Source organism: Schistocerca americana, chromosome 7, assembly GCF_021461395.2.
Source record: "Schistocerca americana isolate TAMUIC-IGC-003095 chromosome 7, iqSchAmer2.1, whole genome shotgun sequence".
Lineage (NCBI taxonomy): Eukaryota > Metazoa > Arthropoda > Insecta > Orthoptera > Acrididae > Schistocerca > Schistocerca americana.
The window spans coordinates 156,990,675-157,132,381 of record NC_060125.1 but is presented as its reverse complement, the minus strand read 5'-3'; the positions used below and the strand labels follow the sequence as shown (position 1 = coordinate 157,132,381).

The window sequence follows — 141,707 nt, the reverse complement described above, 5'->3', positions numbered from 1 at the left end:
TGATATTGCTTGTGTGTCTGGAGGGGGCCATATTGAACATCTCTGAACTTGTTTTTGAGTGAAAAAAGACCTTTTTAAATACTCTTTGTAATGATGTATAACAGAAGGTTATATTATGTTTCTTTCATTAAATACACATTTTTAAAGTTGTGGTATTCTTTTTGAATCACCCTGTACTACTAAATGATAAACGTTGTTTTTTATTATACGTTTATTGCAGATTAAAAAACACCTTTTATGACAAATGTCTATATTTCCCAAGTAAAATTATTAATCAATTGCCCAACTCTGTAATTGATTAATAATTTTACTACCAACGGGCGCTTTCGATGTGTTGTAGTAACAAACAATGCACCAAACTGCTTCTGAAATAACAACACAAGATAGGCTGTGGGATATAGTCTTCCTCTGGTACAGGTGACAAAACTTGACACAGGTCTTTGGAAGGTACTTCGATCACTGGCCGCCTCCTCCATTGGACCAATACATGTATTCCAATATACCACATATTGTGGCTTTTATGGCATTTCTTAATTCCAAAATTTCTAGCATATGAATATGTTTAACATGTAAGCACAGCACAACGCAACAACAAAAAATAGATCCCAGGAGAAAGATAAAGACTGCATGCTAAAATTAATATTGAAATTAAAACAGATTTAACACTTCATTCATCCTCTTCTTCAATACTATGAGCTTCCTCGTGCTTCAAATCGTGATAGAATTCGTGGTAAACCGTTTTAATAATGATCATCTGGCAGATGAGAAACAGATCAGAAAATGTTTCCTGTGAAATTGGCAGTTATGGCGAATATGGATATGGCAAGTCCCCTACAGCATGCCCTACACTTGGCCTGCGACCTCGAAACTTGTGCATTACATCAATAGTATTGTCATATGAGTCGTGTTCACATTTATATGACATCGTCCGTGGTTCTTCCTCTCTCATTGCTCTTATACCAGATCATCTTACCTTTTCGACGTCTTCAGCTTTAGTCTAGTTCCGGCCTATGGATGAAGCACCTTTGAAACCAAAGCAGTCCTTCCGTGACATCTCATTTACATCACACCTTTTTCCGTTTCGCTTGGCTGTTGCTGCAAGGGTGTACCACTGCAGTGGCACACAATTGTGAGCGCCCTCTTTTGCCCTCTCGACGATACTGTGCATGTTATCTCCTTCATTCTGGGTGTGTCTCTTCTCAAGAAAATTATGGGTAATCGAACCAATTTATAGAGTACTCATATCGTACAGACACATGAAAAATATGTCTGTTTCAGTATTGACCACGCAATTGTCATAAAAGAAAGAAATATTCTTGTAGCCTTTCTCTCTTTGCTGCATTAGGAATCTGTAGACGTAGCTACTTATATCTAAGCTTCCTCTACGTCCAATTGCCTTTTAACACGTAAAACACTAACCAGTTTCCTTTCGTACTGCCATGTCGAAGACAGACAGATTGTAGGTGCTCAGCTTTCTTCTGTAAGAGAGAAAAGATACATCACAGTGTGGAGTGCTGAGTACCTACAGTAAATTAAAACAGGCGCACGAAATGTACTGTCAATTTGCGCCTTCATCTTGTCAGCATCTTTTTCTGTTAGGCTCATGTATGTTTTTCAGATGTCATTGTATTTATTCCTGTAAAGCAGTCTTATTTTGTGATTTAGCATTCTTGTAGGCCTCACATTCACCACATGCATCCATTTTAAGGTTGGAAAAACCACGATTGTATTCTGCAGTGAAAACCTTTCCATATCTTTTCTTGTATATTGTGAGTCTACTTCAGCAAATGAATCTATATGATTTCTTATACCTTTCATAATGTTATTTGATATTCGTTGATGATTCTTGTGCTTTCCGCGTTTTCTCTCACTCACTACACCTTCTGGACTAGTTTTCCCTAAAATTGTCTCTACTTACTGATCGGTAATACGAAATTTATGCAAAAACAGTTTTGCGTACCTCTACTACTTGATTTTCAAAAATAAATGTATACTGCAAAGTGCAAGTACTCCTGGACGTAATACCATCTTCCAAATTCTTTATATTTACACTTGCACCTTGCAGCTATTCCACAACCTAGACCCATCAGCTTTTCTTGCATTTCTTTGCCGCTTGAATTAATGTATCCCTTTCCCTTCTGATAAACTTCTTTTCTAATTTCTTTAAAGACTCCAAAAAACTGGTTCGAATGTAGCAGGCTAATTATACTTCCATAATATCAATTGCCTGTGCATTTATGTAGAGTTGCTTCGACAGTTTCATCAGGGTTGGTTGCTGACTGCTCACGAACACTGTTATCTATCCCATCTGAATTCTCAATTACGAGAACCTACACTTTTTAGCAAGCACGTGAAAATCCTATAACAGCAGTAATAATAATAATAATAATAATAATTTAGCCCAATCTGTGCAATAATGCTTAGCCTACAATCATATTATTACCTTCTTGATTGTTGCTTGTTTACTGTCTAGGCGAACGACTACTCTTACGTAGTACATGTTCATGTCTTGTGTTTTCTGATAAACAATCTGGTTGCCGAAAATCGTTCCTTCTTGCTTTCTCTGAAGTCATCTGTAACATTAATCTGGAACGTCTCAGTTTATGCTGTCAGCCAAAGGACAAAATGTAAGCTAGATTAGGCTGTATACAACAGACACATTGTATTGTAACCTGGTTCCTTGACTATTACTACAACACGTTTAATATGAGCATTCAAATACAGTAATCATACTTACGGCATGACTGGATGACGTTGGACAATAAACACAACACTAAATAGATAAAAAGCTTCAAACAAAACCTACTGCTTCAGACAACTCCTTTTGTCGCGCATCACAAGGACGAAAGGGATCAGTGAAACCAACATTAACTGTGCCGTGATATACAAATCTGTTTCGTTCTGCTCGATGAAAGAACATCGCCAAAGCAGTTGCGATAAAAAGGCCACGCAACGAACCGAAGATATGAGTGTAAAAGGATCGCAACGGCAGTTGCAACAGTATTGTACTGAAAATACACGGAGTTTGTAGCTACGATGATGGGATATCTTCTTTGTATGACGGATCAGTAAGCGGAGCTATACGGTTCAAATGGCTCTGAGCACTATGCGACTTAACTTCTGAGGTCATCAGTCGCCTAGAACTTAGAACTAATTAAACCTAACTAACCTAAGGACATCACACACATCCATGCCCGAGGCAGGATTCGAACCTGCGACCGTAGCGGTCGCTCGGTTCCAGACTGTAGCTCCTAGAACCGCACGGCCACTCCGGCCGACTAAGCGGAGCTGTTATCATTTTATTTCACAGACAGGATACTAAGCTTGGACAACACACTGATATTGTATCTTCATATTCTCCGTAAAGTGTAGATACGTACCGTCGAGCGGTGGGAGAGCAACCTGACTGTCGCTCGTCACACGGTCCGAAAGCCTGAGGTGCCATTTGAGCTTTTACCACGACCCCTTTGAATGTTATCTGCGGAATCCTTATACAATAACTGAACATCGAAGACATTCTACGCCCGGTTGTGTCGTGAAAACCATCCCGGGCTTACGTTTCAGCAAGGTAATGCATGCCAGCAAACGGCGACAGTTTCTGCTACTTGCCTTTGTCCCAGAAGCTGAAAATACCGCTACAGTATTTATCATCACACGACCGGTTTCGGGCACTTATACGCCCATCTTCAGGTATCGTAACTTGGTGCTGTGACTCCCGAGCGCCACAGTGGACGCGTACAAGGCGTATTGTACTACATACGAGATCAGAGTTTCTGGTACAATGCTCAGTTGCGGATGTTGCTCCAATAGGATAGTTTTTACTTGTCTTTTTGTGCTTGCTAAACACTACCTTAGCCAGATCTCTCCAAACCTCTCCCCAATTCAAACGTTTGGACCATTGTGGTTTTTGATGTTGATGAACTTACGCACCAGTTTTATACGATTTGGCACGATATCACCGAGGAGGACATCCAACAACTCTCTCAATCAATAGCGAACCGAATATCTACACTATTCGTCATTAAAATTGCTACACCAAGAAGAAATGCAGATGATAAACGGGTATTCATTGGACAAATATATTATACTAGAACTGACATGTGATTACATTTTCACGCAATTTGGGTGCATATATCCTGAGAAATCAGTACCCAGAACAACCGCCAAAAAAATGGTTCAAATGGCTCTGAGCACTATGGGACTTAACATCTATGGTCATCAGTCCCCTAGAATTTAGAACTACTTAAACCTAACTAACATAAGGACATCACACACATCCATGCCCCAGGCAGGATTCGAACCAGCGACCGTAGCGGTCGCGCTGTTCCAGACTATAGCGCCTAGAACCGCTCGGCCACTCCGGCCGGCGAACAACCACCTCTGGCCGTAATAACGGCCTTGATACGCCTGGGCATTGAGTCAGAGCTTGCATGGCGTGTACAGGTACAGCCGCCCATGCAGCTTCAACACGGTACCACAGTTCATCAACAGTAGTGATTGACGTATTGTGACGAGACAGTTGCTCGTCCACCATTGACCAGACATTTTCAATTGGTGAGAGATCTGGAGAATGTGCTGGCCAGGGCAGCAAACGAACATTTTCTGTATTCAGAAAGGCCCGTACAGGACCTGCAACATGCGGTCGTGCAATATCCTGCTGAAATGTAGGTTTTCGCAGAGATCGAATGAAGGGTAGAGCCACGGGTCGCAACATATCTGAAATGTATCGTCCACTGTTCAAAGTCCGTCAGTGCGAACAAGAGGTGACCGAGACGTGTAACCAACGGCACCCCATACCATCACGCCGGGTGATACGCCAGTATGGCGCTTCCAATGTATGCTCGCCGCAATGTCGCCAAACACGGATGCGACCATCATGATGCTGTGAACAGAACCCGGATTCATCCGAGAAAATGACGTTTCGCCATTCGTGCACCCAGGTTCGTCGTTGAGTACACCATCGTAGGCGTTCCTGTCTGTGATGCAGCTTCAAGGGTGACAGCAGCCATGGTCTCCGAGCTGATAGTCCATGCTGCTTCAAACTTCGTCGAACTGTTCGTGCAGATGGTTGTTGTCTTGCAAACGTCCCCATCCGTTGACTCAGGGATCGAGACGTGGCTGCACGATCCGTTACAGCCATGCGGATAAGATGCCTATCATCTCGACTGCTAGTGATACGAGGCCGCTGGAATCGAGCACGGCGTTCCGTATTACCCTCCTGAACCTACCTATTCCATATTCTGCTAACAGTCATTGGATGTCGACCAACGCGAGCACCAATGTTGCGATACGAACCGCAATCGCGAAAGGCTACAATCCGACCTTTATCAAAGTCGGAAACGTGATGGTACGCATTTCTCCTCCTTACACGAGGCAACACAACAACGATTCATCAGGCAACGCGGGTCAACTGCTGTTTGTGTATGAGAAATCGATTGGAAACTTTTCTCATGTCAGCACGTTGTAGGTGTCGCCACCGGCACCAACCTTCTGTCAATCCTCTGAAAAGCTAATCATTTGCATATCACAGCATCTTCTTGCTGTCGGTTAAATTTCGCTTCTGTAGCACGTCGTCTTCGTGGTGTAGCAATTTGAATGGCCAGTAGTGTACTTGCATAATGGCGAGAGCTAATCAATGCTTTATTGACTTCCTGAATTTGTGGAACTCTTTCTCTTCAATAAATCATCTAATTTTTCTGAAATTGTGATCATCTGTTTATCTGTACATGTACATCACATCTACTGATTTCCGTCCCTTTCGGGTAACTCCTTCGTGGTGAGTCGTTTTTCTTTGTCTTAGCGTGTATTTGCACTAATGTTTGTGGGAAACGGTTGCAGAGAGCTGATTGTTGTACAGGACCACGCAACATCCAGCGGTGTTGGGGAAGGCGAAGTGACTTGGCACTCAGTTCAGCACGAGGGCAATACACCGGTAGCCAAAATAAGTCCCGCCGCCTCTGGTCTTGAGCTGTAAACATTTAACAAGCTATGTATATTCGATCACTTTGTATTCTCGTTTGCGATAATCCAGTTTTAATTAAACTAACGCCGCATTTGAATTACTCTAAGTATTTCACGACAGCGAGGGAATTGACAGAGTATTAAGTGTAAACTGTGTTTTCAGAATACATGATCCGCTGGGTTGCAGCAGATATTTTTGACTCTGTTTTGTAGTTGGAACTTGGTCGAAGCGACAGAATATTTCAGTGTGACTCCTGATTTTGAATTTTAGTAGGCTGAAAAGTTTTATTTCACATGAAAATAATCACGAACAGAGCGAAATATTTACCCCTGGAATTTTATATAAACAGTTAGACAACTGAGACTTTTGGACCACCTATGTAAAGCATAAGGTTACCAAAGGTTTTACGTAGTCAGATGCAATAATTAGTTAGGACCATCATTTCAGTTAACCACTGCGCATTTGTTGGAGATGTACTTTAGGCGCCTACTGCAGGCGACTGACTTAGGCTGCACTTACGATCTTCCGATTCTTGTCGCGCCCACAACTGGAAGTGTGTGAAGAGACAGACAGTGTAAGAAAATTCAATAAATCAGATCATAATAGACGGACCATTACAAGGTATAGGAAGGAACTTCAGTACTTCTATATTCGACGTTCAAACGACTGGGTCTTCTGAGATATTTTCGCCAGTGGTTTCGTGCCGATTACAGAGCGGTCTTCTGCTCCTAAGTGGCGCAAATTGCGGTTAATGTAACCCACACTCATGCTGTTTTAAACTAATTCTTACGAGCACGATTATATAATTTAACAGACGAGTTAAATTTTACCACTGATGTGGACGCAAATTTGATAAATCTGCATCTACATCCTCATGACTAATCTGCAATTCAAACGTAAGTGCTTGACAAAGGGTTCATAGAACCACTTTCAATCTGTTTCTCGACTGTTCCACTCTTGAATAGCACGAGGGACAAATAAGTACCTAAATCTTTCCATGCGACATCTGATTCCTCATATTTTACGTTGGCTGCCATTGGTCCATGTGCGGTTGAGAGTCATCAAAACACTGTCGCAATCGGCGTAAAAAGTTAGTGACTGAATTTTCGTGAAAATATCTCGTCGCAACGAGAAACGCCTTTGTTATAATCATTCACACACGACTTGCTTAACATATGCGGGACACTCTCACCGCTATTTCGTGACAATATGAAACGAGCTGCACATCTTTCGACCTTAGGAATGCCCTCCGTCAATCATACGTGGTAAACGTCTCTTAACGCGCAGCAGTGTTCCAGAAGGGGACGGACGAGCGTAGTATAGGCAGCCTCTTACGTAGATTTGTCCATTGCTGTTACTTTGATGAAAGGAAGGGGAGGAGCGTAAGCTAGACGGCAAATTGAGCAATATAACGTGGTCCCTTACATCACTACAGGCAAATGATTGAATGTCCTTCTGACCAACAGGCCTGTGTATCTCGAGCAATTACAAGCCGAGTATGTGGCCTCTTGGAAGATTTAGATTCACGTTTGCCACAATAGCACGCTTCCATTGCTCTATTCTACGTGCAACACTGACAATGGCGTTGGGTCGAAGGTCGAAATTAGAAAGATCACCTGCTGCTGAGCGCTGCTGGTGACCGATATGCTCCAAACAATAGGGGCTAATTTATCACCACAGAGCGCTATTAACAGGGTCTTAAATGTCTGCTGCGCTGCTGCACAGAGAGTATGACCCAAATGTGCTTATCCACACAGCAGACACTTCCTGGTAACACAGCTTCCGCATAGTCAAATTACGGTAATAAGCAAGGCATTCTAGGAAATAACACTTGTTCTATGCCCACAGATTGCCACAACATTATTTAACAGCACGTGTTATAAAACATAGACATCATCACTGGAAGGAAGGAAGTATAGGGTTTAGACTTTCATCGGCCACAAGTACGTCCTAACTTACAATGGTCATCTCATCCAAGACAGCATTCCTCTCGTCCCCACAGCAGAGCTAATCATCTCCTATGACACTTTCAACCTGTCCCAAACCACCTACTCCTATAAATATATACCGAGCGAGGTGGCGCAGTGGTTAGACACTGGACTCGCATTCGGGAGGACGACGGTTCAATCCCGCGTCCGGCCATCCCGATTTAGGTTTTCCGTGATTTCCCTAAATCACTCCAGGCAAATGCCGGGATGGTTCCTCTGAAAGAGCACGGCCGAATTCCTTCCCCATCCTTCCCTAATCCGATGAGACCGATGACCACGCTGTCTGGTCTCCTTCCCCAAAACCAACCAACCAACCTATAAATATAAGCCTCTTCCACGACACGGTGATCTAACCGTGTGTATCTGCACTTACAGACACACAAGTCTTTCCAGATAACTCCTTACGTCCAGCTCTCAACTCAGATGATTCAAAAAAGGAACTTGTAACATCGTCGAGTGACTCCATAATCTCCAACAAATGACGCTAGCAGCTCATTCAGTCTTTCACCTGAGTGCCACAGTGACATAGTGCTAGTGCAGTGGATACCGCTGCCACCATACTCAGCACATTTCCGGTCATAATGCTCCCAACTCTCTTACAAGCAGATCGAGATCGTGATCCATTGCCCAGATCATCTCAATGACAAATCTCTTCCCCTCACCGCTTTTCAATCTGCAGATCCATTCTGATAATACATTTACTCCTATACTATACCCGGCACTAGCGACGGAGTCCGAGATACAAAGCTACCAATATAACCATAGCAGCTTAAAATGTTCATCACCTCCATCACACTGTTCGTTATCGTATTAAGATGGCCAATTAGAGTTAGTTATATATGCATCTTTTCATGTTTTAATATTTCTGCTTTCCACTTTTATAGAGAAATTTGTAAATCAGTAGCTGAATAGCAGATATTAGCAGATGTCACTCTAGTAATTATAATAATAAAAGAAACAATGCCAATAGACACGTAGTGCGAAAGGCATTGCACAAGAACAAGAAAGGAAGTCAGCAGTACTGTTTTCAACGGAAGTCGATGAAGAGAGACCATGGAAAACCGTAATATGGATTGTCAGTCGAGGATGTCAGTATCACTACTTTGGAGTAATATTGCCTTAGATACCTGGACCATTCCCAGCACTTGGGCGACGAGTGCCTTAAGACAGAAATTGTTAATATTTTGCAGGTAATTACACGAGAATGCACGCGCTTATTACCCGAAATTTATTATACTAATAAAAATGTGTGCTGTATCAGCGCTGCGAGAAAATTTCAAAAAGTGAGATACACATTTTATGATAAGTCAAGTAATTTTTATTGAAAGCTGCACTACGCGTCCAAGTGCCACACAAACATTCCACTGTTTACTTGTAGTTCAGGCACGGACCATTTATTAATATCGATATTAGACGGTCGTTGCCAGTGATACTGAGGCTGATTAGAATAGTTTGACACAGCGCAATCCGGTCTTCGGACTTTAATTTAGATTCAACACCTACATAGTTCAATTTGTTACGTAATGGACACTCACTTTCTGATGTAAGTGGTGCGTTTCGTTGCTTAGAGTTCCTCGCGCAGTTACTGTGCTGATAAAGCAGGATGTTTCTTTGGACTCTGCCCTTTTGCCGTCGTGTTTATCTCCACATTGGCGCTTACACCTGTAGATAAAAACACATCTTTGTCATCAGGCGATGGCTCACAGAGCACAGTGATAGCATAATCCGAATAAAACGACGCGGGTAAATCATTTAGATAACTCCTGTTGTATCTTTAGATGGATGGCTATCCTTTCCTAAATTTAATTCGCGTCTTCCTACTATATTGTACCTCGGACATGTGTCACCTAATTAGCTCTTTGGCATTTTAGCTATCTCACAACAAAATGTGCCGCTACAGCATCATACAAGCACTACATAAAGAGGGAATATATTCAAGTAATACTGGAAGATGACGTCAAAGAAACCGAACACACGCCTACACACATCAATAATACTTTTGAATCACATCTTTATTTCTTAATTCATGGCACAGAAAACAAAAACTAGCTCTGAGTCTTGCGTATAATTAACTTGCAATGTGAACAGATTCAGTTGAAAAAACCTCTTGTGTAACGACAAAATGCTCTATTTAACAAGGGACTTTTTCACAGCACTCTTGAGCATCGCTTATATGTGCGCGGATTCAGACGTGAAACCGTCGTGGCACACCATCGATGAGATCACTGAGCCAGCCCTTGTCCAGATTATCACAATTTTCAATTGCTATTCTGCATAAGTCGTGCAGAGTAGGTGATCCTTGTCGACGTCCTATAACAGCTCGTGTCAATCGACGGCACACATGTTCGATGGAATTTGTCCGGGGAACAGGGAGGCCACTCCATTCTGATGATTTACCACAATGAGGGAACGTGTTCACGGGAACAGTTTGATGGGTATGAGAATTACAGTTCATCTTTATCTACACGAAATTGTCATAAAAATGTTGACGATACCGGCCCACTACTAATTCCAGAATCTCGTAACGGTGCCGCAGAGCAGCGAAATTACCCCCAACAACCGCGATATGGTAAGGTGGCATCATGCAGTTCCACCTCTGGACATCACTCCATCACCACCTTTAGCACATGTACGACACAGTGCTGGAGGCGTTCGATAATACCAGATTGTTACTCCAAAAACCTTGTCTATGATAATCGGTGTATTAATGGTGCGAATTTCGTCTGCTGGCGTCCATTAAGCGTTACTTCTTGCCCATCAGTAACGGAGTCTGTGGTGTTGTTCTGTACGACATGAGCTCGCCATAGTTGTCGGAAAAGGAGACTCGCATCATGCAATCGCCTCCCAACAGTTTGATGCGGTACATTACTTCCTGTAGTTCTGGAGCACTCAGTCCACTGTTCGTTGGCTGAAAAGTCGTAGACATCGATCGTCCAGTGCCCTTATCGAAGTGGCGGCCTGTGCGGTAAGTCCTCAAAACACTAAACGTCAGTTGGAACCGATTCCCTGTCCAAACCACATCACTTTGGACTCTCATCATTAGGACGAGCAACGTTCTTAGTTCACAAAAATGGTTCAAATGGTTCAAATGGCTCTGAGCACTATGGGACTTAACATCTGTCGCCTAGAACTTAGAACTACTTAAACCTAACTAACCTAAGGACATAACACACATCGATGCCCGAGGCAGGATTCGAATCTGCGACCGCAGCGGTCGCGCGGTTCCAGACCGAAGCGCCTAGAACCGCTCGGCCACATCGGCCGGCCCCTAGTTCACAAGCCTTCAGTGCGTAATGCGATGACGTGAAGCCGATCACTGGTCGCGATTGTCGTTCGAGACGTGCTAGTTGTACACTCTACTTTTCCACAGACGTCTCTAATGAGTCTCTAGTGGTGCTTTGCTTTCAACTGAATTACTACTGTTCATTCTACTGCGGCGTTCTATCCATAGCTACCGCTAATGGTAACTGTGTGTGTTTATAAGCAACATCAGGGGTGAGCTTCCGATCGTTACAGGAACAGTCACAATAGCAACATCTGCACGACATAGAAGGCTGATGCAACACTTTTGTAAATGTTTGTAGTTCTGTGCAATTGTTGTGGGACATAGAACTTAACGCTCGTCGAAGGATAGGACGGCTACTAAGGCTGGTTACGATGCCGTCTGTTAAGCTTTAAGTATGAAGTTAATTACCAAACGCCAGTGCTGTGTGAGGGCCACAACTGCAGGAATTTTCCTCATTAAACATGTATTTGGAAGTATGAACGGATAGTCCTACTCGACGATGCTGTATCGAATAAGAGAGAAAACCAACAGCTGTTCTAGCAACATGACATTGTGGCTCGCTGTAACAAGGAAACATCTCATCTTATTTGAAAAAGATACAAGAATTCAACCTTTAAGTAGAGACGCAGGATAGACACTCGGAACAATCAGCATAACGTAGATTATGATTTAACGAAATAATCGTAAGGAACCACAATTCACTCTCGTAGGGAACGCTTGCGAAACAATTGTACGATACACTTTCGAGTAGTGTTCGTTGATGTGGGAAGCACACTAAGTTAGAGTAATGGAATAGATGGAGAAGACCCATAGGAGATCTTGGTGCTTCATCACGATGTTTTTCTACTTGGTGTGGGAACGTCACAACAGTAGGGGAGCGAGGGGCTTGTTGTAATAGTTTTCATGAAAACTAATATACCTTGAGAGCCATTGATGAAATTGCTACTAAATAAAGATGGATGGATGCTGTAACTCTTCCTCTACCAAGTAAAAATAATACCATAACTATTGGTCATTATTTTACAATCAATTATTTGCTAGAAGAAGTGCGGTGTACAACTTATCTCGTGCTTGGGGCAAGTTGTAACGTCTACCGGGGCTAGTAGTAACGAGAAAAAGAAAACAACAATAATGCCTCTAATCATTTATTCTTTGTTCATTGTTAACAAAATTGACATCTTTCTAAAATAGGTATTATGTAATTCATATCAAAAATCAACTTAAATACACTTTTTAAGTAAATTTTCGAACCAGTCAGTACCAGCCATGTTATTTTGATGCCAAGAAGGAGGAATGTTTTTAGCATTAAGCTGCACACCGCATTGGTAAGCTAGTTTCCTTATTTCTATAGGAAGTAGTCCAAAATAAATTTCCGCGCACTTGAGTAGGTAGGAAGCCATCTTACCTTCTTCTTCTGCAGTAAATACTTGTCTAGGCTTAGCATAACCAACTCTTAAACATTCATTATTCTTCTTTTTCTTTGTGTATCGATAAAGAGAGACGAGACATAATCCGAAAGTCTGACTAGCTTTCCGAATACTGCATTTTTTTCCTACAACTTCAGCTGCCGCTAACTCGTACACTTCTTGGCTTTGTGTTGCCCTCTCTGACTTTCTTTTATACACCCTCATTCTAGAAGAAAGGAAAAAAAAGGAGGTATCTACATAATAACGTGGGGTATGTTGTAACACGTCACAACAAGCCCCCGGATTTATTTGCAACTAACCCCATGGTATGAATTTTAACATTTATCAAGATAACTATTTAAACAATTTGCCAACCTGAAAAACTGTTACACATTATCAGCGATAGATAAATTTGAATGTAAATAAGATATAGAATGTTTGCAATTAGTCGATAATAATAACGCAAACCAAAATGTTACGACAGTTCATTTTTATATTACCTGGCAAAAGTGAAGCGCGTGCACACTTTCGCTCACTGCGCCGGCCGGCGGGACACTGGCTATGGCAACATGATGCAGCGCGGTTTATAGGTCAAATCGAGTCAAAGAAATACGCTAATAAAGTTTAAGATCCTAGAGAAAAGAGCCTGTTACTACTTACCCCTGTTACAACAAGCCCCTCGCTCCCCTACTCAGTAAACTGTAGTGGGAAGCTTTACACTCAACATTAAGAGAGCCCGCGTTCTAATACACATGAAGGAACTTATTACATCATAAATCTCACACAGTTATCACGGGGGGAAAAACTACAGAAATTTCGGAGTGTAAGGATGGTTACCGACAATATTTATATACATCCCACGATAGTACGGGCAAGGGGAAAAGTGAGTATGATATGTCCGACGGACACCGTACCGTGACTTCCAAATTACAGACGTTGATATTGGTGTTAGTTTTCTATTCATCAACTCTGATTATTAAAAAAGATCAGTCTGGGGATTAGGAGTCCGTGAAAGTAAACATAACAAATAGAGGAAACAAGATTAGCGTTTAACGTCCCGTCCTGTCGAGGTGTCGTCAACAGAAACGAAGCACAAAGTCGGATAGGGAAAGCTGGGGAACGAAAACGGCTGTGTGTGGTTCCCACAGCAGTAATCCCGGCGTGTGACTTATGTGATTTAGGAGAAACTAAGCCTGGACGGCCGGACGCAGATTTGAACCGCCCTGTTCCCGAAAGCGAATACAATGTCATGACACTGTCCCAGCTCACTTGGCGGGAGACGTAACAGGATAAAATGAATTGTATTAAACGAAATGTTTCCGTTTTCTTGTAATTAGCATTTGAATATCACACCAAATGCTGCGAGTTAAGAATAAAAGCCGCATGCACTCGACAACGACTATGAGGGAAAGTTTACTACTTATTGCTGCAAGACAACCCTGAAATTTTTGTTCAAATGGTGATAGGAAGATTATTATATTCTTATTTTCCTGGGTGTCTATTTTATCCTGTGCACTGGCATCGTGTGGGTCATGGACATTAATTACTGCAGTAGCCCTGATGTTTTATAATAGTCCATTAAAATGAAACTGTGCTTATGAGGGTACAAGAAAATAAGTTAAGGCATCGTCAGTGTTGTTTTAATTTAGTGTACCAGCAACAAAATTCCACTTGTCGTCAGCGCAGCTAAGGCACAGCACTGTCGGTGCAGTTCATTTCCAGCAGTTGGTACTTAAGTCATATTCAAGACAGAACGGTGTCTCACATATTCCATGCGCTCTATGTCCACAGCAGACAGACTGCAGCATTCGGAAACAAAGCCCGCAATATCCGTACGCGAGAAGTCACAAAAGTTAGCTTACTGTACCACTGAAAACTTAAATCAGTTCTCACGGTATACGACTATTCCAGGATACAGAAAGATTTTAGGGCTCATGGATAACCGCTTAAAACATATTGAACACCTTTGTTCATAAATAAGATATGATTCGATGTAACTGTCAAGACGACATCTAATTGTGTCCTACAAATAATGTCATAAAACCAGGACAATGAAGATGACATATGTCTAATATGTTTCTCCATTCCATTTCCGACCTGGTTCATAAACAGCAATGCAATTTTCACATAAACAGGCAGTCTTTGTTGCAGGTATTTATTTTAAATTTTAAGCGTTTCGCTTCGAGTGGCGCTTATACAGAATTTCTTAAACAGCGTAAAACGCGCTAATAAGTTAAGAAATAAAAGTTATAATCAACTTCACGAATGTTCTTGGCGCAGTTCGTTAGAGAGGAAATTATTTATTTTGTCAGTGGTCAACTTTTCGGTGACACCCCATGCAAACCGATTTGATCTTCAATACCGACACATTACCTGCATGGTACATAGAAAAACGAAACGCCTTGACTGTTCGAAATTCGTCGTGTAAATTACTCAAACTGGGCAGGTCGACCAGCCAACATAATATGATTTCAAATTTTTCTCTAAATGTGTTGTATAGTTCGATATACTCTCTCGTCCACACACAAAGTAATAACGTCGTGTCAACAGAGTTTGTTCTCTCGAACAGCTGACAACGAATCTCACCCTACACATTCAACGTGTGTAGTCAAAAGGAAAACATGAGGAGCAATTACGTGCTGGTTGCCGGCTTCCTCCGAAGACTGGGATCCAGCTAACTGCGAAGCTAGCCTGAGCCATTTATGGTCCTAGGTAACAAATGAGGCACCATACACTGCCAATGTCAACACTGCGGCGTATCAGGACTGGAAAGTGGCGTTACAAACCGTTTCAGCGGATGCCCTGACTTAACCCAAATATGGAATAAAACAGTTATGTATGTGAAACCTAATCCTCTCTTTGAACGATACATAAAGTTGCTTTACCGAGTATATCTTAACGAGCTATGCTGGGTGGCTTCTGTTTCTCATTGACTCTAGACGTGGATCGCACTGAACACACAGGCGATGCAGGCACACAGACAGCTTGGATCAATCTATGAGCGGTCTTCGCTATTTGTGGTCACTGTTGAGCAGTATTGGATCGTCACAGTTGCTTATGTTTCTTTGTGTATGGAAAGACATTAGGAACAGATGAGATACATGTAAGATTCTACAAAGTTTATGCGAAATAAATTGGTGCCCTTCTAGCAGCAGTTTATCATAGATCATAGATCGCTGGAGCAACGAAGGGTACATAGTGACAGGAAAAAAGCGCAGGTTATACCCATTTTTCAGAAGTGTCATTGGTCTGATGCACATAATTACAAGCCTATACTGTTTCCGTCCATTTGTTGCAAAATTATGTAACACGGATTATGCTCAAGAATTATGAGGTTCTGGAGAACGGCAATCTCCTCAATAAAAGCCAGTCTGAGTTTCGCAAAGAGAGATCTTACGAAACTCAGTTCGTTTTGTTCTTCCATAAGATACTCAGGGCGGTAGACAACGGCCCTCAGTTAGATGACGTGTTGCTTGACTGCAAGAAGACATTTGGCACAGTCCCGCACTGCCGTTTAATGAAAGAAATATGAACTTGATGAGTGTCAGACAGATCTGGACTCAAAGATTACTTGCAGACGTCGCTGTTAACGGAACGAAATGGACAGGTGTGAATCTCCGTAGTACCCCGAGGAATAGTGACAGGACCGTTACTATTTACAGTGCATATAAATGACGCAGTAGAAAGCATCGGAAGTTCTTTAAGTCATTTCGCAAATGATGCGATTGTGTATAAGAAAGTAGCAACGCCAGAAGGCAGTATCGATCTGCAAAATCACCTGCAGAGGATTGATGAATGGTGCAGGCTGTGGCAGTTGATCCTGAACATAAGTAAATGTATCATTCGACGCATGCATAGGAGAAGAAATCCACTACTGTAAAACTTCACTAATAATGACAAATTCCTGAAAAATACGCAGTAATAGCTATCAAGAGCGACATTAACTAGTGTGGCGACATAAAACAAAGAGAAGGAAAAGCAGATGCCACACTGAGATTTAAGGAAACGTGACTCGGCCACGAAGGAAGTGGCTTACAAAGCGTTTGATGGACCAATTCTTGAGTATTGCTCATCAGTCTGGGATTACTACCGGGTAGGACCGAAAGACGAGATCGAGAAGATCCAACGAAGAACGGCGCGATTCGTCACTGGGTAGTTTAGTCGGTACAGGAGCGTTACAGAGAACTGTGGCAGATGTTCTCGACTTTTCGGGGAGAGTCGGACAACATAGTGCTTCCTTCCTCATACATAACGTGAAATGACAACGACAAAAATTATTCGAAAAGTTAGAGCTAATACAGAGACTTACCGACAATCATCCTCCCCGTGCACCATTCGCGAAAGGTTTGCGGACTCTTATGTGACTGTGGATGTTTCCTACGTTCTTTGGAATTCATGCCACGACGTATCGGACGTTTTGATGCAAGAAAACAGTATACGCCATTATATCCATCTGTTAATGTTGAGCCGTGTAGATTTACCTGTATACATGGAAATGTGATATTGAGAACTTATTGACGAAACATGCAGAAAATGAAATGGGCTAGAGTATCTAAAGGCAGCTTACTATTCCTCTGACTCCATACCATTGACCTGTCTTGTCTAATGGGTGTTTTCTGTTTAGCGATTTTCGCGAAAAAGGCGAATCCACTGTCAATTGTGTACTGCGTTATCGGGAATCTTGTTAGTTATCTTTAAAAAGCGGATATAAACACAACTGGCGACAGTGGAGGTAATGTAATATCTCGCATAGTCTCAGTATCTATGATACAGGGAAAAGTATTTTGGCTCCATCTGATAAAGCGAGCAAAGTTGAAAAGTCAAAGTACGAGTGATCCACGTAAGTGCGACGACAAGAGCAAAGTGCATCAGCGAAATTATTGCTGCCGTACGCCTTATGTAAACGACCTGAGTTCAAAGATCATCTTACTGTGTATCGAGTGTAATGCAGTGTAAGTACTTAATTTCTCCATAGTAAGGTTGTAGAAGATATCTCCGCGAGTTTATCGATGGTAAGTATTTGACGAAATGCGAGATGAAATAATTCACTCTTCAATAAAAATGAGTTTCTCAACTGTATCAGAAGCCTTCTGATTGAATGTTGCTAAGCTGCACGCTTTTTTTCCAGAGTAACTGACTAGAAAACATTAAAGATGCACTCATGCTTGGAAGTTGAGCATCCCTCAGATTACTTTGCTACAGTCAAATAAGTTCACGTTGTTGAAATAATTTAAGCTTAACGAACTATCAAACAAAATGAGCGTTAATTTTTATATTTAAGTGAAGCAGCCATCTGCACACGTCAGTGATTTAATCCACAGTGATACTAATTTCTGCTTCTGCCCAATGAACCACGTAGTGTACCAATTAGCCTACATAGCGACCAACAGTTTAATGTGAAATCCACAAAAGTGGGATTTTCAGCATTTCATATAATTGTTGACCGAATTTAAAAATTCTAAATTCTATCACAATAATTTTACTGGCAAGTATAGTCTTACGTTTACGCAATAAGACAAATATTACAGTTAGGACCTGTGTAAATGTCTTGTGGTAGCGTAACTAATGGTGCACAAATTACCCAAACTATATTTATGTACAGAATGAATTTTTCACTCTGCAGCTGAGTGTATGCCGACAGGAAACTTCCTTACAGATTGCAATATTTCCCAGGCTGTGGCTAAACCACGTCTCCACAACATCCTTTTGTCCGGGAGTGCCAGTGTCGTAAGTTTCGCAGGAGGTGAGGTAGTGGCGGAAGTAAAATTATGAGGAGAGCCTTCGTGAGACGTGCTCGTGTGGCTCAGTTGCTAGAGCACTTAACCACGAAAGGCAAGGCTCTGGAGCCCCACACTTTTGACCTACCAGTAAGTTTTATATACACTACTGGACATTAAAATTGCTACACCAAGAAGAAATGCAAATGATAAACGGGTATTCATTGGACAAATATATTAGAATTGACAAGTGATAACATTTTCACGCAATTTGGGTGCATACATCCTGAGAAATCAGTACCCAGAACAACCACCTCTTGCCGTAATAACAACCTTGATACGCCTGGGCATTGAGTCAAACAGAGCTCGGATGGCGTGTTCAGGTATAGCTGCCCCAGCTTCAACACGATACCACAGTTCATCAAGAGTAGTGACTGGCGTACTGTGACGAGCCAGTTGCTCGGTCACCACTGACCAGACTTTTCAATTGGTGAGAGATCTGGAGAATGTGCTGGCCAGGGCAGCAGTCGAACACTTTCTGTATCCAGAAAGGCCCGTAAGGACCTGCGACATGCGGTCGTGCATCATCCTGCTGAAATGTAGGGTTTCGCAGGGATCGAATGAAGGGTAGATCCACGGGTCGTAACACATCTGAAATGTAACGTCCACTGTTGAAAGTGCCGTCAGTGCGAACAAGACGTGACCGAGACGTGTAACCAATGACACCCCATACCATCACGCCGGGTGATGCGCCGATGACGAATACACGCTTCCAATGTGAGTTCACCGCGATGTCGCCAAACACGGATGCGACCATCATGATGCTGTAAACAGAACCTGGATTCATTCGAAAAAATGACGTTTTGCGATTCGTGCATCCAGATTCGTCGTTGAGTACACCATCGCAGGCGCTCCTGTCTGTGATGCAGCGTCAAGGGTAACCGCAGCCATGGTCTCCGAGCTGATAGTCCATGCTGCTACAAACGTTGTCGTTGTCTTGCAAACGTCCCCATCTGTTGATTCAGGGATCGAGACGTGGCTGCACGATCCGTTACAGCCATTCGTGTAAGATGCCTGTCATCTCGACTGCTAGTGATACGAGGCCGTTGGGATCCAGCACGGCGTTCCGTATTACCCTCCTGAACCCACCGATTACACATTATGCTAACAGTCATTGGAACTCGACCAACGCGATACGATAAACCGCAATCGCGATAGACTACAATCCAACCTTTATCAAAGTCGGACTTGTGAAGGAACGCATTTCACCTCCTTACAGGAGGCATCACAACAACGTTTCCCCAGGCAACGCCGATCAACTGCTGTTTGTGTATGAGAAATCGGTTGGAACCTCTCCTGATGTAAGTATGTTGTAAGCGTCGCCACCGGCGCCAACCTCGTTTGAATGCTTTGGAAAGCTAATTATTTGCATATCACAGCATCTTCTTCCTGTCGGTTAAATTTCGCGTCTGTAGGACGTCATCTTCGTGGTGTAGCAATTTTAATGGCCAGTAGTGTATCTTTATTATTTGGAATGAGAACACTTAGTAACTTGCAGCAAACTTTACACATTAATTCGAAATTTTTTGAAATTTTTTGACTCGTACAACCCTCACAAATAACTAAAGTAAAAAAGGTTCTCGTTTACTAGGTTTTCGCCGTTCATGCAGTTAAACTTTGCAGTCAGGCATGATGTTTTAATGTATCACTTGTTTACTACTACCATTATTCGCAACACATTTCGCTGACGGAATTCACACATACGACCGAATGTACCTCTAAAATTACGTCATTAGGCAAAACGTAGTTCAGCAGGGTTGAGATGTGTGAAAAACCAGCTTTTCATAAAACCCACTTTATCTAGGCTATGTTCATCCACTGTTCGATAATAATAGCACGTAGTAACTTTCAAGATATTTTTCAAAAAATTTCAAACGTTTTCTAAACTTTTTTCGCATAGAGATGCACAAACTAATTTGTGAATAATCTGAACATAATGATACAATAATAATTAGGGATTTTGCGCCTTCACGCATAAAGTTTTTCTGTGCTTAATATCAAATATTTGACGCATGAACTCATTTATAAAGGAATCAGGTGTTTGGAGTTCCTTTAGAGATAGGAGATCGATCCCTTAAAGATTCTGGAGTGGGAAATTACTGGTTTATTACGAGCAAATTTACTTGTCCAGAGGTAAATGTAATTTCAAGTGTCGACAAAAGTTCCAGTGGCATTCTGGAAAATGAACTCGAAACATCTTAATTGATGGCCCGGCTGCCTTAGCACGGACTATGAAATCGCTGATTACCACACAGAAAAGTATCATGTTCAGCGTGAAGCCCCCCGACAGCTTGATGATTACGAGTCAGCTGTAAGAGACAACAGCATAGTGGAGAAGAATGATTTATTTTGAAAGCAGTTTGTGACGGACTTTGATTCACTTCAACATATCATCATAGCGGTTGGCAAGTATTAAATACGTGATGAATGGCTATAAATGTATGTACGCTCTGCAACTAAAGTCTCTATGTGCGCAAATTTAGAAAAGCGAGCTTTCGACCGCGCTTGACAGAACGAGCAAGTTGCAGCAAAGAGCCCACTAGCGCCGGCACTAGGAGACGTCATCAGCTATTCGAGTCAGAAATGGCTCTGAGCACTATAGGACTTAACTTCTGACGTCATCAGTCCCCTAGAACTTAGAACTACTTAAATATAACTACCCTAAGGACATCACACACAGACATTCCCGAGACAGGATTCGAACCTGCGACCATAGTGGTCGCGCGGTTCCAGACTGTAGCCCCTAGAACCGCTCGGCCACTTCGGCCGGCCTATCCGAGTCAGAAATATCATTATATCGAACTAGCCGCTACTCAACGAAATGAAGGCCGCCGAAGAACTTACGTTTAATAGTTAAAAGCAATGGAATTTTGAACTGGTTGTCTAAATTGATCCCTCTATGGTTTTTGGGATTTAGTTCAGTTATGATTTGAAGGCTACATTTAGAACTGGTAGGTGCAAGCTCTAATTAATTAGCATGTCTAACAGTCACCGGGAAAGAAAACAGATAGCGGATCTAGGTTGGATCGCCACTAAAATTGTGTGAAAATATTAAATTTTTGAGTTGATGTTTGGTCAGTGTTGTCGATCAGAACGTAGTGTGACCAAGTTGGTTCAAATGGCTCTGAGCACTATGGGACTCAACTGCTGAGGTCATTAGTCCCCTAGAACTTAGAACTAGTTAAACCTAACTAACCTAAGGACATCACAAACATCCATGCCCGCGGCAGGATTCGAACCTGCGACCGTAGTGGTCTTGCGGTTCCAGACTGCAGCGCCTTTAACCGCACGGCCACTTCGGCCGGCTGTGACCAAGTTGTTAGACGTGTTTAGCAGTGTATCTGCTTCAATTTATATTGTTCCGAGAAAGAAAGTAGGGTACGTTACACTAATTGTTTCGAGTTTATTTTGGAGAGATTTTTGCTACCATCAAATATGTGGAGGAACTGGTTAATAGAGGCTGAAGTTGAGTGGATAAAGTTTATTAGTGTTCACGTGGTGTGCGAAGAAACGGGCTAGTATGCTGTTGTAAAGTTAAGCGCTAATTTTCGTAAACTGTGTTCCATATTTGGAGAAGTTGATGTTTGAAGGTGTTAGTCATTGGACTGGACTTAGAGTGCAATTCGTGGTATTCCTGGCGCGCACAAGACGCTAGAAGTCGTTGGGTTTGAGTTGGTTGATGTATTCATGCACGCTCTGAGGTAACTGAGCGGTTGCCGCATTTGTGTGATTTTGGACGCCCACTCTAGCGTAGTTGAGTGATGAGCGGTTTATGTTGGTGTATATTTTGAGTACGCACTACAGGGTTACTGATGTGTTAATTGTGATTTTGTATACCATTGAGTTTAAGTCTCAATTGGTGTTTTATAAAGTCAGGAACCAGGATCAACTCGACTTACGTAAAAGAGGACACAGTTATTGTAAAATTTGTGACACTAATCTTTTAAATTAGACTTCGTATCCTAGCTGAACAAATTAATATTATTTGACGATATTCAATTCCATTGCTTGGTGGTGGTGGTGGTGGTGGTGGTTAGTGTTTAACGTCCCGTCGACAACGAGGTCATTAGAGACGGAGCTCATGCTCGGGTTAGGGAAGGATTGGGAAGGAAGTCGGCCGTGCCCTTTCAAAGGAACCATCCCGGCATTTGCCTGAAGCGATTTAGGAAAATTACGGAAAACCTAAATCAGGATGGCTGGAGACGGGATTGAACCGTCGTCCTTCCGAATGCGAGTCCAGTGTGCTAACCACTGCGCCACCTCGCTCGGTATTGCTTGGTAAGATTACGAATGGTTAGGTAGACTCAAAGAATCAATGTCATATTGAGACTTTACTACGATCTAGAAATCAGTAACTAGAGAAAAAAGACTTAATTAGATATCATTAAAGAAATGGCAACTATGATAACGTCTTCACTCAAAAGAAATAAGAAAAAGGAAGAACAAGAAATAACGTTTACAGAACTTCAGAGAATTAATAGTAGGCTATCGCAGGGATCGCTATCGCTATACCTCTGGTTTGCAATGAAATTATAACTTTGGTTGCTACGTTCGGAATTATTGCAATAACAAATGGTTTCTTAAATTTAACTGTACAAGGATGTATTGAGATTTACCGTAAGTAAGTGAAACGTTGGTCACGGTAAATATTTATTACGCGTTTTTAGATGGTTCTGTTTTATAGTAGCGAGTGAAATATCTTCGTTTAGTAAACTGTACCGAATAGTGCAAATAACAAGCGATAGATACATTTATTTCGGAATCTTTGTATGATGTAGGTAAGAGACCTTAATAATTTAAATAATTGGGGCAATTTTACTGAGTATTGTTTTAGTGTTGTCGTCGATAGCAAAACGCGTTACGGCTTATTGAACGAGCGTATTTAGGTTTCAGATAACGTGCAGTGTGCACAAGATTTAATTAAATCCTAATTAGTGTAACTCAAAAATGGTTAAAATGGCTCTGAGCACTATGGGACTTAACTTCTCAGGTCATCAGTCCCCTAGAACTTAGAACTACTTAAACTAACCTAAGGACATCACACACATCCATGCCTGAGGCAGGATTCGAACCTGCGACCGTAGCGGTCGCGCGGCTCCAAACTTTAACGCAATATCCACAGCCGCCTTTCTCCTCGTATGAACCAAAAGCTCCAGTTCTTTAGCCGTATTGTAAAAAGAGGTGGAGAAAATATAAGAGACAATAATCACTGAGGAAAAGACAGAGTGCACGTAACCGAGGGGTGGGGTGGGGGGGTGGGGGGGATGGGGGGGGGGGGGAACTGCGAGTAGGTGGATCGTTCGAATCAAAAAGACCTCTAATGTACCTATTCAGCACACTCTGAGAGGAGTTGGTAACCGCCAGCGATTGGAACGCTTGGTTCATGGGGTCACGACACGCAGCAATGATCACAACGACTTATGACTGATGATGACTTCCAGCTAGAGTGTTGGCACATCGATAGCTGATGTCAGGACGTCGTGATTTCAAATTCCTCTACCTATGTTTTATATATTTCACATGGATAATTAAAAGTGTTTAAAGAAATTGAGGATTGAGTTTATTTTGTGGAATAATTACAGGATAATATAACAATGTAGGTAAGAATAACAGAAATCATTCTCATTCAGGCTGTATCTCATCGTTAAGTAATTTCACATAGGCTCGTTTACATGAATATACACCAAGTTTTTTTTTCGGTGATTTTTATGGAAAAATAAATGTGCAAGCGACAAAACTTCTTTTAATCAATATGTATTGTGGAGAATATTTATGTGTTAAAAGTGACATTTATAACCCGATGCGTTGTCAATACGAAGCTCAGGAACAGACTGTGTGAACGATAATACTACACGCCCCTGTTTCCTTCTTATAACCCCTGGTTGCATCGCATTGTGCTTGTGTGGCACATAGGATAGGAATGGAAAGGGAACGAGACCAGGTTTCAGTCCTGACCAGACATACGCATTTAACTTAGATATAATTTGACGATCAGCATCTATATGAAACATCTTTCCAAATTATTTGCTGAACGCAAGTTTCGTGGCATCAACTGCAAAGGGTATAGATGTATTACCCAAGTGAGACATAAGAAAATTTGTACTGGATGCGGGTTCAAACCCAGGCTTTCAGGTTGATGCGTGCGATCGCTTTAACCATTTCGACTATCCTTGCATGCCCAACAGTCCGATCCGATGAAAACCTCCATATGTTCGCTGCTCGCGCCCTTATATCGTCGTATTATTTACGTCTGTCTTTACGTTCGCAAAATTATTTGATTCCCGCTATAGGAGAACGCGGCCGCCGCTAGGAATCGAGACCATTTTTATCGTCCTATGACCCGTCTCGGCTTATGGTAGATGCAATGTGAAGATCAGCAACTGTATGAAATATTATTCCAAATGATTCAGCTGCGGTGGGTAGGCCACAGACATGACATATGGAGGTTTGAATCGGGCAGGGGAGCTTTCACGGATAGCTGAAATGGTTATCGTAGCTGATCCCAATAGGCGGGAAGACCGGGTTCCAGTCCCATTTCGACAGAAATTTTCATATGTCACATGGGTAAAACAGCTATACCCACTGGAGGTGACGTCACGAAATTCGCAGCGAGTAATTTGGAACAACATGTATTTCAATCGTCACGGACGTTAACGGCGGCGTATACATGGCTATCACTAATGTCGATAGTAGTATATTTTGAGTGGTATCTCTTTATCAAAACGCGAAAACGATGGTTATTTCGATGCTGAAACAGTGACCAAATGATAAGGGTCCGATCACATGTGACAGCAGATATAAGATGACAATGGGCATGCGTGTATAAGGTAATTGCATACACCGTAATGCAAAGCGCTTTGTAATCGCGTAACATAAGAGGTACGTTAAGCCAAGTTTACTGTGTCCTGTTAAAACAGTCGTCTCTCTTATGAGGGGGAATCTGAATTACCATTCCTCAAAATACCGGAGTTCTTCCGCGACATCTGGTTGCACATTAACTGAAACTGCTCGAACAGGAATTTGTATTTAAACATTTTTACACAGACTCATCTCGCATTTCTAACCACAACTGTGACGGCGTGTAATTGTATTGGTCTTGGTTTGTACTCAACAGCGCTTGCTGTCCCGGAGAAGCAGCAAATAACTGACGTGTTTCGTGTACATGCGTCAGTATTGTCACACACGTACAGCAAAAATTAAAGAAACGAGTAACGTTTGGAACGTTTTAAATATTATGCGATCCAAGTAGAAGAGTTATCTAACGGAAGACAGTCAAGGAAAGGATGATGGCACTTTCGTGATGTTCTCGGTAGATGTGATCATTCAGAAACGTTAATATTAAGTTCACTACTCAACCGAAGTTATATTGGACAGGGCAGTGGATGAAGAAAACGACTTTATAGATGATAACAGGATTAATAGTGGTCAAGATTGTAGTGCTAGTGGCAGTGGCGGCAACACTACGCCTCAATAAGAAGCTAACAGATCTTTGCCAGAAAAGAAATCCGATGCTGTTAGCACTTTAACAAAATTTTCTAAAAAACGTCTTGAACATATTTTTGATGATTATCATACAGTTCCACTTAAATCTGCGACCTGCAACTCGTTGTTGTAGACACATCCGTCTGCAAAAAGCACATTCAACATCAAAACAATAGCAGATTATGTGGAGAAAAAGTACGGAATGGAACTGGATATGAAACAACAAATTCTATTCCATTTTGCCATGGCAAGAAATGAAAGAAATTATGTCCATTACTGGCACTTGAAATTTTGGGCAATGCAAAAAATAAGCGAATTTGGGTACACAAGTTTAAATGTTTTCCAGGTTTGAAAGCACATCTCAATGTAGACAAGTGTAACGTGCTGCGAATACATAGAAAAAAAGATCCTTTATCACTTAGCTACAATTTAGCAGGTCAGCAACTGGAAGCAGTTAATACTATAATTTATCTGGGAGTAGGCATTAGGGGTGATTTAAAATGGAATGACCATATAAAATTAATCGTCGGTAAAGCAGATGCCAGACAGATTCATTGGAAGAATCTTAAGGAAATGCAGTCCGAAAACAAAGGAAGTAGGTTACAGTACACTTGTTCGCCCACTGCTTGAATACTGCTCACCGGTGTGGGATCCGTGCTACATAGGATTGATAGAAGGGATAGAGAAGATTCAACGAAGAGCAGCGCGCTTCGTTACAAGAACATTTAGTAATCGCGAAAGCGTTACGGACATGATAGATAAACTCCAGTGGAAGACTCTGCAAGAGAGACGCTCATTAGCTGGGTACGGGCTTTGTTGAAATTTCGAGAACATACCTTCTACATCTACATCTACATCTACATTGATACTCCGCAAGCCACCCAACGGTGTGTGGCGGAGGGCACTTTACGTGCCGCTGTCATTACCTCCCTTTCCTGTTCCAGTCGCGTATGGTTCGCGGGAAGAACGACTGTCTGAAAGCCTCCGTGCGCGCTCTAATCTCTCTAATTTTACATTCGTGATCTCCTCGGGAGGTATAAGTAGGGGAAGCAATATATTCGATACCTCATCCAGAAACGCACCCTCTCGAAACCTGGCGAGCAAGCTACACCGCGATGCAGAGCGCCTCTCTTGCAGAGTCTGCCACTTGAGTTTATTAAACATCTCCGTAACGCTATCACGGTTACCAAATAACCCTGTGACGAAACGCGCCGCTCTTCTTTGGATCTTCTCTATCTCCTCCGTCAGACCGATCTGGTACGGATCCCACACTGATGAGCAATACTCAAGTATAGGTCGAACGAGTGTTTTGTAAGCCACCTCCTTTGTTGATGGACTACATTTTCTAAGCACTCTCCCAATGAATCTCAACCTGGTACCCGCCTTACCAACAATTAATTTTATATGATCATTCCACTTCAAATCGTTCCGCACGCATACTCCCAGATATTTTACAGAAGTAACTGCTACCAGTGTTTGTTCCGCTATCATATAATCATACAATAAAGGATCCTTCTTTCTATGTATTCGCAATACATTACATTTGTCTATGTTAAGGGTCAGTTGCCACTCCCTGCACCAAGTGCCTTTCCGCTGCAGATCTTCCTGCATTTCGCTACAATTTTCTAATGCTGCAACTTCTCTGTATACTACAGCATCATCCGCGAAAAGCCGCATGGAACTTCCGACACTATCTACTAGGTCATTTATATATATTGTGAAAAGCAATGGTTCCATAACACTCCCCTGTGGCACGCCAGAGGTTACTTTAGCCCGCATCTCGTGGTCGTGCGGTAGCGTTCTCGCTTCCCACGCCCGGGTTCCCGGGTTCGATTCCCGGCGGGGTCAGGGATTTTCTCTGCCTCGTGATGGCTGGGTGTTGTGTGCTGTCCTTAGGTTAGTTAGGTTTAAGTAGTTCTAAGTTCTAGGGGACTGATAACCATAGATGTTAAGTCCCATAGTGCTCAGAGCCATTTGAACCATTTTTTAGAGGTTACTTTAACGTCTGTAGACGTCTCTCCATTGATAACAACATGCTGTGTTCTGTTTGCTAAAAACTCTTCAATCCAGCCACACAGCTGGTCGGATATTCCGTAGGCTCTTACTTTGTTTATCAGGCGACAGTGCGGAACTGTATCGAACGCCTTCCGGAAGTCAAGAAAAATAGCATCTACCTGGGAGCCTGTATCTAATATTTTCTGGGTCTCATGAACAAATAAAGCGAGTTGGGTCTCACACGATCGCTGTTTCCGGAATCCATGTTGATTCCTACATAGTAGATTCTGGGTTTCCAGAAATGACATGATACGCGAGCAAAAAACATGTTCTAAAATTCTACAAGAGATCGAAGTCAGAGATATAGGTCTATAGTTTTGCGCATCTGCTCGACGACCCTTCTTGAAGACTGGGACTATCTGTGCTCTTTTCCAATCATTTGGAACCCTCCGCTCCTCTAGAGACTTGCGGTAGACGGCTGTTAGAAGGGGGGCGAGTTCTTTCGCGTACTTTGTGTAGAATCGAATTGGTATCCCGTCAGGTCCAGTGGACTTTCCCCGATTGAGTGATTCCAGTTGCTTTTCTATTCCGTGGACACTTATTTCGATGTCAGCCATTTTTTCGTTTGTGCGAGGATTTAGAGAAGGAACTGTAGTGCGGTCTTCCTCTGTGAAACAGCTTTGGAAAAAGGTGTTTAGTATTTCAGCTTTACGCGTGTCATCCTCTGTTTCAATGCCATCATCATCCCGTAGTGTCTGGATATGCTGTTTCGAGCCACTTACTGATTTAACGTAAGACCAGAACTTCCTAGGATTTTCTGTCAAGTCGGTACATAGAATTTTACTTTCGAATTCAATGAACGCTTCACACATAGCCCTCCTTACGCTAACTTTGACATCGTTTAGCTTCTGTTTGTCTGAGAGGTTTTGGCTGCGTTTAAACTTGGAGTGGAGCTCTCTTTGCTTTCGCAGTAGTTTCCTAACTTTGTTGTTGTACCACGGTGGGTTTTTCCCGTCCCTCACAGTTTTACTCGGCACGTACCTGTCTAAAACGCATTTCACGATTGCCTTGAACTTTTTCCATAAACACTCAACATTGTCAGTGTCGGAACAGAAATTTGCGTTTTGATTTGTTAGGTAGTCTGAAATCTGCCTTCTATTACTCTTGCTAAACAGATAAACCTTCCTCCCTTTTTTTATATTCCTATTAACTTCCATATTCAGGGATGCTGCAACAGCCTTCACCGAGGAGTCAAGCAGTATATTTCTCCCTCCTACGTATATCTCGCGAAGAGACCGTGAGGATAAAATCAGAGAGATTAGAGCCCGCACAGAGGCATATCGACAATCTTTCTTTCCACGAACAATACGAGACTGGAATAGAAGGGAAAACCGATAGAGGTACTCAAGGTACCCTCCGCCACACACCGTCAGGTGGCTTGCGGAGTGTGAATGTAGATGTAGAGTGTGCCGTACATACATCACTGCTTTCATGACAGCCAGAGACGTAGAGGAAGACCAAGTTATTCACCATTTTGGGTTCCGTCTTGTCGAAGAAATAAACCGGAAACCTTAGTTTCCAGATACAACCACAATGAATTTGGAACACTGGTCAAAGAATATTTAAATATGAACTGACATCTAATCAGATACTATCTAAAAAAAGGGGAAACATCAACAGTGGCCTTTGTCCAGTGTGCACACAAAACAACTCATACTTATGAAACAGATGTTGAATTTTCAGTGAGTGGACACCTAGCAAAGAGACTGTAAATTTGTCTTCAGAAAAATACTTTCGGACCTAAAGTTAAAAAGGCTATTGAAACCACTCTTCCGCTAAACATACATTTCAATGATGGCACAAGTGGGAAAATGTAAAAATATCGTTGAAAATCCTTTTTTGTGAATGCTGTTAATGGTAATGTTGCAAATAAATTGTGGTATACTGCTTTGTGATTCTTGGAGTGGTCACAAGCATGTAACAAAAGTAAATTATTCATTTGCGGGTAAGGGCATTGAATGAGTGATCATTCAGCCAAAAACAACAAAATACGTACAACAAAATACATCAGTCTTCTGATGTATATTTCCTCCGACAACATAATATACATGCATGAATGGTAACAGACGCCATAAGGAGTGTCTTCAGTGACTTCGACACTAAATTAGGAAATAGAATTTTCACAATGAAAGTGCGTTCCATTGTTCTATACCAGTTGTCTGCTCCAGTGTTTCAGCCTATGCTTTTATATCTCTGGCAAGCGCCTGGGTACAATACTCCCGCACATGTTGCTGAATTCGAGAATATGAATTAAATGGCGCTTGATTTGACAGCTCAAGAATATTTTGCTGAGGACTGTCCAAATATTGCTTTCACCAAACATGCCTATCATGATTCTGCATTCTGTTGAGGAACCTCAAGTACATTTTTTAAGCCAGGTAGTGTGGAAACCAAGAGTAACTCAATCTAAATCTTTCGCCATCCTAATGACAGTGATATGCAATGCTTGTAGTTCTAGCCGAGGTGTGTAAACACGGATGACGTGCGTCGGTATCTGAACTTTACCCCGCCAGGCCGAGTAAGAAGGACTCAACAATCTCTGCCCCGTCACCTTTGCTCTGTTTATAATCACTATCTCGCAACTCTGCACGAAAAGAAGGTGCAGCATATGGTGCGATCTCTTATCTCCGTGTTATCAATGGCGCATGATGTAATACTAAGAGTAACGCACTCGCTGATACACGGCCAGACACATTAAGCGCTTGTTTCCAGCTATCGACAACGTCGATCCATTCACGCAAAAATCCAAAGGTCACTGGACTACATCAAGATATCACTATATCACGGGCTGCAGCCACCGTGCACTTGTTATAAAAGCCTTACTCAAGGAAAACCATCGCAGTTAGTTAGTAGCTCCATACACATACGTAGTGAGACCAAGGTTTACTCTTCGTTTCTTCCTATCACTCGCCGAATCCGATCCAGCTATGGTCCAATCGAAAGACGACAAAATTCAGCGCGGTCCAAAGAGCAACGCACCGCTTCCCGACAGTTTGGCTCGATACACTCTGGAGAAATTGCGCCAGCACGGAGACGCAGTTGCACTGGTAAGTACTGGCTCTCCCTCTAAAACTTCATTGAACAACTATAACACAGAACAGCGGTGACGGAGACATTTAGTACATCAGCAACAATGTGGAATTAGAGAAAGGCGCTTTCCTAATCCAGAGCGGACACCATGGCAGATGGTATCATTGGTACACACATAGTGATAAAAGTACAGCTCACAGCCTGTGATATGGCCGTGACTTTCTTTCTCCGTCTCCTCCGCTGTTCCCTAGGGGAGACTTCGTGGAAATACGTCGCGAGAATGAAAAGAAAAAATTGGGCCCGCCAGGGGAGGACCAAGAAGATAAAATACATGCGTTCAGTTAAGCTGCCGCTGGTTCTAACCGCTATACACGGATGTAGTGAATATCGGATGGAGTGCCATACGTCAGTCACAATGAATAATTACCTGTTTGTCTGTCACCAGTATTTCCCCTGGTTAAACCACGCCTTGATTTCTATGCACACAGCCCTTCATATCATACTATTTTTTCCAGTTATCTGCGTTCTGCGTTGCTTACTCCACACTTTACCGGTCTTCACATCTCCTCGCCCCTTTCTTTATTTTCAAATCAGCTTTCACGGCCGCTTTCTCGCATATATTGTGTTTCATCAGGAACTGTTCTTTTAAAGTTTTTTCTTGGTTTTGTCAAGCTCCACATTTAGATGCATACAGGTCTGCACTCCGAACTTTGTATTATTTCCACCACCGGAAACTTTGCAACATTGGCATGTGAGTTAGAGACGATTTTGGAATAAGGTTATGCCTTCTGCGTCGTCAAAAATTTGAGAAGACGAGGTCTTTGGATCAAATAATCTAACGGGATACAAAAAACGGTGTTCTTGGCTAAGCAGTTGCTGTTGTAAAATGAAATTAAATGTGAAAATGAGAATAGACGTCAGGAAAAGCGACTTCCACTGGGTTAACTAACTCGGACGACATGCGTCGCTGTCTGAACTTTACCCCGCTAGGCCGAATAAGAGGGACTCAACAAATCTATGCCCCGTCACCTTTGCTCTGTTTATAATCACTATCTCGCAACTCTGTATTCAAAGAAAGTGCAGCATACGGTGCGATCTCTTAGCTCCGCGTTATCAGTGGCGGGTTGTAAGTAGGCTGTTTAGGTTTTCTTATTGGTAACGCCACGTAGCGCTCTGTATGAAAATCACTGACTGTGCTGTGTGCAGTCTGTGGCTAGTTTGCATTGTTGTCTACCATTGTAGTGTTGGGCAGTTGGCTGTTAAAAAACAGCGCGTAGCGTTGCGCAGTTGGAGGTGAGCCGCCAGGAGTGGTGGATGTGGGGAGTGAGATGGCGGAGTTTTGAGAGAGGATGATCTGGACAGAGACAGTAAATTTGTAAGACTGGATGTCATGAACTGCTATATACACTATGACTTTTGAACACTATTAAGATAAATACATCGTTAGTTCTCTATCAAAATCTTTCATTTGCTAACTATGCCTATCAGTAGTTAGTGCCTTCAGTAGTTTGAATCTTTTATTTAGCTGGCAGTAGTGGCGCTCGCTGTATTGCAGTAGTTCGAGTAACGAAGATTTTTGTGAGGTAAGTGATATGTGAAAGGTATAGGTTAATGTTAGTCAGGGCCATTATTTGTAGGGATTATTGAAAGTTAGATTGCGTTGCACTAAAAATATTGTGTGTAAGTTTAGTGTTGATCAGAATAGGTAAAGAGCGAAATGTCTGAGTACGTTCAGTTCTGCTCAGCTGTTCGAAAATCAAATAATGTAAGAGGTTTATCAGCACAGTAATTCAATAATTTTTCTAAGGGGACGTTTCAGGGTGTCTGTGAATATATACCATCATATTACACAATGTTTTACAGCTGCGTCGATTTGACATTGGGCGTTCAACAACGAGTTAAGCCGCACTGAGGATGTTGAAAGGCACACGTGAACCGTAATCATGCATGGCAATATCCCACACAATTGTTATCGTAGTGTCCACCTAAGATGTTTGTCCCGATCTGTGAAGTGCTCAAGCTACACCCGTGGGGTGGGTATACACACCGGATCTCGACACTTTAATTTTGGTTTCTAAAGTGGGAGACAGCGACGACTAGGATGACATAAGCATACCGGCAAATAATTAGTCACCAAGTTAAATGAGCATGATGATCGTTTTGGAGCCCTCTAGGTCGTATACTAATGGTATCAGGTGCACATGCGATGCCCCACTGCCAACGTTAAGTCACTGCAGTAAAGCGGTCCCTACGTAACCATCGGTTGTATGGCACCATCAAAGTAAAATGTATCAGAATGGATACGTGAGAGAATGAGAGGAGTAGCTATCGTGCCTGGATGTGCCCATCACCACCCTGTAAACAAAAGAAGCTTTGTGCAGAAAATGGTGTACTGTTCCCAGACACATAAAACGGCGTAAGAACAGTGGCCATTCGATTATAGCAACCGACAGGAACCGCAGTTGGGTACCACGCCTTGTCGGTGGCAAGCGCTTTTAGCCCGACTGGTACTGCGGCCGACAGTGAATGGACGGCCATCTCAACCTCCTTCCGAGCGTACTGCATGCAATAAACATTTGCAGTCGGGTTCCTCCGAAAAGATCAATGTTCACAGCATTGCACATTTCTGCATCTCTTCAGTGGGCTAAAAGTCACATAAACTGGACGATTGTTGACTGGAGACGGGTAGTGTAGTCCGACGAATCACGATTTTTCCTCTTTTCAAAGGATGGGTGGTTGATTGGTTTGGGATTAAAGGGAGTGTGTGGTTATCAGTGCCTGTTTCCTTAGTCGCACAGGTCTTAGATTGAAACCATAGCCAAAGGACTCAAATGATGTACGGCGATGAATGGACTACCGGTCCAATGAGGCCTTCAACCCGCACTCTGTGAAGGGGCTGTTGAACGCAGAAGATTGGTTCTGTGATGTTTTGGTGGTGTTTCTCGTACCAGTATTAGGGCCCACTCATTCAGAATACCGTAACCATGAACGTGGATGTTCATTTCAGTATTACACTTGGACAGCGTTGCCCTTCCATCTATATCGCTCAAAAGAGGAAAGGCCGCTGGACCTGATGGGATACCAGTTTGATTTTACACAGAGTACGCGAAGGAACTTGCCCCCTTCTTGCAGCGGTGTACCGTAGGTCTCAAGTAGAGGGTAGCGTTTCAGAAGATTGGAAAAGGGCACAGGTCATCCCCGTTTTCAAGAAGGGACGTCGAACAGATGTGCAGAACTATAGACCTATATCTCTAACGTCGACCAGTTGTAGTATTTTGGAACACCTATTATGTTCGAGCCTAATAACTACTCTGGAGACTAGAAATCTACTCTGTAGGAATCGGCATGGGTTTCGAAAAAGACGATCGTGTGAAACCCAGCTCGCGCTATTCGTCCACGAGACTCAGAGGGCCATAGACGCGGGTTCCCAGGTAGATGCCGTGTTTCTTGAGTTCCGTAAGGCGTTTGATACAGTTCCCCACAGTTGTTTAATGAACAAAGTAAGAGCATATGGACTATCGGACCAATTGTCTGATTGGATTGAAGAATTCCTAGATAACAGAACGGAGCATGTCATTCTCAATGGAGAGAAGCCTTCTGAAGTAAAAGTGCTTTCATGTGTGCCGCAGGGGAGTGTCGTAAGACCGTTGCTATTCACAATATATATAAATTACCTTGTGGATAACATCGGAAGTTCACTGAGGCTTTTTGCGGATGATGCTGTAGCATACCGAGAGGTTGTAACAATGTAAAATTGTAATGAAATGCAGGAGGATCTGCAACGAATTGACGCATGGTGCAGGGAATGGCAATTGAATCTCATTGTAGACAAGTGTAACGCGCTGCGAATACACAGAACGAAAGATCCTTTATCATTTAGCTACAATATAGCAGGTCACCAACTGGAAGCAGTTATTCCGTAATTTATTTAATTAGGAGTGATTTAAAATGACCATATAAAATTAATCGTCGGTAAAGCAGATGCCAGACTGAGATTCATTGGAAGAATCCTAAGAAAATGCAATCCGAAAACAAAGGAAGTAGGTTACAGCACACTTGTTCGCCCACTGCTTGAATACTGCTCACCGGTGTGGGATCCGTGCCAGATAGGATTGATAGAAGAGATAGAGAAGATCCAACGGAGAGCAGCGCGCTTGGTTACAGGATCATTTAGCAATCGCGAAAGCGTTACGGAGATGATTGATAAACTCCAGTGGAAGACTCTGCAAGAGAGACGCTCAGTAGCTCGGTACAGGCTTTTGTTGAAGTTTCGAGAACATACCTTCACCGAGGAGTCAAGCAGTATGTTGTTCCCTCCTACGTATATCTCGCGAAGAGACCATCAAGATAAAAACAGAGAGATTAGAGCCCACACAGAGGCATACTGATAATCTTTCTTTCCACGAACAATACGAGACTGGAATAGAAAGAAGAACCGACAGAGGTACTCAAGGTACCCTCCGCCACACACCCTCAGGTGGCTTGCCGAGTATGGATGTAGATGTAGATGTAGATCCTGTGGACCGTCTTGTCCCCCACTGTAATGGGCTTATTCACACGGCTGCTTGCATACGTTCTTGGTTTGATTAACATTCAGGCACATTATCGCACCCGTCTGGCCTTTAAAACACGCTGCCCGAAACCGATAGAAAATTTCTATGACAACTTGAAACAACACGTGAATCGCAGCATTCAACATCCGCGAAATATGGTAGTTGTAGCGGATCCAACAAACACTGAGTGGCTGCATCTGGAATGCAGTATCCCTGAAGATAAATGTTTACTCTTCTCATCATCGAACTGAGCACATTATCAAGGCCAGGGCGGTGTTCCACATTTTTTGGGATCGACAAATTTTTCTTTTTTCTTTTACGTGCTTGTATAAAATGTCTGATTCAGTACGCATCGAGAAGTTTCACCACTTATCACTATGTTTAATTAGCAATAAATGTTTTTCCGAAGATTCCAAGTCGATGCAGTAACAATGTTTTTGTATCATTCTATTTTACTGTAATCAGTAAGATACACGCAACAAATAAATACATAGAGGTGAGATTATGATCACGAAATTCGCAGTCAGTTTCTACAAAACTTATTGTACAGAAAAACATTCGGGTGCTCAAGTCGCTAGCCTGGACTATGTAGTAACTACAAGTAACGCATTATTTGATACTCTTTGATATTGTATGAATGTTCGGAATTCTTGTGGTAAGTTCCAATGGGACCAAACTGCTGAGGTCAGTGGTCCCTAGGTTTACACACTACTTAATCTAACTTAAACTAACTTACGCTAAGAACAACACACACAACCATGCCCAAAGGTGGATTCGAACCTCCGACAGAGAGAGCCGCGCGAACCGTGGCAGGGCGCCCCAGAACGCACGGTTACCCCGCGCGGCTGCGAATGTTTGGCTTCGTACTTGAACGACAGCAGTTGTACTTAAAACAAGTGAAAAGCATCAATCCAAATCAAACCTTCAGTGAAATAATAATTCATTACTTTTGGACTATACTTATTATTATTATTATTTTGCATACTTCCTTTGTGCGAAAATTTAGGGTTACGTGTGTAACTGCTGCGGTATGACCTCGAATTACGACGGTAGTTTGAAAATTTCTCGGAATGGAATAGAAAATGTACTTACATCACTGAAACCTTTTTTTATTTTTCAATGTAGTCTCCTTGTAGATTAATACACTTGGTCCAACGATGTTACAGTGCCTTAATCCCATCTCGAAAATGAGTGTCCTCCAGGCCTGCAAAATAGTTCTTCGACTGAAGTGAATCTTCGTCCACCAAGAAAAATTTTCACTTTTGGGAAGAGATGGAAGTCTGACGGAGCCATATCAGGTGAATAAGGTGGGTGTGGCAACACTTCATACCTTAGTTCGTATTATTTTGCCATGGCGACGACACATGTGTGCGGGCGCGCATTGTCTTGTCGCGGCACCTTTCTTGCAGATAATTTTTCCCATTTCTAATTCTTCAATTAAAATGTGATACACCCTTTCAGATGACATCTGGCAAGCGTGAACAGTTTCCCGCACTTTCAGTCGGCGATCTTCCATGACCATTTTGTGCACTTTTGCAACGATTTCTTGAGTACTGACACATCTTGGCCGACAACCGCGAGAATCATCATCTAAGCTCTCCCGACCAAAATTAAATTCATTTATCCACTTGGCAACAGTTGAAAATGAAGGAGCAGTCTGGAAATTGGCTTGAATGTCCTTTGCTTTCAACCTTTCTTTACGAAGTATTTAATCACTGCTGTAATCCATCTTCGCAAATCACTACACGGGAACAACAACAGAGCCACGTCACCACCACAGCTCTCTTCCAAGAGCACTGACGTGGCACGTGTTTACAGGCAAGAGTCCTATGAATATCACGTGAACAACTAGTTGCACTAGCGCTGACCTCTCGTGGTGAATCCGAGAACTTTTCAAACCACCTTTGTAGAAATGGAAACTAAAGTATTGCACTGCATCATTAAAACAACGAAGACACTCTCTGACAAGTGACAGACATTTTCAGCTTTTAGTTGCACGTTTCAGACACACGTTCATTGCTTACGAGACAATCATACTCTGCAGTCTGCCATAATAGCTATTATGATCTGAGTGCTGTTAGGTGTTGTTTAATTTTATTTTCCGCTATATTTTGCCTTTGTGAGGCCTCCATTCAAAATTTATATTTTTCATACTGCAAGCAGTAGAAGTTGTACACTACTGGCCACTAAAATTGCTACACCAAGTATACATGCAGATGGAAACGGGTATTCATTGGACAAATATATTATAGTAGAACTAACATTTGATTACATTTTCATGCAATTTGGGTGCATAGAGCCTGAGAAATCGGTACCCAGAACAACCACCTCTGGCCGTAATAACGGCCTTGATACGCCTGGGCATTGAGTCAAACAGAGCATGGATGGCATGTACAGGTACAGCTGCCCATGCAGCTTCAACACGATACCACAGTTCATCAACAGTAGTGACTGGCGTATTGTGACTAGCCAGTTGCTCGGCCACCATTGACCAGACGTTTTCAATTGGTGAGATATCTGGAGAATATCCTGGCCAGGACACAAGTCGAACATTTTCTGTATCCAGAAAGGCCCGTACAGGACGTGCAACATGCGGTCGTGCATTATCCTGCTGAAATGTAGGGTTTCGCAGCTATCGAATGAAGGATAGAGCCACGGGTCGTACCACATCTGAAATGTAACGTCCACTGTTCAAAGTGCCGTCAATGCGAACAAGAGGTGACCAAGACTTGTAACCAATGACACCCCATACCATCACGCCGGGTGATACGACAGTATGGCGATGGCGAATACACGCTTCCAATGTGCGTTCGCCGCGATGTTGCCAAACACGGATGCCATCATCATGATACTGTAAACAGAACCTGGATTCATCCGAAAAAATGACGTTTTGCCATACGTGCACCCAGGTTCGTCGTTGAGTACACCATCGCCGGCACTCTTGTCTGTTCAAATGGTTCAAATGGCTCTGAGCACTATGGGACTTAACATCTATGGTCACCAGTCACCTAGAACTTAGAACTACTTAAACCTAACTAACCTAAGGACAGCACACAACACCCAGTCATCACGAGGCAGAGAAAATCCCTGACCCCGTCGGGAATCGAACCCGGGAACCCGGGCGCGGGAAGAGAGAACGCTACCGCACGACCACGAGCTGCAGACACTCTTGTTTGTGATGCAGCGTCAAGAGTAATCGCAGCCATAGTCTCCGAGCTGATAGTCCATGCTGCTGCAAACGTCGTCGAACTGTTCCTGCAGATGGTTGTTGTCTTGCAAACGTCCCCCTCTGTTGACTCAGGGATCGAGACGTGGCTGCACGATCCGTTACAGCCATGTGGATAAGATGCTGTCATCTCGACTGCTAGTTATACGAGGCTGTTGGGATCCACCACGGCGTTCCGTATTACCCTCCTGAACCCACAAATTCCATATTCTGCTAACAGTCATTGGAACTCGACCAACGCGAGCAGCAATGTCGCGATACGATAAACCGCAATCGCTATAGGCTACAATCTGACCTTTATCAAAGTCGAAAACGTGATGGTACGCATTTCTCCTCCTTACACGAGGCATCACAACAACGTTACACCAGGCAACGCAGGTCAACTGCTGTTTGCGTATGAGGAATCGGTTGGAAACTTTCATCATGTCAGCACGTTGTAGGTTTCGCCACCGGCGCCAACCTTGTGTGAATGCTCTGAAAAGCTAATCATTTGCATATCACAGCATCTTCTTCCTGTCGGTTAAATTTCACGTCTGTAACACGTCATCTTCGTGGTATAGCAATTTTAATGCTCGGCGACCCTTCTTGAAAACTGGAACTACCTGTGCTCTTTTCCAATCATTTGGAACCTTCCGTTCCTGTAGAGAATTGCGGTACACGGCTGCTGGAAGGGGGGCAAGTTCTTTCGCGTAGTCTGTGTAGAATCGAATTGGTATCCCATCAGGTCCAGTGGACTTTCCTCTGTTGAGTGATTTCATTTGCTTTCTATTCCTTGGACACTTATTTCGGTTGTGTGCATAGTTCCGCATAGTCAGCGCGCACACTAGAGCGCGCCTCGCTAAGCACAACAGCGCAGGTGCAGCGCTCGTCCGTCTCTGCACTACGAGATGGCGCTGCCATAGAGACGGACCAAATTCTGCTTTCGCCGATCCGTGTATTAATATGTAACGCAGCCAACGAGACTGCTGCTAACGTAGAACCTTTTCTCCTCGCGGATCACACTCGCGCAGTGATACAAGAACGCGCGAGGTATTATAACGACTGTACAGACCTCCGATTAGTCAGTCTGCGTTTGTCTGCACCAGTCTGTACAAGTTCTTCATTTGTCTGTACCAGGCTATAGTCGAGTTTCAGTCTGCGCCTAATAAGATTACCACATTCCTGTACATAGCCATGAAGCCAAATGTATAGACACTTTTGTCGAGTATCAGAGGTACATGTGAGAATAAGATTAATGTACCAATACCAAAGGAACTTCAGATTATCAATTGTAAATAGCATCCAGAACCAAGTTAAGTAATTTTTGTGCTTGTTATTATTTTAATAAATGTGTGTGAAAATTAATCAAGTTCTGTTTAAAGTTGGTCACCGTCAATCTGCTACTCTAAGCGTGCAAGTGGCATTTCTATCGTCTGACCTAACGGCAGAAGATAAACACACCACGATAAGACCACGAGTAATATTGCTGACACTGGCCTACTTCGTTACAGCGACAAGTCAAATAATCTGATGGTGTGTGTACTGAAGGTCTCACAGTACGGACACCACAATTTCGATGTCAGCCATTTTTTCGTTCGTGTGAGGATTTAGAGAAGGAACTGCAGTGCGGTCTTCCTCTGTGAAACAGCTTTGGAGAAAGCTCAGCGAGGCACTTAAGTGTGATTAGTTATGTAGGTATAGATGCAGATAAAATATTTGTTAACGAGACGGGAGCTCGTATTGCAGTTACCGAGACGGATGTGGACGTGGCTGAAGGCCTCGGCGCTGGCTGCAGGTGTACCCAGAGCTGGGCGGCAGGCAGCTGACGTTCGGAGAGCTGGCGCGGCGGTCAGTGGTGGCGGCGAGCGAGCTGAGGCGGCTCGGCCTGCGCCCGGGCGACATGCTGGCCGTGGCGAGCCTCGGAGGGCCGCACTTCACGCCGCTCTTCGTGGGCGGGCTGCTGGCGGGCGCCGTCGTCGCACCCTTCAATCCCGGGTTCGATGACGGTAAGTACAAGACCACCCGTGTCTCAGCAGGTCGTGCTCGAACGAACTCAACGGCGAAACCAGTGAGACTTTATTTATTTCTCATTCGATCTGCCAGATACTTTTTAGAAAGAACAGATAAGATTTATATAAATCACAATAAACGTTTGGAACTTACAATGTGGGAACAAATTATATCAGTTATTACAGGGTGTTTCAAAAATGACCAGTATATTTGAAACGGCAATAAAAACGAAACGAGCAGCGATAGAAATACACCGTTTGTTGCAATATGCTTGGGACAACAGTACATTTTCAGGAGGGCAAACTTTCGAAATTACAGTAGTTTCAATTTTCAACAACTGATGGCGCTGCAAGTGATGTGAAAGATATAGAAGACAACGCAGTCTGTGGGTGCGCCATTCTGTACGTCGTCTTTCTGCTGTAAGCGTGTGCTGTTCACAACGTGCAAGTGTGCTGGAGACAATATGGTTTATTCCTTAGAACAGAGGATGTTTCTGGTGTTGGAATTCCACCGCCTAGAACACAGTGTTGTTGCAACAAGACGAAGTTTTCAACGGAGGTTTAATGTAACCAAAGGACCGAAAGCGATACAATAAAGGATCTGTTTGAAAAATTTCAACGGACTGGAAACATGACGGATGAACGTGCTGGAAAGGTAGGGCGACCGCGTACGGCAACCACAGAGGGCAACGCGCAGCTAGTGCAGCAGGTGATCCAACAGCGGCCTCGGGTTTCCGTTCGCCGTGTTGCAGCTGCGGCCCAAATGACGCCAACGTCCACGTATCGTCTCATGCGCCAGAGTTTACACCTCTATCCATACAAAATTCAAACGCAGCAACCCCTCAGCGCCGCTACCATTGCTGCACAAGAGACATTCGCTAACGATATAGTGCACAGGATTGATGACGGCGATATGCATGTGGGCAGCATTTGGTTTACTGACGAAGCTTATCTTTACCTGGACGGCTTCGTCAATAAACAGAACTGGCGCATATGGGGAACCGAAAAGCCCCATGTTGCAGTCCCATCGTCCCTGCATCCTCAAAAAGTACTGGTCTGGGTCGCCATTTCCTCCAAAGGAATCATTGGCCCATTTTTCAGATCCGAAACGATTACTGCATCACGCTATCTGGACATTCTTCGTGAATTTGTGGCGGTACAAACTGCCTTAGACGACACTGCGAACACCTCGTGGTTTATGCAAGATGGTGCCCGGCCACATCGCACGGCCGACGTCTTTAATTTCCTGAATGAATATTTCGATGATCGTGTGATTGCTTTGGGCTATCCGAAACATACAGGAGGCGGCGTGGATTGGCCTCCCTATTCGCCAGACATGAACCCCTGTGACTTCTTTCTGTGGGGACACTTGAAAGACCAGGTGTACCGCCAGAATCCAGAAACAATTGAACAACTGAAGCAGTACATCTCATCTGCATGTGAAGCCATTCCGCCAGACACGTTGTCAAAGGTATCGGGTAATTTCATTCAGAGACTACGCCATATTATTGCTACGCATGGTGGATATGTGGAAAATATCGTACTATAGAGTTTCCCAGACCGCAGCGCCATCTGTTGCTGAAAATTGTAACTACTGTAATTTCGAAAGTTTGTCTGCCTGAAAATGTACTGTTGTCCCAAGTATATTGCAACAAACGGTGTATTTCTATCGCTGCTCGTTTAGTTTTTATTGCCGTTTCAAATATACCGGTCATTTTTGAAACACCCTGTACATTACAATTATGTCTGGGAAACTACATTATTACATTAAATAGAACAAAAATCACATACATTGAAGACAATTAATTACACACTAACATTAAGATTATGGAGCCATTTCCTGGCACTGTCCGTTAACTTGTGGAGTGACATTAAAGAGCCGTCTCTGAAACCATGAATGTTACAAACCAGAAGATGGTCCATTGTTTGTACCTCGCCACAGTCACAACACGAATCGTCTGTATAGCCCCATTTGGTTGTTTTCTGTCTGCATCGTCCAACTCCCGTGCGAAACCTGTTTAGAGCCGACCAGTGTTTGAGAGTGAAGCCTTCAACCCTTTTGGTTGGGTCGTGGATTAGGTGATGGTTTTCCACGAAGCCTCTTCTCAGACCCTGCCATGCATTCTTCCATTCAGCATCGAGACCCTCTGTGCCCAATGATCTGCTCCAGACGATAGGTTTCCTGGACTCGAGTCTCGTGGGTCCTCCCATGTCGGCATGTATGTGTAGCCTTGGGTTTGCTTCAATTTTTTCTACTATGTCCTGGGTTGCTTTCTCTCTACGTATGGGAGCAGGAGCGATGTTTGCCAGCACCGGAAGCCACTCAACGGAGGCTGGCCTGAGAGTGCCTGTGACGGTTCTCAGAGTGGCATTTAGTTGTACATCCACTTTTTTGGCGTGCGGGCTTCTACTCCAGACTGGGGCACAGTATTCTGCAGCGCTATACACCAGTGCCAGTGCAGCAGTTCGTAGAGTGGCAGCATCACAACCCCAAGTGGTGCCTGCCAGTCTGTTGAGCAGGTTATTTCTCGTCTATAGCTTTTGGGCAGTATCAGTTAGGTGTTGTCTAAAAGTCATGCTGCGATCTAGCTTAATACCGAGATATTTTGGGAAATTCTCGTGGCTGACAGTTTTACCATTTATAACCAGGCGCAATTCCCTTCTCGCTTCCTTGTTGTTTAGATGCATGACTGTGCTTACTGTTTTTGTCGCATTGATTTTTAGATTCCATGTGTCATAATATTTTTTCAGTGTAGCTAGATCTTCATTTAGTGTTGATTCCAGGTTTTCAAACGAGTTACTTTGCGCTGTAATAGCTGTAATAGGTAAATCATCTGCGTAGGCAAATTTAAGTGAGTGCAGATCAGGCAAATCTGCTATATAGATGTTGAAGAGCCAGGGAGCTAAGACTGATCCTTCCGGACGACAATTTTTTAGGGTATGGTACTTTCTGGTTTCACCATTTAATTTGACCCTGAACTTCCTTTCGCTCAGCATGTTGTTTATGAGCTTCAACGCTGTTTGCAGTTGACTGTCCAGTTTTAACATGAGACCGTTTGGCCATACAGTGTCGTACGCTGATGTCAGGTCAATGAAGACTATTCCTGTTTTCTTCTTTTCCTGAAAGCCTCGTTCAATGTGTGTGGTAAGTGCCAGCACCTGGTCGCAGCAGCTTTTTCCTTGTCTAAAACCTGATTGCTACACTGGTAGTTGTTCCTCCAGTACTGGTTTAAGTCTTTCCAACAGTATCCTTTCAAACAGTTTCTAGGTTATGCACAGTAATGAGATTGGCCTGAAGTTCCCTGCGTCAGTTCCACTTTTCTCTGGTTTAAGTATGGCAATGATTTTGGCTGTTTTCCATTCTCTGGGGATTTCACAGGTTTCCATTATTCTTGTGAATAGTTTGCATAGCCATTTCAGCGCTTTTGGTCCAAGATTTTTCAAAAATTCAGGGAGGATGTTGGTCCAACTGCCTTCCCTGCCCGTGTGTGTTGGAGTGCCATCTTCACCTCTACTTCTTGGACTGCTGTCGTGAACATGTCGCCTTTTTTTCACATACCTGCAGTGCCGCAGCCATCCGAGCTTTTACGTTTTTTCTTTGCTCAGGAGTCACTGTTATCTTGGCGTTATCCCTGAGTTTCGTGATTATTTTGTTTGGGTGGATACTGACCTCTGCTGACTTTCTGTGGTTGGCTCCTCGCAGCTTTCTCATGAGTCTCCAGCTTTTACGGCTTGAATGTGTGAAGTCTATTTGTTCCATCAGCTTGTGCCATCTTTGTTTTCGTTCCTCGTCCAGTAGACGAGGAACGAAAACAAAGACTGTTGAAATTGTAGTAAACAGTACGCACCAAAAGTCCGAGACTAAACTATGAATTAACTATTATTAAAGATCAGCGCTTTTCGATGAATAGTAACGTATGTCATCTTTCTTCGGTGTGCACAAGTATTGTTTGCAATTTTTAATTGGACTGCTGTTGTGTTACTAATGGTCAGTTGCACATGTGACTGCGTCACGATCTCATGTTCCAGCTGCTCGTTGTTCCGATGGAAGCACATAGTCTGATACTGTCTAATGTAGGTACCATTTTTAACCGAAATTTTGTTGACATTGTAACAGAGCATAGAGTTTCTTTGTTATCATTAACCTCCCACATTCAGCAATGATGTACACATTCTCTGCTTCATTTACAGCGATATGAGTCACCCATCGCTTAAGACGCGAATCGGATTAGGAAAAAGCGGGACTAAAATACCTGTCGTGTTATTCTGACACAGATTTCTTAAGTTATCTCACCTCACACTAGTCAAATGTTGGAGACACCATCGTTATTGTAGATCGTAATTATCTTTCAACCGAACAAACAATCCATCTGTAAGCATGTCAACGTTGAAAAGACCATCAGCCTTGCTTCTACTGCTGGTTGAGCATTGTGTAGTGTGCTGCCTGCTTCGCCGTTGGTACCTTCATTCTTCTTCGTGGAGAGAAGAGCAGACTACGCATTCTTTTCTTTTCATTTTCTTGTCCAGCCTGCTATCGCTGTTGACATCACGAGACCCCTTTTGCACACACAAGATAGAGGGAATCTACACTGGCAGAAATGGAAGATGTAATTCCATTATACACCAGCACGATATATACCAAACTTCCTGAAAATGTTTCTTATATAACAGGTATTAAATGGTTAAAATGTTCATTCCATTCGAAACTGATGTCCATCATCAACATCATTAGAAGTCTGACCTTCGTGGAAACGAATTTACAACGCGAGTTCAGTGAGTTGGTTGGTTGCTTTGGAGAGTAAAGGGAGTAAACTGCAGGGTCGTCAGTACCTTTTTCCTCAGTGAAACAGATCTCGGATTAAAATCATTTCCCGAAAGAGTATGGAAAAGTAACCAAGCCGTAAAACTAACTGGAAACCTTACTGAAAGAGAAAACGAAAAACCTAAGCCAAAAGGGGAAAACATGCACTAAAAGGAAAAAAGCGGTGTAAGATGTTAAAATAATATAGCAGATGGCCTGTGCTATCTGGTCGCAAGAATTAAAGAGAGTGAGCCAGGCAATCTGCAACATATTAAAATCTCCAGCCTGAAAAGACAAGGCTACCGAAACACAGGTAGGAAAAAGACGAACAACGAGGCGAACAAAGAGCAAGGAAAGAGCGAGGAAGAGGTACAGTGGAGGAGGGGGGGGGGGGGGTGAAGGCCTGGTAGAGAAGGCCAGAGAAGTCCACCCTTAGACTGAGTGATAAAAAAAACCCTCACGAATAAAATGTAAAACTAGTTTAGCCGTTGAGGCATTTGTCTCCTAACACCTTAGGCAGTGTGACGGGAAGGTTAAAAGTCTGCTTCAGGGCGGCTAAAATTGGACTGCCCTACAAGATGTGAACCACAGTCAAGTGGAAACCACAGCGACACTGAGGTGGATCCTCGCGATGGAGGAGGTGATCGTGAGTCAGCCGTTCAGTAAGTAACGCCACAATTTTTTCCTCGGCCAGTTGCGGCTGAAAAAAATGCGAAATTTTTTGTCGGACATCGCGGAATATTCTCCCAGCAGCCCCTATAGTTTCATGAGGTTCCGATTGGTGGAGTATCCTTCAAAATAGTGTCTGTAACGGAGGAGCGTTCCAAGCAGAAAGTTGTCATTGAGTTTCCCTTGGCCGAAAATCGGAGCATCGCACATATTCATAAACACTTCCAAAATATCTTACGAAGACCTGGCAGTGAATCGCGCGGTGAATCGCTGGGCGAGGCGTCTGCCATCTTCGCAACTTGGTGTCGAAAACCTGTCCGATCTCCCACCTCCCGATCAGCCACACACAGCTGTGACTCCTTAAGTGTTGAACATCAGCGTGTTCGTTGCCACAAAAATGCAAACTAACTTCTCCTTCTCCATGACAACGCAAGACCTCTCAGAAGTCTGCGCACGCTAGAGGAACTCACAGAACGTCATTGGACTGTTCTACATCACGCATCCTACAGCCTGAATCTCGCGCCTTCCAACTTCCATTCTCTACCTCACTGAAGGGTCACTCCGCGGGGAGTAATACGTGGATGACGGGAAGGTTAGTGATGCGACAAGACATTGGCTCCAACGTCGAACCGTTTAGTACTATCATTCGTATATACAGGTCCTCCCTGTAAGATGGCGTAAGGCCTTGGCGTTGAAAGAGGAGTATGTTGCAGAAGACGAATCTGTAGCCCAACGAGTGCGCAATAACATGCCTTATTGGAACCCTGAATAAAACCAGCCTGCTTTCAGAAAAAAAAAACGTGTTTCGTTACTTATTGAACGCTCCTCGTACTTTGGTAGTAATTGTGACATGAGAGAAAACAGCCTCCGAGTGTCATCTTGAGGGATATCTTCAGGCATCTGAAAGAGATGCCGTGTACGATCGTGGAGATCGCTGACTCGACGCTTCAAAAACGTGCTCTGTGACAAATGAGAGGTACAGGCCAGTGAACGATCCATACGTCCCTAGTCTAAGAACACGCTGACGTGGATGTGACAACCACGAACAGGCGTGAGACTCATTGCAGAACCCATCAGAATGCCACACAATGCCCCAGTTGACTCTGGCTCCCCATCACATGAGTCTCAGTTATCTGTGGCATGGATTCAGCGGTAAGAGCTGCATGACTAGTCGAGATCCTGTAATTTGTTCCCAGCGGTTCGTGGTAACATTCTCCCTGTAACCTCTAGCCAGGTTTCAGCTGTTGCCATTCATTTATTCGTGAGGGCCTGTCGAACAGCCATACGAGGTTCTCGTGGTGAAATTCTTCTGGAGGGAATCGCTCCTGCTCTTCTTGCCACACAGCTATACTAGGTCCACCTTCTCGTCACTCGTTCTACAGACACTGCGCTACAGTCGACTACTGGGACTGAACAAAAATATGGAGCCTGTTATATCCACAGATTAACACCCATGTGCGAACAAAAACTTTTATTAGGTGGAGCAAGGCCACCGCTTAATTTTACAGAAGATAAACTTTCTTCGAAAACAAAAGGTTTCTTCTCCTACCAAAATATTATAACAAGCCAAAGAATATGCCACCTTATTGAATTGAAATATTAGCAACTGAACTGAATTTACGTTCCTTTGTGGGGTTTTCTCACGACGCTTTCCGGCGGATGCCGAGGAAGTAGACGGGCGCAGAGTCCGGGGTCGATGGCCGGCGTAGCGAAGATGTGGCACCTGGACTTACCGGCTGTGTCGAAGTCTCTTCCGGGCGGCAGTCCGCGGCGGGTCGAAAGACGCCTGCTTCCCTTTCTTCCGGCTATTTAACACGGCGGCTCCAGTCTTCCTCCGCTGATTCCGGAGTGGTGATTGGCGGCCGTTGGCGATCCCTGACTGGTGGATGGTGATATCATATTGTGACCATCCGCGCCGGAAAAAAGCTCGTGCGCGGCTGATTGAATGTTTGGCGGAAACGCCTCTAGCGCTGGCTGTCGGAACGCGCCGGCAGTAAGTCGCAGGCGCCGCTTAACTCTGCCGCGGTAGCCGACCGTTGCGTTTGCGTGGCTGTGCGCGCCACGACAGAGACGCCGCGAGAAATGCATGCTTGAACATAAATGCAGATGCTAGTGAAGCCTGTAGGTATCGCTGTTGTATTTGACCACGAGCAGCACCTGTGCAATCTCCTCAATATGTTGGTAGTGTTAGTCTGGTCACGTCGGAGCTAAGGCAATTCGAACGTGTGAAAATTGTTGGTGCCCGTATATTGTGCGCTTCCGTTACAGAGGTAGCGCAAGTGTTTTTGCTGTTTGAAGACTCACCGTACCGAAAATTTACACTACATAGAGGGAAAATGGAAAAACATCATCCACTGAATCACAACGTGAAGGAAAGTGAGTGTTGAATGATCGTGGCTGACGGCCATGGAAGAGGATTGTGACGATAAATCAGAGGGTGACAACTGAAAAAGTCACTGCAGAACTGTACTGCACTCACGAACCCTCTCAGCACCAAAACAACAGGAAGGAAGTGTTGTGAACTGGCAAGACAGCCAATCCACAGTGACGAGTAGCCGAAAGGCACGCGTTTAAGCTCACGCAGGCTGGCGTGAGGTCTGGAACAGTTAAAGGAGTTATACTAGCAAGAAAAGTACGTAGCTGCTGGAATACTTAACTTTAATCCATAATTGGTGAACATCGGTCTGACGGTACATGCATCACAAGATCAATAGCAAATGATAATGGTGCCCTGCTAGGTCGTAGCAAATGACGTAGCTGAAGGCTATGCTATCGTCTCGGCAAATGAGAGCGTAATTTGTCAGTGAACCATCGCCAGCAAAGTCGGCTGTACAACTGGGGCGAGTGCTAGGAAGTCTCTCTAGACCTGCCGTGTGGCGGCGTTCGGTCTGCAATCACTGACAGTGGCGACACGCGGGTCCGACATATACCAACGGACCGCGGCCGATTTAAAGGCTACCACCTAGCAAGTGTGGTGTCTGGCGGTGACACCACGGGAAGCTCCAGAAGCAGGGACATGAAAGGCGAGCTTTAATACCAAAAGCGTTCATCAGTGGTGAACACGCCCGTAATAGGAAAACGTGGTGCCGAAGCCATAAAACCTGGACTACGGAGCAGAGGAAGAATGTCGTTTGGTTGGATGAGTCTTGTTTCACACTGTTTACACCTTCTGGCCGAGCTTATGACCCAAAAGTGAAACTCGGTGGCGATTCGGTCATAATTTGAGCAGCCATATAGCAGTATTCCACGAACCTCTTGGTTACCGTGCAAGATCACATGACTGCCAAGGATTATCTGATAATTTTAGTTGATCGTGTCCATCCCATGGTACATTATTTGTACCCCACCGGTGGTTCTGTGTTTCAAGAGGGCAAGGCGCCTGCTCGTACTGGTCGCATCGACCAAGACTGGTTGTGTGAGCAGCAGGAAGAATTGTCGCATTTCCCCTGACCACCACTGCCAGCGCATCTCAGTATTATTGAGCTTCTGTGGTCCTATTCGAATTTAAGGTTGCCCGAACACTACTGATCTTCATTATCGTTAAATAAACTTGCCACTATTTTCCAGGAAGAATGGCAAATGATACTCTTGAAAACCATACAGAACTAGCATCTATCCATTCTGAAAAAACTAGAAGCTGTTTTGAATGCTTCCTGTTTTCCTACACTGTATCAGCAATGGTAATGTATTGTGTTTCCATTTTTTGTTCACCCTGTATGTATACATTCTGCCAGTATGCAGCTCCCATTGTCCTTTAGTCAAGAACTCGATTTTTCTCATAACACCGAAAGATGGCGATAACCTGTACATGGACGTCCTCTCGGCGTCCAGTGTTGCTTGAAAGTTCCCCTAACAGCAGGCACATTCAGCAGCCATCATGTACTCACACCATTCTTGATCTGTAGGTATGGCTTTTTTCTGCAACGAAAATGCCGAAAATAAGCCCAGAAAAGGACGACATTTCTCACAGGTATGAAAATACTGCAATGTCAGTTTAGTCACTAAAGCAGAGTTATTAAACACGGTTATCCGAAACTCCTTCACCAAAGAAGACGAAGTAAATATTCCTGAATTCCAATCAAGAACAACTGCCAACATGAGAAACATAGAAGTAGATATCCTCAGAGTAACGAAGCAGCTTTAATCACTTAATAAAGGCAAGACCTCCGGCCCAGATTGTGTACCAGTCAGGTTCCTCTCAGAGTGTGGTGATACAATAGCTCCATATTTAGCAGTTATATACAACCACTCGCCCACAGAAAGATCCGTACCTAAAGACTAAAAAATTGCTCAAGTCACACCAATGCCCAAAAAGAGAAGTAGGAGTAATCCGCTGAATTATAGGTCTATATCACTAACGTCGATTTGCACTAGGGTTTTGGAACATATTGTTGTGTCTAGACAAGACAGCCTAGACACAATGAGAGGAAGCCGAAAGGCACGCGCTTAAACTCACGCAGGCTGGCGTGAGGTCTGAAACAGGATACGTAATGAATGCTATAAAGAAAAGTACGTAGCTTCTGGAATACTTAACTTTAATCCATAGTTGTAGAACATCTCTCGTTACGGTACATGCTTCATAATATTAATTATCAATTGAATATGGCGCCTTGCTAGGTCGTAGCAAATGTAGCTGAAGGCTAGGCTAACTATCGTCTCGGCAATTGAGAGCGTAATTGTCAGTGAACCTTTCCTTGCAAAGTCGGCTGTACTACTGGGGCGAGTGCCAGTACGTCTCTCTAGACCTGCCGTGTGGTGGCGCTCGGTCTGCTATCACTGACAGTGGCGACACGCGGGTCCGACGTATACTAATGGACCGCGGCCGATTTAAAAGCTACCACCTAGCAAGTGTGGTGTCTGGCGGTGACACCACACATATACTGTATTCGAACATTATGAAGTACCTCGAAGAAAACGATTTGTTGACACATAGTCAGCAAGGTTTCAGAAAATATCGTTCTTGTGAAACACAACTAGCTCTTATACTCATGAAGTAATTTGTGCTATTGACAGGGGATGTCAAATTGATTCCATAATTTTAGATTTGCAGAAGGCTTTCGACACCGTTCCTCACTAGCGTCTTCTAACCAAACTGCGTGTCTACGGAGTATCGCCTCAGTTTTTCGACTGGATTAGTGATATCCTGTCAGAAAAGGTCACAGTTCATAGTAATAGACGGAAAGTTATCGAGTAAAACAAAAGTAATATCCGGCGTTCCCCAAGGAAGTATTATAGGCCCTCTATTGTTCCTGATCTATATTAACGACATAGGAGACAATCTGAGTAGCCATCTTAGATTGTTTGCAGATGATGCTGTCATTTACCGTATTGTAAAGTCATCAGATGATCGAAACGACTTGCAAAATGATTTAGATAAGATATCTATATGGTGCGAAAAGTGGCAATTGACCCTGAATAAGGAAAAGTGTGAAGTTATTCACATGAGTACTAAAAGAAATCAGCTAAATTTCGATTACACGATAAGTCACACAAATATGAAGGTTGTAAATTCTACTAATTACTTAGGGATTACAATTACAAATAACCTAAATTGGAACAATCACACAGATAATATTGCTGGTAGAGCAAACCAAAGACTGCGATTCATTGGCAGAACACTTAGAAGCTGCAACACTACTACAGAGACTGCTTACACCACGATTGTCCGCCCTATTCTGTAGTATTGCTATGCGGTGTGGCATCTACATCAGGTGGGACTCACGGATGACATCGAAAAAGTACAAAGAAGGGCAGCTCGTTTTCGATTATCGCGAAAGAGGGGAGATATTGTCACAGATATGATACGTGAGTTGGAGTGGCAATCACTGAAACAAAGGCGTTTTCGTTGCGACGGGACATTTCAGTCACCAGTTTTCTCCTCCGATTGCGAAGACATTGTATTGGCACCCACCTACGTAGCGAGGAATGATCATCACGATAAAATAAGAGAAATCAGGGCTCGCACAGAAAAATGTAAGTGCTCGTTTTTCCCGCGTGCCGTTCGAGAGTGGAACGGTGGAGCGACAGCTTGAAGGTGGTTCATTGAACCCTATGCCAGGCACTTTATTGTGAATAGCAGAGTAATTACATAGATGTAGTGGTTTACCGCTAAGGACTGAACATGACATATTTGTCTAAGTAGAAAAGTACCTCTCAGTCATACGAGTAAGCGGACATATCTTTTCGGATAATTGAAATAACTGATGACACGTGTCCCTAACGTCCGTGTTGTCTGGAAAGAAACATCGGTTCTGAAGAACAAATCAAACCTAGGTAAATGTGGATCAGTGATAACTGAATCGTTATGGTTGGTTCGTTAGTTAGTTGGTTGGTTGACTTGGTCAGGAAAGGGACCAAACTGAATCGTTATTGCGCGACTGCTTCTAGACAATAACGAGCGAAAAAATTTTACAAACTATAAAAACTGCAAAGTAGTTAGTGAAATTTCAGATAATGAAGTTAAATATCTTTTAGTTTGGATTGCAATGGATATAGCAAACTGTCACCAGGTCGCGGCGTGAGCGAACAACATGTGTAGTTGTTAATCAGTTTTGAAAAGTATTTACGTAATAATTAATGCAAGACAGCCAGGTGGGAACGCGCACAATAACATTGATTGGAGATCAGATTCAGAATCACAGTCAGCAACATGAAATAAGTCTAATCACAAAATCAGTAAAGAAAATCACGCTAAGCATATGAAAATGACTGCTAGTTGTTTGGCACTCAGCGTAAGAAACAGCTTCACGCAGGCTACCATAATGCCTACTGTTAATATATATACTACTGTAATTGTTCTTAAATAAATATTTTTTGTCAAGCAAAATAAGTCTTGCTAGCGCGTAACCTTCATTAAATAACTACTGATCAACTTTTGGATATTGCTGTTAGGTATTTTGGAAATGAGAACAGGAACTGAGGACCACAAAAAGCAATTAAACATTCCGATCTACAATAACCTTTAAATTCACACTGAAATTACTTTTTGATAATTAATGAATACTGGTTTCTTAAGTGAAGACTTCGCCGAGCAACAAAGTCCATTATCGTTAACTATCAGCCTCAATAATTTTGTTTTGATAAGTTCCACTTTTTAAAACAAATTGACAAAAGTAAAGTAGCTCAGCAACTTTAGTCCTTTTTATCATCAACAGTAACACTCGCTTTTAATTAATAATGATAGGATAGAACCTTACTTGCTGACTGTTTGGGTTTTGGCATTTGTCACACAGCGTTATCGTCAAGTTGTTAATTATTCACAAAGTGAAACTACTATGCTGACTAGCCTCGGTACAACTCTAGATGTTGAAGTTGGTCTGATGTTATTTTACTCAGCTGGTGCTGCGTAAGGTAAAAATCGCCGACAATGCGCGGCAGCAACAGGCTCTCCTTAGGGTCGCATTGCAACACACAGTTTTGGGCCCATAGTGCTCTTCTTTCATGTTAATTCCTCTTGATGCTTTTTTCACTGTGCCCAATCAACACCTTAATTATGCCTGGCCATAAGATAAAATCCCTCCATGTTGTTACCTTACAGTGCGGCGCACCGCATGACACTGGTAACCACTACCACTCTGCCACACAACAACTCGCGCCAGACTCAACTGCACTGCGTGCGTCTCCACCCAGCGACAGGGTTACCCACTTACAATTTACTCATTGACTGTTCAATACACCAAATCGCCCTGAAAAGACCAGCGTCTTTACTACATGTTATTACGAAACCTTTTTTCAGATACTCATAAGAAAATATTTACAAAATAGGTTGGTAGGTTGGTCTGCAGATTAAAAGGGCTCAACCATGTAGCTATCATTCCCTCTTTCGCTAGTCACACAGGTCTCAGATTAAAACTGTACCCCAAAGGAATCATGTCGCTTGAAATCCGGGGAAGGAACAGAGTGTGTAAAACTATGTTGTTGTTGTTGTTGTGGTCTTCAGTCCTGAGACTGGTTTGATGCAGCTCTCCATGCTACTCTAACCTGTGCAAGCTTCTTCATCTCCCAGTACCTACCGCAACCTACATCCTTCTGAATCTGCTTGGTGTATTCATCTCTTGGTCTCCCTCTACGATTTTTACCCTCTACGCTGCCCTCCAATTGGTGATCCCTTGATGCCTCAGAACATGTCCTACCAACCGATCCCTTCTTCTCGTCAAGTTGTGCCACAAACTGCTCTTCTCTCCAATCCTATTCAATACTTCCTCATTAGTTATGTGATCTACCCATCTAATCTTCAGCATTCTTCTGTAGCACCACATTTCGAAAGCATCTATTCTCTTCTTGTCCAAACTATTTATCGTCCATGTTTCACTTCCGTACATGGCTACACTCCATACAAATACTTTCAGAAATGACTTCCTGACACTTAAATCTATACTCGATGTAAACAAATTTGTCTTCTTCAGAAATGCTTTCCTTGCCATTGCCAGTCTACATTTTATATCCTCTCTACTTCGAACATCATCAGTTATTTTGCACCCCAAATAGCAAAACTCCTTTACTACTTTAAGTGTCTCATTTCCTAATCTAATTCCCTCAGCGTCACCCGACTTAATTCGACTCCATTCCATTATCCTCGTTTTGCTTTTGTTGATGTTCATCTTATATCCTCCTTTCAAGACGCTGTCCACTCCATTCAACTGCTCTTCCAAGTCCTTTGCTGTCTCTGACAGAATTACAATGTCATCGGCGAACCTCAAAGTTTTTATTTCTTCTCCATGAATTTTAATACCTACTCCGAATTTTTCTTTTGTTTCCTTTACTGTTTGCTCAATATACAGATTGAAGAACATCGGGGAGAAGCTACAACCCTGTCTCACTCCCTTCCCAACCACTGCTTCCCTTTCATGTCCCTCGACTCTTATAACTGCCATCTGGTTTCTGTACAAATTGTAAATAGCCTTTCGCTCCCTGTATTTTACCCCTGCCACCTCTAGAATTTGAAAGAGAGAATTCCAGTCAACATTGTCAAAAGCTTTCTCTAAAGTCTACAAATGCTAGAAACGTAGGTTTGCCTTTCCTTAATCTTTCTTCTAAGATAAGTCGTAAGGTCAGTATTGCCTCATCATTTAATCATACAGTAAAGCTGTATGCCCTCGGGAAAAATTACGGCTGTAGTTTCCCCTTGCTTTCAGCCGTTCGCAGTACCAGCACAGCAGGGCTGTTTTGGTTATTGTTGCAAGGCCAGATCAGTCAAAACCACATCGAAATAGAAACCGAAAGCCAGGCCAAAATTGAAAACATTAATGCAAAGGAAGAAAGCGGTAAAAGTCGTTAGCAGATGGCCTTGGCCGGCTGACCGCAAAAATAAAAAAAAAAAAAATAAAGCAATGAGCCAGTCATTCTGCAATACACGAAAATTCCCAATCTAAAAACACAAGGCAAGAGAAACAGAGATGGTGAAACCACGAACGACAAGTCGAACAGGCAGCACCAGAGGGAGCGAGGAAGATTTAAAATGCAGATAGGATGAGGGCCGGAAAGATGAGTGTAAGCACCCACGATTAAATAGAATGATAAAAAACTCCTTCAGTTATAAAACTTAAAACTATGTTATCCTTTGAGGCATGGTCAAATTAAAGGGAAGGGAGCGCGTCAGGGAGACAAAAAGTTCGCCGCAGGGGGGCTAAATTTGGACAGCCCAACAAAATGTGAATCATTACCAAGTGCGAACCACAGCGAGAATCAGGTGCATCCTAGTGACGTAGGAGGTGACCGTGAGTCAGCCAAGTATAGCCGATACAGAGCTGGAAAAAGACAATGGAGTCTTTGCGAGAGACAATGGAGTCTTTGCCATTCTCGACATCTTTGCCAAGACCAGTAATCTTCATTCCACCCCAGAAAGGGTTATGGGCGTTGAAATCGCCCAGAAGTAGAAAAGGTGGGAGGAGTTAAGAAAGAAGTACAGCCAATATATGTTGTAGTATCTCACCACGTGGGGGAAGGTAGGTGTTTCAGACGGTAATTTTCTGCATTGTTCTCGCCATGACAGCCACAGATTCCAAGGGTGTGTGAAGGGGCACAGGTTCGGTATAAACAGCTGCAGAAACAATGATCAAAGCAATATCTGGAACACCACATCGATGATTAACAGAGGTAAGGAGAAATATACACTCTTCACCAGTTATCTGTGATGGTCATTGCGATTTTAGTAATACCACCGATAGCCATGTAGGGTAGGTGTCCACATTACTGGAAACCAGGTTTCCTGAACGGCGACACAGAAAGCGGGTGTAATGCTTAAGAGTTGTCATAGCTCAGCCAGGTGTGGGAAAAAGTCACTGCAGTTTCATTGGAGGACGACACTTTCTATGGTCTGGGGAAGCATGAAGGGGCTAAGGAGGTAGTTCACGCCACATGGTCACCTGCCACCTGCTACCAGATGTTGAAGGTTTTTGGTCGCTGTGTCCATTGTTTCTGAGGCACTGGTGAGGTCTAGGATTCCATTTCATCCTCAGAATTGGAACTTGCAAGAAGCAGTGATGTAGGGACCACTGGGATCTCTTTATTGTTTATCGTTTTCTCTTTCCTGTCCTCTCGCTTCTCTTTCGGTTTCTCTGGCTGAGAATGCCTCTCTCAGTTTGTCTCAGGAACCAAAAATGATCGTGAAGCCCTATAACCAGCAGCTTGTGGCTTCTTCACCAATTGACTGGCTTCACAGCAGTAGATGCCTTGGAAGGCAGTGTCTCTCGTTGCGAGAGGAGCGAGAGGAGGCATTTGCTTCTCCATCTGAGTGATGGGTACCGTTGTCCCTGATAGATATGGGGGGGGGGGGGGGGGGAGGAACAAGAGATTGCCAGTTCAGTTGCCATGCGATTGAATTCAAACTGTGGTAGCAGAAGTGGAAGCATCCCAGTCAGCCTTGGTAGAAGCCCATCTGGCCAAGCGTGCAGGAGAGGCCCTTCGACCACAGCATTAGACAACTACATTCGGTTCATTGCGAGTCATCTGATGTTACTCAGTGTGATGACGGGCTCTCCCCATAGGTACTGCCCAGCCACAACAAAGGCCTACTGGCGGGATGGGCATTACCGGGAGTCCTGATGCCCCAAGAAGATAGGCGTCCACTCCTAGATATACGTGCGTAGTTTGCAACTCAGGCATCTGCATTGCGACCCATGTGTTGTCAGGGGGCTACGACCAAAAGGATACAAGACCCCCCAGCCACCCCCTCCCCCTGCCCCCCAATGACCTGGATATCGCACCGTATACTGAATACAAAAGGAGCCATTATTATCGTGGCTGCAGGAGATGACAGCGTACAATGATGTAAAGTATACACCCCGTAAGCCTTCCTAGCCCAAAGCGCTAGATGATGGGAATAATTACATTTTCATTACAATAATAGGGTAGAAGAATGTCTCAGCACACGACGGATATATGATGCACCATGTAAGGCATCCTTCTCCGAATGGGCCGCACTTCTGAAAAACTTTGAAAATGTAAAGGTCAGATCCTAAAAGGGGACCATTGCTGATTAGCTCGAAATGTACGACAGGCAGGAATACCTCGGGCCTATTCTAACAACTAAATCCGCAGAAGGATTTACAAAATAGTGACAAAATATACTAGGTCTACAAATTTGCTTCCGCCGTTTTCTCTCGTTCGGGGCTTTATTGTGAAAAACTTCCAAAAAAATTATCATTCATAGTATTGCCCATCGCTGGCTACTACATTCTCCCATCTTTTGGATAGCATATGAATCCCGTGGCAGACGAGCTGGGCGTCTTTGGTGGGTATCCATGAATCGATTCAATTTTGCACTTGTTCATATGATCGGAAGTGCTGGTCAGACAGACTGTATGCCACTGATCGGAAAAGGTGGTAGTCTGAGAGAGCAACGTAATGGAGAATACGGTGGGAGGGACAGGACTTCTCACTTCAATGTATCCATGTGTATTTTGACGGGTTTTGCGACATGGAGTCAAGCACTGACCTGCTGAAAAATTACCTTTGCGTGTCTATCGCTGTTTTGTGGCCATTTGTGTTTCAGTTTTGGGCTCGAACGCATCAGTTGCTTTCGATAATGATGTTCTGCGACTGTCTTCGTCTGTTTCAGTAGCTACGAAAACGTTGTGTCTTCCACCACCATGCCGGTCTTCGACATCAAAATCACCGTTCTTAAGGCGTTGAAAACATTCTCTGCACGTTCTTCCACTAATAGTTCCCTCACCATTGGTCATTTTAAGAGCCACAGCCGCAGATTTCTTTATGTTAAAGCAGAAAATTAAAACTTCACGCAAATGGCGAGAAATGGATACGTAGGTTGACGTACTTAATCGAGAATAATCTTACGATGCAATCACAAGTCGACTAATATTTTTATAGCATAAAGTTTACAGATGCCTAAGCTTATTATATTACGCCTATGACCAATCACCTGAAACCCACGTGCCGCTACTGCCGTCTATTGCAAAACGGCAGAAGCAAAGTTGTAGACATAATATTACATAAAAAAATTCTCCATTACTCAAAATTACAACATCAATAATGCAAAAAACTCTCATGTCAGACACTGCGTCGTTGTGTTAGAACGGTACTCACAATTACAGGTTCCTACATCTACATCTACATGGATACTCTGCAAATCACATTTAAGTGCCTGGCACAGCGTTCATCGAACCACCTTCACAATTCTCTATTATTCCAATCTCGTATACACCTGTATCTTTCCGTACGAGCTCTGATTTCCCTTATTTTATCTTTGTGATCGTTCCTCCCTATGTCAGTCGGTGTCAACAAAATATTTTTACATTCAGAGGAGAAAGTTGGTGATTGAAATTTCGTGAGAAGATTCCGTCGCAACGAAAAACGCCTTTCATTTAATTATGTCCAGCGCAAATCCTGTATCATTTCTCTGTGACACACTGTCCCATATTTCGCGATAATACAAAACGTGCTGCTTTTCTTTGAACTTTTTCGATGTACTCAGTCAGTCCTATCCGGTAAGGATCTCACACCGCGCAACAATATTCTAAAATAGGACGGACAAGTGTAGGCAGTCTCCTTAGTAGGTCTGTTACATTTTCTAAGTGTCATGCCAATGAAACGCAGTCTTTGGTCAGCCTTCCGCACAACATTTTCTATGTGTTCCTTCCAATTTAAATTGTTCGTAATTGTAATTCCTAAGTATTTAGTTGAATTTACGGCTTTTAGATTAGACTTATTTATCGTGTAACCGAAGTTTAAGGCGTTGTTTTTAGCACTCATGTGGATGACCTCACACTTTTCGTTATTTAAGGTCAACTGCCACTTTTCGCACCATTTCGATATTTCTTCTAAATCGTTCTGCAGTTTGTTTTGATCTTCTGATGACTTTATTAGTCGATAAACGACAGCGTCATCTGCAAACAACAGAAGACGGCTGCTGAGATTGTCTTTCAAATCGTTTATATAGATAAGGAACAGCAAAGGGCCTTAACACTACCATGGGGAACGCCAGAAATCACTTCTGTTTTATTCGGTGGCTTTCCGTCAATTACAACGAACTGTGACATCTCTGACAGGAAATCACAGATCCAGTCACTAACTGAGATGATATTCCATAAGCACGCAATTTCACTACGAGCCGCTTGTGTGGTAGAGTGTCAAAAGCCTTCTGGAAATGCAGAAATACGGAATCCATCTGAAATCCCTTGTCAATAGCACTGAACACTTCATGTGAATAAAGAGTTAGTTGTATTTCACAAGAACGATGTTTTCTAAACCCATGTTGACTGTGTGTCAATAGACCGTTTTCTTCGAGGTAATTCATTACGTTCGAGCACAATATATGTTCTAAACTCCTGCTGCACACCAACGTTAACGATATGGGCCTGTAATTTTGTGGATTACTCATATTACATTTCTTGAATATTGGTGTGACCTGTGCAACTTTACAGTCGTTGGGTAGGGACCTTTCGTCGAGCGAACGGTTGTATATGATTGTTAAGTATGGAGCTAATGCATCAGCATACTCCGAAAGGAACCTAATTGGTATACAGTCTGGACCAGAAGACTTGCTTTTATTAAGTGATTTAAGTTGCTTCACTATAGCGACGACATTCACTTCTACGTTACTCATGTTGGCAGCTGTTCTGGATTCGAATTCTGGAATATTTAATTCGTCTTCTTTTGTGAAGGCATTTCGGAACACTGTGTTTAGTAACTCTGCTTTGGCAGCACTGTCTTCGATAGTAACTCCATTGCTATCGCGCAGAGACGGCATTGACTGTTTCTTGCCGCTAACATCACATACGACCAGAATCTCTCTGGATTTTCTGCCAGGTTTCGAGACAAAGTTTCGTTGTGGAAACTGTTACACGCATCTCGCATTGAAGTCCGCGCTAAATTTCGAGCTTCTGTAAAATATCATCAATCTTGGGGATTTTGCGTCTGTTTAAATTTGGCATGTTTGTTTCGTTATGTTTGCAACAGTGTTCAAACGCGTTTTATGTACCAGGGAGGATCAGCTCCGTCGTTTGTTAATTTATTTGGTATAAATCTCTCAATTGCTGCCGATACTATTTCTTTGAATTTAAGCCACATCTGGTCTACACTTTTATTATTAATTTGAAATGAGTGGAGATTGTCTCTCAGGAAGGCGTCAAGGGAATTTTTATCTGGCAAAAATCTGACACTTTATTAAATTTTCTGTGTGTAGACGAGAAGCGCCACGTGCTGGGATTCCTGAAGCCACGTGTGCTGATTGCCGACGAGCCAAACGCTTTATACGGGAAGTGTGCGGCTACAGTGCTCAGCAGTGCAGACGTGGACGCGTGGCTCGAGGACGAAGCCAGCGGCGGCGTCGACGTCGACCCACCGGCGGAGGCGGCGCAGCTGGACTCCCCAGCCGCGGTGCTCTGCTCGTCTGGGACCACGGGCTACCCCAAGGGCGTCGAGATCTCTCACAGGGCTCTGCTCCAGCTGCTCGCTGTAGACAAGTAAGCACGATAACCTCACTACTGTCATCACTCAAGTTCTTTTCGCGCCAACGATAGAAGACATCAAGGCGTTAAGATTACCTAGCTTGACGTAACATTGCATTGCTGGTTTGCTTGTGTTTCCCATTGGGCGCCCACCTCGAAGTCTGATGCCACCTGGTGGTGTTGCAGGCCCGCCACGCTTCATCTACAGCTACACCCATACTCCGCAAGCCACCTGACGGTGTGTGGCGGAGGGTACTTTGAGTGCCTCTTTCGGTTCTCACTTCCATTCCAGTTTCGTATTGTTCGCGGTAAGAAAGACTGTCGGTACACCTCTGTGTGGGCTCTAATCTCTCTAATTTTATCCTTATGGTATCTTCGCGAGATATACGTAGGAGCTTGACCCCTCGGTGAAGGTATGTTCTCGAAACTTCAACAAAAGCCCGTACCGAGCTACTGAGCGACTCTCTTGCAGAGTCTTCCACTGGAGTTTATCTATCATCTTTCGCGATTACTAAATGATCCTGTAACGAAGCGCGCTACTCTTCGTTGGATCTTCTCTATCTCTTCTACTAACCCTATCTGGTACGGATCCCACACCGGTGAGCAGTATTCAAGCAGTGGGCGAACAAGTGTACTGTAAACTACTTCCTTTGTTTTCGGATTGCATTTCCTTAAGATTCTTTCAATGAATCTCAGTCTGGAATGTGCTTTACCGACGATTAATTTTATATGGTCATTCCATTTTAAATCACTCCTAATGCCTCCCAGATAATTTGTAGAATTAACTGCTTCCAGTTGCTGACCTGCTATATTGTAGCTAAATGATAAAGGATCTTTCTTTCTATGTATTCGCAGCACATTACACTTGTCTGCATTGACATTCATTTGCCATTCCCTGCACCATGCGTCAATTCGTTGCAGATCCTCCTGCATTTCACTACAATTTTCCATTGTTGCAACCTCTCGATATACCTCCGCAAAAAGCCTCAGTGAAATTCCGATGTTATCCAAAAGCTCATTTATGTATATTGTGAATAGCAACGGTGCTACGACACTCCTCTGAGGCACACCTGAAATCACTCTTACTTCTGAAGACTTCTCTCCATTGAGAATGACATGTTGCGTTCTGTTATCTAGGAACTCTTCAATCCAATCACACAATTGGTCTGACAGTCCATATGCTCTCACTTTGTTCATTAAACGACTGTGGGGAACTGTATCGAACGCCTTGCGGAAGTCAACAAACACGGTGTCTATGGCCTTTAACAAAGTACGGAAGCGGAGCAGATACGGGCGGGGGATCAAGCTAGCGAAGATATGTGCTGCAAATCGGGAAATCCACTGAGATAAGCGATTTTTGGAAAGGGCAGATTATTGTTTCCTGAGCCTGTGAACGGATATCTCGAAAACTGAGAAGCTGTTCAACTGTTCAAAGGACATTGAAACTTCCACTAGGCGCAAAATGGTGGGACGTTCAAAACTCGCCACAAAACGTGGGGTTTGGAGGTTTGTCTGATCCCTAAAGTAGGACAGATGACCATCATCTGTAGCATCTCTGGCGAAAGAGCGCATTGCTGGTGCACGCACAGTTGTTTCGGAGAGCACTGATCGTCGTACATTGCTGAACACGGATCTCTGCAGTAGACTACTCTTACTTGTTCACATGCTGACGTAACGACATAGACAATCACGATTGCAGTGGGCACGGTACCGTTGGTATTCGACCGTCAATCAATTGAATCACATTTTTGCTGTCCTAGGTCGATTGTCATCTGCATCGAGGTGAACGGCGGCTCGAAACGTGCATCGCACCGCGGACGCAGGCTGGGGGGGAGCAATATTATGCTATGGGAAATATTCTCCTGCGCTTGTACGAGACCTGTGGAATAATCGAAGACAAGTTGACAGCTGCGAACCATCTTCATGCTAGATATCCTCTCCGACGGCAATGTCGTCTTTCAGTGATAAACTGTCCGTGTCTAGAAGCCAGAACCTTGCTACAGTGGTCTGAGACGCGTTATAGTGACCTGGGGTCTAAGGGTAGCGTCTTTGATTAATAATCAAAGTAGGGCCTTAGTGCGGGGTTCGAAACCCGCCAAGGATTAAATTTTGATTAATAATCACCACTGGCAGCCGAAGACTTCCGGCATAAGAAGTCACCCTCATTCTATTAACGATCTTGTCAAAGAGGGCGGAGGAGCAGACAGAGCTTCACGGTGCTCTCTTGTTCTTGGAGTGGGAAGCTGCCCCTAAAGGCGAAAGAATCAGCAAGATCAACAGCATGAGGATGCAGAAGCCAATGGAAGCCACTTCGTAAAGATGAACAATGTGTATCAACATTGACATGCGGCCTGTAATTGACAAAGTGTCATGACGATCTCTCCATTGGCAAAAAATTCCGGAATAGTCCCCCATTCGGATCTCCGGGAGGGGACTGCCAAGACAAGAGGGAGATGACCACGAGAAAAAGACTGAATAGCCGACGAAAGGATAACGTTCTACGAGTCGGGGAGTGGAATTTCAGAAGCTTGAACGTGGTAGGAAAGCTAGAAAATCTTAAAAATGCTCAATCTAGATTTAGTAGGGGTCAGTGAAGTGAAATGAAAGGAGGACAAAGATTTCTGGTCAGATGAGTATAGAGTAGTACCAACAGCAGCGGAAAATGGTATACCGGGCGTAGGATTCGTTGTGAATAGGAAGGTAGGGCACGGAGTGTATTACTGTGAACAATTCAGTGACAGGGTTGTTCTCAACACAATCGATAGGAAACCAACACCGACAACGATAGTTCAGGTGTACAAGTTGAAGATGAGGTGATAAAAAAGTATATGAGGATATTGAAAGGGCAATACAGCAGATAAATGGACATGAGAATCTAACAGCCATCGGGGACTGAAATGCAGCCGTAGGAAAAGGAGTAGAAGAAAAGGTTACAGGAGAATATGGGCTTGGGACAAGGAATGAGAGAGGAGAAAGACTACTTGAGTTCTGTAACAAGTTTCAGCTAGTAATAGCGAATTCCCTGTTCAAGAATCACAAGAGGACGTATCCTTGGAAAATACCGGGTGATAAGGCAAGATTTCAGTTGGATTACATCATGGTCAGACAGAGATTTCGAAATCAGATTCTAGATTGTAAGGTGTACCGAGAAGGAGATATACACTCAGATCACAATATAGTAGTGATGAAGAGCAGGCTGAACTTTGAGATATTAGTCAGGAAGAATTAACATGCAAAGAAGTGGGATACGGAAGTAGTAAGGAATAGCGAGATACTCTTGAAGTTCTCTAAGGCTATACACTATGTGATCAAAAGTATCCAGACACCTAGCTGAAAATGACCTACAAGTTCGTGGCGCCCTCCGTCGGTAATCCTGGAATTCAATAAGGTGTTGGCCCACGCTTAGCCTTGATGACAGCTTCCACTCTCGCAGGCATACGTTCAATCAGATGCTGAAAGGTTTTTTGGGGAACGGCAGCCCAGTCTTCACGGAGCGCTGCACTGAGGAGAGGTATCGATGTCGGTCGGTGAGGCCTGGCACGGATGTTACAAAACATCCCAAAGGCGTTCTGTAGGAGTCAGGTCAGGACTCTGTGCAGTCCAGTCAATTACAGGAATGTTACTGTCGGGTAACCACTCCGCCACAGGTTGTGCTTTCTGAACGGGTGCTCGATCGTGTTGGAAGATGTAATCGCCGTTCCTGAATTGCTCTTCAACATTGGGAATCAAGAAGGTGCTTAAAACATCAGTGTCGGGCTATGCTGTGATAGTGCCACGCAAAACATCAAGGGGTGCAAGTCCCTTCCATGAAAAACACGACCACATCATAACACCACGGCCTCCGAATTTTATTGTTGGCACTACACACTCTGGCAGATAGCGTTCACCGGGCATTCAGCGTACCCACACCCTGCCACCGGATCGTCATATTGTGTACCGTGATTCGTCACTTCGCACAACGTTTTTCCACTGTTCAATTGTGCAATTTTTACGCTCCTTAAATCATGCGAGGCGTCGTTTCCCATTTACCGGCATGATGTGTTGCTTATGAGCAGCCGCTCAACCATGAAACGCAAGTTTTCTCAGCTGCCGCCTAACTTTCATAGTAGTTGCAGTGGATCCTTATGCAGTTTGGAATTCCTGTATGATGGTCTGGACAGGTGTCTGCCTATTACGCATTACGACCCTCTTCAACTGTCGCCGGTCTCTGTCAGTCAACAGACGAGGTCGGCCTGTACGCTTTTGTGCTGTACGTATCCCTTCACGTTTCCACTTCATTATCACATCGGAACCAGTGGACCTAGGTATGTTTAGGAGTGTGAAAATCTCGCTTACAGACTTATGACACAAGTAACACCCAATCACCTGACCCCGGTCGAAGTCCGTGAGTTCCGGGGAGCGCCCCATTCTGCCCTCTCAAGATATCTAATGAGTACTGAGATCGCCGATATAGAGTAGGTGGCAGCACAATGCACCTATTATGAGGAAGTACGTTTTTGGGGGTTTCTGGATACTTTTTATCATGTAGTGTGATGCAGCTTTAAGCAACGGCTCATTCAGCAGTTCAGTTCAAGAGCAATGGACATCTCTAAAAATGGCCATCATAAAAGTTGGGAAGAAGGTAACTGCGAACAAACCATGGCTAACACAATAAATACTTCAATTGATCGATGAGAGAAGAAAGTACGAGTACGAAAACGTTCACGGAAATTCAGGAATACAGAAATATAAGTCGCTGAGGAATGAAATAAACAGGAAGTGCAGGGAAGCTAAGACGAAATGGCTGCATGAAAAATCCGAAGAAATCGAAAAAGAAATGATTGTTGAAACGACTGACTCAGCATATAGGAAAGTCAAAACAACCTTTGGGGAAATTAAAAGTAAAGGTGGTAACTTAAGGGTGCATCGGGAATTCCACTGTTAAATCCAAGAGCGAGAGCTGATAGGTGGAGAGAGTACATTGAGGGCCTCTATGAAGAAGGAGATTTGTCTGATGTGACAGAAGTAGAAGCAGGAGTCGATTTGGAAGAGTTAGAGGGTTCAGTACTAGAATCAAGCTTTGGAGGACTTAAGATTAAACAATGCAGAAAGGATAGAAAACATCCCATCAATATTTCTAAAATCATTAGGGGAAGTGTCAATGAAACGACTGTTCATGGCCGTGTGTATATTGTATGAGTCTGGCGACATACCATCTGGCTTTCGGAAAAATATCATGCACACAATTCCGAAGATTGCAAGAGCTGACAAGTGCGAGAATTATCGCACAATCAGCTTAACAGCTCATAAGTTTCGTTTTAGGAAACGTAAAGGCTCCAGAGAGGCAATTCTGTCGTTGCGGTTGATACTGGAAGTAAGGTTAAAGAAAAAACAAGACACGTTCATCGAATTTTTTCGAACTGGAAAAAGCGTTCAGCAATGTAAAATGGTGCAAGATGTTCGAAATTCTGAGAGAAATAGGGGTAAGCTATAGGGAAAGATGAATTATGTACAGTATGTACAAGAGCCAAGTGGGAATAATGAAAGTAGACGACCAAGAACGAAGTACCCAGATTAAAAATGGTGTAATACAGGGATGTAATCTTTCGGCCTTACTGCTCAATCTGTACATCGAAGAAGCAGTGATGGAAGTAAAAGAATTAAAATTCAAGGTGAAAGGATATCAATGATACGATTCTCTGATGACTGCTATCCTGAATGAAAGTGAAGAACAATTATATGTTCTGTTGAATGGAATGGTCTAATAAGTACAGAATATGAACGGAGAGTAAATCGAAGAAAGACAAAAAGTAATGAGTAGTAGACGAAATGAGAACAGTGAGAAAGTTATCATCAGAGTTGATGGTCAGGAAGTAGACGAAGTTAAGGAATTCTGCTACCTAGGTAGTAAAGTAACCAATGACGGACAGAACAAGGAAGATATCGAAAGCTGACTAGCACTGGCAAAAAGGGTATTATTGGCCAAGAGAAATTTACTAGTATCAAACATAGATTCCGAGAATGTACGTTTTGAGCAGTGCGTTGTACGGTGGTGAAACATGGACAGTGGGAAAACCGGAACAGAAGAATCGAAGCATTTCAGATTTAGTGATACAGACGAATGTTGAAAATTAGGTGGACTGACAAGGTAAGGAATGAAGAGGTTCTGCACAGTAAAAGAATACGTGTATGTGGAAAACACTGATAAGGAGAAGGGAGAGGATAATAGGACATCTGTTAAGACATCAGGGAATGACTTCCATGGTACTAGAGAGAGCCGTAGAGGGAAAAAATTGTAGAGGAAGATAGGGATTGTAATTCGTCCAGCAAATAATTGAGGACGTAGGTTTTAACTACTACAATGAGATGAAGAGGTTGGCACAGGAGAGAAATTCGTGGCGGGCCGCATCAAACTAGTCAGAAGACTGATGACTCAAATGTATATATAGTGAAGTCATGTTGATGTCTTGGCGACCACATTCGCCTGATGTAAATCCAATGGAACGTATCTGGGTCGTTACTGGGTGCCATCATCGCGTTCGCAAATCAGAGGCCCGTTATTTACGCGAATTACATGACCTTTGCTTTGACATCTAACGCCACATACCTCCACAAACCTACCAACAAATTGTCGAATTCCTGACACGCAGAATCAGTGACGTATTTCGTTCCAAAGACGGACAAACAAGGTATTAAGCAAGTGGTCATAATGTTTTGACTTAGCAGTGTGATTCAGTTATACTCTACAATGCTACAGCCTTCCATTGAGTTTTAAGGGGACCACACCGTGGTTCAGATCGAAAAAAAAAAACTATTTTCGGTTTTCGGCATATATCGATAGATTAAGGTTTTATTTAAGTACTCTGAAAAAGGATTTTGCTGAAAAAAAAATTTTTTTTTTCAAGCATTGAAAGAGCGTTTTCCTACCACGTGTGTTTATGTGCCGCGCTCACTTTTCTGTCACCCACTGTCAACCCACCCAATGTCAACTACAAGGTGCATTCAAGTTCTAAGGCCTCCGATTTTTTTTTTTCTAATCAACTACTCACCCGAAATCGATGAAACTGGCGTTACTTCTCGACGTAATCGCCCTGCAGACGTACACATTTTTCACAACGCTGACGCCATGATTCCATGGCAGCGGCGAAGGCTTCTTTAGGAGTCTGTTTTGACCACTGGAAAATCGATGAGGCAATAGCAGCACGGCTGGTGAATGTGCGGCAACGGAGAGTGTCTTTCATTGTTGGAAAAAGCCAAAAGTCACTAGGAGCCAGGTCAGGTGAGTAGGGAGCATGAGGAATCACTTCAAAGTTGTTATCACGAAGAAACTGTTGCGTAACGTTAGCTCGATGTGCGGGTACGTTGTCTTGGTGAAACAGCACACGCGCAGCCCTTCCCGGACGTTTTTGTTGCAGTGCAGGAAGGAATTTGTTCTTCAAAACATTTTCGTAGGATGCACCTGTTACCGTAGTGCCCTTTGGAACGCAATGGGTAAGGATTACGCCCTCGCTGTCCCAGAACATGGACACCATCATATTTTTAGCACTGGCGGTTACCCGAAATTTTTTTGGTGGCGGTGAATCTGTGTGCTTCCATCGAGCTGACTGGCGCTTTGTTTCTGGATTGAAAAATGGCATCCACGTCTCATCCATTGTCACAACCGACGAAAAGAAAGTCCCATTCACGCTGTGGTTGCGCATCAACATTGCTTGGCAACATGCCACACGGGCAGCCATATGGTCGTCCGTCAGCATTCGTGACACCCACATGGATGATACTTTTCGCATTTTCAGGTCGCCATGCAGGATTGTGTGCACAGAACCGACAGAAATGTCAATTCTGGAGGCGATCTGTTCAACAGTCATTCGGCGATCCCCCAAAACAATTCTCTCCACTTTCTCGATCATGTCGTCAGACCGGCTTGTCCGAGCCTGAGGTTGTTTTAGTTTGTTGTCACACGATGTTCTCCCTTCATTAAACTGTTGCACCCACGAACGCACTTTCGACACATCCATAACTCCATCACCACATGTCTCCTTCAACTGTCGATGAATTTCAATTGGTTTCACACCACGCAAATTCAGAAAACGAATGATTGCACGCTGTTCAAGTAAGGAAAATGTCGCCATTTTAAGTATTTAAAACAGTTCTCATTCTCGCCGCCGGCGGTAAAATTCTATCTGCCGTACGGTGCTGCCATCTCTGGGACGTATTGACAATGAACGAGGCCTCATTTTAAAACAATGCGCATGTTTCTATCTCTTTCCAGTCTGGAGAAAAAAAATCGGAGGCCTTAGAACTTGAATGCACCTCGTATAACCCACATGGAGATGCCATTATTAGTAAAATAGAATGTGTAGACCACGTTCAAAAATGTTTGGGAACAAGGCTGAGAAAACTAACTGTTGATATGAGAGGAAAAAAATTATAAGATGGAGAATTGTTGACCGGACAGGGTCTGTTAACTAAAACTAAAATAGAAAACTTGCAGGTATACTATGTGCAGGCAATTAGGAGAAATAAATAATATCTGGAGGCAATGAAGAGAGATGTTTGGGCCATATTCCTCCATAAGTCCTCTACTGATGATGTGCCATGTCATGGATTGTGCCCATCAGGAGAAAATTCATGGTGCAAATACAATAGGGCTTCCTGCTGCTGTTATTACAGCAATTAAACCTATTTTCAGAGACTTGGCTCATCCTGACCTCCTAAGGAAATGTCTGCATGGGCGGATACAGAACCCAAATGAATGTTTCAACAGCATAATTTGGAACCGCCCTCCTAAAACTGTATTTGTAGGCATGCATACAATGAAACTGGGAGTTCATGATGCTGTTATTACACTCAATTGTGGTAATATTGGAAAGTGTTGGGTGCTGAAAAAGCTGGGAATTAATCCTAGTGAAAATATGATCACTGGCTGCAACACTGCGATAAAATGAGGATAGCCGATGCAGACAGGTTTGCATCTAATATGGCCAAGAAAGCAAGACAAACATCTAGGAACGTGAAAAAGAATCTGGAAGACCTGCTAGAGGCCAAAGAAGGGCCATCATATGCAGCAGGACAGTTTTAATTAACTGTAATTAACAAATTTCAAAAGTTTTTTCCTTTATGTCAATTTCATGCAAACTAAAATTTTCAGTATGTATGTCCAATTATATCAGAAACTATCATAGATAAATGAATGAAATTTTCAGAGCCACCTCTCGTACTACATTCATTAATATTCCCCCATTAGGAAGTTAACAAAAAAATATTTTCTGCAGAAAAAACTTAATATTTTTTGTTAGTAAATTTAAAAAAGTATTTCTTAAAAACTATAAAATGGATAAAGCAGATTTTAGTACAATTGACTCTATTAGCATCATGTAACATACAGTAAAAATATTAAGGCCCTGCATCAAATAGTCTTTTCAGAAATGGGTCAAATACTTGTTTAAATTAACATGGGTTAGATAGGCAGTGTGTGGCCCCCTTAAAGCAGTGCAATAGAAATGTGATATCGCTTGTCACCATTAAGGGGTTCAGGTGCCATTCAACTCATACATTTTTAGGTTTGGCTTGTTTTCCGGGCATTGCTTCTGCGAATAACAATTATAATTATTTTAGAATAATATCTCAGGTGTACCTAACGATACAACAAGTACACTTAGAAATTGAGAAATAGTTTGCAGTAGTGTTTGATATATGTGTTTTATGGCTACACCTACGTACAAACTCCCAAGCCAGCGTATGGTGCTTGGGGGAGAGTATCTTGTACCTCTACCAGTAATTTTCTTTCCTGTTCCATTTGCATATGGAGGCAGGGAAAAACGGCTGTTCGTACATCTCCGGACGAGCCCTAGTTTCTCTTATCTTGTCTCTACGGCCCTTACGCGAACTGTACACCGCTGGCAGTAGAATCGTCCTGCCGTCAACCGCAAATGTTTATTTTATAAATTTCACCTCTAGTGTTACGCGAAAAGAATGACGTCTTTCCTCCTACTACTTAATCGAGGAGCACGCCGCTGTGTCTTCCTTTAATCGGATTTGGTGGAGGCCCCAAATGCTCGAGCAGTACTCAAGCATGCCTCGCACTATTATTCTATACGCAGTCTCTTTTATGGATGATCAGTGACTCCTTATAGCGGCTCCAACACCGTGGCAAGGAGATGCTCTTATGCTCAGTAGCTGGATACATTGAGATGCAGAGGAACGACATACCCGAGAAAGGAGCCAAAGAAGCAGGTCGGGATGGCGTTGTATGTCGATGTGTCTTCCGTTTGCGTTCCGTCATTTCATTGCCTTACGGACGAATCATACGTCAGTGAGAAACAGGTTGGAGGTGACGGAAAACAACCTACGGTAACTCAAGTAGTCGACGCAGCCATGATGGACTCCATGCCAACTTCACCGATGGAAGAAAGTGCTGCTCACAGACTATACATAGGATATATCTCTTTAACAAACGATTTCATCCACCAGCAAGAGGATCCACCACAGTATGAAGTGTGCCACTTTCGGTTCAGCATATTTCCGCTATTTGTGCCTTATATACTAACGTCAGGGCAGCCCTCTGGTTTGGCTAGAGACCTGCCCGCCACCCTGGACGATAACGACATCAGCGTTAAATGGGCTCTGAAATTATGTGAACTGTCGGACCTCATACCTAAAGTGATTTGGCAGGGGCGCGGACGCAAGTACATATAAACTACTCAGCATGTTGGGGCAAACTTGGTCGACCTACACCACCCTACTAAAATGGATGCTGACTTTTCGTCCGGGCGGTGATGGCCATGATGTCGAGTGTCCGACATCCAAAAGCATCATCATCATCATCATCATCATCATATGTACACGATCTACACTGTCCTAAAATTCTGCCAATAAATCGAAGTCGTCCATTCGCCTTCCTTGGTACCTTCCTTGCGTGCTCGTTCCATTTCATACCACTCTGCAACGTTACGCCTAAATATTTAAATGATGTGACTGTGTCAAGCAGCAGACCACTAATACTGTATTCTAGCATTACAGGACTTCCTGCTCATCTGCATTTACTTAGTTTTTGTTACTGGTCCGATGGAAAAGACCTTATTGTGGGTAGGCTAAATAAAACAATAAATAAAAAAAGAAGGCGACGGGCAAATTACTCCAAAATTCAATTCGGTTTTCATATTACATTGTAATCAATCTCACGAAGACTAGAAGGAAAAGGAAGATTAGGGCTTAGCGTCCCGTCGGCGAAGTTGTCATTGTAGATGAAACACAAGCTCGGTTTCGCAACGGATGCGGACGAAAAGGGGCCGTGTGCTTTTCGAAGGAACAATCCTGGAACCCAACGCGAATGAGTTCGGCAAATAATGAACTACCTACAATATTTAATCAAAATATCCACAAAACCCTCTGTAGCACTCTTTATAATGGCCAGTGTTAGAAAGGAAAACAGCACCAAATTGTATTTGTGTTGATGGGACTAAGGCGTTTCACTGCGTACATCTTGGAATTATGCTAGAAACTGAAAGACTGAGTGGCATCATATTTAACTAAAGAATGGAGACATTCGTGCTTAACAAGTAATGTACAAAAAATGGTTCAAATGGCTCTGAGCACTATGGGACTCAACTGCTGTGGTCATAAGTCCCCTAGAACTTAGAACTAGTTAAACCTAACTAACCTAAGGACATCACACACATCCATGCCCGAGGCAGGAATCAAACCTGCGACCGTAGCGGTCGTGCGGTTCCAGACTGCAGCGCCTTTAACCGCTCGGCCACTCTGGCCGGCAAATAATGTACATAGGAAAGGTTTTATAGACGGTGGTACGGGAATGAAAAAAAGGCAGTGGAGTACTTTAACAGTCCACTGAGTTAGTTAATTTATAGTAAACAGCAAATTAGATATTTCACGTCTAAAGTCAGTGAATATCCTGTACTTATTGTGCATTAGGTGCATTTCACATTTTACAGCTGTTCACAGCGGCACATCTACAATTTCTGCTGCTACGAGTGAAAAATACATCATAACCATCTCGCCATCTTGCATGCAACTGCTCGATGTCATCAGCGTGTTCCACTAGAGGCAGCTGCACAAGGACGGCCTTTCACCTGATGGTGTCCGCCCCGGTAGCTGAGTGGTCAGCGTGACAGACTGTCAATCCTAAGGGCCCGGGTTCGATTCCCGGCTGGGTCGGAAATTTTCTCCGCTCGGGGACTGGGTGTTGTGTTGTCCTAATCATCATCATTTCATCCCCATCGACGCGCAGGTCGCCGAAGTGGCGTCAAATCGAAAGACCTGCACCAGGCGAACGGTCTACCCGACGGGAGGCCCTAGCCACACGACATTTCCATTTTATACCTGATGGTAACGACGATGTTGTTGATGACAGTACAACCATCGAAGCGTGTAGTGTACAAAATAACTAACACGCTTATGAACGACTCAGATGCCCTTATACATTAATTTGTTACAAAGAACTCATTACAGTTCAGAAACGCTAAAAACATTCATAATAATATTCCCACAGGAAACAGTGACATTACTTAATAATAATTTCTACTCATACGTGATAGAATTATGAAATGGCAAAAAATAGTCTGTTGCGTACTGACTTAAACTGAATGATAAATATTGTATCACAACTGCCAACTTAGTTTATTTAATATATTTCTTCACACGACTATTGGCGGTAATTTCTTCGCCTAGTCACTGCGAGAGAACTGTGTAGCACACGAGGAAAACAGTTTAAAGTACAAGAAATAACGTTGGTGATTCTGTTAATCGTTACAGACGGTTCAGTCTCTTACATGTGAATGTCCAACTGTTGACACACAACATTGTTCTGATTACAAACCAAGGCCCATGTATTAGCCGACGAAACAACGTATACTCCTCAGTTATTTAACAGTGGACCTGGAACGTCATTATGTCCGCATTTCTCATCCTTTTCATCTTTCACTGTGACATCTGAAAGTGGAGACAGCAGGAAAGAGATCGCCACGAGTATGTTTCTCTGAACTACAAGGTGTACAACTTTGCTTCCACCGTTTTTTCCCAACATTTGAGGCTTTAATGAAACAAATTGGTTAGACATGTATCATTCAAAGTATTTTCCACGGCTGGCCTCCACTTTCTCCCATCTTTCGGGCAGTGAACGAATTCCGCGTCGAAAAAATTGTTCATCTTTTGAAGCGATCCGCGAATCAATCCAATTTGTGACTTCTTCATGAGATCGAAAGTGTTGGTCAGCCAAGCCATGCGCCATTGATCTAAACAGGTGATAGAGGGATCAATGTCTGGACAACACGGTGCGTGGGGTAGGACTTCCCATTTTAACGTTTCCAAGTACGTTTTGACCTCTTTTGCAACGTCGAGTCGAGCGTTGTCGTGCTGCTAAATCACTTTATCGTGTCTCGCTATATTTCGGCCGTTTGTCTTTTAATGCTCTGCTGAAACGCATTAATTGCGTTCGGTAATGAGCACCTGTGATCGTTTCATTTGATTTTAACACCTCATAGTACACGATGCCGATCTAGTCCCACCAAATGCAGATCATGATCTTGGAGCCGTGAATATTCGGTTTGGCCGTCGACGTGGAAGCATGGGCCTTGATTTTTTGCGTTTAGGGTTATCGTAATGAACCGATTTTTCGTCCCCGGTCACAATTCGATGCAGATATCCCTTCCGTATCTACCTCTGAAGCAACTGTTCACAAACACACAAACACCGTTCAATGTCTCTTGGTTTCAGCTCGCACGGGACCCAAGTTCCTTGTTTCTGAATCATGTCCATAGCCTTGAGACGTTTTGAAATGGCTTGCTGTGTCACTAATCGTGCCAATTATTCTTGAGTTTGACGCGAGTCTTCATTCAGCAATGTCTCCAATTCTGCATCTTCGAAAACATTCTGTCTTCCACCATTATGCCGGTCTACGACGTTAAAATCACCGTTCTTGAATCGTTGAAACCACTCACGACACGTTATTTCACTAATAGCGTCCTTAGCGTACGTGCTTGGGAGCATTCGATGATACTCAGCCTCTGTTTTCTTCACATTGAAACAAAGCAGTAAGACCTGCCGGAAATGACGACAATTAGGTTCGTAAACTCACATTTTCAATCAAGAACAATTTTATGATGCAAACACAAATCGACTAATGTTTGAATGAGGTTATGTTGACGAAGGTCCAAGCTAACTGCCTGATGTCTGCGATCTATTTCTTTCTATCGCTACTTACCGTTGTCGCCACCTATCAGCAAATGGCGGTAGCAAAGTTGTGCACCTTGTATAACAAAAACCTAACATAATCAGATAAGGATAATTATTATACGAAAATCATAGTTAAATGATAACGTTTTTGTCGTATATTCCTAAATTCCTCTCTTAGTTGAGGTTCCTGGAACTTTCTAAGTATGCTTTCGCAGAATATCTGCAAGAGACTGCCATTTCAGGTATTTTTGAGTTTACGTAACACTCTCGTGAATCAAACAGATCTGATGATTACTTTGGATTAGATTAGATTAGACTGGGAATACCTTTTGTTCCAAAGGTCTATAGCGAGGAGATCCTCAAGAATGTGAGTCTTAAAGCTTGTATATACAATAATTATTTACAAAGAAAACGAGATATGCTAATATACCTTCTGTTATACATGATGAAACTACAGCTGCGGACATAATTGTGGGTTCATTGATTGCGCTGGGAAACTGCTGATCAGAACCACAAGTTTATGAAACATTAGTTCATTTTATTACAAGAATGATTAAAACATGTACCTAATTTTATACAGTCCATCGTCATAGGACTGTGTAGAATATTTACAACTGTCTTTGACCAGTAAAGCATCGCTTGGTGTACGCAGTTACAAACTCTTCTGTTGAAGTACAGATTCAACGTTTACAAAAGTACAGTTCCATCTGAGACTCGAATAGCACTAGGGTCCTAACTAGATGATGTGGACTGCTTGATTGGAGATGTACAACTGGGGACAGCAAGTCCATGTTCGGATCTACAGTGTATATCAAAAAGAATTATCCGATTTGGCAATAGTTTATTTCTGAAACTAATACTGTTTTTCGGTGAACGGGAAACTCAAAAAGTTTTTTTCATACCTTTTCATAGGTGTTCAATATGCCCCCCTTGAGATGCACGACATATGCCAATCCGGTAATCAAATTGTTCCCACATTGCAGCGAGCATGTCATGAGTTACAGCTTCCACAGCTGTTCACTTGCGATGTCTCAGTTCATTCACTGTTGCTGGTATCAGAGGCTTTTATAATCCCCCACAAGAAGTAATCACATACAGTCAGGTCCGGTGACCTTGGAAGCCACTAAAGTAAGGCTGAATCATTTGGTCTTGTGCGACCGATCCATTGTTCAGTAATCCTTTGATTTAAAGATTCCGGCACTTCCAGATGCAAGTGTGGCGGTGCCGTATCCCGTCGGTAAATGAAGTCGTTCGAATCTGTCTGCTACTGTGGGAAAAGAACGTTCTCAAGCATATCGACAAAGAGCTTGCAGTAGCTGAATTTTGTATGGTTTCATGTGTATACGTCGACGCAACATACCAGACGGACATCGGGGGCATGTCGAACTGTCGAGCTCCACAGCGAACGGAATTCTTCAAATGTTCAAATGTGTGTGAAATCTTATGGCACTTAACTGATAAGGTCATCAGTCCCTATGCTTACTCACTACTTAACCTAAATTATCCTAAGGACAAACACACACACCCATGCCCGAGGGAGGACTCGAACCTCCGCCGGGACCGAACGGAATTCTGCGGAATCCTTGTGAAACTATGGCAGATGCGTTCGACGTCTGTGTCAGACACTCGGGGAGGGCCCGGCGATTTGCCTTTACCCAAACTGCCTGTTTCTTGCGATTGTTCATGCCATTGCCTAATGCTCTGTGCTGTAGGAGGATCCTCACCATACCTGGTACGAAAGTCACGCTGAACAGTTATTACTGACCCGCACTCGCGCAAAACGTAGAAATGTAGAACACAAGACGCTTTCTGTTGTCACGGCGCCATCTTTACTAGAACTGAAAAGGGCGCACGCTGCTGCTACCTAGCGGGAACCACGTAAAATTCGAGAGTCTGCTCTTTCCAACAGTACGTTGTTCACGTACATGTCTCAAATACCATAACAGTTATGATTTTTTTTTTTTAAATCGGATGATTCTTTTTGATACACCCTGTATATTGACCTCTGCTGTGCTGAGAAAAGGGGCTTCCGCGGTGGCCGAGCGGTTCTAGGCGCTTCAGCCCGGAACCGCGCGACTGCTACGGTTGCAGGTTCGAATCCTGCCTCGGGCATGGATGTGTGTGATGTCCTTAGGTTAGTTCGGTTTAACTAGTTCGAAGTTCTAGGGGACTGATGACCTGAGATGTTAAGTCCCATAGCGCTCAGAGCCCTTTTTCTTAGAAAAGGGGCGTGCCTTCTTCAGCCTCTCCCATACGTCGTTGCGCATGGCAGCGACACATCGCTGATGTCTGTGGTATCGAAGCATGTTGCTAACTTTGGCGTGCCCCAGCGATCTTTGGGCGACACCACACCTTCCACAGATCCAGAGTGAAATTTTTAACATATTTTCATCCAAACGGCAATAGCAAACTTGTGACAATACATGTCATGTGGAAGAAAAAAATAGCTCTCAGCACTATGGGACTCAACTGCTGTGGTCATCAGTCCCCTAGAACTTAGAACTAGTTAAACCTAACTAACCTAAGGACATCACACACACCCATGCCCGAGGCAGGATTCGAACCTGCGACCGTAGCAGCAGCGCGGCTCCGGACTGGAGCGCCTAGAACCGCACGGCCACCGCAGCCGGCCATGTGGAAGAAACTAAGGTGGGTAAGATGACTCTTAGGTTATTGTGGCCATGCATAATGGAAGAGAAAGTCAGAGTACAAAACTTATTTATTTTTATCACACTACGACACTGAGGGCGTACGGAAGTCTGATTTTATGTAGCACTCACATGATTTGCTGTTATTAATAATCTGTACACAACAGTTTGCTCTGCTAAGGAATTCGTCAACATGGTAGAAGGAGCTGTCAACCAGTAAATCTTTAATGCTCCTCTTAAACGGCACCTTATTAGTAGTTAATCTTTTTAGGACTGCTAGCAAGTTACCGAAAACATGTGATCATGAACCACGAACACCTTTCTTGAACAAAATAAGTAATTTTAAAGCTTCGGGAAGATTATTCTTTTTATTAGTTATGATTCCGTGAACTAAGCCTAACATAAGACCATCGAACGGAGTGGTTTATAAGCAACCCTCATATCTCTGACACTTCATTGTAATGGACCCTTTAGCCTAAATAACATATCTAGAGGTGTTCCTCTGCTTAAAATATTTCATTGTTAGTTGCTACGTCGATAGTTTTGGTAATGTAGAATATTTGCTTTTATAATTGCACCTAATCTTCATCTCGTTCAAAATGGCTCTGAGCACTACGGGACTTAACTTCTGAGGTCATCAGTCCCCTAGAACTTAGAACTACTTAAGCCTAACTAACCTAAGGACATCACACACATCCATGCCCGAGGCAGGATTCGAACCTGCGACCGTAGTGGTCGCGCGGTTCCAGACTGTAGCGCCTTCATCTCGTCCAATGATCCGTGAAATTAAACTTGCAGAGAGAGCCATCGAAAGAGAGTGCCTTCAAATGTTTCTCAGACACATATCTATCAAGCGAGGTTCAGGCTATGTGAAGAAACTAGTTTTGTTTAGGAAGAACCAGTTCCAAACGTGACTGACAAGACGTTAAATTCTAACCTGCATTTTATCTTTCCAAACCGCTGTCCCATTTTGTGCCCCACTGCGCTCCTCTTGTCCCAGCTTCCTCACAATTCCAGCGCCACTCAAGAGCTCCTGAACCGACCTTTATTCCTTCAGGGATGTATTTTGATTCTTCTGCTACCAAAAAATATCATTCACATTAAATGCGCAGCTCTTTCCTCTGAATCTTGCTAACGCAAATTTTTGACTACAAAACCATTCCTTTGCGGCCTTGTCAGCTGGTTATTGGTTATTGTAATGGCTAGAGAATAAAAGTCACTGTGTGGTTAACACTGAAATGCTGTTTTCTGATTTACAGCGAGGAAGGAATGATGATAAACGCTGCTTTTGGCTCGTTCCTGCTTATGTCGCCTGTCTTCTGGGTTTCGTCAATAATGGTGCACTTACTGTGCCTCAACTCTGGGGCTAGGATCGTTGCCTTGCTTAGATTCAACGAACAGCTGTTTCTGAAGGTCCTGCGAGAGTACAACGTAAGTTCCTTTAACATAAGTTTGATTTCTACAAATATGTACATGTGATCGATAGATTTAGAAATAAATCCTGAATTGGAGAGAGAGAGAGCGCCTGGGAATGCGAATGATAGGGCGTGCTACGTGACTTTAATTTCATTGTATCTCGTATCTGTTTCGGAGCGACAGTCGAATGCAGAACAAGAAGACACGTGATGTTAGGCCAATTATCTATTTGCGACACGTGGGCTACTCCAGATGTGAAATCGTACAGTCTTTTGGCTTTCCATGCCCCAGTTTGTCCAGAATGCATCACGAGGATCTCTGTTCCGGGTAACAAGCCGATTATGGAGTGATAATTACAGACGTCACCGTCAACTACCGCTCGAGAGAGAGACGGGCTACAGAGGAGCAACCTGCTCGCCAGTTCATTGCTGGTGTGCGGAAGCCATATCTTCCGAAAACAACGTCCTCGCTATAGGGGAAGATGCAGACCCCGTCCCCTTACGTCACAGGTGACAGAGGTCAGTGCGGTTACGAGATAACAACGTAATTGGAGGCTCGAAACATGGAAAAACAACTTGTCTGGAAAGTTACCACTGCCGTTGATGAAGCTCGTCTGCGTCAAAAATCACACGACATTTGGTGGGCCTCGCACATCATCCATTCACAGAATTTCTAATACATTGATATCGAAAAGGATGTATTACATAAATTAAATTATGACACGGCAACAATTTACACCAAAAACTAACAACTAAAAGAAATTATTACATACAAAAGGCTGTAGCGGTTGGGAAAAACGTAATAAATGAAAAACAACACTTAAACAACACACAACTATCTCACAAGATTCTTGCGACACGCGCGAACCGAATGATGTTGTAACGTTTTGAATTATGACCAAGTTGTAAAAGTTACGTTTTTCTGTGTTTAAAAGCAGCTGCAAGACGTCCAAAGAACATGAGTACATGAGAAAATACGTAACGATGTTGTCGGCACCAAAGCTGTATCTATAAAACAACCACAGTTCCCAATAGCATAACGCTGACGAATATAAGTTCATTTTTTCATATTTGTTAATAACAGCCGCTTATACAGTTGCAGATGACATGCTGGACGCCGAAGAAAAGGAAACTAAACACGGCAAATATGTCGGAAACAACGGCAACAAATGGAGAAAGCATGCCGTGACCTTAATTAAATAAGGCATAATAAAAGTATTCACGAAATACAACATTTGGAACCAAACAGTAATGTTTATAACGAAGCTAATTTTGCATGTTTTAGAGTAAAAAAAAACCACTGATGGTAATGTTGATATTGTCACTGAAACTAGCTTGCGAAAGAAAATAAATGAAACAAATGTGTTTTGTGACATAGCGAACCTTTCGCCATTGACTGTACGTTTGTCAAAGATCCACTTTTGCAGTTTCAGTCTTCCGCTCATTTTCAAGTGGATAAAAACTGCAAGCAGTTTAGATACAGATTTAAAGATACCATTAACATAAGACATACATTTCTTGCAATGGAGTTACGAAAATCTTGATTAAAAGAGACAAATAATTAGTTGTGTGCTGTAAACACAGCAATACACATTAGTAAAATGAATAAAATGATGTCAGACTCTAGTGCTCGTGCCAGCCTGGTCATATACACCATCTAAATACAGTATACAATGCGTCATTATGCTACGGGGACGCGTAGTAAATCGCACAAATAAGCGCAACACTCTTCACTAAATTTACTGTTACTTGACAGACAGGATAAGTGCACGTAAAGGAGAATGATCACTGCACATGTCGGTTAACGAATAGTGTACGGTCAAAAATAGGTGGGAAAGAGCTCCAGCCAGCATAGGCCATCGCCAAAGACTAGAACGCCGGCCCCTCACGCAGGCGCCATCATACACAACTTCTGCCAGCATAGAGAAACATATTCGTAGGTCCTAATCTTATGGTGATGATAAACCGAGGTCAATTAAACTTTATTATCAGACAAGAAACGCACATACTCATAAACGAGCGAATACCTTCAGCAGCACATAATTGTGAAGACATATGCAATAACAACACATAGGTGCAAAATGTTCTCGTATTACATAGTTATCCGAAATTTGCATAATACCAGGGCAGATCGCCACAGCGCCGACAAACAGTGAAATTACATGCTTGAGTGTTGGATACATAAGCACAACAATGATATTATTAACGGTAAAGAGTTTCATCCAAATACACTACTGGCCATTAAAATTGCTGCACCAAAAAGAAATGTAGATGACAAACGGGTATTCATTGGACAAACATATTATACTAGAACTGACATGTGATTACATTTTTACGCAAATTGGGTGCATAGATCCTGAGAAATCAGTACCCAGAACAACCACCTCTGGCCGTAATAACGGCCTTAATACGCCTGGGCATTGAGTCAAACAGAGCTTGGGTGGCGTGTACAGGTACAGCTGCCCACGCAGCTTCAACGCTATACCACAGTTCATTAAGAGCGTATTGTGATGAGCCAGGTGCTCGGTCACAAATGACAACACGTTTTCAATTGGTGGGAGATCTGGAGAAGGTGCTGGCCAGGGCAGCAGTCGAACATTTTCTGTATCCAGAGAGGTCCGTACAGGACCTGAAACATGCGGTCGTGCATTATCCTCCTGAAATGTAGGGTTTTGCAGGGATGGAATGAAGGGTAGAGACACGGGTCGTAAACATCTGAAATGTAACTTCCATTGGTCAAAGTGCTGTCAATGCGAACAAGAGGTGACCGAGACGTGTAACCAATGGCACCCCATACCATCACGCCGGGTGATACGCCAGTATGGCGATGACGAATACACGCTTCCAATGTGCGTTCACCGCGATGTCACCAAACACGGATGCGACCATCATGATGCTGTAAACAGAACCTGGATTCATCCGAAAAATGAAGTTTTGCCATTCCTGCACCCAGGTTCATCGTCGAGTACACCATCGCAGGTTTTCCTGTCTGTGACGCAGCGTCAAGGGTAACCGCAGCCATGGTCTCGGAGCTGACAATTCATGCTGCTGCAAACGTCGTTGAACTGTTCGTACAGATGGTTGTTGTGTTGCAAACGTCCCCATCTGTTGACTCAGGGATAGAGACATAGCTGCACGATCCATTACAGCCATGCGGATAAGATGCCTGTCATCTCGACTGCTAGTGATACGAGGCCGTTGGGACCCAGCACGGCGTTCTGTATTACCCTCCTGAACCCACCGATCCAATTTCTGCTAACAGTCATTGGATCTCGACCAACGCGAGCAGCAATATCGCGGTACGATAAACCGCAACTGCGACAGGCCACAATCCGACCTTTATCAAAGTCGGAAACGTGATGCTACGCATTTCTCTTCCTTAGACGAGGCATCACTACATTGTTTCACCAAGCAACGCCGGTCAACTGCTGTTTGTGTATGAGAAATCGGTTGGAAACATTCCTCATGTCAGCACGTTGTAGGTGTCGCCACCGGCGCCAGCCTTGTGTGAATGCTGTGAAAAGCTAATCATTTGCATATCACAGCATCTTCTTCCTGTCGGTTAAATTTCGCGTCTGTAGAACTTCATCTTTGTGGTGTAGCAATTTAATGGCCAGTAGTGTAACAAGTAAGGCACTTCGTGATAATACAATGAACACGTCAGTTAAAAAGTCAAATAAAATAAAAAAAAATATCTTGACACAAAAGCATAAACAGACAAGCATAAAAAAGCAGCCATACATATTATGGAAAGGAATCTCATTCATTTGAGTACGTGTAAAACACTTCATAATGCTGCAGTGAACACGCCATATAACATCTTACGTATAGGAAGGAGTCTTCAGTATGGGCCACGTCCATGCGTAACGTCGTAAAGAAATGTAAGTACTTTTTACACAATCACCATATCAAACACGGTAAAAGAGCAACATCCTCAATCAAATGTTGTTACTGGAATGTGCAGCAGTGGCGTTGCAAGGAGGTTGGGTGGTGGGAGGCGGGGTGGGGATGGGAGGGTGTGTGTGCAAGGGGGGGGGGGGTCTATCATGTGCTGGGTTCCACTTGCAGAGGGGCGCCAATTGGTCTCCAAGACAAACAAGATTTTACGGAAAATATATTATTATCAAATTAAATTGTGTATATTACTATACGTGTTTCTGGAGGGGGCAGGGGGAGTGTCAGTAAAATGTAGTGTCGTACCAGGTTCCTCAGGCCATGAGGAGAGGAGGAGGAGGGGGGGGGGCTGCCAACGTTGTGTTTTGTGTTGTGCCCCGATCCACGTAAGGGGGGGGGGGTGTTGGCAGTAGTGTTATCGCGGGTGCCAGTTATGTTCGCTACCCCACTGATGTGCTGCAAGCAAGATTTTTATTTCATGTGCTGATATTTCGTCTGTGACATAACGGTAAATTTAGCGAACAGTGTTGCAATCATTTGTGTGTTTTACGTTGTATTCTCGTAACATATTAAAGCATTTTATGCTTTCTTTAGGTAGTGTGTGTGTCTGTGGTTGACACGTACACTAGAGACTCATATGATTTTTATTGCTTTTACTGAGGACTACTTGTTGTTTTCACAGCACGTAAGTGATATATTGTCTCTTTCAATCGATTTTCTCGAACCCTACTGTCAGATATGTATGCAGCATCTTAACAATGCGTTTAACGCTGTGTATGTAATGTTTGCAGTTGTTACTCACTTGAAAACGACCAAATAGTTGACACTGCAATTGGTGGATTTTTAATAAACGTATGATCAGTCATCAAAAATGGTGTCTTTCAGAGAATTTTGCGAGACTGTGAACCCGCAAGAAATACAGGGTGAGTCACATAACGTTACCGCTGGATATATTTCGTAAACCACATCAAATACTGACGAATCGATTCCACAGACCGAACGTGAGGAGAGGGGCTAGTGTAATTTGTATTAACCAACCATAAAAAATGCACGGAATTATGTTTTTTAACACAAACCTACGTTTTTAAATGGAACCCCGTTAGTTTTGTTAGCACATCTGAACATATAAACAAATACGTAATCAGTGCAGTTTGTTGCATTGTAAAATGTTAATTACATCCGGAGATATTGTAACCTAAAGTTGACGCTTGAGTACCACTCCTCCGCTGTTCGATCGTGTGTATCGGAGAGCACCGAATTATGTAGGGATCCAAAGGGAACGGTGATGGACGTTAGGTACAGAAGATACTGGAACAGCACATTACGTCCACATGCTAACACCTTTTTATTGGTCTTTTTCACTGACGCACATGTGCATTACCATGAGGGGTGAGATAAACGTACACACGTGGTTTCCGTTTTCAATTACGAAGTGGAATAGAGTGTGTCCCACTGGAAACTCGTCGACGTAGGTGGTATCAGCATGATGGTGCACCTGCACATTCCGCAATTAGCACTAGGCTGACCCTTGACAGAATGTCCGACGGGCGTTTCTTAGGACGTGGAGGACGCATAAATTGGCCAGCCCGTTCTCCTGATCTTACACCTCTGGACTTCTTTCTGTGAGGTACGTTAAAGGAGAATGTGTACCGTGATGTGCCTACAGCCCCAGAGGATATGAAACAACGTATTGTGGCAGCCTGCGGCGACATTACACCAGATGTACTGCGGCGTGTACGACATTCATTACGCCAGAAATTGCAACTGTGTGCAGCAAATGATGGCCACTACATTGATCATCTATTGGCCTGACATGTCGGGACACACTCTATTCCACTCCGTAATTGAAAACGGAAACCACGTGTGTACGTGTACCTCACCCCTCATGGTAATGTACATGTGCGTCAGTGAAAAAGACCAATAAAAAGGTGTTCGCATGTGGACGTAATGTGCTGTTCCAGTCTCTTCTGTACCTAAGGTCCATCACCGTTCCCTTTGGATCCCTACGTAATTCGGTGCTCTCCGATACACACGATCGAACAGCGGAGGAGTGGTACTCAAGCGTCAACTTTAGGTTACAATATCTCCGGATGTAATTAACATTTTACAATGCAACAAACGGCACTGATTACGTATTTGTTTATATGTTCAGATGTGCTAACAAAAATAACGGGGTTCCATTTAAAAAGACGTAGGTTTGTGTTAAAAAACATACTTCCGTGCATTTTTTTATGGTTTGTATTAACCAATTACACTAGCCCCTATCCTCACGTTCGGTCTGTGGAATCGATTCGTCAGTATTTGATGTGGTTTACGAAATATATCCAGCGGTAATCTTAGGTGACTCACCCTGTATAGTTTTTACTTCGTACTAATAGGTAATTATTGTTCACATTTGACTGGATTCGAAACGAGATGTGGTTTGCAATCACTAAAAAAATTTTAAATGGCTCTGAGCACTATGGGACTTAACTTCTGAGGTCATCAGTCCCCTAGAACTTAGAACTACTTAAACCTAACTAACCTAAGGACGTCACACACATCCATGCCGAGGCAGGATTCGAACCTGCGACCGTACCGGTGGCGCGGTTCCAGACGGTAGCGCCTAGAACCGCTCGGCCACTCAGGCCAGCTGCAATCACTAAGGCCAGCCGTTCTTGCACAGAAGTGATTCAGTCCAGGGTTTCCGATGGAGTCGCTGTCTAATGTTGAAGGAAGGCGGAATACCGCCACTAAAAACTTCCTGAGATACTCGTCAGGGAGAGAGCACGGTCGTAATGGAACGGTCGGCAGTATTCCGCATGACGCTAGGAAAGGCGCAGTTTTCTTTTCCAACTGGATGTAACTCGCAGCCTCGCTTTCTAGATTGGGCCTACACGTAGTACTTAGTTGCCCAGTTCCTCCTTCGCAAGCGTGTCGCAAGCCTTAGTGTCTCCTCGACCACACCAAAATTCTCTTTTTACCACGAAAAAAAAAACTATGCTTCTTGTCTTAATACACCGAGTAGTTGTTTGTGGTATTCAGATAGACTCGTGTAGATCTTTATATGGTTTAAAAATCGGACCACAGGTAGGTCTTTCGCCATCTCTCACATCCGGAAGATACACTCACCGAAAATGTGATCATGCGCAGCCAGCCGTTAAGGCTCAGTGGTAACTCAGTAAATTAGTATTCGTGAAAAAGGGTTCTAATCTTCTTCCAGGAGTTACGCATTTGTATTTTTCGGTGGTTTCCCTACACAGCTTAAGGCAAGTGCTTGGTCGGTTCCTCTAGAAAAGATACGGCCGATTCCGTTCTCCGTCGTTCCTCAGTATGAGTTTCTGGCCGCGCGGGATTAGCCGAGCGGTCTGAGGCGCTGCAGTCATGGACTGTGTGGCTGGTCCCAGCGGAGGTTCGAGTCCTCCCTCGGGCATAGGTGTGTGTGTTTGTCCTTCGGATACTTTAGGTTAAGTAGAGTGTCAGCTTAGTGACTGATGACCTTAGCAGTTAAGTCCCATAAGATTTCACACACACAGGGTATGAGTTTGTGCTTCGTCTTTCATGATCTCGTCTTTACACTACAATCTTTCTTACCTCCTTGGTTCCTTTCTCTTTATTGAATTACGTCACCCCGTAAACAGTGCACTATCGTATCAGCTCCCAATGGTGTCCGAATGACTTGAGGTAGGACATACGCCGATCTTTGTCAGTTATATGTCGACTTTGGTTGAGGGGTCACGGTGACACTCCGCCGCTTTCGGTGGCGGTATCGCAACGCGACAGACGGTAGAGTTGGGTAGTGCGTGTCTCCACTTCAATTGCTCATGACTGTATACAGTTAGGTAAATTAAAATTATTTCATACAGCCATGGCAGTCACATCATGCTCGTAACTCTCCACTGTATGTAACTGCAAATGATGCTTACAGTGTTTGTGTCGGAACTGAGTGGTTAACGTTTGGGAAATAAAGTTGATCGAATCCGACGTCAGACTCTGCAAGTCATGCCGACAGGTTTTCAGCTGACCAGGAATTGTATGCAATCATCTTTTCCATTATTGTGTTGATGCATATTCCTTAGACCTATTGATTTTCAAACGACTGCCGCTATTGACGCCATAGCTAGTATTTCGATTACAATTTAGATTTTCGTGTTTGTGAGCCATCCAGTTGCTGTTGTAGGAGGAGTTTTACATTTGTTCACTCTCATGTTCTTTATGCTTGATTGAATTTCTCCTTTGAACCAAACACTGCCGTAATAACAACGCCGTATGGCCACCGTCTTGGTGCCAAGTCTTCCCAATTGAACGCCACTTTGCTGACTTACGTGTCTGTGAGCCAATAGCGCCTGGCGTACTCAGAGGGTACCCATCTAAGTAGTAATCGGACCCGAGGTTTCTTAAGGTCGGTTGTAGGACGAGGACCGATTTTTCCAATTCTGCTAGTTCGTTGGCTCTAGTGCCTGGTGTCATATACTATTACCTATCGCCAACTGCAAGCCTATTCCCTGTCTTCAGTTTTGGGTTGAACTCAGGACCTGCGAAAACTGTTGGCAACAGTTTCCTCAATCTTATCAATTCACTTTAAAGGAGAAACTTAGTATCAAAACTATGGCGCAGCTTCCCAAGTTTGGCTGGTGATGGCACATACCTCTTCTACATTTCTGATGTAGCGACATTAGGCACTGTAGTAGCTCAGCTATTTAGAGCGAATTCTTCCTTGACATTGCAGTCATTCTGAATGGGTAACATATTACGTTCATACATTCTATAAACTTCCTTACCTTGTTATACGTAGGTTGGCGTCTCAGCTTCCTAAAACATTGTTTTAGATTTCACTTTAAACAGTACAAAACCTACTCTCTTCCTCCAGTACCTGTAAAATATATAAAATGTCTTCATTATACTCTGAATGTAATAAATGCTTGCAACTGATGTTGTCTCTTGATAGTTGTGTCGATGACATAAAGCAAAAGCTTCAAGTGCATGATTCGATTTATCATATGTTATTAAACTCAGTGAGCATGTCCAAACAGCTTATTTAAGTCGGAGATATACACAAGAAATATTGTTAAAATTCTGCAGTAGTACCATGACGGCTTGCTGAATGTCAGTATCACTTGAGAATAGCCTGAAAATTAAGTGCTACCTCACTGACTGGAAAATGGATCACAGATTTCTGACTGTGAATCAGAACACGTCAAATTTTACGCTGTGTCCCAGAGCTCAAACCTGCGCACTTACGAAGGGCTTTGGTGGGAGACGATTCACAACCAACATATACATTTATCACACTCTTAAGGGCTGGTTGAAAGGATTGACACAGATTTTTGGCAACAGGTTATAGGTATGTTTTACTTAAACTAAAAAATATACTACATCATTCTTTCCTTTTACTCTAAGTTAATGTCAGTATCATAATAACTGTTTGCAGGTAGTTAACACGACCATGCCTCCATACCTCGGGGTGAGGTTATGCAAAATGAACCCCCGGCCTGACCTGTCTCCACTGAAGTTCATCATGTTCGGAGGGTCAGTGATGGACCCTGCCACGCAAGCGGAGGTGCAGAGCAAGTACAACGTCACGGTAGCGCAGGTGTACGGCATGACGGAAATGCTCATGACCATGGGCTGCGACTATACAAAGCCTACGCCGCTAGGTTCCGTGGGACAACCGAGGCGGAACGTCGAAGTCAAGGTATGTGCAGCTCAAGACTTTGTGTCCATCAGTACTCGCTCATTTGTTATACACAAAAGACTAATCCGGGTAAGTTATCCTAGCATCAGCTCTTTGATTACAAACTTTTCCTTCAGTTTACGTACTCGTGAAGTAAGTGAAGTCATTTCTTTGTATTAGTCTCTTATTCCGCTTTTCATACCTCCGTAGATACAACTCCCACGAAACATTTTTAAAGGCAGAGAATACTTAGTGTGAGTAGTTTGATATAGGAACATATGCTTTTATAGGGCCGGAAATTGTTCATTTCTGTTACGAGAACATTAAAATCGAAGCAAGTCCCTAACTCTTTCGCTAATATTACTACTTATGTTATTAACTGCGAATTTCACTGTAATTTCAAGCACCATGGGCTATGTACATATGCTATCTACCCAGAAAGTTCCCAAACAAGTTCTCCAACAAAACCTGCGATGTGAGGTGAAGCAGTTAGGCTCTGGAAAAGAAGCCAAATACAGGAACGTTTACGGCAAGCAGGTGGCCTGCCTTGACCTACTCGCGTTTCCACGAATACTGAGATGGCCTCTGACGGGAAATGTGAGGTATAGACACCGAAATCTTGATGAAAACACATTTATTTACTTTCCAGGAAATCGACCACTTCCATCAGGCTGGGTGGATATTTGTATCGCGTTTTAAAACCGGGGTTTTTTAAATTAAAATACAGAACGTAGGTACGTTTGAACATTTTATATCGGTTGTTCCAATGTGATACATGTACCTTTGTGTACTTATCATTTCTGAGAACGCATGCTGTTACAGCGTCATTACCTGTAGATACCACATTAATGCAATAAATGCTCAAAATGATGTCCGTCAACCTCAATGCATTTGGCAATACGTGTAACGACATTCCACTCAACAGCAAGTAGTTCGCCTTCCGTAACGTTCGCACTTGCATTGACAATGCGTTGACGCATGTTGTCAGGCATTGTCGGTGGATCACGATAGCAAATCAACTTTCCCAACAGAAAGAAATCCGGAGACATCAGATCCGGCGAACGTGCGGGCATGGTATGGTGCTTCGACAACCTATCCACCTGTCATGAAATATGCTAATCAATACCGCTTCAACCGCACGCGAGCTATGTGCCGGACATCCATCATGTTGGAAGTACTTCGCAATTCTGTCATGCAGTGAAACATCTTGTAGTAACATCGGTAGAACATTACGTAGGAAAGCAGCATGCATTACACTATTTACATTGCCATCGATAAAATGGGGGCCAATTGTCCATCCTGCCACAATGTCGCACCATACATTAACCCACCAATGTCGCTGATGTTTCACTTGTCGCAGCCATCGTGTATATTCCGTTGCCCAATAGTGCATATTATGCCGGTTTACGCTACCGCTGTAGGTGAATAACGCTTCGTAGCTAAATAAAACGCGTGCAAAAAATCTGTCATCGTCCCGTAATTTCTCTTGTGCCCAGTGGCAGAACTGTACACGACGTTCAAAGTCATCGCCATGCAATTCCTGGTGCATAGAAATGTGGTACGGGTACAATAGATGTTGATATAGCATTCTCAACAAAGACATTTTTGAGATTCTCGATTCTCGCGCAATTCGTCTGCTACTGATGTGCTGATTAGCCGCGACAGCAGCAGACACCTACTTGGGTACCATCATTTGTTGCAGGTCGTGGTTGACGTTTCACATGTGGCTGAACACTTCCTGTTTCCTTAAATAACGTAACTATCCGGCGAACGGTCCGGACACTTGGATGATGTCGTCCAGGATACCGAGCAGCATACATAGCACACGCCCGTTGGGCACTTTGATCACAATAGCCATACATCAACACGATATCGACCTTTTCCGCAATTTTTTTTCTTTATTGTAATTTTAATCACCTCATACAGGCGGGCTGTCAGCAGCATATTACGCTGCTCTTCAGCAATAAGTGGTACAATAATATGATATATAGGTGACATAGACAATACAATAAAAACGGCGGGCAAAAAATGTAGATACAAAAAACACTAAACATGAAGCCGTGCACGCTAGACGATAAAAAAAAACACTAACACTTGTTGACACGGCGCACTTAACGCGGATGACTGCGACGGCACACGTGAACAGTGGAGACGTGACGGCGAAAGAACACTAAACACAAAACGAAGGCACACACATGAGACACTGATGGGGATGATCTCCATCGCGCGAAAAGTCCACTGAGCGTGTATGAGTCCGGGGACCTGCCAAGAGAGGAGGAGGGTGGGGGGGGAGAGGGAGAGGGGAGAGCAGAGATGCCATGGGCAGGGGAGATAGGGGGAAGGGGAAGCCCGAGGGTTGAGGGGTGGAGGAAGGGGGATGGGGGAAAAGGAAAGAGAAGGGAGGGGAAGGGAGGGAGGGTGCCTAAAGGAAAGGACACAGGAAGTGGGGGGGACGATCAAAGTTGATAGGAGGGGTAGATGGAGGGAAAGAGGACATCATCAGGGAGGGGGAGCTGGTGGAAGCCACCTTGGGAGAGGGTAAGGTGGAGAGATGGAGACCGGGTGGGACGTGGGAATACAGGTGCGGCAGCAGGTGGTGGTGGGAAAGGATGGGCGAGATAAGTGGGTGAGGAGGATCGAGTTTGTGGGAGGTGTACAGGATCCGTATCCTTTCAAGGAAAAGCAGGAGGTGGGGGAACGGAATGAGATCGTACAGGATCCGCATGGGGGAGGGGAGACGGATGCGATAGGCGAGGCGGAGAGCATGGCGTTCAAGGATTTGAAGGGATTTATAAAAGGTAGAGGGGCGGACATCCAGGCCGGATGGGCGTAACAAAGGATAGGGCGGATGGGGGATTTATAGGTGCGGAGTATAGTGGAGGGGTCCAGACCCCACGTACGGCCGGAAAGAAGCTTGAGGAGATGGAGTCGGGAGCGTGCCTTGGCTTGGATTGTCTGGAGATGGGGATCCAGGAGAGTCGACGGTCGAGGATGACGCCAAGGTACTTAAGGGTGGGGGTGAGGGCGATAGGACGGCCATAGATGGTGAGATAGACATCAAGGAGGCGGAACGAAGGGGTGGTTTTGCCTACAATGATCGCCTTGGTTTTGGAAGGATTGACCTTGAGCAACCACTGGTTACACCAAGCAGTGAACCGGTCAAGATGGGATTGGAGAAGGTGTTGGGAGCGCTGCAGGGTGGGGGCAAGGGCAAGGAAGGCGGTGTCATCGGCAAACTGGAGAAGGTGGACGGGGGTTGACGGCGGCGGCATGTCCGCCGTATATAAAAGGTACAGAAGGGGAGAGAGGATGGAGCCTTGGGGCACACCGGTGGAGGGAAAAAAGGTGTAGGAACCTGTGCTATGGATGGTGACGTAGGAAGGACGGTGGGAGAGAAAGGAGCCAATCAGACGGACGTAGTTAATGGGAAGGATGAAGGTTTGGAGCTTGAAGAGGAGACCGGAATGCCATACGCGGTCATAAGCACGTTCGAGGTCCAGGGAGAGGAAGATTGCGAGTGACGGGAGTTAAGCTGTTCGGAAAGGAGATGAGTGAGGTGAAGGAGAAGGTCGTCGGAAGAGAAGGACGGCCAAAAGCCACACTGGGTAACGGGAAGGAGGCTGTGCTGGTGGAGATGCTGGTGGATGCGGCGGGTGAGGATAGATTCCAGGACCTTGCTGAAGACCGAGGTAAGGCTGATGGGATGGTAGGAGGCGACGGCGGACGGCGGTTTACCAGGTTTAAGGCACATCAGGATACGGGAGATTTTCCACAGGTAGGTGTAGTAACTGGTGGACAGGACTACATTGTAGAGTCTGGCCAGGGTGGAGAGGAAAAAGACAGGAGCTTCACGAAGGTGACAGTAGGTGACACGATCATGACCAGGAGCGGTGTTGCATTTCGTGCGGAGTGTAGCAATGAGATCCTGTGTAGTGATAGGGGCATTGAGTTCTCTGTGTGCAGTGTTGTCCAAGTACTGGAAACCAAGTGTGAGGGGAGGGACAGAGGTGTCAGTTCGATCGTGGACATCCAGGAAGAGGGAGTAATCAAACTGGGGATCATTGGGGATGGAAAAGACATCGGAGAGGTAAGAGGCAAAGTGATTGGCCTTACTAAGGGTGTCAGGGAAGGGGTGATCATCATGGAGAAGAGGATAGTGGGGGGAGGTTTAGTTCCGATAAGGCAACGGAAGGCTGACCAGAACTTGGACGAGTTTATAGGTAGGATAGCATTTAAACAGGTGCATGTCTGTCGCCAGTCCCGGCGATTCTTAGCCACGAACAAATTTCAGATGTGTCACTGGAGTTGCCGGTGGCATCGGAGTGTGTCCGGGTCATGCGTGTGGAGGAAGGCACGGTAGAGATGGCGGGATTCATGGAGGAGGAGGACGGCCTGTGGGGGTAAGGTAGGATGGTGGGGGGTGGATGGCGACAGTAGGGACGTGGGCCTCCACGGAATCAGACAAGGTCTGCTGGAGAAAGGAGGCGGCATGGGTTATATTGTCAGGGTGGTGGTAGGTGAAGGGGTGGCTATCGACCTGTGTGGAGAGGGTATCCCAGTAGGCATTCCAGTTGGCACAGGAATAGTCATGGACGTACTATGGGGGAGGGTCATTACGAGGGTCAGGGTGGGGGCGACGACCATCTGAAATGGTGAGGAGGACAGGGAGATGGTCGCTACCAATAGGCTCCAGGACATCCACAGTTATGTGGCCAAGGAGGTTAGGGGAGGAAAGGATAACATCGGGAGTGGAGTTGGATTCGGGATGGGTGTGCTGGGGGATGGGATTGAGGTCGCCTTGAAGGGAGGAGAGGAACTGATGCCACCACCGTAACAGGGCGGCGGAACGACTATGGATATTGAGGTCGGCGGCGATCACGTAGGAGGAGAAAGTACGGTCAATGTGGGAGAGGAAGTCGAAGGGAATAGGGACGTTAGGGTGGATATAGATGGTGGCGCAGGTGACGGTAAGGCCGGGGAACAAGAGACTAAGGATCAGGTGTTCGGTGGGGTCGGGAAGGAGAGGTTGGAGCTGAACCGGGATCTGGCGGTGGTGACCAATGGCAACTCCACCACGCGCAATCGGGAGGGGATTATCGGAGCGGTGAAGGAGGTAGGGCGATGTGTGGACGGTGTGGTGGGGTTGGAGGAAAGTTTCATTGAGGATGAAGGCATCCACACAGTGGGTGGCAAGGGTGTGCAGGAAGAGGTTCTTGTTGGCGGGAAGGGAGCGGATGTTGTTGAAAAGGAAACGGTGCTGTCGCGCCATGATAGGGATTTAGACAAGGGTTTCAAGACGGGAGAAGGTGGAATGGGCCTGGTTGTTGGAGTAGGTGGCATACATTTTTAAGTGGAAAATGGAACGGGCGGCGAGGGAGACCTGTTGGAGGGTGTGAGGGCGCTGGAAAGGGTGGACGTTTTGGAGGACAATGGTGAGGAACCTGATGATGTCCTCAGCGATGGGGGGAGGGGGGACGAAGGGAATTGCCAGGAGGGGTGGGGGCGTCCAGAGGATGGACAGCGACGGTGAGTTCAGGAGTGGTCGGAGGGGGTCGGGCTTTACACTATTGGGAGTAGGTGGGATGGGGGAGATTGCAGGTATTACAGGAGGGAGGATATTGAAGGTTAGGGCACTGCCAGAGGAAGTGCGCTTGCATACAATGCAGGCAGGTGGGGGCCTCGCGGCACTCAGCTGTTGGGTGTGCGTTATAGTGCAGACACCTCTGGCAATGCAGGGTTTGAGGAGCGGAACGGGAGGGGTCGACCTTATAGCGCTGGTTGAAGAGGAGGGCACCCTCCTTCAGGAGACAGTCAATGGAGGGGGCGTCCTCGGAGAAAACCCGCATAAGGCGGGTGGGGCCGGCCGAGTTGAAAATGCGGCGGACCGCCCGCACCTCCAGCGTGGGATGCGCCTTGAGCTCCGCCAACACCTCCTCCTCCGTGATCGACGGACTGAGCCGAGTGATCAAGGCGGTGAGGGTCGGCGGGCGACGCGGGTGTTGGGGTTGGGTTTTCTGCAATTGGTAAAAGGTCCATTTTAACACGGGTAATGTATCACGAAGCAAATAGCGTCCGCACTGGCAGAATGTTAAGTGATACGACATACTTATACGTTTGTGACTATTACAGCGCCATCTATCACAAAGCGAAAAAAGTGGTCCAACTAATTCATATTTCTTTACGTACTACACGAATATGTAATAAAAAATGGTGGTTCCTATTTTAAAAAACGCAGATGATATCGGTTTGACCTATGGCAGAGCCATCTAGAGGGCCAACCATAGCCAACCATAGCGCCATCTGGTTTCCCCCTTCAAGCTAGACGAGTTTCGTTATTTGTAGTTTTTTCGTTTGATGCTTATTTTGTGAGATACTTGGCCCGGTCACTATCAATGGACCACCCTGTATAAGGTTAAAATATCATGTGCGCACTGAACGTAGACTGCCTTCTGTTCAACAATATCAAGTAAGAAATATTGATATTGACGCGAGAGTCAAAGGCGGTGACACTACACATTTTTATAACATAGGGTCACACACTGAGGTGACAATAGTCATGGAGTAACGATACGTACAGTACATACACAGACGCTGGTAATATGGCGCATACAAGACACAAAAGGGCAGTTCATTGGCGGAGCTGTCATTTGTACTCAGGTGCTTCACCTCGAAAGGTTTCCGACATGAGTCTGGCAGCGCAACGGGAATTAACAGACTTCAAACTGGAGCTAGACGCATGGGACATTCCATTTCAGATATCGTTAGGGAGTTCAATATTCCGAGATCCACAGCATCAAAAGTGAGCTGAGAATACCAGATTTCAGGAATTACCACTCACCATGGAGAACGCAGTGGCTGACGGCCTTCACGTAACGACCGAGAGCAGCGGTGTTTGCGTACAGCTGTCAGTGCTAACAGACAAGCAACACTCCTTGAAATAACCGCATAAATTATTGTGGGACGTACGACGAACGTATCCGTTAGCACACTGCGGCAAAATTTGGCGTCAATGGGGTATGGCAGTGACGGAAGTGCCTTTGGTAACAGCACGCCTGTCCTAGGCTGGCGACCACGTCGGTTGGACGCTAGACGACTGAAAACTGTGGCCTACTGAGATGAGTTCCGATTTCAGTTGGTAAGAGTTGATGATAGGGTTTGAGTGTGGCGCATATCCCACGAAGCCAAGGACCCAAGCTGTCAACGAGGCTCTCTGCAAGCAGGAGGTTGCTGAATAATGGTTTGAGCTGTGTTTACACGAATCATTGGCTGGAAATGGTAATGTTCGGCTGCTTGGAGACTATTTGCAGCCTTTCATGGACTTAATGTTCCCAAACAGCAATGGAATTTTACTGACTGACAATGCATCATGTTACCGGGCCACAATTGTTCCCGATTGGTTTGAAGAAATTCTGGACAGTTCGAGGGAATGATTTGGCCTCCCAGATCGCCCGATGTGAATCCCGTTGAACACTTATGGGACATAAGCGAGAGGTCAGTTCGTGCACAAAGTACTGCACCGACAATACTTTCGCAGTTATGGACAGCTATAGAGACAGCATGACGTCGAATTGCTGTAATAAGCTGGGCTAAAGGAGGCCCGACACGAAATTAGGAGCTATCCCACGATTTCTGTCACATCGATGTATAAGAACATAGAAAAAAAGTTTATTTGAATTTTTTATGTAATATGATATAGTAACAGAGAAACATACAAAAAATGACAGACACACTCAGAAAAAGGAGATTAAAGTTTTACGGTCGTATTTACAGAATGAATGATAGGTTGATTAAGGAAAATTTTAATGTCATTTATAAATTAGAAAACACCACGGGATGGCTGGAAGAGACAAGAAAGGACTTGAGAAATCTTAGGCTACTGATCAATACTGTAAAATTTCCTGTCCACCACCCTCGGAGGTTCCTGTGATTATCTAAGAAGGTGATGTCAAATGAACAGAGGCAGGTCATCAGCCACCGCGTGAAGTAGTTATGGGAAGACAAAAAGAAAAAAAAATTACCTTTGTCTTAGATTGTAAACGGCCTACATTGGTTGAATTCTATTATTAAAAAAATATAGTAATCAATGGTAGGGTTCCTACACTTACCTTAGGATCCACTTAGCCACTATAAATACACGAAACCCTCCGTTGCCAAATTTACCCTTATTGTAATTTTAATTAACGTGGAAGCCACAAAAACACCAAACATGGAGCCAAATGTACGCATCTAAAGGCTACTTAAAAAAGTAATAAACTCACTTAAATTTATTTCCACAAGAGGATAATACAACGTCCCAATTCGGACCTCGCTAACACATTTTACTGACATTAAATATAAGAGGCTAAATAATCATACATGTGACGAGAACAAATGAATAACGCTATCAATCTTTACAGATGAGAATACGACTATATCCACGAAGGTTCGCGCCCTGGCAAGGGAGACACTTAACTTCAACATATAAGGTAATTGCAGTAAGCCCTAATTCCATTCGACAAACGCAGTACAAATGTACTGAAGGAGGATAGCCGGATGTGACGTAGTAAAAAGGGCCACTATCAATTCCGCCAGGACGCGACCCCCGTGAACACGTTAGTTTCAGCTACCTTCAACATACACACAGTCATTTGTAGCTTCTAAAAAACAATTTACATGAAAAGGCACAACGCGTAACACACTAATAAAATATAAACGACTAGTTCACAGAACTAACTCCTCTTTAGACAAAGCAAACAGCAAAATATCGATAACACGTAAAATACTTCTAACCTATAACAAACTAAGGTACCACGTAATAGAATATCAACTTGAGCTCCTAGAATACTCAGTTTGACCTGCCTGGTTATAGGTGTTAAACTCAACAGAGTCAGCTTAAGCAAACCCGCGAATACAAAACTCGAAATGACAGGAATAATGATTGAAGCCACTGACAATGTTAGGCTGCCACACAGAGCAGACAATAGTAATTTACAGAGGCACACAAACGACCTTACACCTCCCATTTAGTATAATCAGAATAAACAATCTTGTGTATAATAATTACTTACAGTACGATGACAACCTCGGAATAACACTTATTACCTAAGGTAGGTGCTGGTATCGAAAGGCACCTTTAGTAATACAGAGCTCGAGTGTATTCACTTATTGGAAGGGTTTCAACATTACATCCCTTTCCACATAGCTCTCTGTTAACACACTTCTATAACTTCTGCAACTAAAGAAGGGCATATAAATGCACATGTAACTGACACAGATTGCAGCAGAATAAAACGGTACCTTACTATGGCGCAAACGGCTTCATTTGCTTCACACATGGGATATCTTCGCCATTCAGTAATTCCGAAATGTATTCAACAACGCGTGAGAGCAAGACGTCGCCGTGGTATCAGCTATTTACTCCACGTAGTTACCTGCACAGACACGAGGCAGACGAAGCGTTTTCACATGCAACAGCAGCGAGCAGAACACATTACCTCCGTCACGCCATAGACACATCTCAATTTCAATGGCCAGTAACAAGAACCTACACATGCCCTCGCAGCAGAAAAGCCCCAAAACACAGCAGTGCACCACCGCGATACCAAACCCGAGGTCCCATCAAATCACCGCCGGGATCTCTCGCTGACCCTGTCCATAGCGTACAGGCGTCGAACCACAGGCCTTACGGTAAGTCGGCCGGGGTGGCCGAGCGGTTCTAGGCGCTACAGTCTGGAACCGTGCGACCGCTACGATAGCAGGTTCGAATCCTGCCTCGAGCATGGATGTGTGATGTCCTTAGGTTAGTTAGTTTTAACTAGCTCTAAGTTCTAGGGGACTGATGACCTCAAATTTTAAGTCCCATAGTGCTCAGAGCCATTTGAACCATTTTTGAACCTTACAGTAAACGTCAAGAAGCCACCTCCGACCCCGCGAATCCACACCGCTGTCTGTTTTCTCTCCCCGTTAACCACCTGACCACCGGCCTGAATCGCGGAACGCAAAGATGGTGGCCCTATAATCGTTGGCAGGGAAGCCATTCTAAGTGCGAGAACACTGGCGCCAGCCGCGCCACGGCTGAATTAAGATAATCGTAGATCATTACTCACGTTCAATTTCAATCGATGTAACGAATAATTTTGGTTCTGAGGACGACTGTGTGGGTGCTGCTCAAAACCCATTAATAAATTTTAAACAAATTCATTGCCTCCCTGATATACCACCAGTGCCTCCTACCAATGGCCTGCTGGTGCTCACACACATTGAAGTTCAAAAATGGTTCAAATGGCTCTGAGCACTATGGGACTTAACATCTATGGTCATCAGTCCCATAGAACGTAGAACTACTTAAACCTAACTAACCTAAGGACAGCACACAACACCTAGCCATCACGAGGCAGAGAAAATCCCTGACCCCGCCGGGAATCGAACCCGGGAACCCGGGCGTGGGAATCGAGAACGCTACCGCACGACCACGAGATGCGGGCTCACATTGAAGTATCAAGCGTTGCAAAGCCAGTGCGGGTCTGTCACTCAGGCGTACATACATCTACAGACATGACGGTTTCATTCTTCACAGAACTATTCCATCCTGCCAGGTGGCACGCGTCGAACGCCTCCTACGTGGTGACTAGTTGCTCATCGGCAAGTCTTCCCCACACTGAAATAATGCATGCAGTTTTAAACTGAACGCCAATTGATAATAATACCATAAAGCGAGTTTGACGTGGTGTCCCAGCTATAAATAGTAACGGTGTGTGCTGGGTGCAGGTGGTGGACACCCAGATGGGGCAGGCACTGGGCCCCAGGCAGGAGGGCGAGCTGTGCTTCCGCGGTCCAATGGTGACCCGTGGCTACTACGACGACCCCGCCGCCACAGCTGCCGCCATCGACGCGGATGGCTGGTTCCACACCGGAGATGTCGGCTACTACGACGACGACGGCTTCTTCTTCATAACCGACCGCATCAAAGACTTCATCAAGTACAAAGGACATCACGTAAGTACCGTCTCTTGTAGGTGGTTGGTGTGGTCTTCTGTCCTGAGACTGGTTTGATGCAGCTCTCCATGCTACTCTATCCTGTGCAAGCTTTTTCATCTCCCAGTACCTACTGCAGCCTACATCCTTCTGAATCTGCTTAGTGTATTCATCTCTTGGTCTCCCTCTACGATTTTTACCCTCCACGCTGCCCTCCAATACTAAATTGGTGATCCCTTGATGCCTCAGAACATGTCCTACCAACCGATCCCTTCTTCTGCTCAAGTTGTGCCACAAACTTCTCTTCTCCCCAATCCTATTCAATACTTCCTCATTAGTTATGTGATCTACCCATCTAATCTTCAGCATTCTTCTGTAGCACCACATTTCGAAAGCTTCTATTCTCTTCTTGTCCAAACTATTTATCGTCCATGTTTCACTTCCATACATGGCTACACTCCATACAAATACTTTCATAAATGACTTCCTGACACTTAAATCTATACTCGATGTTAACAAATTTCTCTTCTTCAGAAACGCTTTCCTTGCCATTGCCAGTCTACATTTTATATCCTCCCTACTTCGACCATCATCAGTTATTTTGCTCCCCAAATAGGAAAACTCCTTTACTACTTTAAGTGTCTCATTTCCTAATCTAATTCCCTCAGCATCACCCGACTTCATTAGACTACATTCCATTATCCTTGTTTTGCTTTTGTTGATGTTCATCTTATATTCTACTTTCAAGACACTGTCCATTCCATTTAACTGCTCTTCCAAGTCCTTTGCTGTCTCTGACAGAATTACAATGTCATCGGCAAACCTCAAAGTTTTTATTTCTTCTCCATGAATTTTAATACCTATTCCGAATTTTTCTTTTGTTTCCTCTACTGCTTGCTCAATATACAGATTGAACAACATCGGGGAGAGGCTACAACCCTGTCTTACTCCCTTCCCAACCACTGCTTCCCTTTCATGTCCCTCGACTCTTATAACTGCCATCTGGTTTCTGTACAAATAATAAATAGCCTTTCGCTCCCTGTATTTTACCCCTGCCACCTTTAGAATTTGAAAGAGTATTCCAGTCAACATTGTCAAAAGCTTTCTCTAAGTCTACAAATGCTAGAAACGTAGGTTTGCCTTTCCTTAATCTTTCTTCTAAGATAAGTCGTAAGGTCAGTACCGCCTCACGTGTTCCAGTGTTTCTACGGAATCCAAACTGATCTTCCCCGAGGTTGGCTTCTACTAGTTTTTCCATTCGTCTGTAAAGAATTCGTGTTAGTATTTTGCAGCTCGTAAGCGTAAGCGTAGCGGAAATAACGCACGTCGATAATATCTCGTATCTCTCTCGGATGTGATATTACCTGCAACAGAATTGCGTCACTGCTAAGTCAAGTTGGAAGGGTGCACGACGTCTAGGTCTGAAATGCGTCTCGCTTTATAACTCTCAGCTTGAAGCCCACTCACACACGTACTAATGCATCTTCAGGTGCGGAGGACAATTAGGCAGTTACACTACTGGCCATTAAAATTGCTACACCACGAAGATGACGTGCTACAGACGCGAAATTTAACCGACAGGAAGAAGATGCAGTGATATGCAAATGATTAGCTTTTCAGAGCATTCACACAATGTTGGCGACACCCACAACGTGCTGACATGAGGAAAGTTTCCAACCGATTTCTCATACACAAACAGCAGTTGACCGGCGTTGCCTGGTGAAACGTTGTTGTGATGCCTCGTGTAAGGAGGAGAAACGCTTACCATCACGTTTCCGACTTTGATAAAGGTCGGATAGCAGCCTATCGCGATTGCGGTATATCGCATCGCGACATTGCTGCTCGCGTTGGTCGAGATCCAATAAGTCTTAGAGAATATGGAACCGGTGAATTCAGGAGGGTTATACGGAACGCCGTGCTGAATCCCAATGGCCTCGCAACACTAGCAGTCGAGATGACAGGCATCTTATCCGCATGGCTATAACGGATCGTGCAGCCACGTCTCGATCCCTGAGTCAACTGATGGGGACGTCTGCAACACAACAGTTCGACGACGTTTGCAGCAGCATGAACTATCAGCTCGGAGACCATGGCTGCGGTTACCCTTGACGCTGCATCACAGACAGGAGCGCCTGCGACGGTGTACTCCACGACGAACCTGGGTGCACGAATTGCAAAACATTTTTTCGGATGAATCCAGGTTCTGTTTACAGCATCATGATGTTCGCATCCGTGTTTGGCGACATCGCGGTGAACGTACAAAATGGTTCAAATGGCTCTGAGCACTAGGCGACTTAACTTCTGAGGTCATCAGTCGCCTAGAACTTAGAACTAATTAAACCTGACTAACCTAAGGACATCACACACATCCATGCCCGAGGCAGGATTCGAACCTGCGACCGTAGCGGTCACGCGGTTCCAGACTGAAGCGCCTTTAACCGCACGGCCACACCGGCCGGCTCGTACATTGGAAGCGTCTATTCGTCATCGCCATACTGGCGTATCACCCGACGTGATGGTATGGGGTGCCATTGGTTACACGTCTCCACCGAGACGTTACATTTCAGATGTGTTACCACCCGTGTCTCTACTTTTCATTCTATCGATGCGAAACCCTACATTTCAGCAGGATAATGCACGACCGCATGTTGCAGGTCCTGTATGTGCCTTTCTGGATACAGAAAATGTTCGACTGCTGCCCTGGCTAGCACATTCTTCAGATCTCTCACCAACTGAAAACGTCTTCGTCAATGGTGGCCGAGCAACTGGATCGTCACAATACGCCAGTCACTACTCTTGATGAACTGTGGTATCGTGTTGAAGCTGCATGGGCAGCTGTACTGTACACGCCATCCGACCTCTGTTTGACTCAATGCCCAGGCGTATCAAGGCCATTATTACGGCCGGAGGAGGTTGTTCTGGGTACCGATTTCTTAGGATCCATGTATCCAAATTGCGTGAAAATGTAATCACATGTCAGTTCTAGTATAATATATTTGTCCTACGAATACCCGTTTATCATCTGTAGCAATTTCAATGGCCAGTAGTGTAGTCATTTACTTTTACGCTCCATGTATCATTTTGCAGGATAAATCGTCGTAATGTGGAATGAGTCACTTTACATTCATATTGAAAATTGATTTGAACTTCTGTTTGTACTCTAAACATCACCATATAATTCTTTTCTTCCCCGAAATAAAAACAGGATTGAGTTAGCAGTTCCTACCCTCCATTGCACATTACAAACATAGAAATTCCTCTACGGAATAGAAGGAGTTGTCAGGGAGAAAAGTTCTCAATTTATTTTCAATTTCTACCTTGCTGTCCGTTAGACATTTTGTATCACTGGATAGGTAGTCAAAAATTTTTGTTGCAGCGTTGTGCACCCCTTTCTGTGCTAAAGACAACCTTGATGTTGAGTAATGAATGTCATTTTTACTTCTTGTGTTGTAATTATGTACCTCATTGTTCCTTTTGGACTGTAGTGGATTATTTACAACAAAGTTCATGAGGGAATAAATATACTGTGAAGCAGTAGTCAGAATGCCCAACTGCTTAAACAGATGTCTACAAGACGATCGCAGGTGAGCACCACATATTATTCTTACAGCACGTGTTTGGGTAATGAAGACCTGCTTTCTTAAAGATGAGTTACTACAGAACATTATTCCATATGACATTACTGAATGAAAATAAGCAAAATACGTCAAGTTAGTAAGATAAAGATGAAAATGAGAGACTGCGGGTAGGACCGGGGGCTGAGCCACAACCCCAAGAGGGAGTAACGGCGCGACTCAGTCAGGTAAACTAAGCAATGTCATGCATGATTAATCTGATGTTTTAACTCTGGTACGCTTGAAAGCTAGTTTTATGTTGACATGATTAGTGGACATATGGCTGAGGCGCCGTATTTCAGCGGATAATACAAAGCAGGTGATCAAATGACACTATACTCAGAGTGAAAAGAAACTTCAGACCGGTTCGTTGCAGCTTCAAATCCTTGTTTGGCCAGAGTCGTTTAGATATTTTCCCGCGTTTGTTATGTATTCCAGGCTAACACCAAAATGATACCTTGAACAATGGTGTCTCTACTTTTCCTTTGTTTTACGTCTCCAAATTACTTTTGGAATGACCTGAGGTCAGCAGAATTCTTTGTCGCCTGAAAAGGACGATGCCTTAATTTTTTTTTTTAATGTCCACGACTACACTAACTGCGTTTTCTCTTCCACTGTACAATGGGTTACCCATGTTTGTTAACCTGTCGAAGAGTTGTTGTGTTGTGTACGACTTGGTACACAACAGTAAGGAGACGTGGACCTCAGAGTGGTGTGGCAACTGCCGTCGCAGGAAAGCATCACAGGGGCAGAGATGATTAGCGAAGATGTTAACATCGTAAAAAGAAGATTTAATTAACTTGTATACCCTCAAGGACACCAAGACTCATTACAAATTATGCAACGAGTAACAGAGACAACCTATCACAATGTCAACTAACAAGGGGAGACCACATCGTTTGGAACGCGGATTTACTGAAAACTTCGTACACTCGTAGTACTCCATGAGGACAACAAAATATGTAAGCAGTAGCGCGTACTTCTCAATCGTTACTAAGAAAATCGCAAGATAATTTTGGTCGTCAAATATATATCTGTGCGTGGCCATTTTTACCACGGAGCGGCTGGAGCCGAGTGGTCCCGCCACGGTAGCTCAGCGTCTTCGATCAGAGCGTTAGCTACCCTTCCTAAAAAAAAAAAAAAAAAAAAAAAAAAAAAAAAAAAAAAAAAAGCCTGAGCGAACGGATCAATGAACAAAGTTAACGGGTGTCATCGGACGTTCGTCCTGAACAAATTCAACGAATAATATAAAACAGAACTTAAAAAAAAAGTGGTTGGCGTTCAAGCCGCTGGATCGCTGGATCGAATTCCGTTCGTCAATATTTTTTTTTATTTTCAACACAGTCATTTTATTTACTATTTATATTACAATTGATATAATGGAAAAAATGCGTGTAATCGGATGAACTTTTATTAAAGTTACAATGTTATTTGGCAGTCTACTAATTTTTATTATCACAGATAATATAATATTCATAACTATCGACTAGTGAACGACCAAACGCATAAAGTGATACTGAAAATGTATGCTTGTCCGTATCTTCAAAACTGTTCGTATTTAATCGAAAGAGAAGGAGAAATTGCTTCTCGGAAGACGCTATTAAAATGCACTCGATACTGCATAACCAATTATCAGCGCCGATTTTTAAGGAAATGCTGCGTTATGCATGGTTTGCTTCGAAATTATCGTCTGCAAGAGAGGTTTTTGAAAATGTTAACGAGGTTTCTTTTTCCACGGAAAACGTCAAAAGACCTTGCGTATGCGGAAACATAACATTTATTCAATGCAGTTGGTTCCGTTTAACTTTATGTTTTCCATGTTTTTACGAAAAATACCACCCTTCAACTTGTACTCGTAATGTCGAAAGCGACGATTAATTGTACATCTTTCGAAAGCCTTCTGTGCCGGTCAAAACTTGGAGGTAACGAGTCATTTCGGGCTCCTTCCAGGTATAAAGGATTTCTCAAATCACGGACAAGCATACATTTTCAGTATCACTTTATGCGTTTGGTAGTTTACTAGTCGATAGTTAAGAATATTACAGTATTTGTGATGATAAAAAATAGTAGACTGCCAAATCTCATCGTAAATTTAATAAAAGTTCATCCGATTGCTCATATTTTCCCCATTACATCAATTGTAATATAAATAGTAAAGAAATTGATTATGTTGAAACGCCTGAACGCTAACCACCGCTTCATGGTAAAAATGACCACGCGCACGTATATATTTGACGACCGAAATTATATCGCGATTTTCTCAATAACGCTTGAGAAGTACGCGCAACTGCTTACACATTTTGTTGTCCTCATGGAGTACTACGAGTGTGCGAAGTTTGCAGTATCCGCGTTCCAAACGTCGTGGCCTCCCCTTATAAGATGAGGCTCGCCGTACTAAGCACGATGACGCTCCAAGTGCGAGTGGGACAGAGGCTCGATGCCGCCGACCGTCCTGTATTACAGCGGCAGAGGGCTCGTAGTCCAGAGCATGGCTCACTGGGTGCACACCATGGGGTTCGCCAGAACTCTAACGACCGCTATCGCCGTCAGGCGGATACTTGAAATTCTGTTGCTGTGACTCCTATGGGGTGCAACCGAAACGTCATACCACATCTTGACGCTTCCGCTCGAAATAGGCGGCTAAAATCGTGCTGCAGCTCCCTCTGTAATTATTTCGACGTCTTTCAGAATTTCAGCTACAGCTCCATTCCACCGGATCAAAACATTTAATCAACTTACACGAGACTGAGTTGTAGAGCCTAAAGGGGGAAACATAATAATACAAAGATAAGTTGGGGAGATAACATTTCAGATGGTTTATAAAATAAATCAAGACAAACTGCAAAGTAGCTAAATCAAAACACATGAGTGCGGCAAGCAAAGGAACTGGAAGGGAGGCAGTGTTACTAAACATTGATTGTGTGTAAAACTACCGTCAGTAATTTTGAAGACCCAAAAAAAAAAGAATGGAGTTAAACTGAAAGGTGAAGATAGGGATAGTTTATTACCTACAGAATTTGACAAGTTAATAACAGGAAGTCTGAATTACTTATAGGATTTGTACTTCAGATAAAGAGGTGGAGGAGGCTCGTAAAGCAAGTAAGTTGCGATCAAGTACTGCGATTAGAATTTAACCGCATACTAAATGATCAGATATCAGAAAAGGCAGAAACAGCTGTAGATGTCAGACAATGAAAAGTTACACATTCTTACCGCTCTAGTGTTTTGAACACTGATTTGAAATTGTAGTAAAAGTGCAACTGAAGTGAAGGGCTGAACAATATCCATAGTATGGCGCATGGGGTATGATGTTGCTGTTGTGGTATTCAGTCCGAAGATTGCTTTCATGTAGCTCTCTGCAGGAGTCTGTCCTGGACAAGTCTATCCATTTCTGCATTAATACTGCAACCTACATCCATTTAAACTTGTTTTCAGTTTTCGCTCCTTGTTCCCACCTTCAGTTTTAACCCCACCCCCTCCCCCAGTCACTTTTCCTTTCATTACAAAACTATCGATTCCTAGACGCCTCGGTATGTTTCGAATCAGCTGGTCTGTTCCTTTAGTCAGCTTGGCATGGAAGTGATGGAGAAACTGAAAAGATTTGCTCTGTGCTCTTGGAACGGAATGAAGTCGACTGATAAATTACTAAATGAAGAGACGGTGTAAAAGAAAGGAAGGAACAGTATGAAGAATCATCACCAGATGATAATTAAATAATAGATACGACGTCCAGGAATATCTGATCCGATTTGGTATCAACTTCTAGCCTCCAATTGAATCCAGAAAGTACTGTACTTGTACAAGTGGCTTGCTATTCTCATGGACAAGTGGAACGATCATACATCTCTCTTACACTACTGGCCATTAAAATTCCTACACCAAGAAAAAATGAAGATGATAAACGGGTATTCATTGGACAAATGTATTATACTAGAACTGACATGTGATTACATTTTCATGCAATTTGTGTGCATAAATCCTGAGAAATCAGTACCCAGAACAACCACCTCTCGCCGTAATAACGGCCATGATACGCCTGGGCATTGTCAAAAAGAGCTTGGATGGCGTGTAGAGGTACAGTTGCCCATGCAGCTTCAAAACGATACCACAGTTCATCAGGAGTAGTGACTGGCGTATTGTGATGAGCCAGTTTCTCGACCACCATTGAGCACACGTTTTCAATTGGTGAGAGATCTGGAGAACGTGCTGGCCAGGACAGCAGTCGAACATTTTCTGTATCCAGGAAGGTCCGTACAGGACCTGCCACATGCGGTCGTGCATTATCCTCCTTAAATGTAGGGTTTCGCAGCGATCGAATGAATGGTAGAGCCACGGGTCGTAACACATCTGAAATGCAACGTCCACTGTTCAAAGTGCCGTCAAAGCGAACAAGAGGTGACCGAGACGTGTAATCAATGGCACCCGATATCATCACGCCGGGTGATACGCCAGTATGGCGATGACGAATACACGCTTCCAATGTGCGTTTACCGCGATGTCGCCAAACACGGGTGCGACCATCGTGGTGCTGTAAATAGAACCTGGATTCATCTAAAAAAATGACGTTTTGGCGTTCGTGCACCCAGGTTCGTCGTTGAGTACACCATCGCAGGCACTCATGTGTGCGATGCAGCGTCAAGGGTAACCGCAGCCATGGTCTCCTAGCTGATAGTCCATGCTGCTACAAACGTCGTCGAACTGTTCGTGAAGATGATTGTTGTCTTGCAAACGTCCCCATTTGTTGATTCAGGGATCGAGACGTGGCTGCACGATCCGTTACAGCCATGCGGATAAGATGCCTGTCATCTCGACTTCTAGTGATACGAGGCCGTTGGGATCCAGCACTGCGTTCCGTATTACCCTCCTGAACCCACCGATTCCATATTCTGCTAACGGTCATTGGAACTCGACCAATGCGATACGATAAACCGCAATCGCGATAGGCTGCAATCCAACCTTTATCAAAGTCGGAAACGTGATAGTACGCATTTTTCCCCCTTAGACGAGGCATCACAACAACGTTTCACCAGGCAACGCCGGTCAACTGCTGTTTGTGCATGAGAAATCGGTTGGAAACTTTCCTCATATCAGCACGTTGTAGGTGTCACCACTGGCACCAACCTTGTGTGAATGCTCTGAGAAGCTAATCATTTGCATATCACTGCATCTTCTTCCTGTCGGCTAAATTTCGCGTCTGTAGCACATCATCTTCGTGGTGTAGCAATTTTAATGGGCAGTAGTGTAGATGGATGATGGTAGCCTCCCAGTAAGATAAATTCAAGGAAATTAACCCTCCTACCTACATGCCCCATTTTTTAATTTTATTTCAGTTACTATAGCTGCAATTGCCTTGCCAAAAACTTTTTCTTTACATGAATGTGTGGTGTCAAGCTTCTTTCGGACAGGTCCGAAAGAATAGACACCACGCATTCATACAATTGGTTCTCCTCGATGGGTAATGAATTCACCAGCTTCAGTACACAGCTACGTTCTACCTCCTGTGGGCATTTTATCACTCGGTCAGTTTGTTTTCTTTCTCAGAACAGTTATTGTAATTTGTTGTACATTTAGTTATTTAATGCTTCATATATTTTATTCAGTTCAACAATTTTACATTGGATTTTCACTTAAACGATTCCTCTCACTTAAATCCTAAACAAACATTGATAATTGTCAACTGCGATACTCTGAAGATGCACTAGTTTAAAATCTTTGATCCTAAAAGATAATTCAAGGCCACCCATATTGATCTTTCCACCTCGCGATGGCGTAACTGTTGAAACGCGGTTTTTAAATTAAAATAATAATACTGTAGACTATTACACAAGGGTCGAGTGTGTTTTCATTGATCATAAATAAAATATTCTACCAAGATCTAACAGGTCAGTCAATGGAAATACACATTTGTCACTGTGTGCAATGCGCTGTAACCCCACTATCTGTAGACACCAGGTGTCTCGCCATCACTGGAGAGAGAGAGAGAGAGAGAGAGAGAGAGAGAGAGAGTACATTTTCCTTCTTGGTGGTTACTCTGCAGGTGCCATCTGCGCAGCTGGAGGCGCTGCTCTGCCGACACCCGGCCGTGCTGGAGGCGGCGGTGGTGGGGGTGCCGGACCCTCTGGCTGCAGAGCTGCCCAGGGCCTACGTCGTGCTGAAGCCAGGCGAGCCCGTCTCTGAGGACCAAGTGGCACACTTTGTCGACAGTGAGTACGCTGTCCTCCGTAGTGCAAAGTAATGGAGCGCCGTACTGCTCTGCCATAGACTGCAAATTTGTCGGCTGCATTCTTCGTGGCCGGCCAGAGTGGCCGTGCGGTTCTAGACGCTACAGTCTGGAGCCGAGCGACCGCTACGGTCGCAGGTTTGAATCCTGCCTCGGGCATGGATGTGTGTGATATCCTTAGATTAGTTAGGTTTAATTAGTTCTAAGTTCTAGGCGACTGATGACCTCAGAAGTTAAGTCGCATAGTGCTCAGAGCCATTTGAACCATTCCTCGTGATCACATATTCATCTGTTGCATATTCCGCGCTTTAGGGCATGCAGCTCGGTTATTATTACTTTTATCTATGGTGGTCTGTCAGAAAACCGTTGCTTGTGAAGATGAGTCCGTGACGTGCTACTGAGAATAAAATTGTGCGCTTATTCTCTGATATGGGAAAAACTCCCCATGCCGTGATATATTGTGATGTGCAAAGACTGTACGTAACTTTTGACGTAGCACATAGAATAAGGGTACTGAGAATGTGTGATTTTTCGTGATGTTTCACGGAGTAAATTTCCTCGGGTTTTAAGTTGAATAACATTAACCTCTTCAAGCGAAGCTTCGACTGGCTTCCTGTTCATTATCTTCAGGCGAAGCGAGAAAATAAAGAGTAGAAAAGTTTCCACAGGACGACGCTATTACTCGTCTGATAGCCCAAGAAGTTTCCATCCACAAAATTTATCCACATTAACAAATAATGTACTGCAGACGTAATTGCGCTAGTTATTAATAAATACAGAGCCACGCTGTGGAACGTTAGATATCACATTGATTACGTGTCAGGTGGATGATTATCACAACAGGTGGCAGTGTCGAAAGGTAAAGAAACTAAGTCTCAGAATACAAATATCTGTGACAGCGAAGATGTGACACAGTTCGTTAAAAGGGTCTGGTCAACGCCAAATACGTTTATTTACTGAATAGGAGACTTAATTTGCTGCGATCCTGGATGTAGATATAGGTGACAACGACGCGTTTTCAATGTTTTGTCGAACTGCCAGACACGCGTATGTCGCAGTTGATGTACAAGCGTTAGCCGAGCGTATATGAAGAGGACGTGAGAGTAAGCGAAAAAAGGCTAGTTCATGCAGCATGCGGAAGTGAATCCTGCGTCGCTTTGTGTGCTAATGGAACGGTACCATTAGCTAGCAACTGCTTAAAACTTTGGGTCATTCGCGAATCGAACTTAATGTTTCCAGTAGCTCCGTGTTGAAGACCGTTTACTTCTCGTGAGCCTAGGTACTCAGCCGATTTCTGTGTGTGGAGAGCTGGAATTATAATAACGTCTGGAGTTTTGTCGGAATTCTACTAAACTTAGACAAATTAAGTGTACAGAAAGTTAAACCTATAATTATTTCGGTAAATGTCAAAAAACTTTATTTTGCATTCGGGGGCACGATTTACTGAACGTTATGATAACACAGACTTACTTAATATTACTTTTAAGTCGTGTTTATGATAAACACGTTCTGCTCTCAATACGTTGACACCCAAAGCTAACTTACTGGTATTGACGAGCATTTGGATGAAAATAAACTTTATTAAGTCGAACTTTAAACTGCGTTTCAGCGACAGTGTATATGGAGTGGTATGGAGCCACTTATACCAAATTTATACGGAGATAATTCATCATTTTGGACGAACTTTAATTTAATAAGACACATATTGAGAGGATTTACGGCCACTTATAAACTGAAGACGAGTTAATCTCGACCACACGCTGTCGCAAGGGTTGATGATGAAACTAAGAATCGATCCCAATAATAGTAATATGAAAATCGACCATCAATACGGTTTTATTACAAAATGCACCACTTTTAAATTGTCCCTTTAGCGCCCTTCTGTGTACGTCATCTGTGAGGCAATCGGTTTGAATTTCACGGTAAATAGCTGCCCACGTTTTCTTGACACCTTATAGATTAAATCTGCGTGAAGTTACGCTTCGAGCTCAATCGTTCCTTGACAATAGGTGGATGTTCTTTAACCGCAATTTTGCAAGAAGAAATAATTATATCCAGAAGCTGATGGTATACTGACTTCGACTTGAAAATTTTAGTAGGAGTAAAGCTGGGTTCAGGAGCTCAATGTGTGGCGTTGCAACTAGGGCTAACGTTGAGACAAGAGCGGGACAATGGAGCCCAGAGTAGGACAGGATTTTGGAAAGATAAAATACAGCCTAGAATTTATCGTCTCGTCAGTAACGTTTCAAACCGATCCTCCCCAAATAACATAGTTTCGTATGAAAATCGTCTCCGATTTGACGAAGGAATCCAATGCAGCTATACAGTATGGTGAAGTAAATAAGGACTTTATAGCACCAAGTAGACATCAATACGCTACATGACAGGCCAGTATTTTATCATTTATACATCATTAACAACGCCAGCAACGGCTTTTTAAAGAAGCATCCATTTATTTCTCTGATACCGTAAGGTAAATTATGCTAAACCAAAGCCAGGATGATTAGACTGCACAGTTTGGATTAAAAGTATTACCCACTGGGATGCTTCTCTCTGTAGCGAAGCACGACACTAAAAGCTTTACTAAGAGGTGAGTTGCATCGACTGTTTTCAAAAATAATTTTTCATGGAGACCCAGTGTACACTGATTAATCGACGTACTTCGTCGTCATATCGAAGGAGGACCATGGTATTACGTGTGTGTAACACATTCAACTTAAAGAGAAAGGACCACTGTGGTATAGAGCTGTAACCGGTCAACAGAATTTTCCAAGGAGTTTAGACAGATGAAATAACTGGATTTTGTAGAAGAACTGTTATACATGTTCCCTCAAATTACCAAGTAGTTCACTTACTGTCACGTCGTGGATCTTATATCGTTTGCAAAGCCTATCTTCGAAATGAGCCAAATCCTTGTGAATATGAACACGTCGAGATATGAAGTGAGTCGATCACACAAACTCTGGCAGTCCTGAAGTAAATGAGAGACTCAAATTTATTGGCAGGGTACTGGGAAACTATAGTTGGCCTATTACAGGAATTATTTATAACACTAGCATATTGCTCAAATGTGAGGTATACATACCGTGCTAACAGAAGACATGTAGTGTTTTCGGAGAACGGCAGCACGAAACTTCGTAGACTTGTTTGACTGACTTTAGAAAGTGTAACTGAAGTGCAAGAAAATCTTAATTGTCGAGAAATTTAAGAAAGCTGACGCGTATCACTCGAAACATGCTTGGAAAGTTTCCAGACGTTGCATTCCACTCATGACAGCTCTCACATCCGTGAGTGGAACGGAAACAAAAAGTAACATATGGCACAATAAAACACACGCCGTCTCATATTTTATACTGAATCACAGTATACATATGCAGTATTAATGTAGAGGATAGTTTTAGAATTTTTTTAAACCATAACAACAGATATTTCTTACTTGCACATTGTCATATTTTAAGACGTTTATTGTTTTTAACTACTGGCATATTCATTTATTAAATCCCATTGTCTTTTTATTTATTGTAGGTCAAGTTTCTGATCACAAGAAATTACGAGGCGGAGTGGTCTTCATCGACAGGCTGCCAAGGACTGCTGCAGGAAAAATTTCTAAGAAGCTGCTGATAGAAGAACTGAAGAAACGAGAAACTACAGAGACAACTAATTAACGTACTTGGACAATTATGCCACTAAATACGTACGTGAGGGGTGCAAGGGACAGATGCCTTGTTATACCTTGCGTATGAGCTATTTCGACGTCACACGTAAAGTACCTGAAAAAAGTAAGCTGGTTTGTTGGGTGTAATCACTTGAGGAGCATATACTTCTTCTGAAGTGTTTATTCTCATCACTGTGGCTTATTTATAATATTCTGCTCATCGACAATGTACTTTAACAAAGACAGAAGAAGCTACTTGGACTTTTATTTTCTGTACAGAATTTTTTTATACTGTAGAATTATTCGAATAAAGATACGTTACTTAATTTAATGTATGACCGAAGCAGATTTTTGTTGTTGTTTTGTTTTAGGACGCAGAACCAACTGAGGTAATAAGCGCCCGTATCATAATCTTAAAACACTAAGAAGTAAACGAAGTTAAAAGAGACTGAACGTCAGTCCCAGTCGACGGAAGGAATGAGAGCTAGAAACTAGGACTTATCTTTGCAGAGAAGTCAACAAAACACGCCGTACAGACAGTGAAGGTCCCGAGCTAGAGACTAAATGTCCTTCACGTCGTATAAAAAGTAAAACGTGGTCGACAACCCGCGAGTCTTTCGCTTAAGCAGCCGATAACTCAGACGGCGAACATGCACTGGAACGTAGGCTGCTACAAAAAGGACATTCGGTCATGAAATGGCGAACCATCAAAAGTTCATGACAATGAGTACAGAGTCGTGGTGGATCAAAAAAATGGTTCAAATGGCTCTGAGCACTATGGGACTCAACTGCTGAGGTCATTAGTCCCCTAGAACTTAGAACTAGTTAAACCTAACTAACCTAAGGACATCACACACATCCATGCCCGAGGCAGGATTCGAACCTGCGACCGTAACGGTCTTGCGGTTCCAGACTGCAGCGCCTTTAACCGCACGGCCACTTCGGCCGGCCGTGGTGGATCACCACTTAGCAAATGCAGATCGTAAAAAAGACAGTGCCCAATAAGTAAAGTAGCTAACGAGAGTACCAAGAGGTCGGCTATACCTGTAGGAGAGGTTTAATTCCCCATAGCCTGTTCCCTTGAAGAGAAGAGCAGTGTTGCTGCCAAAGTGACGCGTTCTGCCGACAGATGGCAACACGGAGAGTAACCGAAGGAATGGAAGAGGTAATAGGCAGAGGTAAGAGGACTGCAGCCTTGGCAACAGCGTCAGCAACCCCATTTCCCGTCAGACCGATTTGACCATATACCCTCAACAGCGAGTAAGTAAAAGACTTGTTGGACCCGTTGCACTAATGGACAGTTTACAGCACTCAGAGGCTCTGAAGGGCACTGAGAGAATTGGATCATATGACACAATTAAAAAGCCTGTGTCGTTGGATGTCGTGGGTGGCCTGGTAGAGGCTGTAAAAATCGAGCAATGTTATGGAAACTGATACCTAAAATGATCGATGCCAGTGACGAAGGTACACCTCACACCGTGATCAGTCTTAGAATCATCAGTGTACACCAAGGTTCCGTAGCTAAGTTGCGTGCGAAGGTCGAGAAATTTAAAGCAGTAGATCGAATACGGAGCAGTTTCCTTAGGAAGCGAATGAAGTCCAAGATAAACAAGGGCCGCCACACGAATCCAAGGTGGTGAAGGGTTCACATCCATTGGGAACGTGGAAGGTAGTGCGAAATTAAGCTGACAGACGTGCAGACGAATAAATGAACCACCCGTAGTCTACTTTAGAACGGACAAGGGATCGGTACAAACTGAGGAAGGTGATCTCATCTCCTCCCCAGGAAGTACTGTTTAGGACACGTAGGATCTTGAGGGACAGGATAGAGCGTGCGACCAGGTAAGACGATGGGGAGGACCAAAAAAGTTTGCTATCAAGCATGAGCCCCAAGAATTTCGTACTTTCTTCGAAAGAAAGAGCAAAGCTATTGTCGATGCTCCAGGAGTAAAGACGATCGAGACATCACTGGCCACGCTGCTCATGGAGACAAGTCCGAGGAGAACTGCAATAGATCGCAAAGTCATCCATGAAAACTGAGCCAGAAATATGCTATGTGGTCAAATGCATCCCGACACATGGCTGAAAATGACTTACAAGTTCGTGGCGCCCTCCATCGGTAATGCTGGAATTCAGAATGGTGTTAGGCCACCTTTAGCCTTTATGACAGCTTCCACTTTCGCAGGCACACGTTCAATCAGGTGCTGGAAGGTATCTTGGGGAATGGCAGCCCATTCTTCACTGAGTGCTGCACTAAGGAGATGCATCGAGGTGTCGGTGAGGTCTGTCACTAAGTCGGCGTTCCGAAACATCCCAAAGGTGTTCTGTAGGATTCAGGTCAGGACTGTGCAGGCCAGTGCATTACAGGGATGTTATTGTCGTGTAACCGCTCCTCCACATGCCGTGCATTATGAACAGGTGCTCGATCGCGTTGAAAGATGCAGTCGTCATCCCCGAATTGCTGTTCAACAGTGGGAAGCAAGAACGTGGGTAAAACATCAATGTAGGCCTGTGCTGTGACACCGCCACGCAAAGCAACAAAGGATGTGTTGTGGCGTAACAAGAAAACCACGCCACTCGGAAGTAGCCGAAATGCACGCGTTAACTCACGCAGGATAGAGATAGGTCTGCAACAGGATACGTAATGAATGCTATGAAGAAAAGTACGTAGCTCCTGGAATACTTAACTTTAATCCATCATTTGTGTACATCGTTCTTTATGAGACATGCTTCATACGATAACTATCAATTGCTATGGCGCCTTGCTAGGTCGTAGCCATTGACTTAGCTGAAGGCTATTCTAACTATCTGCTCTGCAAATGAGCGAGGCTTCGTCAGTGTGCATCGCTAGCTACGTCGTCTGTACAACTGGGGCGAGTGCTAGTCAGTCTCTCTAGACCTGCCGTGTGGTGGCGCTCGGTCTGCTATCACTGAAAGTGGCGACACGCGGGTCCGACATGTACTAATGGACCGCTGCCGATTTAAAGCTACCACCTAGCAAGTGTGGTGTCTGGCGGTGACACCACAGGATGGAAGCCTCCTCCATGAGAAACACGACCACACCATAACACCACCGCCTCTGAATTTTATTGTTGGCACTACACACTCTGGCAGATAGCGTTCACCGGGCATTCAGCGTACCCATACCCTGCCACCGGATCGTCATATTGTGTACCGTGATTCGTCACTTCACACAACGTTTTTCCACTGTTCAATTGTGCAATTTTTACGCTCCTTAAATCAAGCGAGGCGTCGTTTCCCATTTACCGGCATGATGTGTTGCTTATGAGCAGCCGCTGGGCCATGAAATACAAGTTTTCTCACCACCCAACTAACTGTCATAGTACTTGCAGTGGATCATAATGCAATTTGGAATCCTTGTGTGATGGTCTGGATAGATGTCTGCCTATTACGCATTGCGACCCTCTGTTGGCGGTCTCTGTCAGTCAACAGATGAGGTCGGCCTGTACGCTTTTGTGCTGTACGTGTCCCTTCACGTTCCCACTTCACTACCGCATCGGAATCTAGGGATGCTCAGGAGTGTAGAAATCTCTCGTACAGACGTGTGACACCCAATCACCTGACCACGTTCGAAGTCCGTGAGTTCCGCAGAGATCCCCATTCTGCTGTCTCACGATGTCTAATGACTACTGAGGTCGCTGGTAAGGAGTATGTGGCAACAGGTGGCAGCAAAATGCACCTAATATGAAAAACGTATGAGTTTGGGGTGTCCAGATACTTTTGATCACATAGTGTACCTGGCAGGATATTATCGACCATAACAGGGTTAATGGCTATAGCAAAGAGGACGACGCCCAGGTCAGAGGCTTGAGGCACTCTGTTCACCTGGATAAAGGTGTCCGAGAAGAGCGAGCCCACATGTACCTTTTAAAAATTCCTGAAAGAATTATGGCACAGGATACCAGTCCTCCAACAAGTGTTGTAGGCTTTTTCCAGAAAACCGTTCATGACATAGGTTAACAAAATGACGAGATGGTCAGCTGCAGAACGGTGCGTTCAAAACTACATTGTGCAGTGGTTAGTAGATTGCGAGACTCGAGCCGCCATGTTAGCTGGCCATCAATCATACGTTCCATCACCTTGCAAACACACCTACTGAAAGAAGTGAGGTGGTAGCTATAACGATCGTGTTCGTCCTTACTGGACTCAGATATTGGTATGACGGTGGCTTCACGCCAACGTCTGGGGAACGTGCACCCGCCCAGATGTGACTGTATGCACAAAGCTAGAAACTGATTCCCAAAAATTAAAGGAGCTGCAACATCTGAATGTGAACATCTTCTCGCCCTGGGGGAGAAAGGGGGTGGTGAAGATCAGGATGAAGCGAGAGCTTGGTCTGCCTACCTCATAGTAAAGACGTAATTGTAACATTCACGATTCTGAGAGGAGAAGGGTATCATCCGAGCCCCCTCCACTCGTTTCCTACGGAGAAAGGTGGTTTGTTTGTGGGCAGAGTCCGACATCTGTGCAAAATAGTGGCCCAAGGTGTTGGAGAAGTCCACAATGATATCATCTGATTCAGTCCGGCCGGAAATCGGGGAATGGAGCCTGGTCCCAGAAAGCCTACATAGGTTGCCCCACATGGCGGAAGAGGGAATGAAACTGTTAAAACAACTAGTAAATGAAATCTAGCTACCTTTTTTCCTATCCCGAAGAATGCGACGACACTACGTACATAATTGTTTACAACGAATACAGTTCTTCATCGTAGGATAACGCTTAGAAACGCGGAGAGAACGTCTCGGGACGCGAATCGCTTCGCGGCACGCATCAGTTCTCTAGGGATCCGGGACACAGGATGAAGGAAGTCATCACAACTGGAGAGATGTTCGTCGAAGATCGCCAGGGAGCTTACACAAAAGTGGGGTAGGAGTCAGGGAACAGACAGACCATGGGAAATGGACGCTCGAGTACGTGTCAGAGACAATGGATCACGGTGACTGGCAAGCTGGGCAGTGGAGAACAAGTGGTCGAATGGGAATAGCCGTGCGTGGAGTCTAAAAGGAATTTGGGTGCTCCAGTGTTAAGGCAGATGTGTTGATTGAGAAGGTCAGCCAAGAGAGAACCTCTCGGATAGGTTCTTGAAGAGCCTCAAAGGGGACGGTGGGCGTTAAAGTCGCTGAGCAGCAAAAAGGGCGAGGGAGCTGATCATAAAGCTGGGGGAAGCCTACCCTGGTGGCAGCCAATGACGGAAGGATGTAGACATTACAAAGAGGAAAGTGTAAACGAGGAATGAAAATGCGAACTGCAACAAATTGCAGCCAGGTGTGGTCAATGAGATGGTTTGGCTATGAACATTATCCCAGATGAGCAGCGTGACTCCTCCGTGAGATGAAATGCCGTCCTTGGGAGGAAGGTCAAAGCGAACTGGAAGGAAATGTGGGACGTCAAAGTGGTCGTGAGGACGCAATTTTGTTTCTTGGAGACAGAAAAAATCGGACAGTGCGATTCCAAGAGCAGCCATAATTCCTCCTTGATGGTTCTAATGCCACGAACGTTCCAGTGTAGAAGAGTCGTAACAGGGAATGGGGAGAAGGCAACAAATGAAGGGTAGCGACTTCAGCAGGTGCCTAGTGCCAGTCTTTGAAGACTCAGTGCTACAGAGCACACAGTCTGGAGGATCTCGTTGCATGAAATCTACAGAGGTGTCTGCGTTCTCCCTGGGTCGACCTGCGGATTCCAGGGCAGAAAAATGATAGGCGGTGCGCACCGTCGAAATGGAAGTCGGCTATGTTAGGTATCACGCGGCTACATTGCTGAAAAGGATCCTCAAGTCGAGGAACGAGAAGACAGCTTGCCTTTATTAGATTTCTTAGAGCCTTTAAGGTTGGCAGACGACGACTCAGACGTTTGTCGGCTGGAGGGACGTAAAAGACTTCGTGGCAGTATTTCTTTTGTTCTTTCTGGATTGCCAGTTGTGTAGCAACTGATTTCGTGACCAGGGGCGAAGATTTGGTGGCTTGTTCCACAGCTGTAGGAGAAGAAGACAAGGATGCTCCAATAACACTGGATGATTTCACAACTGCAGAACTGAAATCTACATGGCCATGTCCTTCATGGAGTCAGGCGTAGCAAGAACAATACTATAAGAGCCGAAAGGTAAAATGCGAGACTTTCGACTAGCCAACAACTTAAGCTATAGATTAAGATACTTTTTCCTTCACCTGTATCTCCTCGACGGCCGTTTCATCGAGATACACGGGACGTCCGTGGGAAGAGGTGGGATGGTCGCCATTCCAATTGATACAGCGGGGAGAAGGAGGTGGGCGATCGCCCTCGTGAGCATCCCAAGTAAAATATTTGGCCGTGTTTTGACAGTGTGTGTGTTGTGTAACGTTGACACTGGTAGCAACACATCGGACCATGATGCCTTCATAGCACCACTCGATCTAACGTGCATCAGCCATTTTCATTACCTAACGGATCGCAGTGAGGCCCTGATCTCAGAGAAGTTCGAATTTCTCCCTCAGTCAAATCATAAAGCAGTTTAGTTTAAATAACAGCGAATGTTTGGCCTTGATACGAATAGGTAGCTGTGAAGGAACGAAGTTGTAAACAGTTAAAGGGCTCGAAAATCACAATTGGTCTCCAGAAACAAAGTTCCATTACATATGCAAGAGCAGGACTTCACAGGGCCTGCAACTGCATCAACACCTTTCTGAATAATAAACGGATTAACCATATACCAAAGCAAAGGACCGACCTTCTTTATCACGTAATGCCACGAGGAACCAAGGTGCAGCTGGGTGAGTCTCCTATAGCCTCATTCTGTTTACTTTTAGAAGTAGACTGAAATGGTAATTGACTCATTGCGAAAAGATCCCATTATTGCCAGCGTATGTGTTGGCGCGCTCCTTTCAACTGGTGGTCCGCCCAGAAGGGGGCTTACTTGCATTAGGTGACTGTTCACACTTAATCCCCCCCCCCCTCCCCCCAAACTCCAGACAGAGGAACGAATTGGCAATTGGAAAGGTAACAGCTCAGGTGATCACTCCTCCCTGGGCCATGGCTGTACCAATGGGTACGTGCGAATCATACCTGTCGACCCGGGCTCGGTATTACGCATTACCCTGTTACGCGTCAAACGCTGGGTCGACCTTCAGGAGTGCACAGGATGGAAAGAAACCATCGAGGAAACTCAAACGCCAAAGCGGGGTAAGAGGAAGAGATGGACAACGAAGAAAGCCCTAGACGGGCTACCGAAACTGCAGAACGCATTCCCGAAAATATCCGCAACGGGCGAGAAAAATAAAAGCAGGAGGACAGACATGCAGCACTGGAAGAGAAGAGGTGCTGCAAAGGCTGAGGCTCCGTGGTAGCCAAGCACGAACTCACCAAAAAGTGGTCAGTCTTCTGCGGAGACCGGAGCAGATATAATGTGTCGATAAATTGTCAGAAATAAAAAATGCCTGCAAAGGGGCCACAGAGATTCGTGCCATCAAAAGGATTTTTCTTTCCTTTTCTTCTGTTTTTTGGCGAATCAGTGACAACGAGGGAAAATATGTGTCATACAGGGATTCGAACACGAGATCTCTTGCTTACCAGGCAATTATTTTCTTTTTCATTTCACAACTTACAATTCATGACGCAGTTTTTTTTCTATGCTTGTAGCGACAGGAAAGAACGGACGCAGTCAGCTTTAGGCTGGGTGGATACGAGATGGGTAAGGGTCGAATCCCGAGGCCTGGTCACGATGCCCACCATAGTGACGGTCCCACATATGGTACTGGCCTTCTTTTTTTAAATATTTATTTGTTTGCTTATTTTTTGTCGGAACCTTAAAACTTGCTACTGAGAGTGAAAGAAACAAAATAGGACTTATTGCTACAAGTTTCCGCCACTTCAAAAAGACGAGAAAGAATCGTTTCCAGTCGTGGCCCGCAATAATTTTTGTTTATTAACTACATAAAGAAAGAAGACAAACAGAGCCACAAAAATGAAATCAAGCCCCTAACAATACAGGAAAGAAGAGTCTCATCCACGCCCAGAAGGAGTGAAGGGATGGTAACAGAATGTTGGGAACTGTTAGCTGCCCTGCTAATGGAGACACTACTTCCTGACGATGGAGAAGAAGGCGTGAAGATGATCAGCGTAGGTTACGGGAAATGTTATGGAAAGAATATAGGTACAGTATACTTGTGTACCCATTCGCATAAGAAGAAATTAGGCATATAATTTCAAGACTGAAAAAGAAAAAATTTCCAGGATCGGACGAGATTCCTGCTGAAGTAATACAAGCATTATATGAACTATTAGATAGTTACTTGTGCGATATGGGTGTCTGTTGCAAGGTAGGGATCCTGCACCGTGGAAGAACGCTGAAATGGTAATAATTAGTAAAGGTCAAGATAAGGATCCAATGATATCCAAAACCTAAAATTCAAGTTGTCTTTTGAGCTTTCTCGGCAAGATGTACGAAAAGCAATTACTCAAATGATTACAAGACCACAGACTGATATACGGGATGAGCCTTCGCCCAGGAAAGGAAATAATGAAGACAATAACAGACGGTTGTCAGCAGGGAACAGTGTGTGGATTGGAGTTTTGAGATGTAGCACAGGAGTCTATACTACAGAAGTTACATGACAGCGGTGAAGAGTTCAACGAGGCGTGCTACTAAGATTAACGGGAGCCTACTACATTACTTCGAATGATGCTGGAGGTATTTGCAGATAACGTGCTGTTCGTTGTAAGTGGTGACTCCAGGTATCTTACGAAACAACGTACCTCCTGATGAAAGGGAACCTAATAAGAAACCCTAAAATAAAATTATATGATGTAACGATTAGGAGAAGCGTAGTAACGAGGTATCTAGGAGTATTTCTGGAGTAATCTCGTAAATTTGCACATCATATAGAGGAAGCAGGAAGGAAAGGTACCAACGTAAAGAATATAATTATAACCATTGCAAATAGTCAATTTCGGCTTCCCTTGCACACAAAGTATACCACTAATCTATACTACTGGCCATTCAAATTGCTATAGCAAGAAGAAATATAGATGATAAACGGATATTCATTGGACAAATATATTATACTAGACCTAACATGTGATTACATTTTCACGCAATTTGGGTGCACAGATCCTGAGAATCAGTACCCAGAACAACCACCTCTGTCCGTAATAACGGCCTTAATACGCCTAGGAATTGAGTCAAACAGAGCTTGGATGGCGTGTACAGGTACAGCTGCCCATGCAGCTTCAACACGATACCACATTTCATCAAGAGTAGTGACTGGTGTATTGTGACGAGCCAGTTGCTCGGCCACCATTGACCAGGCGTTTTCAATTGAAGAGAGATCTGGAGAATGTGCTGGCCAGGGCAGCAGTCGAACATTTTCTGTATCCAGAAAGGCCCGTACAGGACCTGGACCTTGAGGTCGTGCATTATCCTGCTGAAATGTGGGGTTTCGCAGAGTTCGAATAAAGGGTAGTGCCACGGGTCGTAGCACATCTGAAATGTAACGTCCACTGTCCAAAGTGCCGTCAATGCGAACAAGAGGTGACCGAGACGTGTAACCAATGACACCCCATAGCATCACGCCGGGTGATACGCCACTACGGCGATGACGAATACACGCTGCCAATGTGCGTTCACCACGATGTCGCCAAACACGGATGCGACCGTCATGATGCTGTAAACATAACCCGGATTCATCCGAAAAAATGACGTTTTGCCATTCGTGCACCCAGGTTCGTCATTGAGTACACCATCGGAGGCGCTCCTGTCTGTGGTGCAACATCAAGGGTAATCGCAGCCATGGTCTCCGAGCTGATAGTCCATGCTGCTGCAAACTGTTCGTGCAGGTGGTTGTTGTCTTTCAGACATCCCCATCTGTTGACTCAGGGATCGAGACGTGGCTGCACGATCCGTTAGAGCCATGCGGATAAGTTGCCTGTTATCTCGACTGCTAGTAATACGAGGCCGTTGGGATCCAGCACAGCGTTCCGTATTACCCTCCTGAACCCACCGATTCCACATTCTGCTAACAGTCATTGGATCTCGACCAAAGCGAGCAGCAATATCGCGATACGATAAACCGCAATCGCGATAGGCTACAATCAGACAAGTCGGAAACGTGATGGTACGCATTTCTCATCCATACACGAGGCATCACAACAACGTTTCACCAGGCAACGCCGGTCAACTGCTGTTTGTGTATGAGAAATCGGTTGGAACTTTGCTCAGGTCAGCATGTTCTAGGTGTCGCCACCGGCGCCAACCTTGTGTGAATGCTCTGAAAAGCTAATCATTTGCATATGACAGCATATTCTTCCTGTTGGTTAAATTTCGCGGTTGTAGCACGTCATCTTCGTGGTGTAGCAATTTTAATGGACAGTAGTATATATTAGCATCAGCGTAGGCTATGGTGAGAGCGTCTCGGCTCATAGACTGCAGCTGGTGAGGAGAGTTCAACGTGGCGTGCTACTAAGATTAACGGCGCCTACTACAGTACCCCCGGTGATGCATTGTTAGTAAGTCTAGGAATATGCCGCTGGACTTGGAAATTAGTAAAAGAGGAACCTCTTACTGGTTAAAGAAAGGCAATGAAATGCAAGTACGAAGTGTGCTTGGAACTGAGTCCAATACGAAATAGGCAATAAAAGATCGCATATTACAACTATGACAAAATGAATGAGACACTTCTGCCACTGCCAGGAGAACACACGAATAGCTCCGAAACATCAGGGAGGGATTAAAAATGAAATTTGTCAACCCATAGAGTGGACTGACACATTATCTGACTAGCCATGGCCCTTATGCCACGTATCTATACAAAATAAGGAGACAGATGAATGATAGCTGCGCCTGCGGTAGTGTGGGCACACGAGAACACACATTGTGGGACTGCACGCTCTATGAAGATGCAGCGGGTAATGGAGGTCAGGTATTAAAGATATGGGATCCCAAAGCACCATTAAGGAGCGAGTCGACCTGGGCCATCTTGGACGATACCGCAGCTGCAGGAAGGCCAAGGAATACTTCACGAGCCATTCAACCGTAAGTCATCACGCTACCGTCCACGCTAGACAACAGACTCTATAGATGGAGAGAAGATGACTGAGGTCGACGACCACAGAATGAAATACTGTCCCAAGAATCTATATTGCGTCGGTGCAAGTGGTCATGGAAGTGCAGACTTTAAGAAGTAACAGTGGTGGGTGGAATCACTCGCTACAATGGAAACGCTGCTGACGTGCTGCCCGACGCCCAAGGAATCCAGCAGACTATGGCTGTTGACCGGGTAGTATGAGGGTGGATCCATTAGTGAAAACAACCACCTGCAATTAAATACACCAAAATAAATGAACAAACAGATTACAAGTTCTGTATTAGATTAGTAGCTGGGTAATTGGTTAAGGGTTTCAATGTTATTCTATAGCAGCAGAAGTAGTTGCAGTTTCTTTAACCTCCCTTCTTTTAAAAAAGAATCAAATATCAAAAATAAATACGAGGGTCACTCCAAAAGAAATGCACACTATTTTTGTAAAAATATCGTTTTTATTCCGCATGTGTGAAAGTTTTACAGTGTGTAGATACATCCTTCCCCTTTCAAACCTAGTTCAACCTGTTCCCGTGAGTGGCGCCGTCACAGCATATCTTCAAGGTGGCTGCTACACTTGACGTTCGTCAGAAGCAACGTGCTGTCATAGAATTCCTGTGCTGTAAGAACGAGACAGTGGAGAACATCCACAAGGGGTTGAGAAAGGTGTATGGAGATGCTGCTGTCGATCGCAGTACAGTTAGTCGGTGGGCAAGCAGGTTACGTGATGAAAGCGGGCACGGCAATATTGAGGATTGTCCTCGCAGCGGCAGGCCTCGTACTGCACACACACCAGACAATGTGCAGAAACGAATTGGTGACTGCTCACAGACATCACGATGAACGAATTGTCCTTTCACGCCAACAGACGTCTGAATATCAGTAATTGGAGAGATGAATATCTGTCGTGCAGCATTATTAAAACCAACAGCCGTCAGCACTTGCAACAGAAAGTCACGACTACCTCGGTGAAACATGTCTGAAATCAGTTAAGAGCAAAGCTCCCGACACAGGAACAGTGGAAGCAATCAAGAACAGATCACGACATTCAGAAATGGGAGTCAGGAGAGTACGACATGGGAGATAACTTTGATAATGGACGACAATGTCAGCAAGCAAATCCGACAATCGGCTATTTATCGTTTGCCCTACGATTTCATAGTCAAATCGAGTAGAGTTATCACCCACCAGGGAAGCCGAGAGCACTGACGCGCTGTTTCCTGGACTCAGGTAAGCGCGCCGGCCCCGGATCGAATCCGCCCAACGGATTCACGACGAGGGCCGGTGTGCCAGCCAGCCTGGATGTGGTTTTTAGGCGGTTTTCCATATCCTGCTAGGTGAATACGGGGCTGGTCCCCATGTTCCGCCTCAGTTGCACGGCTCGCAGACATCTCAACACATTCGCACTTTTCCATGGACTACACTCAATGCAGACAGTTGGGGTGCACTAATTCCGTCCTGGGGGGGGGGGGGGGGGGGGGGGGTCGCGGCAGGGAGGGCATCCGGCCACCTCTTAAACAGTAACCTTGCCAAATCCGTTTAACGATGGCTTACCCTGCGTAACTGCGGGACAAGGCTCAAGCGATAGATAGATAGAATCGAGTAGAGTTATCGGTTGGACCTGGTCGATGGACAGACGTCCCGTCTTTTTCGGAATCAAAATAATTTTTCCTACCTTACAGGAGGGCGTGATGCGCACCCCTTGCGCCACTTCATTCACTGTAGATGTTAAAACCTAACATAAAATTCTTGGTTAAGCCCATTCTGTGCTGGCATAAGCTGTCGCCAGTATACCTGTCGGCAAAGATATAGCAAGGAGATCGATATTAGGGCACCTATCAGGAGAGAGGCCAAAGACAGACTTGCAAGCAACACACTGCCAACATCCTCCCGACCCCAAGTATTTTGATCGCCGCCGCACACCAGAGGGCACAGTAGCAATCTCAGTCTGTCTCAGTTACTGGTGCACTAGCTCGAACTCCAAGTGGGCGTATGTCAGTACACTGCGGCCAACGTAGTGTTTGTAGCGGAACTTTTACTTTACCAGCAGTGAGCCTAACGTGGACTATTACAGAAGAGCTTGTACTACAATACATGGAATCTATACAAGTTAAGTAGCTTCCCGTTTAAGCAAATAAAGAACTCCGTTAATACATGTGTGCAGTTGTGTTGTAGATAGAATGTACTGGCCACCAGACAACATTCTCTCCCTTGATTCCTATGGGTCAAGAATCAACAGTGGTGACGAGGACTAAAACATCCAAATCCGGCAAAGTGCGGCAAGGAGAGCGAAGTACAACGTCAGATATTTCATCACAGTGGAAAGCTGCCAGAAACTCACGGAGATGTGACCTAACAACACTTTCAAGGAAGGAAGTCAAATTAGAAGACGGTATACTGTCTGATGCTACTCCACTGACAGGAAAAATACCAGAAAGATTACGCATTATATCAATTTGGGATGACCACTCACGTCCATCTATAGAACAAATGATAGACACATCTTTTGAGATTGTGTTCTAAGTCGAATTGGATTTTACAGAGACGCCAACTCATCCTGGAGAATCGAATGTGGCTTGAAAAGCAAACGAAAACGATGTTAATATAGTCTTTTGAGTTTCAGGAGTTCCAACTTCACGCGGTGAACATTCATTACTGTTAAACAGACGTCTCGAGCAGTATCATAAAGGTCACGAAGAACAGCATAGTAAAATTCTCGAGTCGTCCTCATGTCAGCAGCTTTACCAGCGCTAAAACGCATGAATGCATTGTGAAGCTGATGTTTAGCAATGGCAATCCATCATTCCATAGCTGAGGGATAACACACTTGGGAACGGCTTGCCCGCCCCTACACGGTGGCTATGATATCATCTAGAGAGGAGTCCGCCAGGTGTAAAATATTTAGGTTCCAAATAGGGCGAGAAAGATGTCCCCTCTGCGATACATGGCCACTGAAACAGCACCGTGGTCAGCGTAGCTTGCAGGAATTACATTAGTTGACAAAAGCTGGCAACAAAGGAAAGCAGACAAACGACTAGTAGAAGTATCCGTAAAATACGTGAAACACTCTAATGTTGGACATCTGCAAATCCAAGCATCCTATAGCTCAAATACGCCACTATATTATTAAGTTCAAGATAATAGTCAATATAATTGGGAGTATGATCCACAAGACGTAAGACGCAGCTGAAATATCCCTCATCAAAGTTTTTCGCTGAATTTGACGAAGTAAATGAATGGCATCTTCCTTCTCTAGATGGAGCATAAAGAAAAGTTAAGGCGAGATCATAAAAACTACAACCTATGCCCTGACCATCGTCAAGCGTTTCAATGTTCAACAGAATACCGTCCCAATAAATCACAGCCATGTCAGCACAACATTGTGGCGAAACATTAAAAAAAAGTAGAATACCGAGGGAGGCAAAACACACAAAATAACCCTTTTTTCAGGCACATATCAGCTTGGGAATCACAAATGAACTGTCGTAACGTAGCAAGCCTTAATGGAGAGCCTATCACGTTAACATTTAGGGTAAGAACCGTATACGCTTGCCTTACTTAACAAATGTAACGCATGAAAGTAAAACCACAAAAGAGTTTATGCATCATGTACCGGTCTCCACAACACCGACAGACGGCGGGAAGGTTCAGTATTTGAATCCTGTCCATTAGAAGGTGCAGATTCCGTGTTTTGTTTCTTTTTTTTTCGGTGCGATGCTGCAGTTCAGGCTGAAAATGTTATTTGACACCATTCCGTGACAAGTAGGGAGGCGTCTCTACTCCACTCAGCGGAAGGCGAGAAACGCAACCGGGAGCCGCGATGATGATGATGACGATGATGATGATGATCATCATCATCATCATATACAGAAGAGACAGCAATGCAGCGTCTGAAGCTATGTCCATCATCTGACTATACCTAACAGAATCCACAGTAAATTATTGCTCCACTGTTTCACACTGAAAATGGGATCACACTAGAAAGCTGTAAAGAACAGCAGTCGATGTCTCCGCTAAATCACTGGACCCCTTGGAACAGACGTTCCAACGTGGGGAGTAGAGGATGCAAATGCAACATTCATTTCAACATCATCCCTGGCGAAACAAGAACCGCAATTAAACCTGATGTGCATGTGATTAGTGATAGTGAAGGTGTTTGAATCATCTGGGGACATACAGTACCTGCAGTCGGCTATGCTGTCAACACACTCTATACGCCAGATTCCGTGTTCCTTCCTTGTAGCAGTCACCAGCAATGGTCGAATACGAATACTCCACTTTGGCAGCACTCCATGCTGCATGCGCCCGCTCATGTACGTAAATTTGCTTTTCGCTTATTGGTGAGGGGTTATTGTTTTGTGAGAGGCTTTGGCTCTCATAGTTTTTTTGTTCTTGCACAACATTTTTACCATGAATTATTTAGTAGAAGTATGTATGTAGGTCAACGTTTTTTCATGCAATCGACATAAAAAAATGGTTCAAATGGCTCTGAGCACTACGCGACTTAACTTCTGAGGTCATCAGTCGCCTAGAACTAATTAAACCTAACTAACCTAAGGACATCACACACATCCGTGCCCGAGGCAGGACTCGAACCTGCGACCGTAGCGGTGGCTCGGTTCCAGACTGTAGCGCCTAGAACCGCACGGCCACTCCGGCCGGCCAATCTACATACATTATGATGGGTTAGCCATTTCATCTATCCATATACTGCTACATTCATATTAGCAGCGTAATGCAAACACGTACTACTTACCCATCTTATGATAATTGCACCTACTATTTATATTTACCTGCAGATGTCTATTAGTCTTCACGGTCGTATGTTGCATCTAGGGAGAAACATGACACTTCCGATGAGGAGATCAGGCGACTTATTGAGCAGTTGGACGCTGACGAGGAGAGGCGGATGCGAGGAGGGTGAGAATAGTGAAGTAGATATAGACGGCTCAGATGTTGAGGATAAAGAAGAGGGTTCAGAGGTTTCTGAAGCGGAAGCAGATGAAATATGAAATGGAGATTGATGATACTGGTGACAATTTCTTTTTTTACATCGGAAAAGACAACGAAATTATTTGGTGCAGCAAACCGCCAGTGAAAGCTGCTTCAGTAGTACCAGCGAAGAATATCATCAAAATTTTTCCCAGCCCAAAGCGGATTTGCAGGGATACTCCGAAACCCATAGATGCATTTCTCAATTTAAAAGGCCTTGACATTCTTGATACAATTGTAGACGGTACTAGCGCTTTTATTGCGAACAAAAGGGACGAAGTAAGACACTCCAGAGATCGGGACTGAAAGGACACTAGATGGGATGAGATGGGTATTTTGGGTCTTTTATTCCTAGTTAGAGTGAAGCATGGGAATTGTACAAACTGCAGAGAGCGATGGGAAGATGATGGAACAGGTATGATGACAAGGGCGACATGCAGTTGTTAGCGCTTCCTGTTCTTGCTTCGATCAATGGGGTTTGATTATCTGTGTACAAGAGTGGAGAGAGAAAAAACTGACAGGCTCACAGCCGTCCGCAACTGGCCCACTGTAGGAATAATTAGAGTCATGCTGAATTCACAACAACTGACGAGATGTTGTTCCTATTTAGAGGTAGATGTGGTTTTGTTCAATATACGCCTAGTAAACCGGCCAAATATGGACTGAAATATTATGCAATATGTGACAGTAAAACGATGTTATACATCAAATTTCGAGGTGTACTGTGGAAATCAGAGGTCAGGCCCTACGGATGTATAAAAAACCCTACGATGCAGTTCAAAGACTTTCAAGATATTCAACGCTCCAACAGGAACATTACAATGGACAGGTACTACACCAGCTGATATCTTTCTTGAGAAAGGATTGACTGTCATTGGTACCCTGAAAGCCAATAAAAGAAAAATCCCTTCCGAATTTCTCAAAATCACGAGAAGCCGGTTCATGTTTTTATGGGTTTCTGTACGATAAAACTCGTATTTCCATCCAGGCCAAGCGAAGGAAATGTGTTCTCCTTCTATAGACTATGCATGACCGCAAAGTTACCGATGAAATGACCTAAACCACTAACATCGATTATAATTCCACCAATGGAGGTGTCGATACAGTCGATAAAATGTGCGTTGCTTAATCAACTGCACGGCAGACAAGGGGATGGCCTCCAATGATTTTTTCAGTTTTTTGGAACTGGCTGGCATAAAATCACTAGTGATGTTTCTCCAAAATAACCCCCGAATCCACGATACGCCGTCGAGACTTCCTCAGTGAATTAGCACTCGAACTTTTAGAGGCTCATTTGAAAATAAGGGCTCAGATGTGCACACTTCCAAAAGATAGCCGACTGTTTCTTGTAAAATACCGTCAGCCACCCCAACCAATTGCAGCCTCAGACGCAGCAAAAATAAATGGACCATGTCATCTATGAGAAGGAAAATAGTGCAATTGCACAACTGACACATGTAATGATTGTAAACAATTTGTTTGGAAGAAACACTCAAGACTTACTGCAACGTGTAAAGATTGTGACACGTTTGAAAATTCTCCATTCAAACGTTTTCTATTTATCTTGATTTTCAAGAGAGAACCTTACGAACCTACAGATTATGTTCAGACAGGTAGTGGTCTATTCAGTTACTGTACTCTTTCTCAGCGTTGTTCATTCTGATAATGTTCTCAGCGTAAGCAGCTATCTAGTATTTCGCCTGTCAAATTCTGATTATGTTTTATTATAGGTTTGATTTATAGTCTTGTGAAATTGTCTGTATTCAGAAGGTGTGCATTGTTTCTTGCAAAAGGTTATGTTACCATCGATAACGAAATATATTTTCGCTTTACGTACTTGCGTTTGATATTTTATACTTTGTTGAGGAACAATTTCTAGTTTACATTGAAAAAATACATTATATTGAAAGGTTGTAATATGTTCAAGAACCAAATATACACTCCTGGAAATTGAAATAAGAACACCGTGAATTCATTGTCCCAGGAAGGGGAAACTTTATTGACACATTCCTGGGGTCAGATACATCACATGATCACACTGACAGAACCACAGGCACATAGACACAGGCAACAGAGCATGCACAATGTCGGCACTAGTACAGTGTATATCCACCTTTCGCAGCAATGCAGGCTGCTATTCTCCCATGGAGACGATCGTAGAGATGCTGGATGTAGTCCTGTGGAACGGCTTGCCATGCCATTTCCACCTGGCGCCTCAGTTGGACCAGCGTTCGTGCTGGACGTGCAGACCGCGTGAGACGACGCTTCATCCAGTCCCAAACATGCTCAATGGGGGACAGATCCGGAGATCTTGCTGGCCAGGGTAGTTGACTTACACCGTCTAGAGCACGTTGGGTGGCACGGGATACATGCGGACGTGCATTGTCCTGTTGGAACAGCAAGTTCCCTTGCCGGTCTAGGAATGGTAGAACGATGGGTTCGATGACGGTTTGGATGTACCGTGCACTATTCAGTGTCCCCTCGACGATCACCAGTGGTGTACGGCCAGTGTAAGAGATCGCTCCCCACACCATGATGCCGGGTGTTGGCCCTGTGTGCCTCGGTCGTATGCAGTCCTGATTGTGGCGCTCACCTGGACGGCGCCAAACACGCATACGACCATCATTGGCACCAAGGCAGAAGCGACTCTCATCGCTGAAGACGACACGTCTCCATTCGTCCCTCCATTCACGCCTGTCGCGACACCACTGGAGGGCGGGCTGCACGATGTTGGGGCGTGAGCGGAAGACGGCCTAACGGTGTGCGGGACCATAGCCCAGCTTCATGGAGACGGTTGCGAATGGTCCTCGCCGATACCCCAGGAGCAACAGTGTCCCTAATTTGCTGGGAAGTGGGAGTGCGGTCCCCTACGGCACTGCGTAGGATCCTACGGTCTTGGCGTGCATCCGTGCGTCGCTGCGGTCCGGTCCCAGGTCGACGGGCACGTGCAACTTCCGCCGACCACTGGCGACAACATCGATGTACTGTGGAGACCTCACGCCCCACGTGTTGAGCAATTCGGCGGTACGTCCACCCGGCCTCCCGCATGCCCACTATACGCCCTCGCTCAAAGTCCGTCAACTGCACATACGGTTCGCGTCCACGCTGTCGCGGCATGCTACCAGTGTTAAAGACTGCGATGGAGCTCCGTATGCCACGGCAAACTGGCTGACACTGACGGCGGCGGTGCACAAATGCTGCGCAGCTAGCGCCATTCGACGGCCAACACCGCGTTTCCTGGTGTGTCCGCTGTGCCGTGCGTGTGATCATTGCTTGTACAGCCCTCTCGCAGTGTCCGGAGCAAGTATGGTGGGTCTCACACACCGGTGTCAATGTGTTCTTTTTTCCATTTCCAGGAGTGTATAATTCAGTTCGATATCACGATTTGTTTCTAATGATTTTACCTACCTTATATCGAAAACAGGGCTGTTACGTGAGCGGAAAAGCCGATTTTCAGGAGGCAGCAGTGGTGCACGCGTCCGCTAGTGCGAGTTTCACCGGAAGGTTACCGTCAGTGTGCCAAGTGTCACCACAGGAAAAAGCCGCCACCACCACCACCTTCTCGGACTGGCGAGGTTGGTCAGGGGTGACCTCAAAATCTTCACCATCCTAGATCCGTCTGCGTTTAAATTGTGCTACCGGTGCCGGCGCCTTAACGGAACAGCAACATGGGCCGCATCTGAACGTGACGGTAACGGCGGAAAGTCGCGCGTAGTGTGGGGCAATGTCTCCCCAACGTCCTCTAAAGGCTCGAGAAGTACTGACGGCAGAATGCAAAGACGCTAATTCACCTAATGTCAACGGACGACGTTTTTCATAGGACGACTTTAAAACCGTAGTACAGCGTGGACAACTGGATCTGAGATGGTCATTTTCATTATAAAAGCAGCAGTAATATTCTTGGGGGAATCGGCAAACATCGTGGCGCGGGTAGAGGACGCCGCCGACAGAGAACAAACCAATCACTCCGCCAGGTAATAACGACGCGACACCGGCCGATAAACACCCAAGAGGGGGTACACACAATTTCGACACACGCGGCGCTGCTGCACAGGCGGAAGTGAGAACAACCTGCTCGCTCGACGCGCAAAGCGGAAGTCACACTATTGATGCAACTGCCACATTTACACTTCTGTTGATTTTACTGGTGTAGCCATACTACTAAATGGCGAGTGCCTCCGAACGCGACTCTATTGCCCACTTTCTATTTCAAGCAGATATGAAGTGAACAGTATTTGACCCACTGAATATTCCTCTTTTCTGTCAAGCTCTTCATTTCATTGAGAGTATCAGTTATTTGTCGGATGTACTCCAATCCGTCTTTCTCTACAGCAATCTATTATACAATGGTCTTCAGACTGCGTCCTGCAGGCTCCATGCAGCCCGAATCGAGTGTTCGTGCAGCTCGCGGTTCTCAACCGAATTTTATAATAACGTGCTTCTAGCACCTGTAAGATGTCAGGCAAATCCAACAACTTCCACGAAAACCCTGACATGATAGCAAATCCGGCAGTTTGTCACATAGCTCCGAATAAATCCTAACATTAAATTAACCAAAGTAATACGTTCAACGAGTGAGCAAATGGAATACCACAGACTAACACAAGAACGCCTAAATACATGTCATACTTTCCCACTGTGAAACAGACGCAGTTTCGAGGGGAGAAACGAGAACAGAAGCCGAGAGCAGAGCCGTGTAGGCTAGAAGGCCCTACGATCGCCGGGAGGTCCACCCCCCAGCCCATGTTAAAAGATAGAGCCCTCCAGAAGAACAGTATAGATCTTACGATAACTCTAACACCAGCTGCAAGTTTTAGCGTGAGACTATACGCGCCTCTGTTACATAGCAAACATTAAAAACATTGCCCCACCACGAAAAGTATAACGTTTCTCATTGGATAGACAGAATTTTTGTAGGCGGAGCTTAAGGTTAACATTGAGACACTGATTGGTCAGTTGAAAACACAGCCAGATACCTTTTTTTTAAACCAACTTCGGTAAACAGTAGTAAGGAGAAGTCAGAGAGCGTTGCTACCGAGATGGCGAGGTGTGTGGAGCTGCGCCGCCCGCCGACCCCTGACGCTGACTAACCACCGACAAGGTAATGAACGCACGCGATGCTGCATAAGAGCGCATAGGGCTTCACTCAGAACTGCAGAAGTCTCATCTGTTACATCCCCTTTTAACGTAATACTAGTGTCGATCGTCAATTAAACTACGTGGTATTCGCATTTGCTACTTGAAGTTAAAATCTGAAACCCGATGATTTTTCTGTTACATAATTATTGAGAAGCCACATCAGCCACTGTAATTTACAGCAAGTTAAATAAGTAATTAAAGATAATTGAGGGTCACTGTAGACCGTTTTTGATAGTTTTCTCTTTTATGAAACTTAATTTAAGCCTAGATCATAGAGGTGATATGGCATAGGTCATCCTTCGATCCATTATAGTACTTGGAATCCCGTTCAGGGAATATTCGTTCACATTTTTGTTGAACGCAGTTGGTTTTTATCATCCTGTATTAAAATATTTCCTTTTATCAATAGTGCAATTTATAAAAAATGTTTTTTGAGTAGAATTAAATTTCCATTTGTAAACTTAACTGCTTTTTCGACGTTATTTTACCAGCTAACTAAAAACAGGAAAGCTTTGAACGCCTTCCACTAAATTTAGTTAGTATTAATATTCTTTTACAGGGAGTGCAGTGGAGCTCACGCTTAAATCATTAAGTATTTGATTATATCATCGCTAGTCTCAGTGAACTCTTCTGAACTCTACATGTCATGTGTGGTCTGGCGTCTCCTTACGAGCAACAGGTCCCAGGTTCAAACTAGTCAATTCCCTAAAAAACACGCGCAGAGCGTCGTTGCGCGAAAGTGGTAGACACCACGCAAAATAGAGAAACGTCAGCAGACTGTAAGAGGTTTTCAGGAGTGTCTTTTTCATGCTCAGCAACAAACAAAAATACTTACGGCGATGGTAATATTTTAAGATTGGTTTAATTTTAATTATGTTGGTGAATTCTGCCGTGAACTAACAAGGGGAGACCACGACTTTGGGATCACGGGTTTACTTCAGATTTTGCGCACCTTTAGTGGGTTATTAGAACAATGAGCAAATAGGGACGTGCACTACTTTGGCAATTCTGAGAAAATCGCAAGAGAAATTTTACACATCTGTTATGTGATACAACAATGCATGGATATCGGTCCCTAGAAGTTATAGGTGTCAAGTTGTTTGCGTTTGCGCTTTGCAAGCGGGTCGTGATCGAGGCGACACTACCAGCCTCGTTTCTTTCTACATTTTTTTTTCATCACTAAAACCTAAACTCCGTCCTAACAGGCCTTGGAAGGCCCAACGGTATCGACCGGCCGCCGTGTCACACTCAGCCCACAGGCGTCACTGGATGAAGATATGGAGGGGCACACCACTCTCCCGGCCCCTACTTCTCAATCAAGTAGCTCCTCAGTTTACCTCACAAGGGCTGAGTGCACCCCGCATACCAACAGCGCTCAGCAGACCAGATGGTCACCTACCCAAGTGCTAGCCCAGCCCGACAGCGCTTAACTTCGGTGTTCTGACGGGAACCGATGTTAACACTGCGGTAAGGCCGTTGGCTCCACTATGAGAAAGGGAAGGACAGAAACAGGCAACATAAGGAAGTGCTCACGTAAATACATACATGAATTTTAAGTTAAAGACGACGAAATTGTATAAATCTTTCTCTCACTCAGGTGGTTCTGCTACTACATACATTCAACAAAACATATTATAACTGCAGTTACTGTTAGAACAGATGAAAAAATTTAACAGATGTTCCCAAAATATAATGAATGTGAGTTGACGGTTCAATTAACCCCTGTAGACGTGACAAATCAAAAAGAGACATCAATAACTATAAAAAAAGTGAAATATATTACTTAGATCCTATTAAATAATCAAGTAAAAAGCAAACCTCAGCCAAAGAAGAAAGTAGTGTTGTACATAGCTTGATTTTTTTGTATTGAGACTGTTCAGGGTAGCTCTCTAAAAGAATGTGCGAGGTGCTGGGGTGCAGAAGAGTTCCTACCTATTTCATTCTGACGAATTATACATGCGAACGAGACATGCACTCGACCCCCTCCTTACCCATCACCTAATTAATTATGCGCACAACGGTAACGAAAGAAAATGATAGTGGACCCTGCTAGTTGGTAAAATAAGGAGTGCACACTCGCAAAAATTTAATAAATATCGTAATCTACTCACAGAAAAAAAGAAATATCAAAAAAACAAGAAATGGTGAAACGCACGCTAAATCACGCAGTGCTAACAGGTAATTAGGATTGTTGAAAGGACCATAGGAGTTGCGGTCGAATTCATTTCACAATTGTAATTTGTTATCATTTAGTTAAAAAAAACTTTTGAAATAATTAAATTTGCTTCGCGGTTGAAGGCCTCCAAACAGAAGCTTTAAAATAAGTTCATTTTTAGAAAGACGTGACACACAGTTAAATTTATGAATAAAATAAATCGTATACATATATGATATCAGCATGCTGAGCTGCTGAAGACCGCAGGATTAAATCTTCAGAATTCCAAATATACTATGATGATTACTGAAGGCAGAAGGTCACAATGTTTTAAAATTGTAACAGGGCTGGTGGCCCACAATAACTTGAAAATTCTGTCAGAGGAAATTACAATAACCTTTAAAGAGCAGAAGGCGATAATGTTTGGACTTTAAGGAAACTCTGAGAACATTGACAAAAGGATAATTAAGAGAAGGGCACTCAGGAGCCTCCAGTGGATCGGTCTGCCTCGTTCACTTAGGCGAGACAGGTGGTGAGTCCAACTACACTTAATTCGTGCGAACCCAACCAATGGACAGTCACGGACCGACCGACCGACAGCTTGCTTGCCACGACGGAGTACACGAGAATTCAAGGCCCCCCAACAAATTACAAGTTTCACTATCCCCAAACAAATGCGTATGTGAACTGAGCTGCCAAAACTACACACCATGTTGTGCAGCAATAGCAGGAGAGGAAAACACACTGCCTAAAACTACGTTAGCGGCCAGGGCAGGTAACCAGAACACTAACGGCCACATGGCAGAAAATTCCGCTGGTGCACTTGACTATGGATAAATTAATGTCATCAATTCCACCTGACGGCGGCTAAAAATGGTTCAAATGGCTCTGAGCACTATGGGACTTAACTTCTGTGGTCATCAGTCCCCTAGAACTTAGAACTACTTAAACCTAACGACATCACACACATCCATGCCCGAAGCAGGATTCGAACCTGCGACCGTAGCGGTCACGCGGTTCTAGACTGAAGCGCCTTTAACCGCACGGCCACACCGGCCGGCTGACGGCGGCTATCTCGAACACTTCACTCATTGTTGCCCACAGGAAAACCTCCACAACTGCAACCAACAACGTAATGCTCAAAACCACTCAAACTTCACGTTCTGTGTCGGCGAGCAATGATGCTCGTACCGATCGGACAGCTCCAGACAGACTCCGACACTGCGCAGAGACCGCCAGTGGCCCAGTCGACTCGACACCCCCGGGATAACAAGGCCGTCCAGCAGTGTTAGTGACGTCACACTAAGCGGCCCATAGCCGACGCAGCAGTCCACGGACACCTCCGTACAGACGCGCCTGATGCTAACGATCTTCTGTCCGTCATACAGAAAGGAGCCAACTATAATATGATCCAAAGACCAAATTATATATATTCTTGTAAACAGCATAAAGGTTCATAACGAAATACCGATTACATATACGGGCAGGAATAGGTTCTGGAACTCCTCTGAAAAGTGTTTATCTTCAGTACCAGAATGAACATCAAATTGTCAGGTTTTCTAAATAGAAAAGCACTTTGTTAGTAACAGACAGCAATAATGAGACTTGCAGTTGGTAATTTCTACGTGGAAAAGCTGTAGAGAGATTGAAAATGGTAAGTAAAGAGAGCCTCAGCCTTTTGCTCACATTCTTACATGTAATGCACTTGGTTGTTTTTCATTTCCTTACCTTTCATAACATTTTTAATATTGTTTCAAGAAGTGTATCTTCAATAGCAGAGTGAACTTCAAATTGTCAGGCTTTTCTTGAAGGAAAGAGCAGTCCCTTAGTATCACAGTGCAAGACAGAATCTTGTGTTCAGTGATGTCTGTGTTAAAAGGAGAATATTTGATATCTATCTTTTGTTTCCATTCTTTATTACTGAGGATACACTTGTAAAAATTCTTGAAAAGAGCTGTCACCATGAACATATGAGTAAATTCACAATAGTCATGTTTTTTATGAGATAAAGCGAACTCTTGTTACCTTATTGTAAACGAAAGTTGTGAGGGTTTTGCTATGTATGACAGTGTTTAAGATAATTTACTTTCAGTGTAATAGCTTGAAAATGTTAAGTCCTGCTGTCAGTTGGCATTTGTCACCACCTGTATGCGAGTTTTAAAGCTAAATAGTGTTCTGACAATTATAAAATAGTGGCAAAGTTCCTCAATCGATTAAACTTATTCCTCCCCGTATATGTAATCGGTATTTCGTTATGAACCTTTATGCTGTTTACAAGAATATGTATAATTTGGCCTTTGGTTCGAATTATAGTTCGCTCCTTTCTGTATGACGGACAGAAGATCGTTAGCATCAGGCGCGTCTGTACGGAGGTGTCCGTGGACTGTTGCGTCGGCTATGGGCCGCTTAGTGTGACGTCACTAACACTGCTGGACCGCCTTGTTATCCCGGGGGTGTCGGTCGACTACGCCGCACGGAGATGTCCTCGGACGAAAGGCCCGGCTTCAGTGATGTGTGGCGGGGCAACGGTCGGGTGCGGGGCGGGGGGGGGGGGGGGGGGGGGAGAGGCGCTCCATACGCGTTGGAACCCATTGCCAGGGCCCAAGTCACGAACTGAACTGCCGCCGTGAACTCTCCTCCTCTGACTCGCACAGAATGCCGACAACATCTAAAATAGTCGTCAGTGGAACTAACACCAACTACACACACAACCTGACTAACACTTGCACAAAGACCTGCACGATACGCAACAGCAACTAAGCACACACGAAGACAAATCGGGAGTCGACACACACACACACACACACACACACAGTCGATTCTTGAACGATCGGCGAGCCATAACGCGTCGTCCAGTTGGACGACCGACCGACGATCCACCACGACCACGGTCCAGATCAAGTGATGCATGGCGGCAATGGTCGGGCGAGCCATGTCGACACTGGCCTCACTCCTACTCCAACCCGACTGCCAGGTCCGGACTGCACTCCATGCACTTTCCAACTGACTGGCAGACCCGGACCTCGCCCTATGACCGACAACGACCGGGAAGTAATAGCAGTCGATCAAAGATACTACGAGAGGGGATATATCAATAGCCGGCCGGTGTGGCCGTGCGGTTCTAGGCGCTTCAGTCTGGAACCGCGTGATCGCTACGGTCGCAGGTTCGAATCCTGCCTCGGGCATGGATGTGTGTGATGTCCTCAGGTAGTTAGGTTTAAGTAGTTCTCAGTTCCGAGGGACTGATGACCACGGATGTTAAGTCCCATAGTGCTCAGAGCCATTTGAAACATGTATCAATACGTGCTGCTAACGCCGCTCACGGTCGGGCAAAGCAGCAACTCAGTGACAGTAGTAATTTAAATTAACGTAGTGAGGTGAAAGTATGTTAAAAACAGGGTGTAAAATACATGATGGCGGGAACACGAGCCACGCACGGCTTGAATGGGATTCTGCGTATATCTACAAAATGATATGCGGATTAAATACTACAATGAGATTTATTATACATCAGAACATAATGGCACATTATATTTTAACTGAAGTTCAGTCTTGATCACAACACTTATGTCTCAATAACAAAGGTGACCGGTTTCGGTTATATTATATAACCATCTTCAGACCCATGGCTTCCTTGGAGGATGGTAGGCAGAGCTCTCCTCAGCTGCTACGAAGTCAGTTGACTTTCCCTTGGCCTGCCACTGCAATGCACCTATAGCACACTTTCATTTCGATACTACCATTTCGTCAAAGTAGTTTAACAAAAACGAGTACTGCCCAACAGACGTCTGTCACTAATATATGGTTTATGTGGCACATTGCGACTGGCTCACACAGCTGCTGCCTACACAATTCGCCCATGTTCAGCGGTGGTGATCTTGCTGCTTCTTTGTACGGTATTGAAGGATCACGAAGTTCAGCGAGGCGGTAAAGAAACAAATTAGCTACTTATACCGAAGCTTCAAGTTTTTACAGATGTGCGCCCTCTGAGGATTGGAGCGAGAGGTGACAGCAGATGAAGCAAGTAGAAAAGGTGTAGTGCATTGAATACGTTTGTCTCCTTGACACCCTGTAACGGGAATCCAAATACTGCTGCGAGCGATGGGATCATAGAAAGTACGATTATTGAAGTTTGGGTCGGTCCTGGAGCAGTGCTCGGACAGTTGAAATGGTTAAGGCGACTGCTCGCGACAAGTGTGGAAGCCGGGTTCGAGTCCAAGTCCAGCACAAATTTTCAGCTATCACGAACACGTAATAACTTGATACGTAATGCAGCTAATGTCAGAACACCCGTGGCACTGAAATGCATTAACCGAATTTTAATAGTACCACCAGTTTCGGCCGTAAGCCATCATCTGGTACTTTTGTAGTCCAGTCTTCCTGAGTTGCATGTAATATAACGATATATGGATAACTTTTACTTCTGGACAGTGTGACTACAGCTGAATGAAACACAATTTTCGTGTCGTAGGCGTTTCGCCTTTATTCTTTGCAAGGCATCTTCAGTAGCCTGGAATACGTACATATGTTTCATATTTAGTTTAAATCTTGGGGAAGTGTATCTATAGTTCAAAAACATTTCTGGTGGTTGCTTTTCTATGACATAGTAATATTTTAAATTCTACTTACCTGTAAGTACATTGGCCCAAAATTTAAACTAAATAGTAAAAATATGTACATATGCCAGGCCCCTGAAGATGCCTTGCAGAGAATAAAGGCGAAACGCTTATGGCACGTAAATTGTGTTTCGTTCAGTTGCAGTCAGGCTGTCTAAAAGTAAAAACTATCGATATACCGTGACTTAAGACTTTTCATTTGTCATAAATACTGAAACGCAAAGTTTGAATATTTTAATCCATATGAAACACATAATAAAAAACAATTGCAGCAGTCGTCCTATTCATATGCTTTTAAATGCTAAGAATAAGTTTTTTTATTATGTGTTTCATAGGGATTAAAATATTCAATGCTTTGTGTCTCAATATTTATGACAAATGAAATGTTT

General features: G+C 44.1%; 1 protein-coding gene and 1 pseudogene across 1 annotated transcript; one reads left to right on the top strand and one right to left on the bottom strand.

The window, feature by feature from the left end:
- Positions 1-30,829: 30,829 nt before the first annotated feature.
- On the top strand, positions 30,830-113,603 carry LOC124622561 (4-coumarate--CoA ligase 1-like). Its single transcript, XM_047148301.1, has 8 exons — positions 30,830-31,003; positions 40,540-40,750; positions 60,865-61,144; positions 79,206-79,377; positions 88,666-88,929; positions 99,655-99,882; positions 109,513-109,678; positions 113,221-113,603. The coding sequence occupies exons 1-8, from the start codon at positions 30,884-30,886 to the stop codon at positions 113,358-113,360; spliced, it is 1,581 nt and encodes a 526-aa protein (XP_047004257.1). The 5' UTR covers positions 30,830-30,883; the 3' UTR covers positions 113,361-113,603.
- Positions 113,604-135,910: 22,307 nt separating this feature from the next.
- LOC124623308 lies at positions 135,911-136,028 on the bottom strand (annotated as a pseudogene).
- Between the last annotated feature and the right edge of the window lie 5,679 nt (positions 136,029-141,707).

Excerpts from the sequence above, each read along its gene's own strand:
- LOC124622561 (XM_047148301.1), top strand. The coding sequence starts at position 30,884 with ATGGTCCAATCGAAAGACGACAAAATTCAGCGCGGTCCAAAGAGCAAC. Across the intron at positions 31,004-40,539 it reads ACGGAGACGCAGTTGCACTG|GTGTACCCAGAGCTGGGCGG; the intron begins GTAAGTACTGGC and ends CGCTGGCTGCAG. Across the intron at positions 109,679-113,220 it reads AGTGGCACACTTTGTCGACA|GTCAAGTTTCTGATCACAAG; the intron begins GTGAGTACGCTG and ends TATTTATTGTAG.